At 37.3% G+C, this 144,179-nt stretch overlaps 7 protein-coding genes, 4 long non-coding RNA genes and 2 pseudogenes across 13 annotated transcripts; 6 read left to right on the forward strand and 7 right to left on the reverse strand.

Annotated features, from left to right (window-relative positions):
* The first annotated feature begins 30,627 nt into the window (after nt 1-30,627).
* LOC125189185 (DEAD-box ATP-dependent RNA helicase 51-like) lies at nt 30,628-35,811 on the forward strand. Of its 2 annotated transcripts, none has more exons than XM_089059544.1 (12): nt 30,628-31,154; nt 31,245-31,430; nt 32,029-32,214; nt 32,613-32,696; nt 32,944-32,985; nt 33,265-33,336; nt 33,416-33,733; nt 33,803-33,841; nt 33,940-34,044; nt 34,501-34,569; nt 34,677-34,802; nt 35,367-35,811. In XM_089059544.1, exons 1-12 carry the CDS (start codon nt 30,750-30,752, stop codon nt 35,544-35,546), a joined length of 1,812 nt encoding a protein of 603 aa, XP_088915670.1. In that variant the 5' UTR covers nt 30,628-30,749; the 3' UTR covers nt 35,547-35,811. The 2 variants fall into 2 exon arrangements, with proteins under 2 accessions (XP_088915670.1, XP_088915671.1); XM_089059545.1 differs by having other exon boundaries at nt 30,630-31,154; nt 33,416-33,715.
* Nucleotides 35,812-36,822: 1,011 nt separating this feature from the next.
* On the reverse strand, nt 36,823-38,911 carry LOC125187658 (uncharacterized). Of its 2 annotated transcripts, none has more exons than XR_016130447.1 (2): nt 38,711-38,911; nt 36,823-38,515 (listed from the first exon to the last, which is right to left on the reverse strand). It is a non-coding gene; the product is annotated as an uncharacterized LOC125187658 (long non-coding RNA). The 2 variants fall into 2 exon arrangements; XR_007170649.2 differs by having other exon boundaries at nt 38,660-38,911.
* Nucleotides 38,912-45,289: 6,378 nt separating this feature from the next.
* Nucleotides 45,290-54,858, forward strand: NS1 (Class II aminoacyl-tRNA and biotin synthetases superfamily protein). The gene is made up of 15 exons (XM_048086168.2): nt 45,290-45,780; nt 45,868-45,936; nt 48,936-49,046; nt 49,422-49,526; nt 50,101-50,238; nt 50,978-51,058; nt 51,949-52,026; nt 52,171-52,239; nt 52,378-52,452; nt 52,557-52,640; nt 52,816-52,902; nt 53,002-53,097; nt 53,181-53,255; nt 53,772-53,898; nt 54,496-54,858. Exons 1-15 carry the CDS (start codon nt 45,406-45,408, stop codon nt 54,609-54,611), a joined length of 1,686 nt encoding a protein of 561 aa, XP_047942125.1. The 5' UTR covers nt 45,290-45,405; the 3' UTR covers nt 54,612-54,858.
* A 618-nt stretch (nt 54,859-55,476) lies between these two features.
* On the reverse strand, nt 55,477-62,959 carry LOC125187486 (protein transport protein SEC16B homolog). The gene is made up of 14 exons (XM_048084084.2): nt 62,768-62,959; nt 60,561-62,693; nt 60,161-60,478; nt 59,528-59,653; nt 59,324-59,446; nt 59,053-59,223; nt 58,702-58,827; nt 58,465-58,599; nt 57,870-57,997; nt 57,672-57,780; nt 57,286-57,597; nt 57,022-57,174; nt 56,629-56,915; nt 55,477-56,356 (listed from the first exon to the last, which is right to left on the reverse strand). The coding sequence occupies exons 2-14, from the start codon at nt 62,475-62,477 to the stop codon at nt 55,861-55,863; spliced, it is 4,401 nt and encodes a 1,466-aa protein (XP_047940041.1). The 5' UTR covers nt 62,478-62,693; nt 62,768-62,959; the 3' UTR covers nt 55,477-55,860.
* Nucleotides 62,960-71,066: 8,107 nt separating this feature from the next.
* On the reverse strand, nt 71,067-73,071 carry LOC125188578 (large ribosomal subunit protein eL19y-like). The gene is made up of 5 exons (XM_048085512.2): nt 72,913-73,071; nt 72,111-72,233; nt 71,571-71,884; nt 71,391-71,449; nt 71,067-71,299 (listed from the first exon to the last, which is right to left on the reverse strand). The coding sequence occupies exons 1-5, from the start codon at nt 73,022-73,024 to the stop codon at nt 71,275-71,277; spliced, it is 633 nt and encodes a 210-aa protein (XP_047941469.1). The 5' UTR covers nt 73,025-73,071; the 3' UTR covers nt 71,067-71,274.
* A 1,960-nt stretch (nt 73,072-75,031) lies between these two features.
* Nucleotides 75,032-80,007, reverse strand: LOC125189925 (putative GTP diphosphokinase RSH1, chloroplastic; annotated as a pseudogene).
* A 12,143-nt stretch (nt 80,008-92,150) lies between these two features.
* LOC125190717 (uncharacterized protein At5g01610-like) lies at nt 92,151-92,900 on the forward strand. Its single transcript, XM_048088091.2, has one exon. The coding sequence runs from the start codon at nt 92,237-92,239 to the stop codon at nt 92,717-92,719; it is 483 nt and encodes a 160-aa protein (XP_047944048.1). The 5' UTR covers nt 92,151-92,236; the 3' UTR covers nt 92,720-92,900.
* Nucleotides 92,901-99,443: 6,543 nt separating this feature from the next.
* Nucleotides 99,444-108,657, forward strand: LOC148924295 (protein FAR1-RELATED SEQUENCE 5-like; annotated as a pseudogene).
* A 626-nt stretch (nt 108,658-109,283) lies between these two features.
* Nucleotides 109,284-110,670, reverse strand: LOC125186085 (large ribosomal subunit protein eL22z-like). Its single transcript, XM_048082399.2, has 3 exons — nt 110,514-110,670; nt 110,157-110,413; nt 109,284-109,564 (listed from the first exon to the last, which is right to left on the reverse strand). Exons 2-3 carry the CDS (start codon nt 110,390-110,392, stop codon nt 109,420-109,422), a joined length of 381 nt encoding a protein of 126 aa, XP_047938356.1. The 5' UTR covers nt 110,393-110,413; nt 110,514-110,670; the 3' UTR covers nt 109,284-109,419.
* A 4,059-nt stretch (nt 110,671-114,729) lies between these two features.
* Nucleotides 114,730-121,031, reverse strand: LOC125186291 (uncharacterized). The gene is made up of 2 exons (XR_016130864.1): nt 118,639-121,031; nt 114,730-118,080 (listed from the first exon to the last, which is right to left on the reverse strand). It is a non-coding gene; the product is annotated as an uncharacterized LOC125186291 (long non-coding RNA).
* Nucleotides 121,032-126,542: 5,511 nt separating this feature from the next.
* Nucleotides 126,543-132,039, forward strand: LOC125189924 (uncharacterized). Its single transcript, XM_048087143.2, has 7 exons — nt 126,543-126,750; nt 126,841-127,020; nt 127,308-127,381; nt 127,453-127,735; nt 130,642-130,769; nt 130,867-131,332; nt 131,462-132,039. Exons 1-7 carry the CDS (start codon nt 126,543-126,545, stop codon nt 132,037-132,039), a joined length of 1,917 nt encoding a protein of 638 aa, XP_047943100.2.
* Nucleotides 132,040-138,811: 6,772 nt separating this feature from the next.
* LOC125188490 (uncharacterized) lies at nt 138,812-141,789 on the forward strand. Its single transcript, XR_007170739.2, has 3 exons — nt 138,812-139,609; nt 140,913-140,973; nt 141,588-141,789. It is a non-coding gene; the product is annotated as an uncharacterized LOC125188490 (long non-coding RNA).
* LOC125188489 (uncharacterized) lies at nt 139,848-140,672 on the reverse strand. The gene is made up of 2 exons (XR_007170738.2): nt 140,067-140,672; nt 139,848-139,960 (listed from the first exon to the last, which is right to left on the reverse strand). It is a non-coding gene; the product is annotated as an uncharacterized LOC125188489 (long non-coding RNA).
* Nucleotides 141,790-144,179: the final 2,390 nt, after the last annotated feature.

The raw sequence follows: 144,179 nt of genomic DNA on the forward strand, positions 1-144,179 counted from the left end.
TATCAATACACGGATTATTCTCAAGATTCTAACAACAGTCGCGTGGTATAACAAGGTGCATAGGACAATTGTTTTGGTGCATATGGCCAAGAAAAAGTTCGTCACATAGGTGAATTTCACAAGTAGTGTCAAAGCATCACAAAATCGGTTGCACCATAGGGTATCAAAAGAATCATTGGTCCTTATCAACAAGGTAATTGTAATCAAGAGGCACTTATGCAATTCAAGTGGCAAGTATAGGGCGCAATAAGGTATTCAAAGATAGTGGTGTGATGATATGATGGTATGATAACATAGTGATAGACAATTTTCTCAATGGCAAGAGAATAACAATATGGAAATCCATCACATTATAAGGTAGTGAGTAAAAAAAAATTCTCCCCATAGCATATTAATCAAAACGTTGCCTCAAAGAGGTCTTAGTATCAACGGAATTCAAAAAGAGCAAAAGAAATAGAAAGGTACTACAAAAGTTTAGCAAAAAAAAAAAATATTCAAAAATTATGGGGGAAGCAAAACAATGTTTTCCACGACTATCACTCCTAGTCGATATCGTTCATATCCTCTTCGGGGTCCTCATCCTCATCAACATTTCCCATGTCCAAATCATGTCCTTCCTCGTAAGGTTCCTCGTCCTCGCTTGATCCACCAACATCCGGGGGCGGAGGGGTTATCGCACGCATGTCCTCCACATTCCCATTTATGACCAACGGGTTAGACGCATGAGCCCTAAGCCTTGGTTTAGTAGGGACACGATCAACGTGCGGCCCCTTATCACGACGATATCTCCATCGACAGGCTTGACTCGGCGGATACTTGTGCGCTAAGGGACTAAGCGGCGGTCCGTCCCTTGCAGCTGCCATGGCGGGGAGTAGCACTCCAATCAAGCCGATCATATCTCCTCGAGGCTTGTACTCGGGCGGACTAAACCACGTAAACGGTATCGCAGCCTGAGCAGTCCATTCGCTCCATGGAGAAGGCAGGCTGTGGATCAATCTCGAGATCCCCGCGTGATGGGTAACTCCTCCATACGCGTATGCATCCATCCAACGATCGTAGAATTCAGTGACGTAGGTTAGGAGAAAGGACTTTCCATCCCACTCAAACTCTTGGTAGGTTTCGACAGGGAAAACCTTGTTCTTCGCATAACGGTCGCGCATCGGTGCGTAATACTGATTAGGCATCTACAAAAGAAATCTCAGCATCAGAACAAGGATCGAAGAAAATATCAATAGTGTATAAGGTTTCAACTGATGCTGAGAGTACGATGGATATATATATGTATATGTGTATGGGTCGAACGATGGAGGTGTGAAGATAATATCATATCAAGAACGACCAGAATTTCATTTCCGAGGCAAAAGGCTCGTATATATACATATATGTATTTTTCGCATTTTGATAGTTCGCAATTTCGTTCTTGCAAGTTCTTTCGCCTCGCATTCGGCATTTTTATGCCTCCAAGTTCGATATCGTCATACAAATTTTCCAATCACAACACGATTTTCAACTAAGCATAGCATGCTCAAGTTCAACTCATAACGTTGTTCATCGAACAATCACGTAATCACAAATCATATAGAATTTCATTTATTCGATTTGTAGCGATCTTGGTCGCAAAATCACTTGCATAACAGCATTCATCATTCGATTTGCATAATCACACTTTGCAATTTCGCATGCATGCATAATCATCATTTTATACTCCAACATAAATTTCCAAATATCACAACAACTCCCATTCGCTTCAACTTCCAACATTTCATAATTCAAATCAATATTCAAAGATACGGGTTACCTTATTCTTCGTGGTTGAGCGGAGACGAGTCGTGGTGTTGAGTCTTCGACGATATTATTTAATCACTTTCCCCAAATTTCAGATTTTATTTCAACAAGACTCTTAGGTCCAGAGCGGAAAGAACTGAGGCTCTGATACCAACTGTAACAGCCCGACATTTTTAGGGTATAATAAATACGGCGATTGTTAACTAGGCGAACCTAAGGCGACGAAAAAAGTAGACTAGGGTTTCATTTAAAGAGATTTGACCAAGTATTTAATGAAGTATCAAGGCAATAAGTCAACGGCTAACTCACGAGAATCAAGATTTAATAGATATAATGGACTAAGCTCAAAAGTCAAAGGTTTATTGTAGCTCCAACAAAACGCAATAATTTCCAATATTCCCAATCAAGGAGCAAGTTCAAAACAACCTAAAATAGTAAGTTTCAAAATATTCAGCGGAAGCATTTCCAAGAGAAAGCGGAGCCATGTATGAGGACACGACTACACTCAAAATCCCAACCATCCATATTATTTGATTCAACCATCTCAACACCACCGACCGCCCATCGCCGCTCAACCTGCACATAGGGAAAACACATGCAGGGCTGAGTATTTTAAGCATACTCAGTGGACTCATGCCAAAACATTTTATAGTTATGCCACCCTTACCATAGTGAACTCGAGGTTTTGCATTTATTTAAAGATAAGCATCGAGTATCACAAAATATATCATGGACTGGCCAGTCAAATAATACCTCCCATTTTCTCATCAATTATCATTTCATATGGTGCGACGAAAGTGTGGCCACACTATTCGCCCACGAGATCGGCCGACTAGCAAGGACGGCTCCCGATCTCCAGTGTACACTAGCTTGATAGGGTTTGCGGCCCTACTCAGACCCGAATTCGTTTATATAGCCACTGTAGCCTAATGGAGCGTACTCACAATCTAGGCATCAGGCACACACAATATCCAAAATAATTCATAGGCATGGCATAACAGTTTAATCCACCCTTATTTCTCCAACATCATAAATTTGCACATAGAAGAGAGTTTAGAATAAAGCCCACCTCGATTTCCTTCGAGTTCAAAAACGCACTTCTTCTAGTTATCACACCGGGAACGCGAACTATCACCTTTAGTTCATATATTTCAAATAAGTCTCAATCATGGATCAAAATCATGCATGATCTCACGTTCCTTTTCCCATCAATTATTTTCATTATCACCAATCAAAATCTAAGTACGATTATCATATCGTTTTTATTCACACAACAATTCCAGATTTATCATCACATTGTGTCACGCATGAGTGTTCCCACACAACACACGCACACACGCAACACACATGTGCACGCCTACCGAGGCGTGCACACACACACACACGGTCACACACACACATGCATCCAATTTCACCGATTAATTTTCCCATTCACTCGTTCTAAATGCATGTGGACTCAAGAACACCGATTGATCGGTAGAAGAAGAGAAGATCAAAATAAAATTCCTTTTTGATAGAATTAATCGGTAGAAACAAAGCAGGATCTTGATTCTTCAATGAATTCTTGAATTGCAGCTTCAATTCTTCTCCAAAAGATGAAGAATTAATGGAGAAAGTAGAAGAAAAATTGGAGAGAGTGGGAGAGAGAAGAGAGCGACGTGATTTAGGGGGTGCGGCGGTTTTTCTGTAGTGCTAGGGTTTAGGATTTTCACTCTTATTTATAGAGTGCAAGATATAATCCAATAATTAAATAAATAAAGATTTGGAAAGATTTGTTAGTTGTAGAGACCGAAAATTTGAGGAGTAATAATAGGAAATTCGAATTCTAGGCTATTAATTTAGCCTATGATTTAATTTGAATATTTCACGGAGTAGAATAAAATATCACGGAGCAAGAAAATAATAATAAATCCCCCAATTATAGTCAAAAGTGGCGTGTAGTTTCATTCTCTCCAAAGGGATTTAATATAAATCCTAATTAAATTAGGATATGGTAGGATCTTCTTAGATTTGGCAAGATATGCTAGGATATTTGAATTTATTTATGGAAGAGAATAAACAAGGGATCAAATAATAGAATAAAATAATCCATTCTCCCATAATATACGGGATTTTCGAAAATCCCCCTAGAGACAAATATAGGGGCCGAAAATTTCATCAATAAATAGGAATATTCGGACTTTGGATTTAATTCGGATAATTATCCCAAGCAATAATTTAAATCCAAGAAAAATAGGATTTCTTTCCAATAAATAGGAGGGGTCAAAAATTCCACATACTTAAATAATGCTCCTATTAAATTCTCACTCATCCCTTAGGGTAATAATCCACCACAATATCATTTCACCCCTCCATTCCACATTTTCCAACAACTTTGACCATTCCACGGCCACGTCATATTTTCCACCATGTTGACTATTCAATAGCCACGTCACATATTCACAAGTTTGATTATTTAACTCAAACTCAACTCGATATCGCAATTAGGTCACAAAGAATATTGCAATTTATCACTTATCAATTAATTCCACATATCATAGCATTAAAAGCATTTAATGCAAAAATTTCCACGTCACGAAAATTAGGGTTCAAAAAAGCGGGGCGTTACACAAAATGTGGAAAAAGGCCCTCAAAAATGAAGTCTCGGGTGATTCACCCGGTCGGGTGAATTGCAGGGTGCAAAACACCCGCCTGGGTGTTCTCTCTGGACTCTCTCGCTAGTTCTGCGCGACTTCTGTAAAACCGCCGTAACTCCCTCATTCGGACTTCGATTGAGATGTGCAAGATACCCACGCGAAGCTGTTTCCAAGACGAAGACGATGGTGGTAGTTTCATAGCTTTCGGATATCATCTCGATAGGAAGGTTTCTGGTTGAATCCAGCTGTAGTTGAAATCCTTGACGCACGGCTTCCATGATCGTATCATGGACTTCTCATATGTAAATAGTATGGACTAGAAAGTAGTTTCCAATATTATCGCCACCCATGCTGTGGGGACAATAATCCTAAGAAATTAAAAGTTTCAGAAGTCCAAACAGAATTTACGAGATAGCTTAATGTTGTTATCAGCTCATGAACATTGTTATGGGAGTGTGTTGTAGAAACAAGATTCTGTAATGCTAAATCTGATGGTCGTGCTTAGGCAACATTTGGCGGCCATGCCGTGTTGCGGTCTCTGGACTATTCGTCGGTGTTGTGACCAGTAAAAATGTTAAAATTTTAATGCGTATTCACCTCTGCTTGAGGGTAAAAAATTTTAATTTTACAGTTGTGAGAATTTGAAAAGTTTTATGGTTAATCTCCTCAATTTCATCGCATAAGTTTATGACAAATAGTAAATATTATGTTTTGCAGTGCAAACTAAATCGTCAACATGTCACTCAATCCTCTTTCTGCAATTCTTAAAGAAAACAAACTCGAGGGCCAAAATTACATAGAATGGAAACAAAATTTGGACATCGTTCTCACGGCTGATGAGTACAAGTTTGTGCTCACTACTCCGCGGCCTCCAGTGCCGGCGGCTAATGCCGCTCAGGCTTTGCGAGATGCGCATAAACGGTGGCATAAGGCGAATGAGATGGCTAAGTGTTATATGTTGGCCTCCATGTCAACAGTGCTTAGACATCAGCATGCCGCCATGGCTACTGCCGCCGAGATTATGCAAAATCTCACGAATCTCTTTGGTACTCAGAATCGAACGGCTAAGTCTCAAGCCTTTCGGAGTATCATGTGCAAGACTATGAAGGAAGGTTCATTTGTGCGGGACCATGTCCTTGAGATGATGAGCCACCTCAATCAAATTGAGGTTTTGGGAGGCGTCATTGATGCCGAGTCCCAAGTTAATATCATCCTTCAGAGTCTGCCCCCTAGCTTTCAGCAGTTCAAGCTCAACTTTGAGATGAACAAAAGAAACTACACCTTGGTTGAGTTGTTGACTGAACTTCAGTCGGCAGAGGATCTCATGAACCAAGCTAAGGCTGCGATGGTTAGTTCGACACATCGTTCCTCTGGCCCTAGGCCTGGCGCAGGAAAGAGGAAAGTGACGAACCAGGTCGTACCTAAGGAAGCTAAGGGAAAGAAGAAGAGGAGGTTGGGAAAGAAGCAAACAGGAAAGTGTTTAAAGTGTGGTGAGAAGGGGCATTGGAAGCCAGACTGTCCCAATAAGGGTAAGGCTATAGGTATGCACCAATCTCTAGTTGTCGAGTCATGTTTGGCTTCGACTTCATCTCATACTTGGGTTATAGACACTGGAGTGACTGATCATATTTGTTTTGATCCTTACTTAATGCAGGTGACAAGACGGCTATATGACGGTGAGTTCGAAGTCCAGCTGGGCGACGCTACTAAAGTGGCGGCCGTAGCAGTGGGAGACGTTTTTTGCGTTTTAGTAGTGATAGATTTTTGGTTATGAAGAATGTTTTGTTGATACCTTCTTTTAGAAGAAATTTAATTTCAGTTTCTAAATTGGTTTTTGATGGATATTCGATTTCTTTTAATGACAATTGTGTTATTAAGAAAGATGGTTCTTATATCTGTCGTGGTATCATGGAAAACAATCTGTACACAATCATATCTACACAATTTAATAATCGCATATTAGAATTCAATAATGCATCGAAAATTTCAAAGAAAAGAAAGGAACCTTCAAGTTCAATGAACGAAACGTACTTATGGAACCTTAGACTTGGTTATGCCAACCAAAGAAGGATTCAAACTCTAGTGGACCAAGACTTTGTTAAAGGTCTAGACACTGAGACGTTTCCTACGTGTGAATCCTGCTTGGAAGGCAAGATGACTAAGAGGGTGAAAGGAAATAGGGCCAAGGAAGTACTAGAACTCGTTCATATTGATGTGTGTGGACCAATGTCAACCGAGGCAAGAGGCGGCTTTCACTATTTCATCACCTTTTGTCACGCCCCCATTTTCTAAGGATAGAAAATACGGTTGATCGCGACTAAGGGTGGGTTAAAGAAGCGGAGAAGAAAGGGGAAAACAATAAAACTCGACCAAAGCTTGATATAAATGAGAATAGTTCGAATAAAATCAGAGTATCATCTCAATAATTGACAACCCAAAGGGATACAATATCTCATCAATAAATGATCTCAAAAGAAACAACATTCAGCGGAAGCATTCGAGGGAAGAATAATATTATGTATAAAGACATAATATATTCAGAACATTTAAAAGCACACACAAATCTTCACCAGCTCTGCTCAACACCCACCGCGCTCGTCGCAGCTCAACCTGCACATTTTTAAAAAGAGAAATGCAGGGCTGAGTACTTGATGCACTCAGTGGACTCATGCCGAAAACATTTTATAAAAAGTATTTATCATGCCACCATTGAGTGAACTCGGGGTTTAACTTTGAAAAATGCCCAAGACACTAAAAACCATTTCCATCGTAAAAGTCGGTTGATCAACCATTTTCCCATAGATGTCTACCATATCTGATCCATTGATGACAAGGAATGTTGCCACATTCCAAGTCACTAGACCGGCCGACCCAAAAGACGGCTCACGATCCTAATTGGTGTACACTAGCCTGAGTAGGGACTCACTCCCTAGTCAGACCCGAATTCGATTATATTCCATAGATGGCAAAAGCCACATCAGATAGGTTCCATAGATAAAACAAAACACGGCATGACAAATATCCATTTTCACATAAAATATACTTAGGGCATTGCCCTTATTTAAAAAGAAAGTCCACCTCGTTCGTTTAGCTTCTTAATTCTTCTTTTCGTTTCATTCTCGAAAAGCGTGCATGAAGTCACCCATTGGTTTAGTATACTCCGGCCCAATCTTCATTTAATTAATTTGGCCCATACCGAGTACTCCAATCCATCTCCTTTATTAATGCAAAAAGGCCCAAATATTTAAATTAATTCATTTGCCCAAAACATTAAACAAAACAAGACTAAATCCTCAAATCTTTTCTACCTTACGTGAACTCCCATCTCTCAATTTGTTAGCGCCTGCAATCTCAAATCTTCCTCCCCCTTTCACTTGTTTCTCTCCTCCGTCGTCTACTCTCTCCGTCTAGCTTCTCCCTTCATCTCCTCTTTCTGATTTTACAGCGCCGCAGTCTCTTCGTCGAGCCGATAGCTGCCGCCATGGCCAGTGCTGTCACTATGTGCCGATGCTCGTGATTCCGCCATGAGCCCCTGCTGCTCGGTGCCCGACTGCTGCCATTCGTGACTCTTGAGCAGCACCGCCTCGTCGCTGCCACCATTCGGAAATCACCTCAAAATAGAACTCTCAATCTCTCTCTTGCTCACGCAGTCTCCAAAACAGATTCCCATCTCTTTCAAAACTCGGCACCGCCGCTGCCACCGTTCTTTTCATCGGTGAGCTTGACAAGCTCAGCTCCGCCTCCGCCTATCCCCTTCATCCCTCTCTCATACAGCGTCGTCGATCTCCTGCCCAATCGGGGTAGTTCGCAGTTCAAAACAATCACCATCACTGTTCGTAAGCATGTTTCGCTGATGCTATTGCTGGATCGCGCCGGCGTGCAGCCGTGGTCGCTGCTGCCAGCACAGAGTCGGCGCCGCCTTCCTCCAGCACGTCGTTCAGCAGCCTCGCCGCCGCTGCGTTCGGTTGAACGGGAGCCGTCACGCTCCTAACATCGTCTATTTTCTTTCTCAATCGTCGCTGCCTCACTCTTTTTTTTCCCTCAACTCTCGGTTTCTTCTCTCCAAACTATTTCTTCTCAACTTTGTGAAAGGGTAGAAAACTGCAGTTGATTGGTGGTTCTCTCTCAGATTTTTAGTTGTGGAAGAACGTGGAAACATAGACTATTTATACTATAGTTGGCAAAATATATCTATATATATATATATATATCTCAAAGATTTGATTTAATTTTGGTTGGAGATTTTTCAGATAAAAGGGGAAGATGGGTGAAGAGTCGTGGGAAGGGAGTTGAGATATATTTTACCAACTATTTGACTGCATAATTGGAAAAAAGAATTTGGTATATGGGCCTTCTCAAAAGACTTTAATTTATATGAATAATTGGTCTTGGAAAGAATAATTATTTTGGCGCAAAATGTATAATCCTTTTCTCGACAAAAGAAATAATGGTAGAAATTTTTCAGGTGCACAAACGATGTCTTTCGATGACAAATAAAAAGATAGAAAAAGTCGGGGTGTTACAATCTACCCATCTTAACAAAAATTTCGTCCCGAAATTTGCTTACGTCCTTCGAATAAAATATTTCTCCATCATCTTCTTGTCTTCCAATCTCCAAGCAGCTTCCTCGTCGTGTCACCACTTTTAGGTTACGCAAGATTACTCTACACTAATATAAATCGCGAGTACAATCTCTCGTCGCTGCATGGATACACCCTCTAACTATTCTTCTTGTCTCGATCCCTTGCACATTTGAAACTCCATTCATCTCCTCTACCCTTCTCTTCTTGAGATCTTCATCATATTTTTATGTTCTTAACGTTTGGGGAAAACGATAGGAAATAGTAATTATCCAACTAGAGATAAAATGGTCCGCACATAGCTTGCTCTAAAGTTTCATGTAATTCTAGAAAAAGTTTCATGGTCCACCGGCCTCCATCCTCTGTCTCGATCCTCTCGTCTCATATCTCGATAATTTAGAAATTTCTCCCCACTTTCCATTCTCGTTGGTTTTCATCGCTCGGGAGAGCAATATGTGAGTTTTCAAATTAGAACTACGGTTTGCGTGGTCAACTAGGCCTACATCTTAGGCACTCTAAGTTCACGAATCATTTTATCATCTCATATCTCAACATCCATCGTATTTCACATCATTCATATTCAAGATAACCAAGCATATACTCATAACATATTTGCATTCCAAACAAAACACCCATGCACTTCACATATATGTTGGAAACAGACATTTTCTAAATGACTCACATTTTTTTTCTCAAAAATTTCAACATTCTAAAAACAACTTATCAATTTCAGCTTTCATGAAAAATGCTCCATCATTCCTCTTCAAAACTCGCTCTTTTCTCAAACATCAGAAATACTCTTTTCCATTTGAAATCAATCCCTCACGGAAAGATTTTACTTCCTCGTTCTTATAAAAATTTCTCCTCTTTCTTGCTCATTTTTCCTACTCGAAAATTTTCTCATCTTTCTTTCACATAATAAAATATTACATCTTTCTCGGTTGAGCGTGGCGAAGCGGGATGTTGAGCCTTCAATTCACTACTTTTAAGTCTAGCGAAACAAGTCTAGACAATGACTGAAAAAGACTCTCGGGTCCAGAGCGGAAAGAAAAATTGCTCTGATACCACTTTGTCACGCCCCCATTTTCTAAGGATAGAAAACACGGTTGATCGCGACTAGGGGTGGTTAAAGAAGCGGAGAAGAAAGGGGAAAACAACAAAACTCGACCAAAGCTTGATATAAATGAGAATAGTTCGAATAAAATCAGAGTATCATCTCAATAATTGACAACTCAAAGGGATACAATATCTCATCAATAAATGATCTCAAAAGAAACAACATTCAGCGGAAGCATTCGAGGGAAGAATAATATTATGTATGAAGACATAATATATTCGAAACATTTAAAAGCATACACAAATCTTCACCAGCTCTGCTCAACACCCACCGCGCTCGTCGCAGCTCAACCTGCACATTTTTTAAAAAGAGAAATGCAGGGCTGAGTACTTGATGCACTCACTGTACTCATGCCGAAAACATTTTATAAAAAGTATTTATCATGCCACCATTGAGTGAACTCGGGGTTTAACTTTGAAAAATGCCCAAGACACTAAAAACCATTTCCATCGTAAAAGTCGGTTGATCAACCATTTTCCCATAGATGTCTACCATATCTGATCCATTGATGACAAGGAATGTTGCCATTTCCAAGTCACTAGACCGGCCGACCCAAAAGACGGCTCACGATCCTAATTGGTGTACACTAGCCTGAGTAGGGACTCACTCCCTAGTCAGACCCGAATTCGATTATATTCCATAGATGGCAAAAGCCACATCAGATAGGTTCCATAGATAAAACAAAACACGGCATGACAAATATCCATTTTCACATAAAATATACTTAGGGCATTGCCCTTATTTAAAAAGAAAGCCCACCTCGTTCGTTTAGCTTCTTAATTCTTCTTTACGTTTCATTCTCGAAAAGCGTGCATGAAGTCACCCATTGGTTTAGTATACTCCGGCCCAATCTTCATTTAATTAATTTGGCCCATACCAAGTACTCCAATCCATCTCCTTTATTAATGCAAAAAGGCCCAAATATTTAAATTAATTCATTTGCCCAAAACATTAAACAAAACAAGACTAAATCCTCAAATCTTTTCTACCTTACGTGAACTCCCATCTCTCAACTTGTTAGCGCCTGCAATCTCAAATCTTCCTCCCCCTTTCACTTGTTTCTCTCCTCCGTCGTCTACTCTCTCCGTCTAGCTTCTCCCTTCATCTCCTCTTTCTGATTTTACAGCGCCGCAGTCTCTCCGTCGAGCCGATAGCTGCCGCCATGGCCAGTGCTGTCACTATGTGCCGATGCTCGTGATTCCGCCATGAGCCCCTGCTGCTCGGTGCCCGATTGCTGCCATTCGTGACTCTTGAGCAGCACCGCCTCGTCGCTGCCACCATTCGGAAATCACCTCAAAATAGAACTCTCAATCTCTCTCTTGCTCACGCAGTCTCCAAAACAGATTCCCATCTCTTTCAAAACTCGGCACCACCGCTGCCACCGTTCTTTTCATCGGGCAGTGAGCTTGACAAGCTCAGCTCCGCCTCCGCCTATCCCCTTCATCCCTCTCTCATACAGCGTCGTCGATCTCCTGCCCAATCGGGGTAGTTCGCAGTTCAAAACAATCACCATCACTGTTCGTAAGCAAGTTTCGCTGATGCTATTGCTGGATCGCGCCGGCGTGCAGCCGTGGTCGCTGCTGCCAGCACAGAGTCGGCGCCGCCTTCCTCCAGCACGTCGTTCAGCAGCCTCGCCGCCGCTGCGTTCGGTTGAACGGGAGCCGTCACGCTCCTAACATCGTCTATTTTCTTTCTCAATCTTCGCTGCCTCACTCTTTTTTTTTCCCTCAACTCTCGGTTTCTTCTCTCCAAACTATTTCTTCTCAACTTTGTGAAAGGGTAGAAAGCTGCAGTTGATTGGTGGTTCTCTCTCAGATTTTTAGTTGTGGAAGAACGTGGAAACATGGACTATTTATACTATAGTTGGGAAAATATATCTATATATATATCTCAAAGATTTGATTTAATTTTGGTTGGAGATTTTTCAGATAAAAGGGGAAGATGGGTGAAGAGTCGTGGGAAGGGAGTTGAGATATATTTTATCAACTATTTGACTGCATAATTGGAAAAAAGAATTTGGTATATGGGCCTTCTCAAAAGACTTTAATTTATATGAATAATTGGTCTTGGAAAGAATAATTATTTTGGCGCAAAATGTAGAATCCTTTTCTCGACAAAAGAAATAAAGGTAGAAATTTTTCAGGTGCACAAATGATGTCTTTCGATGACAAATAAAAAGGTAGAAAAAGTCGGGGTGTTACACCTTTATTGATTATTACTCGAAAGTTGGATGTGTTTATTTGATGCGCTTTAAGTCTGAATCCTTTAACAAGTTCAAAGAGTTTAAAGCTTATGCGGAGACGCATCATGGAAAACGTATCAAAAGCATGCGATCTGATCGCGGAGGCGAATACCTTAGTGCCGAGTTTTTGGACTATTTATCGGTAGAGGGAATTGAATCCCAACTGACTGCCACAGGCACACCCCAGCAGAATGGCGTAGCTGAAAGAAGGAACTGGACCTTGTTAAACATGGTTCGATCGATGATGAGTTATGCACGACTGCCTATTTTGTTTTGGGTCATGCCTTGCTTTACGCGAGACATATATTAGACAATTTATCGTCAAAATCTGTTCCTGCTACTCCATATGAGTTGTGGAATGGGCGCAAACCCAACCTAGAGAATCTCAAGATATGGGGGTGTCCAGCTCATGTTTTGGAAAAGGATCCAACTAAGCTGGACTCAAGGACAGAGTTATGTGTTAGAGTTTGTATACTAGAAATCACGTTTCGAGTGATTGAATACTGTAAAACTCTTATTTTATTATCCAAGGAATAAAACAGATTATTTTTGTCATAATGTTGTTACGTTTTACATTTAATGGATGTTTATGCATGTTTAAATGTATAAGTTAACTTAACAAAGTCTAAGTCTTTGTTTTAGTAGACCGGTTGTGGGCGGCGTCCACTTTACGGTAACACGGTCAGCTCTAAACAAAGAAAAAGATGAATTTCACAACCTAGTTTGAATTAGACTATCCATCGAGAAAGGTTGCAATGTCAGTCCGCATATTTCTAAGCCTTACTGAAATAAGATGACATTGGTGTGGTATAGCACTGAACGGATCTAACAGCAAGACTTGTCCTTAGGCTATCTACTGAAAGGCGAGGTCTGTTGGGGAAATCGCAGCGGAAATTGCAAAAACAAATCAATCCACAAAAAGAATCTATTTAGGTGATTATGTGGATCGATTCAATTTCATGTTTGAACATGTAGAGACATATTGCGCAATTAATCACATAATTTAAATTAAATTATGATGTTGAATACTTACAACAATGATTCTCCAAAGAATCGAAGTGGCTTGCTACTTCTCCACGTGTAGATCTTGAAGCTTGATTGTGAATGCAAGACCAAAGAGCTTCTAACCTATGACCCTTAACTCTATAGATCTAAATTCCTTGTGGGAGGAATCTTTTAGAAATTATAAGGAACTTGAAGGAGAAGACAAGAAAACCAAAGAGTGGAGGCTAGGGTTTTTGTGTTGTATATTGTCTCCTCTCCTTACATCCTTATTTATAGAGTTTATGATGGGCTAGGTTAGGGATCTATGGGGCTTGGATTGGGCCTCCCCAATTGGACCTTCTTTACTAATTAAATTATAACCCAGAATTCAATATAAGGCCAATGGAATATTTCTTGTGCCACTATCGAAGAAATACTGACCGCCCATCCAATCCGTGATTACAAGCAATCCGGGTTAACCTCTTTAATATATTATTTCCCATGTCTAAGACTTTCTATATCCATTAATTAATTTGTAGTCTGCTATAGACTTTAAATTAATTAATATCTTTTTATTTCCAAGAGTTTGTCTAGTACGAGATGTATATCAAAATATACTTTTCCCTTTCTATTTATTCTTGGATTAAATCCAAACCGGCCGGGTTTCCGAATAATAGAACTTCTCTCGAACACCTCTTGGGGATATAGTCAAACCACGCAGGCACACGATTCAATATAATAATAAAACTGACACCATACTAGTTATTAATTACTACTACCCAAGATATCAGGAATATTGGGTTACGAAAAACCCGCACCTATTGATAAGTCAAAACAGCTTATGATTAAATAACGTGTGTCCTATATTATTACAAAGATTAGGAAATATTAAATATCCAAGACATCGTCTTACAGTAGATAGCAACAAAGACGTGTCTATACTTTAGATCCATTCAATGCTATACCACACCAATGTCACTAGTCATTCTCAAGGTAAAGACGACTTTCGGATGGACACTGCAACCTTTCACGATAGGTAGCCAAAGCCTATCTAGATTGTGAAAAAGTTTTACTTCTACAAGGTACCGGTTGGGCCACCTACTGTGATGACCTATTCCACGACCCAACCTTCAATGTAGAAGACATAGACTGATTTTACTTTCCGGCGCTTTAATTATATAATTTAATATATAATTAAATACGGTCAATACCCATTAAAGTAAAATACACAGTATGAAGAAACAATTTATTATTCTCATTACATGAAGAGTGTTTACAATATACAAGCAATTTATCAAATTCAAAATAAACTTGAAAATTGCTTTTTAGTATATAAGTTCCAACAAGGTCTTGATAAATATTTGTTTCTTAATAAATGTAGGTTAGCATTGAGCATACGGTATTGATTATGCATTACTTTGACTTATCAAATGGTGCGGGTTTTTTGTAACCCAATAAACCTAATATATTGGGTAGTGGTGATTAATATCTAGCGGTGCTAGGATTGCTATTATATTGAATCGTGCACGAGGAGAGTCTCGTTTGATAATATCCTCAAGAGGAGTGCGAAACAAGGTTTTATTATTCGGAACCTAGCTAGTTGGAGTTTGATTACTCTATGAATAATAAATAAGCGTTACATGCTAAGTCCACTCTTGAAATTAATAAGAAGTTAATTAATTAAGTCCATAGCATACATTAATTAATTAGTGGACATTTTTATCTTAAGCGCGGGAAATGAAAGTTAAACAGAAACCCAGATTACTTATAATTCAGATTTGGATGGGGAGAGTTCAATATTACTTCTGTAGTGGCTGCTCGTAATATTCCAATTAAGCTTATATTAAATTGTGGGTTCAATTTAATTAGTAAAAAGTAAATTGGATGAGCCCATATCCAAAACCTTCCATAGATCCCTGTCTGGGCCCAAAAGGAACTTAATATAAATAGGAGAATAAAGGAGACAGAAATCATAATTTTGAAAACACAAAATTTTCGTCCCCCTCTACTAGAGGAGTTCGAAATTCTCTCCAATTAGGAAAAGGATTTCTTCTGTCTTCTTTATTTAAGTCCTAGTATTCTGGTGAGATCAGCCCACACTGATATCGGAGTACAGTTCGGGAACCAGAGAGAAGATTTGTGGTCTAGTATTCAAAGCGTCACGTGGAGAAGCTGCTAGCCATCTTCAATTCTTTGGAGAATTAATTAGGTATTAATTATGTGATTTATTTGTGTGATTAATAATTGTTAAATTATGTTAATCCGTCGCACTGCTTCCGCTGCCAGTTCCTTCAATTGGTATCAGAGCCAGGTTTTGGCTCTGATTATTTGGATTTAAATTTCGCGAAATTCATGTATGCATGTGTTAATTCTTGTTTTATTGTTTATTTATTTTATGCATGATGAACTCAAGAACATTCGAATCATAGAACTTGAATTATTCAAACGCATGAGATGTGCGATTCGTCGGCGCATGCACCGGGACGAATTGCACTACATGCGATCGGAGAGGGGTGCCGAAGCAGTGGGAGCCGAGGGGCAGCGATCACGCGGCGACGCGCTGACGAGCATGGGCTCGTGCGTGCCTCCGGTCAAGACCCCACGCCCTAGCCGTAGCCTGCTGTGTCGCGGGGAGGAGACGAGGCGCGGTGGCTCGTCCGAGGGTTGCCGAGACGGCGAGACTCCACCAGAATCCCTAATCCTAAAACCCTAACCCTAGTCGATCCAACCCTTGCGAGGCACGACCGAGAGCAGCCACGCCGGCGGCGGCGGCTGCTACAACGCACAAGCTCGCCGGGCTGTGGAAGATCGCCGGAAAGGCGCGGCTTCAGCCGCGCTCTGGTTTGACGTCGACGGAGGGACAAACTCGGCGGTTTTCCACCGGGATGAAGGGAAAAGGAAGCAACGCGCCTCCGGGCGCGGGCTGCCGGCGGCGGTCGGGCGGCGAATTCGCCGTTCCGGCGAGCGTCTCGGCGGCAAATCTTCGTATCTTCGTCGTGTTGATTCGTGCAAACCTCGAACAACAAGATATTGACGAAAGATTATTTTAATGATTATTTAATTCCTAAATTAAAAGATACCTTAAAAATAATATTGTTTAATGAAATAAAATACTATGGGAAGATTTCCCTATATTTTAGGAATATTTTGATTATTTTCTATATCTATGAATATTTTATATCCTAGATAATATAGATAAGAATAATTTAATAGTTTCCTAATTGTAATATATATCTAGAATCTCTAAATAAGATAGATATATAAGATTACATTAAATAATATAATTATTTTTCTTCCTAATCTTGAATATGGAAATTATATGAATTTAATTTTTCATGTCTAATTAAGATTATAAATAATGTACTTTATTTTAGATATATCTTATAGTATGACATGAATAAGAATTAAATTCTAGATTAATAAATTCCTAAACAAAGATACTAAAGATAATAAAAGATTTAATTATCCAGTTAATTAAATACCAACAGAATTTAATTAGTCTTAATCTGCCTTAAGGCTAAAGGATAATTAATGAAAAACCATAACCCAAATATCTAAGCGATAATTATGAACTAAAAGTTTATATATGGTCTCCATCGGTTGTACTGCCAAATTTTGTGAAGCTGATTTTCTAATATTATTGCCACCTGCAAAGTAGGGACAATAATCCTACGAAAACAGTAATTTCATAACGGCGGACTTCTCACATAATAAATAGAATGAACTAGAAAGTGGTTCTCAATATTATTGCCACTGCAAAGTAGGGACAATAATCCTAAGGAACTGCGAGTTTCAGGGTTCAATCAGAATTTATGAGATGGTTTGGTTTTGTTATCAGCACATGAACATTGTTATGGGAGTGTGTTGTAGAAATAAAATTCTGTAATGCTAAATCTGATGGTCATGCTTAGGCAACATTAGGCGTATTAACCTCCAAAGGAGGATACAATTTAATTCATCGGTGTTGTGACCAGTAAAATTGTCAAAATTTTAATGCGTATTAACCTCCAAAGGAGGGTACAATTTAATAATTTTGCTGTTGTAAGATTTTGAAAAGTTTTATGGTTAATCTACTCAATTTCATTACATAAGTTTATGACAAATAGTAAATTCTTCTGTTTGCAGTGCAATAAAATCCGTCAAGATGTCTTTTAATCCTCTTTCTGCAATTCTCAAAGAAAACAAACTCGAGGGCCAAAATTACATAGAATGGAAACAAAATTTGGATATCGTTCTCACAGCAGAAGAGTACAAGTTTGTGCTCACTACTCCACAGCCTCCAGTTCCCGCGGCTAATGCCTCGGTGGGAGTACAGAATGCGCATAAACGGTGGCATAAGGCGAATGAGATGGCTGAGTGCTACATGTTGGCATCTATGTCTTCAGTACTCAAGCATCAGCATTCCGCCATGGCAACTGCCGCCGAGATTATGCAAAATCTTGCAAATCTTTTTGGTACTCAGAATCGAACGGCTAAGTCTCAAGCCTTTCGGAGTATCATGACGAAGTCTATGAAGGAAGGCACATCTGTGAGGCAACATGTCCTCGAGATGATGAGCCACCTCAATCAGATTGAGGTTTTGGGAGGGACAATCGATCCCGAGTCCCAGATTACTATAATCCTTCAGAGTCTTCCCCCTAACTTCCAGCAGTTCAAGCTCAATTTCGAGATGAACAAGCGGGATTACACTTTGGCTGAGCTGCTGATTGAACTTCAGTCGGCGGAGGACCTTATGGTTCAAGCTAAAGTAGCTATGCTGAGTCTGGCGCCTAATTCCTCTGGCTCTAAGCCTCGCGCAGGAAAGAAAAGGGCACCGAACCCAGTGGCAGCTAAGAATGCTAAGGGAAAGAAAAAGAAGAAGAAGAAGAAGAAGAAGAAGAAGAAGAAGAAGGCCGATAAGAAGCCTACTGGAAAATGCTTCAAGTGTGGAGAGAAAGGTCATTGGAAGCCAGATTGTCCTAAGAAGGGCAAGGCTACAGGTATGCACCATGCTCTAGTAGTCGAGTCATGTTTGGCTTCGTCATCTACTCATACGTGGGTTATTGATACTGGAGCAACTAATCATATATGTTTTGATCCTGACTTAATGCAGGTGACAAGACGGTTACATGATCGTGAGATCGAAGTCCAGCTGGGCGACGCTACTAAAGTGGCGGCCGTTGCAGTGGGAGACGTTTATTTGCGTTTTTCTAGTGATAGATTTTTTTTTTTGAAGAATGTTTTATTGATACCTTCTTTTAGAAGAAATTTAGTTTCAGTTTCTAAATTGTCTTTTGATGGATATTCGATTTCTTTTAATGACAATTGCGTTATTAAGAAAGATGGTTCTTATATCTGTCGTGGTATCATGGAAAACAATCTGTACACAATCACTTCTACACAGTTCAATCAACGTAAATCAGAACTCAATACTACATCGATAATTTCTAAGAAAAGAAAAGAACCTTCAAGTTCAATGAATGAAACGTACTTATGGCACCTTAGACTTGGTCATGCCAACGAAAGGAGAATTCATGCGATGGTTGATCAAGATCTTATTAAAGGTCTTGAAAAGAAACCATTTTCGAAGTGTGAATCCTGTCTCGAAGGCAAGATGACTAAGAGACCTTTTAGGTCAAAGGGGAATAGGGCCAAGGAAGTACTTGAGCTCATTCATATTGATGTGTGTGGACCAATGTCAACCGAGGCAAGGGGCGGTTTTCGATATTTTCACCTTTATAGATGACTTCTCGAAAGTTGGATACATCTATTTGATGCACTACAAGTCTGAAACTTTTGACAAGTTCAAGGAGTTTAAGGCAAAAGTAGAGACGCGTCATGGTAAGAGTATCAAATGCCTGCGACCTGATCGTGGAGGTGAATACCTAAGTGCCGAGTTTTTGGAATACTTATCAGTGGCGGGAATTCAATCCCAACTGACTGCGCCGGGCACACCCCAGTAGAATGGCATAGCTGAAAGAAGGAATAAGACCTTATTAAACATGGTCCGCTCGATGATGAGTTATGCACGGTTACCTACTTCGTTTTGGGGGCATGCTTTGCTATCAGCAAGCTATCTCTTAGACAACTTACCTTCTAAATCAGTTCCTACTACCCCATATGAGTTGTGGAATGGGCGAAAGCCCAATCTGGAACATCTCAGAGTGTGGGGGTGTCCGGCCCATGTATTGGAAAAGAATCCAACAAAGCTGGAATCTAGGACGGAGGTATGTGTGTTTATAGGTTACCCCAGAGGAACGAAAGCTTATGAATTCTATAGTCTCCGAGATCAGAAAGTAATTGTGAGAACTCATGCCACATTCTTAGAGGAAGACTTTGTAATGAATCATAAATCCAGCAGTGAGATAGCTCTTGAAGAGCTAACTCCAGTCACAACTTCCATTAACCAAGAACAATTACCTAGTGTAACAACAATTCCAGAAACTTCATCTAATACTCCAGATGTTGTAGTGTCGCTTCGCAGTGGGAGGGTCTCTCATGAGCCCGAAAGTACATTGGTTTGGGAGAGTGTATGGATCACTCATCGGATAGCAATGTACTTGATCCCTGGAATCTTGCAGAGGCGCAGGCAGATGTCGATCATTGCGAATGGGTGAAAGCAATGGATTCGGAACTACAATCAATGGTAGACAAAGACGTCTATGATTTGTCTGTCCTACCCGAAGGCTGTACTGCCATTGGGAGCAAGTGGATATACAAACGTAAACATGGACCCGATGGACGAGTTAAAGTCTTCAAGGCAAGACTAGTGGCTAAGGGGTATACCCAAAAGGAAGGCATCGATTACGATGAGACCTTCTCCCCAGTGTCCATGCTCAAATCGATCCGTATACTTTTGTCTATAGCAGCTTACATGGATTGGGAAGTGTGGCAGATGGACGTTAAGACTGCGTTTTTAAATGGGAGTCTTGAGGAGACCATCTACATGGAACAACCCGAAGGCTATGTAGTAAAGGGCAAGGAACACATGGTTTGGAAGCTTAAGAAGGCCATTTATGGCCTCAAGCAAGCATCTAGATCATGGAACCAGTGTTTCGATCAAACTGTACAAAAGTTTGGATTCGAAAAATGCCCTAATGAAAGCTGCGTGTATAAGAAGGTTGAAAAGGGAAATGTTGTGCTCTTAGTTTTATATGTAGATGACATTCTTCTAATTGGAAACAATTAACAGATGTTGTCATCAGTGCGAACCTGGTTGTCCAGCCAGTTCGAGATGAAAGATATGGGTGAAGCGGGACACATTCTCGGTATCAAGGTTCTTAGGAACCGTGCAAAGAGAACGTTGTGCTTATCCCAATAATCTTACATCGATACAGTACTTATACGCTTTAGCATGCAAGATGCCAAGAAAGGTTTCTTACCTATTAGACATGGCATCCATTTATCTCAAGAGATGTGTCCTAAGATATCATCTGAGATAGCAGAGATGAGAAGGATACCATATGCCTCGGCTGTTGGTAGTCTCATGTATGTTATGCTTTGTACTAGACCCGATATTTGCTTTGTTGTTGGCATGGTAGCAAGATATCAATCAAATCCCGGCCAAGGACATTGGACTGCCGTAAAGAACATACTCAAGTACCTTAATCGGACTAAGGACCATGTTCTAGTTTACAATGCAGCCGAGCTCTGTCCTTTAGGATATACAGATTTAGATTTTCAAGCTGATGTAGATTCGAGAAAATCAACTTCCAGATATGTGTTTACCTCAGGAGGTGGAGCTGTAATTTGGAAGAGTGTAAAGCAGAAATGCATTGCAGACTCTACCATGGAAGCCGAGTATGTGGCCGCTTCGGAGGCTGCAAAAGAGGTTGTATGGCTTAAGAACTTCCTTCTGGACTTAGGTGTGGTTACGAATATGCCCAAGAGCATCACCATTTATTGTGACAATTCTGGTGCTGTGGCAAATTCGAGGGAACCACGGGCTCATAAAGCGAGCAAGCACATAGAGAGAAAGTATCATATCATTCGAGATATAGGGCAGAGAGAAGACATAAAAGTGGTCAAGATTGAGTCAGAAAACAACCTGGTAGATCCTTTCACAAAGGCATTAGTGGTCAAGCCGTATGAAAGCCATGTTGAAGGAATGGGAGTTCGACTAATTCAAGACCTCAATCCGCTTTCAGTATAAGTGGGAGAATTAGACGTTAGCACATTTTGTATACTCGAAAGTGTTTTGAGTATAAGTGGGAGATTGTTAGAGTTTGTATACTAGAAATCACGTTTCGAGTGATTGAATATTGTAAAACTCTTATTTTATTTTTCAAGGAATAAAACAAATTATTTTTGTCATAATGTTGTTACGTTTTACATTTAATGGATGTTTATGCATGTTTAAATGTATAAGTTAACTTAACAAAGTCTAAGTCTTTGTTTTAGTAGAACGGTTGTGGGCGGCGTCCACTTTAAGGTAACACGGTCAGTTCTAAACAAAGAAAAAGATGAATTTCACAACCTAGTTGGAATTAGACTATCCATCGAGAAATGTTACAATGTCAGTCTGCATATTTCTAAGCCTTACTGAAATAAGATGACATTGGTGTGGTATAGCACAGAACGGATCTAACAGCAAGACTTGTCCTTAGGCTATCTACTGAAAGGCGAGGTCTTGATAAATATTTGTTTCTTAATCAATGTAGGTTAGCATTGAGCATACGATATTGATTATGCATTACTTTGACTTATCAAATGGTGCGGGTTTTTCGTAACCCAATAAACCTTATATATTGGGTAGTGGTGATTAATATCTAGCGGTGCTAGGATTGCTATTATATTGAATCATGCGCGAGGAGAGTCTCGTTTGATAATGTCCTCAAGAGGAGCACGAAATAAGGTTTTATTATTCGGAACCTAGCTAGTTGGAGTTTGATTACTCTATGAATAATAAATAAGCGTTTCATGCTAAGTCCACTCTTGGAATTAATAAGAAGTTAATTAATTAAGTCCATAGCAGACATTAATTAATTAATGGACATTTTTATCTTAAGCGCGGGAAATAAAAGTTAAACGGAAACCCAGATTACTTATAATTTCGGATTTGGATGGGGAGAGTTCAATATTACTTCTGTAGTGGCTGCTCGTAATATTCCAATTAAGCTTATATTAAATTGTGGGTTCTCTTTAATTAGTAAAAAGTAAATTGGATGAGCCCATATCCAAAACCTTCCATAGATCCCTGTCTGGGCCCAAAAGGAACTTAATATAAATAGGAGAATAAAGGAGACAGAAATCATAATTTTGAAAACACAAAATTTTCGTCCCCCTCTACTAGAGGAGTTCGAAATTCTCTCCAATTACGAAAAGGATTTTTTCTATCTTCTTTATTTAAGTCCTAGTATTCTGGTGAGATCAGCCCACACTGATATCGGAGTACAGTTCGGGAACCAGAGAGAAGATTTGTGGTCTAGTATTCAAAGCGTCACATGGAGAAGCTGCTAGCCATCTTCAATTCTTTGGAAAATTAATTAGGTATTATTTCTGCTCCGTAGAAAAGCATGTTTTAGGGTTCAATATTCTTAAAGCATGATTAATTCAAGTTATGAGCATGATACATGTGAGAATTACGCGAATATATTTTGTCTAAATAATCCGCTAAATAGATCTGATTATTATGTGATTTATTTGTGCGATTAATAATTGTTAAATTATGTTAATCCTTCGCACCGCTTCCGCTTTCAGTTCCTTCAGTATGTTTATTTATAGGTTACCCCAAAGGTTCGAAAGCTTATGAATTCTATAGTCTCCGAGACGAGAAAGACATTGTGAGCACTCACGCGACATTCTTAGAGGAAGACTTTGTTATGAATCATAAACCCAGCAGTGAGGTGGCTCTAGAAGAGCTCACTTCAGTCACAAGTTCCATTAACCAAGAACAAGTACCTATTGTACAACCAATTCCCGAACCTTTAACTTCTACACCTAATGTTGTAGTGCCGCACCGCAGTGGGAGGATCTCTCATGAGCCCGAAAGGTACATTAGTTTGGGAGAATCTATGGATCACTCCTCGGACAGCAATGTACTAGATCCCTGAAATTTTGCAGAGGCGCAGGCGGATGTCGATCATTGCCAGTGGGTAAATGCAATGGATTCGGAACTACAATCTATGATAGACAAAGACGTCTACGATTTATCTGTCCTACCCGAAGGTTGTACTACCATTGGGAGCAAGTGGATATACAAACGTAAACGTGGACCCAATGGATGAGTAAAAGTCTTTAAGGCAAGACTAGTGGCTAAGGGGTACACCCAAAAGAAAGGTGCCGATTACGACAAGACCTTTTCCCAAGTGGCCATGCTCAAATCGATCTAGATTCTATTGTCTATAGCAGCTTACATGGATTGGGATGTGTGGCAGATGGACGTTAAAACTGCGTTCTTGAACGGTAGTCTTGAGGAGACCATCTACATGGAACAACCCGAGGGTTATGCCGTCAAGGGCAAAGAGCACATGGTTTGGAAGCTTAAGAAGGTCATTTATGGCCTCAAGCAAGCATCTAGATCATGGAATCAGTGCTTCGATCAAACTATTCACAAGTTTGAATTCGAAAAATGCCCTAACGAGAGTTGTGTGTACAAGAAGGTTGAGAAGGGGAATGTGGTGTTCTTAGTTTTATAAGTAGATGACATTCTTCTAATTGGAAACAATAAAAAGATGTTGTCATCAGTACGAACGTGGTTGTCAAACCAGTTCGAGATGAAGGATATGGGAAACGCGGAACACATTCTAGGTATCAAGGTCCTACGGGACCGTGAGAAAAGGATGTTGTGCTTATCTCAAGAACCTTACATCGACACTGTACTTAGTCGCTTTAGCATGCAAGATGCCAAGAAAGGTTTCTTACCTTTTAGACATGGCATCCATTTATCTCAAGAGATGTGTCCTAAGACTGCATCTGAGATAGCAGAGATGAGAAGGATACCATACGCTTCGGCAGTTGGTAGTCTCATGTATGCTATGCTTTGTACAAGGCCTGATATTTGTTTTGTTGTTGGCATGGTAGCAAGATATTAGTCAAATCCGGGCCAAGGACATTGGACTGCAGTAAAGAACATACTCAAGTACCTTAAACGGACTACGGACTATGTTCTAGTTTACAAAGCAGGCGAGTTGTGTTCTTTGGGATATACTGATTCAGACTTTCAAGCTGATCAGGACTCGAGGAAATCTACTTCTGGTTATGTGTTTACCTTAGGAGGTGGAGCCGTAATTTGGAAGAGTGTAAAGCAGAAATGCATTGCAGACTCTACCATGGAAGCCGAATATGTGGCCGCTTCGGAGGCTGCAAATGAGGCTGTATGGCTCAAGAACTTTCTTATAGACTTAGGCGTGGTTACGAATCTGCCCAAGAGCATCACCATTTATTGTGACAATTCTGGTGTTGTGGCGAATTCGAAGGAACCAAGAGCTCACAAAGAGAGCAAACACATAGAGAGGAAGTACCATATCATTAGAGATATAGTGCAGAGAGGAGACATACAAGTGGTCAAGATTGCGTCAAAGAACAACCTGGCAGATCCCTTTACAAAGGCATTGGCGGTGAAACCATTCGAACGCCATGTTGAAGGAATGGGAGTTCGACTCGCTCGAGACCTCAACTCGCTTTCAGTATAAGTGGGAGAATTAGACGTAGTGCACATTTTTTTTGTATACTCGAAAGCTGTTTTCAGTATAAGTGGGAGATTGTTTGAGTTTGTATACTAGAAATCACCTTTCGAGTGATTGAATACTGTTAAAACTATTATTTCATTTTCCAAAAGAATAAACAGATTATTTTTTTCATAATGTTGTTATGTTTTACATTTAATGGATGTTTATTACATGTTTAAATGTATAAGTAACTTAACAAAGTTTAAGTCTTTGTTTTAGTGGACCGGTTGTGGGCGTCGTTCACTTTAAGGTAACACGGTCAGTTCTGAACAAAGAAAAAGAAGAATTTCACAACCTAGATAGGCTTAGACTACCTATCGTGAAAGGTTGCAATGTCAGTCCGATTATCTATAAGCCTTACTGAAATAAGATGACGTTGGTGTGGTATAGCACTGAATGGATCTAACAGCGAGACGGTCTTTATGCTATCTACTGAAAGACGAGGTCTTGTAAATTATTGTTTCTTAATCAATGGACGTTAGCATTGAGCATACAGTATTGATTATGCACTACTTTGACTTACCAAATGGTGCAGGTTTTTCGCAACCCAATAAGCTTGGTATACTGGATAGTGGTGATTAATATCTAGCGGTGCTAGGATTGCTATTATGTTGAATCGTGCACGAGGTGAGTCTCGTTTGATAACATCCCCAAGAGCAGCTTGAAGCAAGGTTTTATTATTCGGAACCTAGCTAGTTGGAGTTTGATTACTCTATGAATAATAAATAAGATTTTCTTGTTGAGTCCACTCTTGGAATAAATAAGATATTAATTAATTAAGTCCATAGCAGACAATAATTAATTAATGGATGTTTCTATCTTAAGCGCGGGAAATAAATACCAAGTAATGGAAACCTAAAATACTTATAATTTCGGATTGGATGAGGAGTGCAATATTACTTCTGTAGTGGCTGCTCATAATATTCCAATTATAAGCTTATATTAAATTGGGTTTAATTTAATTAGTAAAAAGCTAATTGGAGGAGCCCATATCCAAAACCTTCCATAGATCCCTGTCTGGGCCCAATATGTGATTTAATATAAATAGGAGAATAAAGGAGACAGAAAATACACTTATTTTCTAGCAAAATTTTCGTCCCCCTCTCATACACTGTGAGGGACGATTTCTCTCCTTCGAGGATAGGTTTTCCGTCTTCTTTATTTAAGTCCTAGTATACTGGTGAAATCAGCCCACCCTAATATCAGTTTACAGTCTGGGAACCAGACAGAAGATCCGTGTTTTAGTACTAAAGATCTTCACGTGGAGAAGGCGCTAGCTATCTTCGATTCATAGGAGAATCATCAAGGTAAAATAGCTAAACCGTAGAAAAGCATGTTTTAGGTTTTAATTAATTTAAAGCATGATTTATTTGAGTTATGAGCATGATACATGTGATAATTACGCAAATAGAATTTTTCTAAATAATATGCTAAATAGATCAGGATTATTATGTAGTCAATTTATGTGAGCGCTTCCGCTGCCAACCCCTTCACCATTTACACTAAACCCAAACTTAAAAGAATATTTTCTATTTTATGCTTTTTTTACTCACAAAATTTGATAAACTTTTGGGTTTGGGTTTAGTGTAAACCTAAAGATAGGTATTTTTTCCCAAAAACCAAAAATGGGATTGGTTTTGGAGTACTATTGAAGCTAATTACCTATCTCATTTTAGGTTTTAGTGTACTCTTGGAGATAGTCTTAGTCACTGATATCCAAGATAGCATAACATTAGGTTATGGAAAATCTGCACGTAGGGTTGCACTAGTGTGCTAACTAATTTACAGTAATAACTAATAACTTTCAATTCGGTGTATTAAAATTATCAACACAAAGACATAATTATATCAATACAACATGTAAATTTTAAATATAAACCCAAAGACATAAATTTATCAACACAAGAAGATTGATAAATTTATGTCTTTGTGTCGATATTTTTAACATATAAAATCGATATTAGTTATTAGTTATTACTGTAACTTAGTTAGTATTTGATCACACACCTCTGCACGTATTAACAAGTGTGTATGTCAATGTTACTTATATATATTTAGAAACAAATAATTATTGAGATCTCGTACTTGGTACATACCTCAACGTGATACATTTGGTGCTATATTACACTCCAATGGTATTGATGATCCAAAATAGGAAGTGACTTCAGACAGTGTTGTTAAAAACGTGCCTGGGACGCGCTCGGGGCGCGGGTCGCCAAGGTCGAGGCCAGCTTCGCCCCAACATGGGTGAGCCGAGCGAGATACGTGGGGTGCCGTTGGGGCACGATTGGGGCGGTCGGGGCGCGCCCTGGGCGGCTGGGGCGACTGGAGCGGTGGTTAGGGCGACTGTTCCGTTTTGTTGTTAAGAAAGAAGAAAGCTGATTTTTTTTTCCTTTTTACTAGTATTTTAATATGAAATCATCTTTTGATAAAATCTAGGCACACCCATCGCCTCTTTTTTGCTTTTAAATCATTAACTTTCCACTTTTCCACTTTTCTATACTAATTAATTTACTATTTCTACCAACCTTTCATCTTTCCCCAAAATACTCAATTATAAAATTCATTAATTAAATTATAAAATTCATTAATAAATATCAAAATAAATAATTGACTATATCTCCTTCAATAATTCTTTTCTACCCAAATGTCAAGGTTGAACTTTAAATATATTTTCATAACAGAGTATATTATGCAAGTACAAGTATTTATCTATTAGTGAAAATTCTCTTTAATCAATATTATTGCTAATATATAAATAATAAATAATTTTGCGCCCTGATTCGTGGGTCCCTCGCCTCGGTGCCCCATCGCCCCGGCCCGACCCGCGACCCTAACAACACTGACTTCAGGTCAACACTAGCAACCGTTCATGATTGACTATCCACATCTATTTAGGTTGAGAATGACAATAACTTCTTCTACAAAGTACTGACTCGAACTCTTAAACTTTAAAAGAAGTTTCTTTTAAAAGAGAATCGATAATAGTTCCCCATCTACTCCGTGTTAACTCGAACCTCTTAACTATAAAAGAAGTTTTCTCAATTGTCTTTAGTTACGCTTCCTTAAATTGCTAAATTCTATTTAAGTAATGGCTTGGCAATAGTCAATCCAATTGATCAATATTGTTGTTGTTGGAAATACTATAGTAGGCTAAATGTTAAATCATCAATACATTTGTTCTTAATTTAGTTTATTTTGGAATTACACTATATTATTTCATTGTTGGTCAGGCATGGCCGAGTGTCGAGGTTAAAAAATGGTGGTCGTTTATAGTCATTGGACACAAGGTACGTGATTTTGTGCGGCACTCTATAATAACTAATTTATTTTTAAAGAATTTCATATGGACACTCATATGTCGTCAATGCCGATCTTCTCCACATGTAGTAGTAATACGGGGTGTAACAAACCCAACAAAAGAGAAAAGAGGTCTTTTCGTGGAGGATGGAAGTGGGACAATGGTTTCATAACTGGATACCTCATTTGAAGATGTTTTATAATGTGATTTCTCTAAAACTAATATAAGGGCTTACCCTCATATTGTATAAAAAACTACTATATGGGAAAGAGTTATTACTTGATGCAAGGAACTGTCAGTTGTAGCGGGATTAGATTCAATCTCAATAGGGATCACGGGATTGAGTGTGAGAACGAAGAACATATCATCAATGTATTTTATAAAATTTATTTATACTATTACAACTCCGTGGATTTATTTTCAAACTTTAGGCTTTGAAATAATAATGATATTTGATCTTTATGCCTTAGGTTAACTTAAATGTAGAAAAACACATATTTGGTCATGATCGAGTGAATGGCATGAACATTGAAGATATCTCGAATCTATTAATGTACTAGATGGATATGACAAATAGGGAGCATGAAATTCGGTGGTGATTACCATGTCAACTTAGAAGACATTTTTGCGAACAGGAATGTTCAAGATAGTGTTCCCAATATAGCGGAGGAAAATGTGTCCAAGGCAAAAGATATTACCCACCTCCAAAGCAATACTATAAAAATCACAATATTGGTGATGGGGTGGGTGGTTTTTTTGATTTGTTTAGTGGAATGCACGATGACAACAATTCTCGAATGAAAGTCTTATCTTACTGAATCGGTAATAAAATTGATAAAAGCAAGGGACAAAATGAGGTATATGATCATTTGGGTCAAATTCTTGGGCTAACTATTCACGACAAATTTGATGTGTGTGACACCTTCATTAAAGAAACATATTGACTAGATTTCTCTATGGACTTACCTGATGACCCTCGTCCTACTTATGTGTGATGCACATTCTTAACAAAAAATGAAAGTAGTAATTATGTTGGCATTAGTAGAACGGAAAGGCTTATATAGTGCTTGTGTTTTTTTTGGTTAAGAAACATGATGCATACTATTGTTTTGTTTAGATTTGTGTTTTTGGTATGTGGGAATCTCAAATGTAGTTGTGTTTTTTTATTTATTTAATGGATATTGTTTCCCTTTATTAAGCTTCATTGTTCCTTTAATTTTCACTTTAAAATAGTGAGAAATTATCCACTATTCTTCTAGTAATTTTGGAGAGATTATTTATTCCCTCCGCTCCTGAAGAGTATGCACTATTTTTTTTTCGTCCGTCCCCAAAGAGTATGAACATTCCAATTTAAGAAACTCTCTTCCTCTAATGAGGTGAGACCTATTCTCCATTAACAACACTTAAAACTCTCTCTCTCTCTCTCTCTCTCTCTCTCTTACTTTACCAATAATGCATTAAAACTCTTGCCAAACCCAAAGTTCATACTCTTTGGGGCCGAAGGGAGTATCATATTGTAACTCTCCAAGTTTGATATATACTCCCCCTTTTCCATAAAAATATGTGCATTTTTCATTTTCGTCCGTCCCATAAATATATGTGCATTTCCAATTAAGGAAAATTATCCAAATTTATTACTTCTATGCATCAAGTTACTTACAACTTATACCATTATTAAAACACTAATAATAATGGGTCTCATTATCCACTTACACTATTTTGACTATCTTTTTTTATTCTATCTCTTACTTTACCAATTTTATCTTAATTTCTATTCCCTCCGTCCCAATTAAGTTGAGTCATTTCTTTTGGACACGAAGATTAAGAAATTGTGTTCGATGAGTTAAATGACAATAAAATAAAATAGACGAAAAGAAAAAAAGAAAAGAAAGATAAGAGAGTAAAGTAAGTGATGGAATAAAATAAGAGTGATTAGATGTTTTGTTTTTTTGTCAAAAAAAAAATGACTCAATCTTGTTGGGACGTCTCAAAAAGGAATGTGACTCAACTTAGTTAGGATAGAGAGAATATATCATATTATATGCTTATATTTTTATGGGACGGAGAAAGTATATCCTCTTTGTAAGCAAGTGTCTTGGTGAAACCTATCAAATATTCGACAAAAGTACACAATTAATATACTATGTATAAAAATAGAGATCACATTTCATTAATTTTTTCCATCACTATCGTTTACAAAATCAAACAATTTGTTAGACTGCTATTAAAAAAGTGAGACTTCTAGCAAGAGGGAGTAGTATGTTTCTAAACACTTAATTCTAATAATTGAATCCCACCATAAGCTCTGATGGGCCGGCCCAATCAATTTGGGCACCCTTCCTCCCCTTTTTATTCCCCACGCTTCTTCTCCTTCGCCCGCTATTAATTCCCTCCCCTTTTCAACCCCTCTTTCCGCCACCGCCGTCACACGCTTCTTCTCCTTCGCCGCCGTCGAAATGGGCGCTATTGATACCGTAGCTAAAGGAGCTATTGACTCATCGAAGAAGAAGCGCAAGAGAAACAGAGACAAAAGCAAAACTCCAAAACCCCAAAAAACCGAAGAAGAGGTACAAGTAGAAGAAGACTTGGAACAAGACGCCGTAAACGAAATGGCTGAGGAAGAAGAATTGGTCGTGGAGGAGGAGGAGGAGAAGAAAGAGAAGAAAAGGAAGAAGGAAATTAACACAGCTGGAGAAGCCGAACAAGAAGAAGGAGAGGTAGAAAAGGAGGAGAGTGGTTTGAAGAGTGAGATGAAGGTCAATTCGTCGGGGATTATGAGCAGTGAAGCTTTTGAAGCGCTGCCGATATCAAATCCCTCAATGGATGCAATTAAAGATATGAAATTTGAGTACATGACTCAGGTAATTAAAGAGTTCCTTTTAGGAATCATTCGTAATGTAATCTAGAATTGCTGATTAATTGTGCTTTTTTATTTGTGTTGGGTGATACAGATTCAAGCTAGATCAATTCCGCCGCTATTGGAAGGAAAAGATGTTCTTGGAGCTGCAAGGACAGGTTCTGGAAAAACGCTTGCCTTTTTGGTTCCAGCTGTTGAATTACTTTTTAACATACGTTTCACACCTCGAAATGGAACTGGTGTTATTGTCATTTGCCCTACGAGGGAGTTGGCCATACAGGTAGGTACCTTTTTCATTTTCATTATTATTGGTAATGCCCCACATAAACCTTAATATTTGCCCCTCTTTGGCTATGCTGAAGATTGAATTGAATGTTTTAGCTATAGTTTATTTCACCTGTTGTTTGTTACTTGGGCCATCTGTTGTTATGGATTTACAATCATGTATTTGTAGTCGTCTAAGCTTGGGTAGAGTCTTATTACTAACTTTTCTAGGGTACTAGTGGTTGGATTTTCCTTCTACTAAGTTTTTGTTTCTGGTTTGCTTTACTTATCTAGGTAACTTGGGCATTCAGATTTTGTGAATCATTTTGTCGTATTGTGAACTCACGGTCTGATGGCCTCCCTTGAAAACCTCTTTGTGCACTTCAGTTCACCTAAACCAAATCTTGTCAAGCTCATTGTGCCATTTTTATTAGCTGATTGATGAACTACCGTGGTGGGGGTGCATGATTCGTTTGGATTGGGTGTGCTATACACTCCTCTATATACCCCCTCACTCCAATTTGTAACCTAAGAATTGGCATCATTTGGTTGCAGAGAGATCCTTTAATTTGAATGTTCTTGTTTCAAGACTTAACTTTAGCTAAATGATGCAGACACATGCTGTAGCCAAAGACCTTCTGAAGCATCATTCGCAGACACTGGGATTGGTAATTGGGGGTGCAGCGCGAAGAGGAGAAGCAGAGCGTATTGTCAAAGGAGTTAATCTTTTGGTAGCAACCCCTGGTCGACTTCTTGACCATCTCCAAAATACAAAGGGCTTTATATATAAAAATCTGAAGGTATGACTGCATCCACTCAATGTCTCCCCTGAATCACCCCATGTCCTTGATTCTTAATGTGTTTTTATTTAGATGGAGTACTTTCTGTAATAAGCATTTCCATTCCAGTGTTATTCTGTATAGAAGAAACTTCTTTTTACATACCTAGAAGGATGCTCCTGATGAGCCTTTTCTATGCTGCATCTTATTTGTTGCTGATGACAAAGTTATGAACGTTGCTAATTTTCTACTTGCTGCATAACGTGTTGTAATTACTACCACATATCACTTTATCTTTGTTGTAAAGTTTTAGCTACAGAACTTTCCCAACACAATATACCCTTCTGTGTTAGTCCATTTTCTTGTCAGACGACTCTTGCCTTATTTCTATACTATGCTCATTTTTTTGGAATATGCAGTGCCTTGTGATTGATGAAGCTGATAGGATTCTGGAAGCTAATTTTGAAGAAGAAATGAAGCAAATTATTAAAATTTTGCCCAAGGTACATATCACCAGAGCTAGTTAAATATTTCTCTCCACATAAGCATTCATTATTGGATATATACTTCTCATGTGTTTCTCGCGGATAAGAATTTGGAAGTCCTTGGTTGACTTATTTTGGATCATACTCTGTTTTAATGCCATTGGAAGTATAAATTTTAGGTTTTCAGTAAAATTTCCTGGTGAATAATTGGTTTATTTACTCTGTGGTAACTCATGTCTGACCTCTAATATGCTACCCTGTGTAGGAGAGGCAAACAGCTCTTTTCTCAGCTACACAAACAAAGAAGGTACATCTATTCTTTTTACAGGAGAAAGTCTCTATCGGTGTTGCTTTTGGGAAAAAAACTAGTAAACTGATAGTAATCGCACATCTAAAATTGAAATGGTAATAATGAATTATCTACTTGTCTGATCTGCCAATGCTTAGGCCTCAAAATTAAATTATCATATATGTTTGAATTTTGCTGACAGTAAAAACGAAAGGTAGTTTCCAGCTTATGGGACTGTAATGTTTTTATTTGCTCTTTGATGACAAACTAAAAAGGGAAATCTTATACTCATTTCAGGTTGAGGATCTTGTAAGGTTGTCATTTCAGACAAAGCCAGTTTATATTGATGTGGATGATGGAAGGAAGAGGGTGCGGAAGTTGTTCACTTTCTCTTTTTGTTTATAAGGTTAAACAAACTTCTAAACTAACTTAATATTAAATGGTGTAGGTCACCAATGAAGGGCTGCAGCAAGGTTATTGTGTTGTCCCTTGCGCCAAGAGATTTAATCTTCTCTATTCCTTCTTGAAGAAAAATCTGACAAAGAAAGTCATGGTTTTCTTCTCATCTTGCAATTCTGTCAAGTTCCATTCGGAACTTCTTAGATACATTCAGATTGATTGTGATGATATACATGGCAAGCAAAAGCAGCAGAAAAGAACTTCTACCTTCTTTGATTTCTGCAAAGCTGAGAAGGGTATCTTATTGTGTACAGACGTTGCTGCACGTGGGCTTGATATTCCTGCGGTGGTATGTTTTTTACTTGTGGTAAGCTGATCTTTATTTCTGAGAGATACGCTGCTTGCGGTAATAATCTGTTTGCCCTTCTTTCTGTAGGACTGGATTGTGCAGTATGACCCTCCTGATGAGCCCAAGGTAATGAAAACCAGCTCGTGTCAAATTGACTGCTGTATATCCATAATGTTTTTAGTGTCCTGCCCACCCTTCCTAACATGAGGTGTCAATGCTTTCAGGAATATGTCCATAGAGTTGGTCGAACAGCTCGTGGGGCAGGTGCGAAAGGGAATGCTTTGCTTTTCTTGATTCCAGAAGAGCTTGGCTTTCTAAAATACCTCAAGGTAGGAGTCCTATGTGATTCCATGGAATATTATATGACAATTGATTTGGCCATAATAGAAATAAGCTTACACTAACCGGTGCAATATTAATCTAGTTCTGTTGCTGGAGTCCTGGGCTTTACCATTCCATAATGAGTAGCTTCAACCAAATTTTAAATAGGGAGTTGTTACCTTAGTTAGTTAAAGTCCTTTCAGTCGATTACCATATGGAACTGAAGTTTTCTGTTCCTCAATCAATCATGGATGTTCTCCGGCACACTGTGAAGGCTGAAGATCTCTTGTAGTTCTTTAGTCGAAGAAAAAATGTCTTCGTTTCATTATATCCATTATTCCAGCTGTTATTTCTTTAATTCTGTTATTAGTATTAGAAATGTGGCATGCCATATGATGCAATTTTGTATGCTTATTGTCTTGTTTTTTTATTACTCTCTGAAAATGTGATTACTGGAATTTCAGGCTGCAAAAGTGCCAGTCAAAGAGTATGATTATGATGAGAAGAAAATAGTGAATGCCCAATCTAAGTTGGTATGTTCTTGTTTACAAAGGCTTTCAATTAGTTGTTTTTTAGTAAGTGCACTTCCCTCTTTATCCGGTTATGTTAGAACTCAACTGTCATTATGCTTGTGATACAGGTGAACATAATCTCTGAAAACTATCATTTGAACAAGTCAGCTAAAGATGCCTACAGATCTTACATTCTCGCGTACAATTCACACTCTATGAAGGACATCTTTAATGTTCACAGGCTTGATCTAGAGGTATTTCATATCCTTCTAACTGAAACATTTGTCATGTGCATACCGAAATATATGTATTATGGAATGTGGCTGTAGAAGTAGTTAATTTTCCTTGTGTAATTCACATTTAAGTTATTTTGACCTAGGGGTGTCAGTTCAGCCCAAAATTGCGGGGTGACCTGATTAGCCTGCTAAATAATAAATACTAGTACTATAAAGGATTAGGGCTGAAAAATCATTACACGTTTAAGTATTGGATTAATCGGGCATGCCTAACCGGTCTGGCGAGTTGAGTGGGCCAGCCTGTCAGATACACTAAAATAAAATAAAAAATTAGGGACACAGGTTGTACAAGGCGATGCCGGAATGTTTAGGGTTAGGGATGATAATGTGTAACCCAATTAGCATGCAAACTGAGTAGGGCTGGCCCATTGACATCTGTATATGGAGTCCCTTTTTTTATCTGTATATATGTATGTCACTTTGAGTGCAGTACTGTTGTGCAGAAATACCATAAAAACACCTCTTATCATATTGGAATTTATGATTTTATTTTTGCATCTTGCTGATTCTGGTTCTTGGCAGGCTGTGGCTGCTTCATTTTGTTTCAGTTCACCTCCTAAAGTGAACTTAAACATTGATAGCAATGCCTCTAAGTTCAGGAAGAAATCACATAAAACTGATGGAACCCGACATGGGTTCAGCAAGAGCAACCCATATGGAAGGAAAGGTGAAGATGACACGCGACAGTTTGTCAGATATTAGTCAAAGGTTCTGTATCCGTACCAACATATACATGTCTCATCAGCGAAAGAAATCGCCGGATGAGCTCCGGATATCATTCAGTTTTGCGACGAGTTTGGACTGTAAGCAGTTTGCTCATAGTTTGTATGTTGAATCTGTTCTTCCCCACAAAGTACTTCTGTAGCACAATTTTGGAGCTCTAGTTAATGTCTCTTCATATAGTAGTTGCTACAACTGATTGGGATGAGAAACAATTTCTTGATTTGTCGTTGATTTGTTCTCGTCTTGATCTTCGCATTTATTCGTGGGGTTAACCCTGTGTCCTTCCAAATATTGTAACCTATAATTAGAATTTTAAAGTTTGGAAGATGAATGTTTAGTTTTATCACTTGAAAAAATTTGACTAAAGTTATCGATGTATTAGTATGAGATGTTCGGTTTTTATTATTTAGGGCTCGTTTGATAAGAAAGATGGGATATAGCAAGATTTGTTAAATAAGATAAGAAATTTGGGTTCCGTGTCAAGATAAGCTTGGATAAAGGTTTTTCCGTTGTTTGGTAGACAAGAAATTATCTAGATTTTGTATTAATAAATCACAATAAATGAGGTAGAAATGCTATCCAACCAAATTTGTGAGATACATATCCTTGTATTTTAACGAAAAATTTGCGGGCTCGAATGGGCCATAGAGAAAACCACGGGCTGGCATAATAGATTAACTATGATATCAAACGCTTAGAAATAATCATATAAGTATTTATATCTAGGCATTACTAACATATCAAATTGGGCCTTATTGTCATATGATTATCTATGTAAGAGTAAAGTTGTGAGGTTATTTATAGAAAACAAGATCTCTCAAATGTTGATATAGGAAATAGTAGTCTTCTTTGGTGTCTATTTTCTTGAACTAATGAAAGAGAGTTAATTCAATTTTAGAATACGATGAAAATGTATATGATTGATTAATATTTATTCAACATTCTAAATCTTAATTACATAATCCGAACTCATTTTAATTATATTTTTGTTTAAGATATTTTATGTCCATTAATTAATTAAGTTTGCTGAGCTCAATTTAATTAATCTCTTTTTCTAGAGGTGCTAAGAGGTATAATGACGTTTACTAACTATAATGGAAGTGAATTCCATCTAGGTAGGTTTCCATAAAATAAATCATTGATCAGAATAATCTTTAGGATAATATCAATTCTGACGAATTGACGCATAATTCTATAAAGTAAAAATATTACCCATTCTCGAATGTTGATCAACACGACCCAAGATAACTTGGTATTAGGTGACGAAAACTTGCATATATTGACAAATCAAAGTAGTGTATGACCAATGCAATATGCTCTATATTCTTATACAGATCTAAAAATGAATAACTTCAGCGATCTTTGTACCACCCAACAACGTGATCCATTAAGTGATATACCACATTCTAGTGTCATCAATCATCCAAGATAGGAAGTGACTTCTAATCGACACATACACGATAGAATATGTAAGCTTGAGTCTACCAATCAATCTACAACGTAGAAAAAAGTTTATTTGATCCATTATCGAGTTTTTTTTACAAATAATGACAATTGACTAACCATGCGATAAATAATTTCGTTATTAAAATTACAACAAATTTAGTTTTACAATACAAGCAGCATAAACATGATTATTAGTATATTGTCATGCCCACTGCCACCACCACCACAATTCCATAATCCAAAAAAGCAAAATATCAAGCAACAAACGCACACATTTCGGACCAAAAGATGCACGTATCAGGTAAAAGAGATATGACTAAAAGAGAAGACAAAGTGATGGCACGAGGGCAAGGGCAAAGGTAAAGATGACGGCGAGGTAGTAAGGCGAAGGTGGCGTAATGACCGTTGCATTATAGAGCACATGGAGAGAGACAGAGAGAGGAAGACAAATAGGGGGTGATGATTGATAAAGAAGATGACAATAAGGCGATGACGGCGATAGCGAAGAGATGGGGAGAAAGAGAGTGAAAAAAGGAGAATAATTAATTAGTGGTGATAATGTGAATCTTCTAGATTGAAAACTAATGAATTTGTCCTTGACTTATTCTTGTAAATAAACCCAACAAATAAACAAGATAAACCAAGAAATGGAACAAGAAAAATGGATAAAAGGATAGAGGATGGATTAGTGTTATGATTTAGGTAAAGAACAAGAAAGAAATCTCAAAGGCACTTTCCCATACAAACACCTAATGGCTCCACAAACTAGCAACACAAGAACTAGCAAGCATACCTTTAAAATCAACCTTAGCCCGGCAAAAGATCGAATGCAACCCGAAGGAATTTGATAAGTCTTCAAAAGATGAAGAAGGTGAGCTCTCAAATATGGAGAAGTTGTCTCTAACAAATATTCAAAAGCTACTTAAAATGAACCCTAGCAAGAGTATTTATACTAGGAGTTAAAAAAAAAGCAAAACAAAACAAGTCTTGGTCAAAAAGTCACATTTCGGACAAAACACTTGACCGGGTGATTCCCACGGCTCATTTCACCCGCCCGGGTGAAGTTTCTGGACAAAAACTGATTTCTCGGCAAAAAAACCCGACCGGGTGTTTTTGGGTTGGCAAAACACCCGCCCACGTGTTTCTTTCTGCATTGCGCGGTTTTCTTAAAACGATCATAACTTCCTCATCCGGGCTCCGATTGAGGCGTGTAAGATACTCACGCGAAGCTCTTTTGACGATGAAGATAATGGTGGTCTTAGAAGAGAATTTGGACACCATCTTGATAGGTATATTTATGTTTGAAACAGACCCCAGCTCCGGTGTGGTTCATTGGATGCCTTTGTTCCTTCTATTGGTTTTGCGCTTTCCGGATTCACATCATCCTCTCATTCTTTTTGAAAGGATTTGTCCTCAAATCCGGTTCTTAGATTCGTCTTTCGGACACCCGGATTCACATCATTCTCTCCTTCTTTTGAAGGATTTATCCCGATCAAGCATACCTACAAAACCAAGTAAGTACAAATCAAGTATCATAATTCTAGAAAATGGACTAGGCTTAACAAAGGTATAGAGAGCTATATAGGCAAGATTAAAAATTTCCATGTGAAGTATATCTAATGCATATATGGTCTCATCAATCATACCCCACTTGAGTTACAGAAATCCAAAATCAACCAATCCTATTTTACACGTACGTTCAACTTTTCTGGAGTGGTCTGCATCTTCAAAGCCACAGAATAGAGAGAGCAGATATCTATTCAGCAGAAAATGAAATCTCCCTTTTATATATTTTTCCAAATTAATAAAAAGAGAGATAACTGAAAACACGGAAAATGGGGTCTGTCAAGATTTAATTTTTATTTAAAATTGAATGAAAATGAATGAGTGAGAGCGACTATGAGACATAATCTGGAATAAAAACTGGTCGCTCCAACTCTTTGAATGTGTAAATTACGTGTTTGCGTATGTCAATTTTGATTATATGGTGATGAATCATTGAATATTAATTCTTGAGTTGACGTCCAAATCAATGACATTGCGGTTGGTGGGGTCACAATTAAATAAATGAAACGTGGATCTCAATTTTAGTGAGTAAATTTCTACTTTCATGGATGAACGTAGTATTCAAAATAGAGAATGTGGATTGAACTTTGAGGACTAATTAGCAATTAGCAATTAGCAATTAGCAATACCAATAATAGAAGGGCATAGAAAAGTCAACCCACCAATCATAACCAGTTGGAGACTTGGCCACAGCAGCAGTTGCCGATTTTCTCCTCGTCAACTTCTTAAAATTCCCCGCAGCCCCAAGTGTATTTGCTAAAATTACCACAAAACAAACAAATATTAGAAAACAGCCCCAAAAGAAAACCAGAAAATTTTTCACATCAACCCCCAATTCCAAACCAATCCATTTTCATGCAGGTAATCCTATTTAATTTCTCTCTCTGGGTTTAAAATTGAAGATCTCTTACGCGTAAAGGGCGAGGTCGGAGTGCTGGAGCACGACGGCGAATCCACGGAAACTGTAAGATTATAAAGTAATAACGATATTGGAAAAATTCGGCCACTAGAAATTAAGAGGCTGTGATCAAACAATGAAGCTTGCACCAAGTAAGGAGCATAAGATCTACACTCTAACCATAATGTACATGTAAACTCAATATCACAGGTAATGGTACCATCAACAAGTTTTCTCCTAACACATTTGTGCATCTCATCAAGATATTTTCCATACTCTAACAAGTCCAAAATATAAGCACATAATATGGAGACACACAACTCTAACAATCCTTTTATAAGGTAATCCAAAACAAACTCATTTGTTGTAAGACCTTTGGTAAAGGATCCATAAAACATGCCAACTCCATGGAAAAGTTTGATTTTTATTCAATAAAAGAACTTATCATGCCAAGACACACTTGCATCAAACACTTTGAATCTCTTGGTCTCAAATCCACCCACTCTACCAATCCACATACCTAACATTGCCTTCATAAAAGAATTGACATTTTTAGAAGGACTAGGGATACACAAGAAAGGATCCTCATAGCTTGTAAGACTAAACTTAGCAAGTAATGATTCTAGATTATCATGCCACATATCAAACAAACCACAAGTGATAAGAGTATCATTACAAATGGGCATTTGAAAACCAATCACATTCACTTGTTTCATTAAATCATTATCACAAGTTAAGGTGAGAATATTTGAACCTTGGGAAAGAGGTGATTCAACTTGACCTTGCGTCCATGAGTTCATCACCGGTAAGAAGTTACTCGGTGCATCCACGACTCGAGGTTCACATTCCAATCCTTCCAATTCATGTCTCAAAAAGTCATCCAAGAGAAAAGACAAGTAGTAAGAGTTAGTGAAATAAAGGTCATTCTCCTCACCAAGGGCAAAAATGATAGGGTGATTTAGAGCCCTCCCAGGGTGATCTTAGAATCTAACAAGCAACCTTTTTTTCTCACATGCTTGTGGTTTTTCTCTCTTGAAAGCGTTGATTCACACTCACCCCCATCGCTCTCTCTTGGCTTTTGCATCTCATATTTTCGCCTTTTCTCACGCTCTATTTGCTTTTGAAGCATGCTCTCATTTTCTAGCTTTTGGTCTTTCTCTCGATTCTCTCTCAAGTGTTTATTTCCATTAGCAACCTCATGTAGCTTTGGTTTGGTATTCAAGATGTGAAGGGCATTCAATGGCCCACATTCGTCCTCGGCTTCAACTATGCTAGACACGCCACCATTGAAAGTTGGGCGTGCGTCTTCTTCATGTATGGTCGTAGACTCGTTTTCGTGCTCACATTGCTCTTCATCATCATTGGCAACAAAATCCACCCTATGCTTGACACGTTCTTTAATAATGTGGTTAACATTGTCACACTCACTTTGAATCAAGCCCTTTGAAGGAGGGAAATTGGATGACAACCACGACGAAACCTTCGTGTGATAGCTAGGATGAGATAGGTTCACCTTCTTTGGTGGGATGCTTCTTCGGCTTGTGTCTCCACCACCATGTCGAGGGCTTGAGCTCATCCTTGCGTTACTTGAGACTTCCTCCCCCATTAACCACTCATGCACCTTATGACGATCATGATCCTGTTAGAGTTTGTATACTAGAAATCACGTTTCGAGTGATTGAATACTGTAAAACTCTTATTTTATTTTCCAAGGAATAAAACAGATTATTTTTGTCATAATGTTGTTATGTTTTACATTTAATGGATGTTAATGCATGTTTAAATGTATAAGTTAACCTAACAAAGTCTAAGTCTTTGTTTTAGTAGACCGGTTGTGGGCGTCGTCCACTTTAAGGTAACACGGTCAGTTCTAAACAAAGAAAAAGATGAATTTCACAACCTAGATGGAATTTGACTATCCATCGAGAAAGGTTGCAATGTCAGTCCGCATATTTCTAAGCCTTACTGAAATAAGATGACATTGGTGTGGTATAGCACTGAACGGATCTAACAGCAAGACTTGCCTTGGGCTATCTACTGAAAGGCGAGGTCTTGATAATATTTGTTTCTTAATCAATGTAGGTTAGCATTGAGCATACGGTATTGATTATGCACTACTTTGACTTATCAAATGGTGCGGGTTTTTCGTAACCCAATTATCCTGATATATTGGGTAGTGGTGATCAATATCTAGCGGTGCTAGGATTGCTATTATATTGAATCGTGCACGAGGAGAGTCTCGTTTGATAATGTCCTCAAGAGGAGCGCGAAACAAGGTTTTATTATTCGAAACCTAGCTAGTTGGAGTTTGATTACTCTATGAATAATAAATAAGTGTTTCATGTTAAGTCCGCTCTTGGAATTAATAAGAAGTTAATTAATTACGTCAGTAGCAGACATTAATTAATTAATGGACATTTTAATCTTAAGCACGGGAAATGAAAGTTAAACGGAAACCCGGATTACTTGTAATTTCGGATTTGGATGGGGAGAGTTCAATATTACTTCTGTAGTGGCTGCTCGTAATATTCCAATTATAACTTATATTAAATTGTGGGTTCAATTTAATTAGTAAAAAGTAAATTGGATGAGCCCATATCCAAAATCTTCCATAGATCCCTGTCTGGACCCAAAAATAACTTAATATAAATAGGAGAATAAAGGAGACAAAAATAACACAATTTTAATTATTGTAATTTTCGAAATTTTCAGCCCTAAGCTGAAGAGAATTTCGAATTCCTCTCCTATTCCAAAAGGGATTTCTTCTGTCTTCTTTATTTAAGTCCTAGTATTCTAGTAAGATCAGCCCACACTGATATTGGGATACAGTTCGGGAACCAGAGAGAAAATTTATGGTCTAGTACTCAAAGCATCACGTGGAGAAGAAGCTAGCCATCTTCAATTCTTTGGAGAATTAATTAGGTATTTATCTACTCCGTAGAAAAACATGTTTTAGGTTTCAATATTCTTAAAGCATGATTAATTCAAGTTATGAGCATGATACATGTGATAATTACGCGAATAGGTTTTGTCTAAATAATCTGCTAAATAGATCTGATTATTATGTGATTGTTATTTATTCGACCGCTTCCGCTGCCAGCACCATCAGATCCCTCATCCACCTAGAGTGAGTCTCTCCATGGAACTTTGGAGCTTGTTCTCTTCTACTCCCTTTATCAAGTCCATCATCATGGTACCTTGACTTGTAGCCACTCCTACCATATCTCTCTCGGTCACTAGATGTCATGGAATGGTTATGTCTAACTCTATCTCTAAGGTGGCTTATATCCTCATGATACACCGTAAATCCTCCTTGCATAGCATTCACAATATCCCACACCTCGTGCATCTCCTTCATGATTGAGGAGAATATCTCTTTGATAGTACCATCGGATAATGAGGCGACTTTCTTTATAGGCGAGTTATGCCTAGATTTCACCATTTCAAGTACCTACAAAACAAATTGGACAAGACTAGGGACAAGTCCCTTTTTGTTAGTAACACAAACAACACACACCCCCAAGAATGAAGAATTTAGTGAGGAGCTCACTTCCCATATTGTAAAATCCCTTTTCTCCAAACTCACACCCAATGTCACTCGGAGGGCTTAGAAATTTTGGTGGCTAGGATACTCTCCCTCACTTGCTCTCAAAGATGTTAACCCACAAGGGTAGCACAAATCACAAACAAGCTATGCAACTAGGCAAGTAATTACTAGTTCTAGAAACCACGAGATATAGTGAAAGCAAGGTACTAGGCCAATGGGACAATTCAACAAACACTTTGTGTGCACAATTTCAACCAACAACAATAGACCAAACAATTGATGAAATTTTGGCCTACAACTTTTAGACAATCAAATTGACCTACCCAAGAATATATCAATTTATAGCTAAAGCCCATGGATAGAACTTGAGATCTCTCTTCTTTTTTTGACAATTTTTCTAACAATTTTCACCCTTTGGGGTTTTTTTTTTTCTTACAAGAACAAGAACCAATGGCTCTTGATACCAAATAATGTGAATCTTCTAGATTGAAAAATCATGAATTTGCCCTGACTCATTCTTGTAAATAAACCCAACAAATAAACAAGATAAACCAAGAAATGGAACAAGAAAAATGGATAAAAGGATAGAGGATGGATTAGTGTTATGATTTAGGTGAAGAACAAGAAAGAAATCTCAAAGGCATTTTCACATACAAACACCTAATGGCTCCACAAACTAGCAACACAAGAACTAGCAAGCATACCTTTACAGTCAACCTTAGCCCGGCAAAAGATCGAATGCAACCCGAAGGAATTTGATAAGTCTTCAAAAGATGAAGAAGGTGAGCTCTCAAATATGGAGAAGTTGTCTCTTACAAATATTCAAAAGCTACTTAAAATGAACCCTAGCAAGAGTATTTATACTAGGAGTTAAAAAAAAGCAAAACAAAACAAGTCTTGGTCAAAAAGTCACATTTCGGACAAAACACCTGACCGGGTGATTCCCACGGCTCATTTCACCCGCCCGGGTGAAGTTTCTGGACAAAAACTGATTTCTCGGCAAAAAAACCCGACCGGGTGTTTTTGGGTTGGCAAAACACCTGCCCGCGTGTTTCTTTCTGCATTGCGCGGTTTTCTTAAAACGATCATAACTTCCTCATCCGGACTCCGATTGAGGCATGTAAGGTACTCACGTGAAGCTCTTTTGACGATGAAGACAATGGTGGTCTTAGAAGAGAATTTGGACACCATCTTGATAGGTATATTTATGTTTGAAACAGACCCCAACTCCGGTATGGTTCATTGGATGCCTTCGTTCCTTCTATTGGTTTTGCGCTTCCCGGATTCACATCAGGTGACGAGAAAAAAATTAATCGCACCAATATGGGACAAAAATATATAAAAAGATATTTTTAAAAATTTATAAAGGGGCATATACAAGGACATTTAAAAAAAAATTAAAAATTAATAATTAAAATAGCATATGAGTCATGACTATGATTTTTTTAGATGGGGCATTTATCCCTTGTAAGGCTAACATAGCTCCGTCCCTGGTCATTGACTCATTGTTTGCAGGCCAAGTTTTTCTGAACATGATTACCAAAGAGTCATACTCCCTCCGTTCCAAGATAAGTGACCTGTATTTCTTTTTGGGGTGTTCCACTATAAGTGACCTATTTCCATTTTCAGCAAAAAATCATCTCTCTTACTTTATTCTCCACCTACTTTATTCTCTCTTCTCTCCTCTACTTTTTCCTCTCTTATACTTTATTCTCTCCACTTTAACTTATTTAAATACCATTCCTTAAATCCCGTACCCAAAAGAAGTAGGTCACTTAACTTGGGACGGCGGGAGTATTAAATTAGTCTTTTTTGGCCTTGCACCCTATTCTTTATATATTTTAGGCCATCTTGTAAGAGTTTTTTTTTTCAATTTTACTATAAATAAAAGTAATTTTTATATTTCTCTGTTATAAAATTAATAATACATAAAAATAAAATTTATATTTCACTATTTTTTTTATTATTTTTAAAATTCATGGGGTACTACTAATTATGCATAAGAGGAGGTAAGAAGAGTAGAAGACCCAGAATTCGGTTGGCTACTTTAACTTAATAATGTTAATATTTAAATAATAAATAAAAAAAGATGAAGCTCTGAAATATCGGAGCGGATCTCCTAATCCACATTTTTCTTAATCCAACTCTAATACACATTCTCACAGCTTAATAAAATAATGTTATAATATGTAAGTGATGGTCAAGTATGGTAGTATTATTGGTAGTATTATGTTTTTAAGTTGTGAATGTGTATTAGGGTTGGAGCATGGAATGTGGATTAGGAGATCAGCTCCTCTGAAATACAAGCGTTGAGCAGAGTATATCAGTAATATCCAAAACCTCAGCTCTCAAACTCACTTCACACACATTCAACCCACAAAATGGCGGCTGCGGCCACCACTCTCCGCCTCCTCAAACCCTTATCTTCCGCCGCCGCCCCTCTATTGGCTCCTCTAAACAATCACGCAATCAACCGTTCGGTTGCTCCATTGCTTCTATTCTCCTCCGCCGCGCTCTCCCGCCGCCACCGCAGCTTCTGCACCGCGGTCTCCGCCAGCGTCTCCTCTGGCGAGGCTACCAAGGCCGAGCCAATCGAGTCGGAAAAAGGCGCGAAAATCCGCGAATTCCGCAGGAAGCTCAAAATTGTGGACATTAAAGGAGGAGTTGATGAGGGGCTGGATCGATTGGGGGAGACTCTTGTAGTCAGGGGATGGGTTAGAACGCTTAGGGCTCAGAGCAGCGTCACATTTATCGAGGTGCGTTTCCAATTTCTCTTCTACTACTTTGTGATTGATTGACATTTTCTGTTTTGATTGTTGAATAATTTATTCTGCGGTGATTAGGTTAATGACGGTTCTTGTCTTTCAAACATGCAATGCGTGATGAGTTCTGATGCCGATGGTTATGATCAGGTAAAGTTAATAATGCTAATCGGATTTCTTTTTTATATTCTTAATTGTTATGCATTTCTGTTGTTGTGTGATTGATCCACAGTCAATTTCTATTCTTATGATCGACCTGCACCAGTGAATTATTCTCTCTTTTTGAGAAACTTACTGCAATTGGTTTATTGATTTTTTCCGAACCACTTAGATGGCACACAAAATCTTGTATTTTCTGTACAGAGAGATTTGTTCCAGTACTTACTTTTTGCTCACTTTATTTGGCATCTTATGTTCTTCATCTGATAAACTGCCTCAAACTTGTTCTTCTGCATAGTGTGAGTTCTTTGCCTGCATTTATAATGGGATATTATAGAATACCCCCTCCTCTCGAGCTCTAGGTTCTTATTGTTTCCACTTTGGTATTACTCTATTTTTTTAAAATTACATAATAGTTTAGCTCAATCCTTGTGTTGGTAAAATCCAGAAGTTTATTATACAGTGATAAAAACTGAGAATGTCTACCCCTTACTAAGTATAGCAAGAACGGTTGGGCGTACTCGTCCTCATCCTCGTCCGAGGTCCCTCCTTCTATGACATATCCTCCTCCACTACTTCCTCCCCTTCAAGGTCTTGAGCGTACTCGTCCTCATCCTCGTCCACCGTATCCCAAGCTTAGTCCTTCTCGGCCTCGCTGGCGGCATCCTCGGTATGATGCTCCTCGGACTTATCCTCCACATGATACTCCTCATCATCCTCTTGTGCCTCAAGGTGAGAGTCTCTTTCTCCTCTTCGGAGTCATACCCATCTCTATGTTCTGCATGGGCCCTCCCGGCCCTCGATGGTCGGGATGAATCAACGGCCAAACGGTTCCTCCGCCGCATGGCTCCATCATGTGTTGTGGACGGTGATATGCGTGGATTCAGTAAAGCCATGTTTGAGGGGTTGGTTGATAATCCTGACGGACCACCACCTCCTTTGGTGGAGCCACCCACTATCCCCTTGGAGCTGCCCCCTTCGACCTTTCTGGGAATGGACGAGGGAGAGTCATCCCGACCATCGAGGGCCAAGAGGGCCCGCACAGATGATAAGGACAGGTATGACTCTGAAGAGGAGGAAGAGACAGATGATCATCACCTTGAGGCTAGAGAGGAGGATGAGTCCGAGGAGTATCGTACTGAGGATGCCGCTGGCGGGACCAAGAAGGACTACGCTTGGGATACGGAGGACGATTACGCCGAGGACCTTGGACCGAGGAGGATCCATTAGAGTAACGAAGGACCTCAACTGTGACATGGGAGAGGGTGAGTTCTTTCCTCTATTCCCACTTGAGCCACTACCAAAAATACCACATCCCCGAGCCAGCGTACGAGCACTTTCCTCCAAGTGGTTCATACTTCTACACCAACTTTACTTTGTGATGCTGCCTAACATGACTCACTTTTCGGTTCTTCCCGAGCCTGTTTTTGTCCCCGTTATTCTCAATTAGCAACTCTCCCGTATTGTGGAGGAGAAATTTCCCAACATACCTTGGGAGGTGTATTGGGACCCTATCTGGATTTTTAGTGACTCTGATATTGAGAGTTGGGATTCAGCTTAGAAACACTAGCTCTTTTGATGTTTTCTTTAGTTGTGTTAAACTTGTAGTGGTTTTCCGCGTGATGTTTTCAATTCTGTTTTGGGGATAAAAAACCTCGTTGAGACAAAGTTGTACTGTTTTATGAAGAATTATTTTTGTTTCGAATTTCAATCATGTTTACTTGTGTTACTTTTATATATGACATATGCATGAAATTTTTACTATCTTGCTTCAGTTTCTCTTTCTTCACCGCTTCTTAAATCCCCACTAGTCGCCATCAACCATAATGGTGATCATGAATCTACTTTGAATTTTGACTCAACATTATCTATTTTTTAATTATTAGTACTCCTTCGGTTCCTCCGTCCCAAGGAAGATGACCCCTTCCTTAGGCAGCATGAGAATTTATGCAACTTTTTGTGTGTTAAGTGGAGAGAATAAAGTAAGAGAGATAGAAATAAAATAGAGATAAATGCATTTTCATTTAGTAATGAGTCATCTTGGTTGGGACAAACGGAAAGTGAGTCATCTTCGGTGGGACAGATGGAGTATTATATACTCCCTCCGTCCCGGAGTATTAGACTCACTTCTTTTGGGCACATGATTTAAGGAAGTGATATTTAAATAGTTAAAGTGGAGAGAGTAAAGTATGAGAGAGGGAAAAAGTAGGGGGGAGAAGAGAGAAAAAAGTAGGTGGAGAATAAAATAAGATAGATGTTTTTTGCTAAAAAAGGAAATGAGTCTAATATGTTGGGACATCCCAAAAAGAAAAGTTGGTCTAATACCTTGGGACGGAGGGAGTATGTAGAAAGTTTTTATTTGGCATTGGCCTTTAGAATTTGTTACTCCTGATGGTTGTATGGGTGTGTGTTCATTTGATTGACTTGTTACATTTTATTTATTCACGTGACAAAGCATCAAGATTTATTGAATTGTTTATACATATGTTAATGAGACTTCATCAAGGAATTTTAGAGATTATTCCAATTGAAAATTTTGGATAAACCATTTTCATATGCTGTAAATTCGACATTTTTAAGAATTTAGATACTTTCTGCTCATAACTTGGAGCACTTGAAATAAAACTTAGAGCACTTGGACAAGTGAATTTATGATTTACCTTTAGCTTCTTCTTTTGATGTAAATAGTTTTTAGCAACTTCTACTTTTATGTAATGTACCTACCTCATGGACTTCTGTCTCAAGAAAAAATCCTCACCAGATGATGGTCCTACTTGGGCATATCTGGATCAAATTTATATGTGCTAGTGACGAATGATAAAAGAATCTTTTTTCTAAATCTTATTTTTGTTGAATTGGGCTTTTGTTTTATTTCTGGACCTCGTCTACATTACAGTTGTTTGTAAATGCTGTTTCTTTCCCCACTTTCCTGCAATAATATGAACTGGGTGGATATGTTTCATCATTTTTGTCATCAATCCTATTAATAGGTGGAGAGTGGTGTGATTTCTACTGGTGCTTCAGTGTGGATACAAGGAACCGTAGTAGCCAGTCAAGGGTCGAAGCAGAAAGTAGAATTGAAGGTGGACAAACTTGTTACGGTAAATACTTCTCATTTACTTTTATCTTTCTATTTTTATAATTTTTCTTTTCCATACTGTAGTTTCTTTGGACTTGTTTTGCATTAATTTGGAATGATAATGGTTATTTCATCAAGAAATCTCTTCACGTTGGTCCAGCGAGTAAGTGTATTAATCACTGCTTATTTAAGTACTTAACATAATTAATTAATTGTTTGATTTTTTTTCAAATTTCGAAATCAATTTTACTCCCTCCACCCCCCATTATTTGTCCCACTTAGACCTGGCACAGGTTTTAAGAAATGTAATAGAAAGTTGTGCACTATACTCTCTGGTATATTTTCTTCAGATATGCTGATATTATGATTTATATTCAACCGTCAACCTTTTCTGTAGGTTGGTATGAGTGATCCTTCTTTCCCAATACAGAAGAAAAGGGTCAGCAAAGAGTTCTTAAGAACTAAAGCTCATCTGCGTCCACGTACCAATACTTTTGGGGCGGTAAGAGTCATCTTTACTTTCCAAATGGAGCAACTGAATAATGAGTTATAGGTTCTGGTTTTCACCATCCTTCCCTCCACCCCAATGTTTTTTAATATTCTATAGACAAAACAGTAATATCAATTCGACCAGAGTAAATGAACCAGATCCCAGGCCTTCTGTAAGGTGATCCCTGCGAGCATCCTTTAGTAGTTGGTAAAAAGTCAGTGAATCATTCCATGCCAGATTATTTACTCTCTTTTCGCTCTACCAACGCTTCTCCTAGTGAGTAGATTAGCATATTATAGCTTTAACAACTTCAGAAGTTTCTTTTATCTCCCCGACCCCCGTCTAAACTGTAGGCGATTGCCTTGCTATGGCCATTTGTGCTTTTGTAAAAAATTATTCATTCAGGAACAGTTTATTGTCTACATGAAAGTTAAAGATAACATTTCTTCCAGATCTTGTGATCAGATTCAGAGATATATTACTCTTCTTGCCACCATACATATTTGTTTATTTCATTCTCTTGCTAACGTCATCTGTCAGTGTGTATAGCTATTTTAGTGGCTAAACAAATCTGTTCTTGGCTTAGGTTGCAAGGGTGCGCAATGCTTTGGCCTATGCCACACACAAGTTTTTTAAAGAAAATGGCTTTCTTTGGCTTTCCAGCCCAATCATAACTGCTTCAGATTGTGAAGGAGCTGGTGAACAGTTTTGTGTAACAACCTTGGTATGTGTTTCTACCAAATAGAACAATCCATGAACATGTGCTCAAGTTTCACATGTCATGTTTATCCTGTAATCTTGATATAACTTTGTTCGACATAGTTTGCTTTCGCCCTTCAATTGAGTTGGATCACGTTTAGTCATTCATCACAAAAACTGCTTGATAGCTCGATTGCACCTTTGCAAATTACTCTCCAGTTTTTCTGTTAGGCACATTCAAGATTGTTATCTCTCTTTGTTTGTTTTTCATTTCTTTCTCATTTTCAATTCTTATTTTTGTATCCATAAAGCAAGCTATACCTCTGGACCCATCCCAGTTATGTGCCTCATATAGGGGCAAAATTTTGACCCTGCATGCATCCCCTTCGATTTTTCTCTTATAACATCTCATCTGACCCCAGTAATGGTGCCAGCTTAATCTGTTTTTGAAATATTAATTTGCACGATTTGTAGGTCTAGTTTCCTGTTGGAAACAGTATTTCAAAAGTCACACCATATATAGTTAATCAAGGGAGATAAATTACGATGCAGCATGTCCTAGTAAACAATCACAAATCCATGTTATTCACTGGTTTTACCCTGATTTCTTGTTTTATTTGTTAGAGGAATTATGGTGGAGCTTCACTAGTTCTTCTGCCATTGTCACATGTTTGCTTCTACTTATATTATGAGTTACATCACGAGGAAGTATAAGTATGTTCTATTTATGCTGGTTCACGTGACAACATTTGTTCCTTGAACAGTTTTCAAACCCCAGTGAAGCTGTGCATTCTCCAGTTAATGCCATCCCCACAAAACAGGATGGTTCAGTCGATTGGTCCAAGGTAAGGTTCTGTTGCTTTTCCTTTGTCAAAATCAACTATATTGAAAGACATTTCGCATTAAATTTTATGATATCTGTTATGAGAAACTGTTCCACAATAATTTTTGTTTTTTATTACCTCTAAGGACTATATGTCTGAGCTCACTTTTTCCTAGAACTTTAGGGGTGTTCATTTGGTAAAACTGTACAGAATTGAGCTTGTGATATCTCTTCTCTGTTGATTTACTATAGAACAGTTAAGCTGATATTAATTATTAACTAAGGGTAAATTCAATTATGATTTCGTTATAATTTTGAATCAAACAAAATCAGGCAAACAATAAATAATTTTCTGGCAGTTGTAGAGTCAGAGTAGCTTTGGATTAATGTGGAAAAACAAAACCCCATTTTAGCCAACAAATTCATTTTATTTACCATGCTTTGGTCCTTAATACATTCATTTCCACCCGTCTAATCATAAGCAGTATACTGCTCACAAGATTCACGCAACTGATGAAAGTAGATTGCATTAATAATTGGGAACAACAAAAATTTGGAAACATCAGATGCTAAACGTTTGGATCCTGAATGGAAAGCTGGGAACATTGTGCCTGAAAAACCACTACCAAATGATATTTTGCTGGGCTGGCTGAGGGGCATGAGCTACCAGTGTGCTAATTTTGCTCTGTTCTCCTTGTGAGCTTTCTGTGTCTCAATTGGAGTGAGTATGCTTGCTTGGGGTGGTCCTCAGGTTACAGTCATTTAAGCAATATCTTCAAATGATGCTCTGCTGATAGCTATCTTTTTCTAGCAGATATCATGTGATAGAGTACTACTTTCTTATGCATTCTTATGTAAAAGCAATGAAAACAAAATAATGTTTGATGTGTTCTTTGTTTATTCTCTGGGCAGGACTTCTTTGGAAAACCAGCTTTTCTAACAGTATCTGGGCAACTGAATGCTGAAACATATGCTACTGCTCTTACGGATGTAAAACTCTTGCTTGTCAATTAATATGTACTTGCCATTTCTAGTGTATAATTAGCAATTTAGAGCTATCCCTGGAACTTATACAGTTGCTTATTTACTTGCTCTCTGTATATTGTCTGTTAATATTTATTTGCTCTCTGCCAGGTATATACTTTTGGTCCTACATTTAGAGCAGAAAATTCAAATACATCTCGGCACTTGGCTGAATTTTGGGTATACATAGGATTTACTAAGTTACTGACATGTATACTTCCGATTTGTTTTCTGTTCCATTATTTCCTTCCAGGAATTAGTGTTTATGTGCATTTTAGATTGTGGCAAAAATCTTGACTACTACTTTTTTTTCCCAAGATGATAGAACCAGAACTTGCATTTGCTGATCTAGAAGATGACATGGCTTGTGCAACTGCATATCTCCAGTATGTAGTAGGTTACCGTACAAACCTATTGTCCTTCTATGATTTAATCGACATCCTTTAGTTTATGCTGTGTTTCTAACACTGGCTTGTTGTTCTTATTTTGTTTGACAGGTAAAATACGTTCTTGAAAACTGCAAAGAAGATATGGATTTCTTCAATACTTGGATTGAGAAAGGAATCATCGACCGGCTAAGTGTATGTGTTCTAACTCAGTCGTTTGGGCCTTCTATTTTCCTTGATTTTTATGAGCATTTCTTAGTCTCCGTCATGCTGACTTTAGCTTTCTACTACTCCGTACTATTTATGCCAATTGTTATATGTTCGTATTATATGTTCTGATTATTGTCTCATTTTGAAACACACTTGTCAGGATGTAGTTGAGAAAAAGGTTGTCCAGCTGACATACACTGATGCAGTTGAACTTCTCCTGAAAGCAAAGAAGAAATTTGAATTTCCGGTACTTGTCTTATGGCCCAGCACTTCAATTTTTTCATTTCTTTTTTCAACTAGGACGGCCTATTTAACTATTTGACCTTTTTTTATATGTTGTTTATAGGTAACGTGGGGATGTGATCTGCAAAGTGAGCATGAACGATATATAACTGAGCAAACTTTTGGTGGATGTCCTGTAATTGTAAGAGATTATCCGAAGGTAAGAATATCTTCTTCCTAGGCTTATTTGCATTATATTCCTCTACAGATTGGGGATTGGACTTTTGTTCTCTTAACTCTCAGGATATCAAGGCATTTTACATGCGCCAAAATGATGATGGGCGGACTGTTGCAGCCATGGATATGTTGGTTCCTCGGGTAAATCTATCAGAATCGTAATTCTATCTATCAGATAATCTAATGTGATGACAAATATAGTCTGCAGTTCTGCACACATATTGCTTTGCATTAAGTTCCTTTTACTCCATGGATTGCACAATATTTGCTTGCCATGTTACATTTGGATTGATACGTGCACAATATTCCATCTCAATTTGCTTAGGGGGTGTTCGGTTTGCAAGATTGTATCCGGGATTAAATTTGTAGTGTGTTTGGTTCATGAGATTCCACCCCACAACTCAATCCTAGATGGATAATCATGGGATAATTAGTCATAGCTTACCCCTATGACTAAAATAATCTCACAACTCAATCCTAGATTGTATCTTGGTATTATTTTATCTTGGAAACCGAACACCACCTTAGCTTTATCTTCAGACTCCATGCAATCTACATATGCCACACCTTCCAACCCACCACTTTCTTCTAAGGTGTTAATTAGGCATGCAGAAAAGTTATGGTCTCTGCATTTGAAGTATCTTTTATATTCCTCAGATTGGCGAACTAATTGGTGGAAGCCAAAGAGAAGAACGCCTTTCTTATCTGGAACAAAGGTTGGATGATTTAAAGCTCAACAAGGAGAGCTACTGGTGGTACCTTGACCTGCGGCGCTATGGTTCAGGTGAGGCTTATACTTCATCCAATTTTGCATTCCAATCTTGTCGAGTTCAAGCACTATAGCTGATGCTGAAGATGTAACAAGTATCTTATATTGAGGGTGAAATACTATATTACTCTTGTTACACTTGGGAGAGGGGCATCTTTAATCCTATAACGAAGGAGTGGCAAAATAGTCCCAAAAACATTCAGAAGTGTACATTGTCCCTTAACCTCAGGATTTTGGAACTGCCATCCTTTGTGCATTATTCCGAAATATATTCATTATGGGGTCTTGAGTGAAACCGCATCAAGGGTCAAGATCCATGAGCCAGTACCCATATCTTGATTGAAACACCAACGAAATTGCATGTGGATCCCCATATAGGCACCCCCAAGTTTTGCGTTTCATTATTGATTAATCAATCTTGTAGTTTGATGTGAAGATTTGGTATAGGAATTTAAGCTTTAGTATCAAAAGGCCCCAAATTTAAAGTCTGGCAAAATGTACAGAAATTGCGTACTTTCGAAGTATATAGGACTTAAGTTTTCCCTCTTAATTATTGGATTACAACTGCTACCAACAGGACTAAAAATGCACTGTGTTATTCTTGTGTGACAGTTCCCCATGCCGGATTCGGGTTGGGTTTCGAGAGGCTTGTGCAGTTTGCTACTGGGGTCGACAATATAAGAGATGCAATACCCTTCCCTCGAGCACCTGGATCAGCTGATTTTTGACATTTCAGAGTATACTGCCTTCGATTGGAACACCAAATTTCACAGTTAGATTTTATTTTTTTTTTCTGTAAAATCTCGCAATCGTGTGCTTGGTTTACTTGTGAATGTATCTAAAATAATTCATTCATTATCTTTATGTCATAAAAAGACTGGAAAAAAGTGCCACTTGTGCCATATGCCCATATACATATGCTTGAACTTTGGTGTATCACTGTTGAGAATATTTCAAGAACATTATTTTTTATTAGTGCTTTTGCGAATGAAATAAAATACTCCATCCGTCCCGTTTTAGCAGTCTCATTGACTTTTCCGCCCTCTTTTTGTAAAAATGATAAAAAATAGTTAAAGAGGAGAAATGGTAAATTAAGAGAGAGAATAGTCTTATCTACATTATTGTCTTTCTTTTCTCCACTTTAACTATTTTTTATCATTTTTACAAAAAGAAGCAGAAAAGTCAATGAGACTGTTAAAGCGGGACAGAGGGAGTAGTACTCCCTCCGTTCCATAATAAGTTTTAAGAAATGTAAAGAAAAACCGTTCCATAATTATTATCACTCTTATTGTGGGCACATGTTTTAAGAAATGTAAAGAAAAACCGTTCCATGATTATTATCACTCTTATTGTGGGCACATGTTTTAAGAAATGTAAAGAAAAATTGGTTGGAAAAGTTAGTGGAATGTAAGACTTACTTTTGTGTATTGCTTTTATAATAAAATGTAACTGAACTGAGATAGTGGAATGTGGATTTATGGTAAAAATGAAGCATGAAAATTATTGTGAGACATACCGATATGAAAAAGAGTGATAATTATTATGGGACGGAGGGAGTATACTGCTACCATTCAAAATCATGCGTTTAGCAAATGAAACAAAATGTTACATAGTATTATTCAACTGTTTATAACTTATCAAAATCCTCTGCGTAACATTCCTTTTCTTTGCTCCAAGTTTACAGTTCGCGCGCTATTACTTTCCAGCGACCAGAACAGTGTTCATTTTGAATGATGAGCAAACCTCTATAAAGTATATCACTGGCTACTAAATAACAAACTAAAAAATACAATAGTAAAAACACAACATATAATTGGAGAATTGCGTGCCACAAAAATAAAAAAAGGGGCTATGGAAAAGGAGAAAGAAAATAAAAGGACAGAAAATTTGTCGATCTCCATCACTTGCTGCAGACAATCTGTGATTTGAACAGGCTCTGGCTGTATGGATAAATTTGCTATGTACATCTTGAGGATATCAGAGTTCGACTTCTTGTAGTTCTTCTCCGAAACTGCCACCACTCACTGAGGAATCTGCTAGCGAAGTGTCACTTTGCCTGAAAGATGGAGGACGCATGCCCAGTGGCTCTCCCGGAGGTTGTGTCCTATTTGGAGGGCTCATTGAGTCATTTAAGCTCCCACCCCATGAAGCAGTTCGCCGTGAATGTAACGCAAAGGAGCTATCATTTGCCCCCTTGTTGTATATGTTACTCATGCTTCCAAATCTTTGCATGGCTGCATTGGAAGATGAGGGAGTTGGCGAATGGAATGAGTCATTAGGAGGAGAGGAAGGATTTTCATAAGTGGTGGAGGCATTCTGCTTTTCTTCGACGACAAGCTGCTCAGCATGGGATACTGGTGCTGGAACGAAAAATTTAGGGTTGATGCCACCTGCTGGTTTCGCAGAAGGTACAGAAGGCGACTGGAACCCACTCACGGTGTTCCTGCCACCTCGGTTGAAAGTGTCAACATACCTGGCCATTAAAAGAGGGAACTAATCAGATAAGAGCTAAGTATTAGTATTTGATTGATAACTTCTCTTTCAAATAGTTGCAACATCAGTTCTCATGGGAGATAAAAGCTGAAAAGCTTGAGAAATTAATATAAGTTCAATCCCCGATGCCTGACCCGAGAGCACCAAACAAGTCCTTACCTAAGCAATATTACACAATCGTTTTGTTTCCGCACATAATGGAAGAAGACCCAAGTAACAACACGAATTATAAAAGTAGTTTAAAGAATTTACCTAGAGCGAACACCCATCCTTCCACGTGCCGAGTACTGATTGGCTGTCGGCGGAAGTGGTGGCATTCCTGGACTACTATCCATAGGGCTTGGGCTTTTAAATTCAAGGTTCCCATTGTTATGAGGTTCACTTTGAAATGAATTCATTTCTGATGCTCCATTCTGAAACACTGAAGCCTTTGGTGGCGGCGGAAGAGCTGCTTCTGGTGCTGGGGGATCGACACCTTCCTCCACCCATCTCTTAAGTTTTTCATCATAATAAAACTTATTTGTCTCACCCAATTTTGCCTAGGAAAAAGTACAAACAGGATCAACCAAACAATAAATGCATACTTGAAATTATAAAGTAAATTTAAGGCATGTTTTTGGAAAACAAGGAGCTCAGTAAATATACCTGGCGACCTTGACGATTGAGTACTAAACCAACAGTCTTCTGGAAGAGCTGAGATCCAAAACTAAAACGACCTAAGCGAGATGTACCACCTCCTGCTGATGCTTTGTCCTGCGTGCTAGCAGAAGTTGCTTCTTTCGATGGACCAGCCTGACTCTACTCGTCAAAAGAAGATATCATGTCATTATCTATAGAAACATATGATATCATTAAACATATTGAATAAGCCTATTCAGGCAAAATAGCATATAAAGGGCTGAAAGAAACCTGCATCGGACTCCTTCCAAAGTCAGGTTCTGAAACACTTCTTGTGTGCATAATCTTTTTGTTATCAGCTGCCCATTCATTTATAGGTTCCATAGATTGAGGAACTAATGAAGACATAGCCATTGTTGATTGACTACTCGACACTCTGGGTCCACTGGACTGGTAATGATTCTCATTACCATAAACAGCACCGCCTGTGTTCGGTGCAGGTGGTGGCAGACCGCCCCCAACAACACGATGTGCAGTACTGTCAAAAAGGTTTAGCAATTTTCCGATAAATTCCTTGGGAGCTAAGTTTACAGAGAATCCTCCCTGCATCAAAAGAGGTTCCAGATTTAAGAATATACCAAAAATCAATGATGTAAATTAGAGGAAGCAAAGTTGACCTGTTGATGAGCTTTAATCCTATCCTCAAGGGATGAAACTAAATTCCTTAGATTCTCCAGCTCATGAGTTCGTCCAGTTTTAAGCGATTTTAGTACCGCTTGACAGTACCTACATCGAAATAATTTAGAAAACAAAGATGAAATCCGTAAAACAAAGACAAGAATCCACAAAAGATGTTTTAGGTATAAGATGAATACTTTAATGCCTCCGACATCCTCCCAACTTCAGCCAACATGAGTGCATATACATACTTGTAAGGTTGAAATGAAAGTAGAACGAACTGAGAGTTCCCAAGTGTCTTTGAATACTCATATATCTCTGTCCTCTGTTAAAATATACAAAGGTCAAACACACAAAGGTCATATATGCAGTTGGGGCTAATATCAATGTACTAAATACAAGCTAACAATAAAACTATTTAATTTATTATGCTTCTGCAAGACACAACCACAGTTTATATGGCCTTGGAAGAAAAATACTCTTCAAATTTGTTAACACCAAGTAGAGATGTAAGTTGTATGCTACAAATAGTTGACCCAACTGTAACATAAACTAGTTGGAACAGTAAAAACAAGTAAACAACCCTGCCTACAAGGAGAGTGCTAAAGGATAATACTACGTACTCGAGCAAGAAAAACATCAGAAAAGTGGAATTAAAACTATGATATTAGTGTTTTTCATATAGAATTCCTTCCAGGCTGATTGAAACTCAGACTCAGTACCCTAGGTAGTGGATTACATGTTCTCAAAAGGTAAAGACTGCTCTGCCCAGTAATGGTAACTCAGGCAAACCTGAATTGCTTCTGGACTTGCATACGTCCGTGGCATTTTTAAATGATCGGCACCGATGAGACATAATCTTGCACTGTCTGAATACGGCTCAAAGCTAGCTTCCGCAACCAAATAGCATATATGAGCAGCAATTATCTAAGCAAAAGTAATTCATTAACTCACGAGTTAGGAAGGACTGAAGGAACTACCAAAAGTTAAAAAAAAAAAAAGGAATAGTTTGAGCGAAACTAGACATACATCACTTCTTTCCTTCCACAAACAATCACCGAGATGGATAAGCACAAGCTCATCATCCTTTGTTCTATTTGCAGTTATCACAGCCAAATTTTCTTCCCAGTCGTCCAGCATGCAATTGGCTCCAAACTGGGTAGTTGGCAATACAAAACAGAGGAGATAAACTTAACATGCTGCCCAAATCTAACAACATACAAACTAAGAAACAGAGGGAAATAGATAGAATATCCAACTAGATCCTCTAGTGATGCATACAGCACAATCTCAACCCTTATAAACAACTATTATAGCTAAATTTTTGAAAACTACATCTGGTAAAATCGCAGAAAGTTTTTCAAAGCATTTACTTCACACCTGTGCAGGTTGTTGAGGCACATTTATAGAACCAGTCATGTTGTTAACAGCTGCAGTATCTGCAGAGAAGACGTCAGCTGGTTGGCCAGCAATGAGCAGGCATAGTGTTCGCAAGGGTGATCCAGCTACTAACTGGCGAAGTGCCATTTGCTTGACAGTGTCAACATAGAACTGCATATGTTTTTCCGTCAACAAAGTTATAATAAAGATACATAGGCCAAGAGAGGATTCAAATATTTATTAACAGGAATCAGGTTTGAGATGAACTAACTTGATCACCAAGTTGAGCAGCAAGAACAAGGGCAGGACCCCATAACTGTCCCTCCTGTGCACATTCTAAAGCTTCCTTCTTTCTTCCGGAAACCAGAAGATTTTGAACCTCAGCAGCAGTGGCCTAAAACAGAATTTTATCTGTCATATATAGAATTATTGATTAAAGAATTAACATGCTATTGCACGGTAAATGATTGAGTACCTGCAATTGTCCTTCAGATGGAAGTTGCTGCAAGCATCGGGTAACATCACCATACTGATTAAACTGTGACCCATTTCTTTTAGCAAAAGCAAACAGTTTGGCAACCGCCGATTCTGCATCACTTTCCTGTTTGAAAAAATAAATGATCAAAATACGGACATAGAAATCAAAGTAATGACAAGCACCAAGGCCGTAGATATATAAGCAACTAATTTCTGTAGACTGTAATAGAACAATAGTTATAAGAACAAAAAATTGATATCCACCACTCAACTTGATCAAGTTACTAGAATATTTGATTCAGTGGCTATGTACTTGTACAAATTCAAGGTTAATATTTGATTTTATTTGTGTACATGTTTAACAGTGGTTAAGTATAAAACTATTCTGTTACGTGAATATCAGACGAGTGACATACACGGATAGAAAAGAAATAGCATAAGATACACCACACATACAGAAAACAATTATTATAGTCAGGCAGCTGTTGTTAGGTAGTAGTATATTTCATGGAATTAGTTGTAATTTTCAAAAAGAGACTACCACATTTTTGAAGCAGATATTGATGACAAAAAAAGAAAAATGGCTCTTAAAACAAAAGTAAATCAATCCTTCTTTGACTTAATAATTTACCTTCATCGAAGCATCTGTGCCATAAGGAGATCGAAGTTTTCCATAATACTGACAGGCTATTTTTAACAGCGACAGGAGCAGCTTCAACACTTCAGCCTTTCTGTAGTCCATATGAGCAGGCTCAGAATTTAACCTTTCCTCAATCCATTTATTCAACTCCTTATTGGCCACACTTCCACCTGTAAGAGGACCTGGAAGAGAATGCTGGCAGAGAGCCTGGAAATAAGTGCTTACACCCCTTCCATGATTTACAGCATCAATGTTGCCAGTCACAACTTCTGATAAGTTGAGAACAGTTATTGAGCCACCCACAGGATTCTTCATGAAAAATAAAATTTTATAAGCATGCAATACAAGGCCAGTTATTAACAGAACCTATAAGAATGGCACAAACACATACCTGGCTTCCAAAGTTCAAATTTTCATTAGAGTTGTTATGGTTCATCACAACGAGCTTGCCACCAAAACCAAAGGCAACTAAAGCATGAGCAGGACGACCAGCAGATGACCTCCCTGACGCAGGATTGTATGTCATTTGAGTATTTTGAATCTGTTGCTGGGAGAAGTTCACAGCGTTTTGATTGCCATAAAAGTCATTTGAAAAGTATTTCTGGTCATTTTGATTGACTTTGGAGTCATTGAAATGTTGACTGAAGTTTCCGCCAACAAACTGGGAAGGCATAGAATAGTTGTTGTTCTGATGCTGGTTTAGATTTTCATAATACGGACCATTTACTGCATAATGAGCATTACTTTGTTGACTTCCATGCAGACTTGCAGAAACATTCTGTGCATAGTTATTTTCCGTTACTTGGTTTTCTGTGTATTGTAAAGCAGCTTCCCCAGTGGTACCAGTTTTATCAGGTAACCACATTCTTGAGTGTTGTTGGTTGTAGTTGTTAGCGGATCCCAACCAATTCTGATCTGGGCTTTGGCTGCCAAAGATTTGAGGATTGTAATTATTACCTTGATCATGCGAACTGCTTGCCGTCAGTGTGTTGTTCTGAGAAAATGTATCAGTAAATGAATAATCATCCTTACTCATCTGATCGTGGACTTGAGCAGTTGACTGCTCAGACTGGGCATATGACTCTAAAGCACGCCATTCTAGGGCAATAGTATCATAGTACCACCCAGGGTACTGAGGATCAAATACCATATGAGCAGGGTAACCATTATTGTCATTAGATGCCTGATTCCAGTCTGATGAAACCACACTGCTATTACCACTCACTTCTGACACCTGATTCCAGTTTGTTGTTTCCGTAGCATCACTCGCCAGAGAGGTCTGGTTCCAATTAGAAACTGTCTCTGTTTTACCTGCCTCAGCTACAGCTCCAGATACAGAATGACCAGTTTGCTGCATGTAAGAGAGATCAACCTGCCCACCAGCCCCTCCCCAAGTAGAAGTTACATTAGAGTCAGCATTTCCTTCCACAGTAGAACCCCCATTATAGCCATCAACCTGATACCATTGTCCAGTACCGTAGTCATACTTCCAACCTGGGTATTGGTTTTCCCAGTACTGGGTGCTACTCATATCCTGCACAGATGAACTCTGATCTGCTGCAATACTATCATTCTGTGTATGATTGTACTGCCCGTAATTGTCTGCGGTATCCATATAAGTGGATCCATGTACATCATTTCCAACAGCATCTTGCGACCCATTCTTTGAAGTAACCCCCACTGTGTTGCTAAATGCTTCAGATGGATTTTCCCCTCCGAATTCGGTGAAAAAGTCTGAGTATGATCCAAAGCCATTGCTATCATTCTGAACCGACTCCTCATTAAAGGCACTCCAGGCAACTTCTTTAACTCCAGGAGCCCCTATTTCGCTACCACTAGTTGTCTTGCTCAGCACTGGCACGTCAGGGGCACCCACATTTTCAGCCTCACCACTGTCAGCATTGACCGAAACATTAGCACCGCCATTTTCATTTTCCAGTTTTTGTATCACAGTACCAAACTCAAATGAATCAGCTGACACTAATGGAATTCCATGCTCCTCCCCTGTTTCCACTTTGCTAATCTGTTCAGCTGTCTCCACATTTGCACTTAAATAATCAACTACGCTACGATCACTGCTTGAGACTTGTTCAACATTAACCTCACCATGATCTTCAAGCTCATTGATACTCAAATTGGTAAAAGCCTTAGCCTCGTCAGATTCGTTCCCGTCCGTCACGACATGACGGCCTCCAGATTCCGGCGATGTGGAGACTTTAAAGTCCACATCGTCGTCATCATCCACTAATTTATCAAAAAAATCCTCGTCTGTATTATCCTCCACCGAGAATGGAGGATTCGAAGCCATTCAATCAAACCTAACTTTAGATTCCACAAAACTCACCCCTAAATTTCAAAACCCTAATTGATCCGAGCTAGTTAATAAACACACAGATCCAGGAACAAAACCCGCCTAATTCCACAAAATACAACCCGATACAATCCAAATCGAACAAGATCCGGGGTTTTACAAGTCCACCAATATCCGAAACGCGGTACACGAAGATGCAAAAACACGAAAATTCTGCAAAATTGTGAATCAATTCAACACACAGAACCTAAATAATTGCAGAATCGATGCAGAAAATCTTGACTTACAGATCAAAATTGATAATTGAGGAAACGGAAGGAATCGCTTATTCATACGTGTCGGTTGTGCGTATATATGTGTGTAGAGAGAGAGAGACTGTCTGTAAACTCAGAAGAGAAGACAAAGCCTCGATTTCGCTCCTAAGGTCTCAACAACCCACCGAAAACCTCCTCCATTTTACCCCTAATCATATAAATATACTCACAAACACATCTGCAAATTACTCTTAACTTCTTATCTAATTTTAGTTTGACTTTTTTTGTTCTTTCATAATTTTTTGTCTAAATTAATCAGCTTCGGCTTAATTAGCTGTTATAAATGATAAGGGGTGGATCTACTACGAAATGTGAATAAATAGAAAATTAATTGCAATTAAGAAAATGGTTTTTTACGTTAATTATTTGTTATGAATAAAAGAAATGTAAAATAAGTGAAACTCACCGCTGATTCCTTCACTAGTATTGATGCTGGCATTTAAATATGATTTGCATTTTTTTAATTCGAAAACAGGGTTATTTTGTGGCAGTCATGGAATTTATATAATTTTCTACAATTCCTTTCCACAAATATAGCATTACTTTAAACATGCTTTGAAGCTTGATTTATAGAAATGGGGACAAATCATATTTCTAAGAGGGGAAATAGACAATAAAATCATAAAATTTTGGTCTGAGCTATCTTGGTAATTTTTAAACTTTGGTCAATTATATCATAACTTTGATATTTTTCAATTGTAGTTTATAATTTGGAGTAAATTATGTACATTATGATTTTAGTAAACGAAAATTACCATACGAGCAAAACGTTCTACTATTCAAACGACGTCATTTTATACACTTAGTCAATCACGTCTTTAATTTTTGCATATATACGTATTACGTTGATAAATTCAAAAATATAGTATTGTAGAGTATGATTTAATTTTTTGCTACGAGACAATTAAGAAAAATATTAAAATTATAATTAATTATTTTTTAAAGTTATTAGATGACTAGAATGTGACCAAACTTCATGATTTTCTTATCTATTTACCATTTCTAAAATTATGTACTATATTACCTACATTCATAATCAGCATTCGTGTTTATTCTATTTTAAATTATTTATAAAAAGTAGTCTTCCTTTTTCTAATTAGGTAAATTTTTATTAATAATTATCTGTAATCACTTTTTTCTATATATTTTTATGCTAAGGAATATGGGTGTTCACCTCCCATTTTTTAATTCTTGGAAGCCTAAGCTAAAATGGTTGGCTCGCGCTGTTCATGCAAATTGGGCAAGAATTCAAATCTTTGAAAGTTACTAAGAGCATCCGCAGCGGTGAAGAGGCGCCTGCTCGTCCGTCCGTGCCGCTGAGCACCGGCTCGTCCGTCCGCTGATGGAGCTCATCTGTCCGTACCAGCGGCACGGCTGCTCTTAACTAAGAGCACGTCCGTGCCGCTGAGCAGCACGCGTGGCGTCGCCTTATTCACCAACGGCATAGCCGTTGGCTTATTTAAATTTTTTATTTTTTTAAAAAAAATGCAAAATTAATTAAAAAAATGTTTTTAAATAAAAAAAAATATTTTCCCACTTCCCAAAAAAATATATCCATTTTCTCCCCACTTTTAATTTATTTTTCAATTTTTTCCCCCAAAATTCACATTTTCATCTATAAATACCTCCACTTCAACACAAAAAAATCACATTCTCATCTATTCTATCATCATCTATATTCTCTCATATTTTTTCCTCATACTCTCTCATCTAAATTCCCACCACACTACACAATGTTCGGCTCTGGCGATCACCCCTCCGGCAATCGCGGTTGGAACCATGATTGGTTCGACTTCGAGGCCGGATTTAGTCCATGATAAGGCTAATTTCATGCATCGGTTATATGGTGAAAAACGTTACAATTTGCTGGGTCTAACATGTTTCCTAAGTCAGGTGTGTGATAAAATCGCTAGATCGAGGGAATGCTGAAGGGAGCAGTCTAACGAAAGAATGAAGTAAAGTGAACAGAATTCAAAGGAAAAGAAGGCGTGATGGAGGGAGTCAGTAGCTGAGGGCAACAAAGTCTATCTATACCTCGCTGGGCCCCACTCCAACGCCTATAAATAGAAGAGCATGCAACGCACAAATCATCACTTTTTCACTCTCTTTTAGCTCACACACATAACACACACTTGGGAATGGGAGATCTGGGGTAGTTCGGGTTACGAAGGGGTTCATTTCTTTAGAAAGTTTTAGTGCAACACCGTCCGCGTGTGGGCGAAGATACAATCTCTTTAAATTTCAGTTGTTTTTGCACTTTTGCGGTCGAACTTCACTTTTGGGAGTCGACTTGGCTGTTGATGTTACTTGTTATCCTTTCGCTTCTGTTGGTTTGCGTTTATTTGTGATATTTCAAGTTGATTTACGTAGATCTTGCTGCTGAGAGTTTATTTTAACAAGTTTTATGTCGATCTCTGTTTTATTTTGATGCTGTAGTACACGATCTGGGAATTTGGTGATAGATCTGTGGTTTGTTGATTTATTGGAGGTTGTTGTTTAAAATCTGGAGTTATGAAATGTTTCTGTTGGTTGGAGTTTGTGTCGGACGCTTGGATCCGGAGTGGATTTAGCATCTGAGGTTGGATCCAAAGTGAGAAAGGGGAGTTGTTGGAGGGATTTGAGTTTTTCGCTTGTTTCCTGTTTTACTTCGTCTAGCATCTGTAGATCTGTTTAGTTCTTCGTTGTTATGCATCAAATTGGTTTAGATTTAGTTTGCTCTGCTCTGATTTCGTTCATGTTGTTTTTCTTATGAGTTCTTACGCAATTTGGTTGAAGAAGATGATGTCGCTGTTAGTTAGTACCAGAGTTAGTTATTCTGCCAGCTTTTCGGCCGTACTCTGCTTTTTCAGTCATGGTCCCCACAGTCAGTTTGTTTCCCAGGCCTAGGTAATTAGAGTATAGATCTAGTGATTGTGCGGTTAATTTTCCTTGCATAGTTTTCTTTGTTGCTTCGCCTAGGTCTAGTTGTTAGCGTAGCCGTTTTAAAATTCCCAAGTCAAGTTTATTTTGTTTTCCTCAACCCAAGAAAAATGCGTGGCAGCAGCCAACACCAAAAACAAGTCCAAATCCTTGAACATGATTATTACGCATCCTTCTCTGTGGGATCGATCCCTACTTCCCTATACTAGGTTTAGTAAAGTGGTTGAGGGTTTTTGAAAGAGTGCTCTGTGTGTTCGACGACCAGGATTTCCTACGACCAACGAGTCCCTAGACCGCGTGATCTAGTGGATTTGCTGGACCAAGGGAACCTGTTTATTTCCTTCTATGCGCACCAAGAGCAAAAAAACGTACTTTCAGTCCGGAAACGCAATTTACGGCCCCTCCTCAAACCCAAGGTTCGCAATTTTCGGGTGGTTACCGTCCTTACCCGGTGCACGACCAAAACGCCTCCGGGTTCGGGTGGGCACCCGAACCCGGATCGGGAGGGAGCAGCAGCTCTACTTCTACTCCTACTTCTATTCCTACTCCTACTCCTCCTGTTCGTAGCACCCGCACCCCGTACACTCCGGGTGAGATGATGGCGATGTTCAAAGCCTACTTGGCAGTCTCCGAAGATTCGGATGTTGGCACGAACCAAACCGGGGATACGTATTGGTGGCGTATCACTCGCCTTTACAATGAAACCCGGGTGGGACCCTTGAACGTGTCCTTAGCGTACGGATGTGGGTGTTGTGCTCTTAGCTAAGGACAAGGAGTAAAAGTGGGTCCGGCCCCACTTTCGTGCTCTTAGCTAAGAGCACGGACGGGGATGCTCTAAGATTTATGCATTGATCTCTCCACCAAGAATTGGTGTTGATTTTCCACATTTGTTTTTCCTTTCCACATTTTTCCTTTTTCAAATCTTCTCGCTCGTACAGAATTGGTGTTAATTTTATTATTCAACTTTTTTTATTAGGTTAAAGGTCAAAAATTGGAGCTACTGTTTGGCTCATATTTGAGTTCAAAACATGTAAACTGAATAAAGTGACCGAGAATTATATATGTGAGTCATAGTGCAATTATTTCTTGAAAAAATTTAATTCTTGGAGTTTGTAAAATTGGAATTATTATAGGATAAACATGTGAGGTTAACATACGAACCATTGTATGACTATAATAATAATATAAGAAATTTAACCAATCATAAATATAGTAGTAGAAAATAAACTTGCACATAAATGTGATTGAACTGAAATCGTTGGCTAAATGGAAACGGATCATAATTGGTCTTTACTTATCTAGTTTGAATGGACTTATAGTGTTAAATGATAGTTGCCATATTTGAATTTAAGTTAAAATCATATTCTTTATTTTGAATTTTATATTTCTTTCTTTTATCCTATTCGAATATAGCACAAAGAATATAAAAAATCTTTGATAATGAAAGTAGTAAAAGACTTCTGGAATATAGTAATTTCTAAAAGAGGAAATATTTTTTCTACTTGTCTAAAACTTTTACTGATCTCATAAATGGTTGAGGTAAGAATAATACTTAAGAAAGGATAAATTTATTGTTAAATCGAAAATAAATTGAATTTTGATATTCTCAAGTTATCTTTTTTGGTAGTTCAAGTCAAATGTTCCAACATTTTGAGATTTACTCCGTCCTCCAAAATTCGTCACCATTTGACCCGACACGAGTTTTAAGAATAGAAAGTGGGTTGGAAAAGTTAGTGGCAAGTTGGTCCTACTTTTATATTAGTTTTAAAATAAAATGTGAGGGGAAATGAGTTAGTGAAATGTAAAGTCCACTATCAAAAATAGTAAAAATGAAAGATGACAAATTTTTGGGACGAACAAAAAGGAAAATAAGTAACAAATTCTTGATGGAGTAACTTAGAAATGCTCTAGCCTGCATTTCATTGTATGTTCTCTTTAATACTATACTTCTTTGTATAAAGCATAAATATGTCGAATTAGCCGATTTGGTTAGCTATAATTAAAAGTAGGCCACGAACTTAAAGTGAAAAGACAATTTTACTCAATAATTTGAATATTACTCCCTTCTTCCTCTGAAAATAGATCAATTTTAAAATAATACAAATTTTAAGATGTAATCTATATCTATAATATGTAAAGAGAATTTTAATACTCCTTATTTACAAGATTGCAATTTTTAGGGAAATGTGATCCTTGGTTAGAATAAAAAAACCAAAGTTATTAGAGTGTCCATAGTGGTAGACACCAACCACGTAACGGCCCTGCCACAGCTACAAAAATATTTCCATAGCCACAAAAACATTTCTACGGACACAAAAACTTGTCCAGCCCAATGGACAGCCACACCACAGCCACAACCACAAATCACATTATTTAATCAATTATTGAAATATTTTAATTGGATCATAATAAAAATTATCAGACGAATTAGAAAAAAAAACATCACTAAATTATAAGAAAAGAAAAAAAACTAAATAATCGTTGTATTACAGATAGGGTGAAAACTATACAACGACGGTTAAATAAAAACACTTAAACATACACCGTTGCCGCCGCTCACTCGGTGGCATCATCGGTCCCTATCTCCATCTTCATCCCCCATTGCCGCCGCCGGGGCTGTGTTCTCCGTCAACCCCAGCTCACTCCTCAGCCTCTGCATGATGTCCCAATGCACCGCCTTGGTGACCGGGTCGGTCGCCAAGGCGTAGGCGTTAGCGATATCGCCCAAATGCTTCAGCATCTGGAAGTTCAAGTTCTTGTCAAACACCGTTGCCCCATATGACAATCCCAGGTGGGATGCAGATGCGGCCGCACCGGATCAGGAGGCTCTGGCATCTCGGATAGTGGATTGCTGGCCTTGGGGACGTCGGTGGTGGGTGAATGTGGCGGAGGGCTCCTCCAGGCTCTCTTGACTGAGGTCCACGAAATGTGAGCCGTCGCCGCTGCTGCTGTAGTTTTCGGCTAGGCCGAGTCTCGTCCGCTTCGGCCCAGACCCACCCTCTTCCTCGAGAGGGCCTTGAATTTCGGAGAATCCTGGAGAAGGACATATTCGTCCCAGCAGGTGAATCTGGGGTGCCCACCGAATCAATGCATCTCTAGCGACAAAGTCTTTATGTCGGCTTCGCTACGGCTGCTCTCAGCCGTGCGGAGGTTGTTCTCCTAGATGTCCGAGAACCTCTTGACGGCGGCAACAATCCTCCCCCATTTTTTGCGGATCTGGTCCTCATTTGCTCTGGGGTGTCATCCGGCTTGAACTCGTTGTATGCCTCGAGGACACGTCCCCAAAATCCAGACTCCGTCTGATTAGTCCCAACTCGCGCATCCGACGTGATGGCTTCTCGGGCCTTAGCCACAGCAATGACTCCTCTCGCGAGTAGTACGACGCCGCCCCACTGCCAGACATCCCGCCACTGCTGGAACTGCCGCCGCCGCCTCACCCATCACCGCGACCGCGACCGAGGCCCTGACCCGTCCGACCCCTTACTGGGCTCTCGACGCGTTCTTGTACCGACGCCGATGACTGGGGTAGTACAGTCGGCTCCCACCGCAAAGGACTCGAGCCCATCTGCTCAAGTGTGAAAGTATTAAACTTCCCCAAAGATTTGGTGGGTTGGACATAGGAAGGAGTAGAGTCCGGTCGCGGATTGTTGACCGCTTTCATGTTGGGCCGGTAATCCCCAAACGACGAACTCGGATTTCTCGCAAGCCTCTGATACGAGGACTGACCCGAAAATGGGGTGTCTGCTGCCATGCCTGGGTAGGCGTCTGGCCCCCGGGCTGGTATGGGGGTTGCGTATAGCCACCCCACCCCTGAGATGGATGGGGAGGGGGGCTGGATCTCCACGTCTGGGGTGGAGGTTGATGATAATAGTTGCCAAACCCGACGTCGACGACGTGGTGGTACCCGCTGCTCGGGTATCCGGACTCTCCAATGCCGGGGGAATCACTATCTGCCCTGTACATATTGCCTACAAATAAAAATCTAGATTTATGAAAATATAGATGTGGAATTATAGTGTGGATGTGGAGAGAATGAAAAAACAAATAAAGAATTGTAGTGTGGATGTAGAAAAATTCAGAACAAAAAAAAAAAAATTCTGGCGCCGGCCGCCGGAGACGCACCCCCACCGCCCCTTCCACGCCGCAAACACGGCGATGCCCCCACCCGCTGACCCCGCCACGGCTGCACGCTTCCAGCAGTGGTGCGGCGCGGCGGCCGCCGGGGCACACCCACTGCTAGACACTCTTAGCCAACTCCATTGTCCAATACTACAATACATTGTCATTGGCTTCACAAATAAGTTTTGAAAATAATGAATAAATTTATTGTTTAAATTAATTTTTGTCGGTTACTACAATTTAAAAGTCTCAAATACTCCTACTTAAAAGTAATTGATGCATTGCTCATATTTGGAAATGTAAGATTTTTTTCTTCAATGTCTCTATTTATATGTATTAGTAATTTTTTTTTGATAGATGTAAGATGATGTTTCGGTATAGAAATGTCTGTTGTTAAATTATGATTGCTCTATTTGTAGTAGAGTTCTATTTAATCAACATATGTGTCTGTATTGGTATGGTGATTTGGTTTCAAACTTATCCAATTTTACCTATAGTTTTCTAATAAATTAAAACTTATATACTATCCTCTGTAATGACACTTAATTCTTATTTTTAACTAATTAAATAACAATATGAAAATAGTGACGGAAATAAATTGGGTCATACATCACATAGAGGGTTAACACTATTTATAGAAGTAACAGAGACACGGAAAGGAAATGTAATTGTAGTATTGGTTAGTGAAAAATGATGTTGAAAGCAACGAATAATTTCGCCTATTGACATAGCTCGGAATAAAAATCAGTGGTCCGAATATATTGTACTAATTAGTTGGATGCATCACGTAAAAATATATTCATAACTAAATTTTTACTCGCCAACACGTTAAGGAAAAAAAGTTACCTTATGAAGCAACGCTGATTTTGCTCGTAGTCATAGCTCGAAAAAAAAAATTAATGTCCGATTATATGGTAATTAGTTGGATACATAACATGGAAATATCCACACCGCTGAATTTTTACTCACCAACACGTTCAGAATAAGCATGTGAAGCAGATCAGAAGACAAGTGGTTGCCATCGAATCCTTTTTTTTTTGCAAGAAAAACAATCTCTAGCAGTATTCATGTGAGGAATATAATTTCACATCTAAAAAATTCCAATTAATATAAAATCAGCATTCATAACAGGAGACCAAGAAGTCGGATTATAACAAACAACTCCGATTTATGCAAAACTAGCCTTGTGCTATATGCTTGTGGTGGATGATTGCTATTAATAAAGAACAGGACGTCAAAGAAAATAAAGCAATCTTTCCAGAGAATAAACTGTAAAAGGAAAACATAAGAGCACACTTGGTCAACCAAAACATAAGTTGTGTATCAATAATCACAGTTATGTGATGACGATAAAACGATTTAAGATACTAGTTGTGATACTAACAAAACCATTGAGAGAGCGTAGAACGCTACCACGAGCACATAAGCGGTCATCTGACATCTCACTTCTTAGCCTTCTTAGTACCTCTGCATCACCGATAATTTGAAGACTGTTAAGTCAAACTAGATTGTGTGGTAATAAACCAATTGAAATGGCATATACATGTCAGTCACTTACTGAGACGTAGGGACAGGAGTGGCCGCAGCTGGTGGTGGTGCTACTTTCTCCCCCGGTCCCTGAATACATACAAGAAACAGTAAGAAAATCCGGTGTAGAATGTTTCTTTATAATATACGTGCATGTTCTAATACATGAGAGTTATTAGTAAGTCAGGGAAAAGAATTCAATCAATGTTACCTGTGCTAGTCGTTCTTCTCTTCTTGCAAACTTCCTTTCCCTGCTAGCTTTGTTCTTAGCTCTCTTAGCCTCAAACTGGTCAGACAGTGTCTTCTCCCTAGCCTTCTCAGCCTTAGACTTGTGGATGCTCTCCATGAGAACACGCTTGTTCTTGAAAACATTACCCTTCACTCTCATGTACATGTCATGGTACATATGCTTGTCAATCTTCTTAGATTCCCTATATTTCCTCAGCAATCGTCTTAGCACTCTCATTCTCCGCATCCAAAGAATTTTTGTGGGCAGCCTTGCCTCCCTGGTACCCTTTCTTTTACCTGTATTCATTCAGAAATTCACAAAAAATTATAAACCCACAGTAATGTGAAGTGGGTTTAACCAAATGAATCCATTCTATGAAATCCATCTTAGATAGAGTCTCAAAAAGAAAATGGAATGGGAATCTTTAGACTTTTGATTTGACTAACAAACAACCAGACACTTAATTCATTTCAGAGTGATCCAAACATGCATTAAAGCTAGACAAGAAGTGAATGACTGTACCATATCCAGAGTGTCGACCCTTCCTCTTGGCCTCTTTCATCCGACGAGCCCTTGATCGTGAATGAATCTTTGTGGGCTTCCTGATAATGAAACCATCCTTGACCAGTTTCCTAATGTTTTGTCCTACATCAAAAAGGAAGAACATTACGAAACAGAGCAATGAAAAAATGACTGGTAGAAATGCATTACAAATGCTAGGAATTTAAAAGATCAATACTGAGTAGAACTATGTACAAAAAACAGATGACTGGATAATGTTAGAGTAATTAATTAAACGGTATTTTTTCATTCAAAGAGATTCTGTTGATTTTTAGGAAAAATATAGACAACAAAAATTAGGTCAGACTCAAAAAAAATTCTTGGCACGGCAGTAGAGCTTTCACTACTTTGTGTTCCAGATTTGAACAAGCTGAAGCGTTTCCCAATTTCATCCAGAAACACACTGACAGATAACAATCGACTCTAGGTAAAATACGAAGCATAACTGACCGACACATCAAAAAGCTAAAACTACTAAGAAATTTAAACCAAGTATCTGCAATCCGAAATTATCCACTGCTCTGAACAATGAAAAATCAATTAAACAAGCTCAATGAGATTGATCAATTAAACGATGAACCAACAACATAAAGCGCATTTCCATCTAAAACAATCCAAAACATATGAAATCCCTCACAGCCATCAATATTAACATCCTAATTTTCAAATTAAGCATTTTGCAGCTAGACATAGCGCCAATAGAAACAAATTGCACAGATCTCAGAGAACCAGAACCACCAGCAGAAAAGGTTCGAGAGCGTACGAGAATTAGCCATGGAGATTTCGTTAACTTCATTAGGGTCAAGCCAGACCTTGCCCTTGCCGCACTTGAGGACGCTGGCGGATAGCCGCTTCTGCAGCTTTAGCGACACCATTTCTGTATCTCGCAAAAGGAGGAAAAATGGTGAGCGGAGAAGATGCAATTTTATAACGCGATGGATTAGGGTTATATAATATAATTGGGCTTTCGTTTGTGAAATTAGTTGGAGTTTATGAATAAAGTTTGGGCCTATATTAATTGGGCCGATCTACATTTCTAATCATCAGTCCATGGGAATTGGAGATTTGTGAAATTAGTTGGAGTTTATACCTAAGCAATCTTATTTTAGTGCTAATGAAAATATTACAGCATTTGCAATAACTTGTCAACGAAATTCTTATGATTTTCCTCAAAAAGAAATTGGAGATTTGCAATAACTTACTACCTCCGTCCCTGAAAGTTTGACACAGTTTACCATTTCGGTCCGTCCCTGAAAGTTTGACACACTTCACTTTTTACCATTTTTAGTAGTGGACCTCATATTCCACTAACTCATTCCTACTCACATTTTATTATAAAAGTAAAAACTAATACTCCCTCCGTCCCGACTAAGATGACACATTGCTTAGCCGACACGAAATTTTAGGAGTTATTGGTTAAAATGTTTAATTGAAGAGAGAAAATGTGGGGGTAAGTATTAAAGTAGAGAGATAAAGAAAGATCAATATTTTAATAGGAGTGAGAAAAAAGGGTTGAGTGTATTAATTGGAGAGAGAAAGTTTCCAAAAAAAAATGTGTCATCTTAGTTGGGACCAACTAAAAAGGAAAATGTGTCATCTTAAGCCTGACGGAGGGAGTACTTTCAAAGTAGGACCCACATCCCACCAACTTTTTCAACTCACTTTCCATTACATTTCTTAAAATCCGTGCGGGGTCAAAGTGTGTCAATATTTGGGGGACGGAGGTAGTATGACTTAATGGTTTAAGAAATGATACTGACTTGGATATAGAATTGACAAGAGTGATACGACCCAAGGAACTGTGCTCAATGAGTGCACCTCATTGAAGATCCAAGGGGGACCCGTGACGAGAGCCAAGGCGTGACGTCTCCAAGGAGGAGTCTCCGACCTCGTCCAAAGGGTGTTGCAAGAGGAATCGTAAAAGCCCGGGATCGAACTCGCCATGAAGACCACACTCTTAGCCACTCAAGGGAGCACACCTTGAGGGTTCAATATTTGTCTGATCGAGCATTGGGGAGTTTGCCGTGGGAGTTCTAGTGAGTTTTGGCTCGGCCGGGCGAAATAACGCTACCTATCGCCTGACCAGTCGATTGGGAGTATGTCTTGCGGATTCCAAAGAAGTTCGCCCGGGTCGGGCAATTTAGCGTTGTCCGAACGCCCGATCGGGCGCGTCCGTTGCTTTGATTTTTAGATTTTGTGGACCATTTTTCTTGGGAATGAAGCTCTAGCTATAAATACTCTTTTGTATCATTTTGATAGGGGACTTTGATGAATTAATATTGTATCTCCTCTGTGAGTTTTCCCTTTGAAAGGGTTTATGGGACGGAGGGAGTACAACATTTATAAACACTCCTTCCTCCTCGTAATCCAATAATAAGAAAAAACTGCAAATAAGTTTGATGCAATTAGCATAGCATATATTCTTACAAACTTTGTCAATGAAAAAGCTCATGATTTTCCTCATAAAGGCTTGTTTGTTTTTAGACACGACAAATATTACAGAAAGCTCGTTTGAACTCTACTGCCTCAACTGTCTTGTTGAGGTTGGTGCAAGCATTGTGATTAAATAAAATATGAGACTGAAACATTATAAATGGATCGAGAAATCCTGCGCGTACATACAAGCACCAAAAACATTCATTTGAATGGAAACTGTGCTCATCTCATCGACCAATCCATACTGTATTTTCACTACTATACCAACCCTCTTCTTTCTATGTACAGATTTCGCTACCATTATACCGTTTGTATTTGATTATAGGGTTTCAAAAGAATTTGAGAACTAGAAGCTGGATAATCCCAAATCCACAAGGCAAAACTCATTTCTATCAGTGACAAAACTTAATCCCCAGCTATTAGCAGCTGAGCTGAGTGAACTATATTTAATACTCTAGGAGCTGGCGACTCTCCGATGAGTTCAGCCAGCTGCAACCGGTTGACCACCCCAAAACGCCAAGGATTAGATCCACCTTCGAGCAAGCATTGGCCTGGGACGAGGAAAAATACACAAATGTTAGTTTAGGATCAAGTGAGGGGGATATATAGATTTTGGGATGTGTACCAAATCATCCATGCTGGCTTCGACCTGAAACAACATGATACCCATTCCCTTCCTTGGATCAATTTCAACCTGCCAATTTTGTACAACATCATATATAACATGTCAGAAGAGACGGATTTTGTAAACGTTAGGAAATAGTTAAAGGAATTGGACGAGTTATTGTTAAATCCAAACTCACAGCACAAGAACATAGAGTAATTCCTGCAGCTACAAGTGCTGATGTGACATCTGCCATCATCCCTGAGTATTAATATACATCAGAATTCGAGCAAAACAAATAAGAACAATTGCTTAGTTTGTTTAATGGTGAGTTCATGAGAGCAATTCAGAAAATCATTATTTTAGATACAAGTGGTGCACAAGAAAAGACTAGTGGCATAACCAACCATTGAACTTACCTTTACGGTCTATGCAGACTATGGACAGCCACTGGATAGAGTTACCCTCGAGGTTGTGCCAAGACATAATCTTGCTAGCTTGTCATACCTCTAGTCCTGGTAACACTTCTATGTGCAAAGGAATATTGGCAAGAATCATCTTAGCAATACCATTTCCTTGAGATAGCACCTCTCCTTTGGCCTTCAAACTCACATGGTGCATATTCTTGTTGTGCTTCCCATTAACAGTTGGAACCTGGATCTTCCTCTTGTCAAATTGGAATATATCTTCACTTCCAGCTTTTGAAGATGCTATTTGCATGACATTCCTCAATAATTTCTGCCACGTATGTTTAGCCCCCTCAGAGTAATTTACTACTGGTTCTTCTTTGCTTTCCTCTTGAGATTCAGCAACAAATTTCTCCACAGAATCAGCAATTATTTCAGTTGCTGATAGTGCAGCTTGTTCACTCAGAAACTGCTACAGGGGACATGTAGTCAGGCAGAATAATTATAAGTAAGTAATTAAAAATAAGAGTAACTCCAAAAGTAACCTACTTTCATTATCTTATGTCGAGCACTTCGTGTTTTTGCATATTCAAGCCACTGCTTGTGTCTCTGAAAGGCAGATTTATTCGAGAGACCCTGAAATGAAACTCACATGAATATGCAAGATAGAGCTCGTACTATATCCTATATTCCAATTGTGGATAATGCATGATAGCCAAATCTCAACTTTAATGATTTCGATATTGAAATCTAATTCTAGATTTAAATTAATTCAACCACAACATATAGACTATAAAGTGGAGATAGATTACTAACCTCCATCCATGCTTTTCTTGTGTTGAAGAAGATGTTGAATCCACCTTTTGATGATTCTCCTCTCCTTGACCTCAACCCTTCTATTTGATTCCTTTAATGGATAAAGAATCAAGGGCACTTTTCTATATATATATGTATAACTATATATGTGTGTATAAATGCCGACTGAATACTGCAAGCATTTGTTGGTGTGTTTAAATTATGAATAGGCCATCTCTTTATATAGGCGTATACATGCCTCTTCGTGGACAGACCAATGGATGTGTCTTTCCATTTGGAAACCATAATGCTCTAATTAGTCAATCGACACACCCATTCGGTAAAATCAGTTTAGAAACTAATTAGAAACTGATTCCTCACATTACACACATGCACGTCCACATACTTTTATAAACATGCAATACTTATAAATATTACAGTTAATTATAATTAACTGCCATAATTATAGTTAACTTAATTAATGCATGTACGACAACACACATATATAATCAATTCATTTATACATACATATATGTATTCTTTTCGTATAATATAATATAATATATATTATATTATATTATAATATTATAATTAGAGGTAGGAGAGGAGGGTTATCAATACACCCGATTCTAATTCTTTAAATCGAAATCGATCCATCACGGTGTCGTCTTTAATATTAGAATCTCTTTTAACTTTTAATATTATGAACTTGAAATTTAATTTAAACCAATAAATACATAGGTCACATAAGAATATAAATATTCTTACATTCTCCCACTTGACCTTTGTATCATCTTAATGGTTTAATAACCATAATGCGCACTTTTATATCAAGTTCAAAATATCCTTTAAATACCATGACAAAATTAGAATTGATCGAATCATGGCGGTCACACATCATTAAGCGACATGATTCCTTCCATGTATCACATATCAATTCCAACTTTACATTGTCCTTTCATTGAGATGAACTTTTATTCTTAATTTATCATATGTTATCCAATAACCATAATTGTATACAAACTATAATGATAACATATTCAATAAACAGAAACATAACTTTTATTGAATTCAAAGCGTCTTACACTTTACAAGCATAATACAACTAAAATAGCAAGGCTTTATCTATAATACCCATACGCTCTACATGGCCAATAAACATTTTGGGTGTTAGTCCTTTAGTTAACGGATCCGCTACCATCATATCCGTCCTAATATGCTCAAAGAACACTCTTTGTTTCTGCATTTCTTCTTTGACAGATAAGTATTTTAACTCCACGTGCTTAGCCCCTTTCGAGTACTTATCATTCTTTGAAAAGAAGACAGCTGCGGAATTATCACAATAAATTTTCGGCGGCCTAGCTATAGAGTCGACAATTCTAAGCCCTGAAATAAAGTTCCCAACCACAATCCATGAACAGTGGCCTCAAAGCATGCCACAAATTCGGCTTCCATAGTGGAAGTAGCAATGACAGACTGCTTTCCACTTTTCCATGACACTGTTCCCTCGGCTAAAAGGAACAAATAGCCAAACGTTGATTTTCTACTATCAAAGCACCCGGCATAGTATGAATCTGAATATCCAATGACCTCTAGATTATCGGATCTTCTATACGTAAGCATGTGCTCTTTGGTGCCTTGCAAGTACCTGAGGACTTTCTTTGCAGCCTTCCAGTGATCCATTCCGGGATTACTTTGATATCGACCCAACATACCAACCGCAAAGGTGATATCTGGTTGCGTACATGTTTGAACACAGTTCAAACTCCCAACCACTGATGCATATGGAATTCTTTCCATTTCCTTACGCTCCAATTCATTTTTAGGACATTGCATTTTGCTAAACTTGTCTCCCTTTTGAATTGGAGCAATCCCTATAGAGCACTTTTCCATTCTATATCTCTCTAAAATCTTATTGATATATCCTTTCTGAGATAAACTTAATAATCCTTGTGACCTATCTCGAAATATTTCTATTCCGATCACATAAGATGCATCTCCCATATCTTTCATTTCAAAGTTCTTAGAGAGATATTTCTTCACATCATGTAACATACTCATGTCATTTGCAGCAAGCAAAATATCATCAACATATAAGACTAAAATTATAAACTTACTCCCACTGATTTTTACATAGATACATCGATCAACAATGATCTTTACAAAACCATATGATACAATGATATCATTAAACTTTATATACCATTGTCTAGAAGCTTGTTTTAGTCCATATATTGACTTTCTCAGCTTACATACTAAGTGTTCTTGTCCTGTTGCCAAGAATCCTTCGGGTTGGTTCATATAAACTTCCTCTTCAAGTTCTCCATTTAGAAAGACGGTTTCACATCCATTTGGTGTAGCTCGAGATCATAATGAGCCACCAAAGCCAAAACAATTCTTAAAGAATCCTTCTTTGAAACTGGAGAGAAGGTTTCATCAATTTTAGAATAATTTCTGATATGGCTCTCTCAATACAGAAAATACCTTTGCAGCAACCATTTTGTTTCCAATTTCAGTGTGGATCATATACGCATAATCAATCAATGTTGCCCCTTTAGGAAGATTCTTAATCTGTTGACAGAAAACTTTATAAGTACTAATAATAGAGTCTATTACAGCAGACGCAAATTATAATATTCTTGCCTCTTCCCTGGGTGTAAATACAAAGACACGACTGCCGAGAAGATCCCTAGTGACCGTGTCAACAAACTCCCTCGAGCTCATATTTCCAACAAATTCCTCCAGCCACTCCCTGATTGCATTTAGCCAGCTTATCTATGAGGAAAATAAAAATCATTTGTTCATATAATTAGTGACTTAATCAAAGACGCTAACCGGGAAATTCCTATATGGATTGACATGTGAGAAACTAAAAGTAATGTACTATACCCTCATAGCAATATTAGCATTGTTAAGGCAGACTGCTTTCATCGTTGAATAGATCGTTGAATACTAGTTCTAGGTAGTCTTTTTTAGTTCAAATTATAACACTCTTTCATCGAATTTTTGTAATCTTGATTATCATAAATACCAAAAGGAAGATAATGCATGGCAGCAAATTTAGCTATAACTTCAGTAGTATGCTTATGATCATATCTTAAAAGAGCGGAGGACGGCGTACCTGTTTGAGACGAACCGGAGGCGGAGCCATGGGCACTCGCACTTTGGAAGTTGAGTTGGGTTTGGCTAGCGCTATGCCCATATAGTTCGGGATGAATCGTCTGCATGTGACGGATGAGAGAGCCATATCCCCCGGACTTCTTGAATTTGTATTTTTTGGTGCAGTAGTTACAATATGCCATAAAAAATATCGGCACTTCATTAGCGGAAGAAACTATTGGGACCTTTTTGAAATGTTTCACAAATATATCAGATTTATATTTAGATTTTTCTCCGCGGCCGTCTTGTGAAAGGGGGGGGGGGGGGGGGGCATTTCCTTATTTTCGTGGTCACCGTCACTGTCCTCATTATCATCGTTCAGATTAACATTAACGTCATCAATATCGTAATCATCGACCGAGATGTAATTATTAGCATCGGATTCGGCGCCATCCGCACCATGACCACCCAATTGGGCTAGTGCAATGGCTGCAGCTGCACGACGATCTTCTTCCATAGTAGTATATGTACGAATTAGAATTTAGAAGATGAGCATAGAAAAATCATGAACTCAAACTTATTAAGTTATGTATAAAAAAAATAATATGCAAAATATTTTATAACTTACTTGTAAGCGAACAGCCTCAGCATGGGAAACCTCTTCCAAAATTTCTCGACGAGTAGGTCGTCGTGATTTTTTCGGACGGGTAGATTGATCTTCGGCAATTCCTTTGCCCCGTCGATCACGGTCACCACCACCACGAGAAGAAGACATATTTTTTTTTATAGTAATGTAGTTGAACAAGTTGTAACTAATATAAAGAGCAAATTATGAAAATTGATGAACAACTTAGGTAAACAAGTAGAGAGCAAATTGAGAGAGCCATATCAGATTATTTCTCGATTATACTGTTATACATTATGTTGTCATGATCCAACAACAACATTGTGGCTAAGTGGCATTCTCCACCTTTATAAGGTTGAGAGACTAAAGATCAATCCCAGTAAGCCACCCATTACCAACTCCCAAAAGAAGAAGAAAAGTTCTGCCAGATAAGCGTTTAAATAGATGTAATCCATCCTTTACTCATTAATTCTCTTATTTTCTAGAAGTTGTACTTGCAGATAATATAAACTGCAAGTTAGAGGTGGCCACGGTTCGAAAACCGTCGGTTCCGGTTCGTTGAAAGCTTGAACCGTAACCGGCCCGGATACCGGTTATCCAGTTCCGGTTTAACCACCGGTTACCGCCGGTTCCGGTTAATAACCGCCGGTTTTTCACCGGTTCCGGCGGTTCCGGGCCGGTTCCGGGCCGGTTCCGGTTCGGTTCCGGTTCAGTTTTTTATTTATTTAAATCTTAGAGTTATTTAAATCTTAGAGTTATAACTTTTATTGCAATTCTATAGTAAAATCCAAAGAGAATTGATAACGATAACGATAAAGAATTGCAATTTTATTGATTTGAAACTTTGAATGTAAATTTCTACAATACAATTACAAGTTACAAAATACAACAATACAAGTACAACTATACACTTGAATTTAAAATTTAAATACAAAATTACAATTTACAAAAAACATATTAAAAGTAAAGTTGAAACAATTAGAAAAAAAAAGAAATAAAAGGAAAAGGACTTGAGCTCAACTTAAATTTAAAATTTAAGTTGAGGTGCCTACGTATCCTTAATGCTCAATTGCATTGAGGAATCAAAGTCCACGTAGTTCTCTTACCTTGCTTACCTTGTTGGTTGGCGGTTGACGACGGTTGGCCTTCATTCTTCCCCTTCATCCTCGGTGTCGTTGAAGGTTTCCTCACTCTCTTCACGAGCATCCCAATCTGGTTCTTGCGCTCTCTTTGCAGCTTTTCCCCAATCATCAAGTAACATCACAGCTTCCATATTTCTCGCGGAGAGTTTGCTTCTTCTCACGTCCAAGACATATGCTCCAATACTGAAAGCGGACTCGACGGCTACGGTGGAAGCCGGGACTGCAAAGATCTCCTTAGCCATTGACGCAAGTATGGGATGATCTTTCTCGTGTGTTCTCCACCACTCTAGGACGTCGATTTGGGCAGGTGTAGGACCTGCATCACTAAAAGTATGGTGGCGTGCTTCCAAATAAAAATCTAACTCGCTTACCGATTCCATTGAGGTGGACCTTGAGCTTGAGCCTGTGCCGTAGCCGTATAAGTCGGCTAATTGTGATTGAGCATCGGGGTCATCATAAGCAAAACCAAAACCACCATATTGCTGCGGTTGAGGATCAAGTTGTGTACGTGGACGAATTTGGTGGGTACGGTTATACTTTTCTTCATATTCGGCAAAGAGAGTACGCAAACTACTTTCAAATTGAGCTTGAACAAGTGATCTATCAGGAATGGTTAGTTCAAAAACTCTCGAGGTTTCATCATCATCATAAGGCAAATTTTGAAGTGGACTAAGATCAATAGAATGCAAATTTTGATAATAGAAATCTAAGATCTTAGTTGTGCCAGCTAATTTCCATTTTGGATCCAAGCACTTAGCAATTAAAAACACAGTTGGAATTTCACTAAAATACTTCAACCATTTTTCAATCATATAAAATAAAACACACATTAACTCACGAGATCTAGCATTTTTCATGCATGTTTTAAAACCAAGTGCTATATACATGCAATGCTCTAACACACGAACAGATGTGCAATAGTAAACACTCGATAATTCAACGGTCGCACATTTGAAAGCTTGAACAATTGACATAAACTCATGCTTTGGTCCCAACAATTAGGCGTAAGAACTATATCACCATAGGGATTAGTTCTAAAAAAATCGCACAAAGTTCATAATATTGATTTTTGGTAGATCGTTGAATACTAGTTCTAGGTAGTCTTTTTGAGTTCAAATTATAACACTCTTTCATCGAATCTTCGTAATCTTGATTATCATAAATACCAAAAGGAAGATGATGCATGGCAACAAATTTAGCCATAACTTCAGTAGTATGCTTATGATCATATCTTAAAAGAGCGGAGGACGGCGTACCTGTTTGAGACAAACCGGAGGCGGAGCCCTGGGCACTCGCACTTTGGAAGTTGAGTTGGGTTTGGCTAGCGCTATGCCCATATAGTTTGGGATGAATCGTCTGCATGTGACGGATGAGAGAGCCATATCCCCCGGACTTCTTGAATTTGTATGTTTTGGTGCAGTAGTTACAATATGCCATAAAAAATATCGGCACTTTATTAGCGGAAGAAACTATTGGGACCTTTTTGAAATGTTTCACAAATATATCAGATTTATATTTAGATTTTTCTCCGCGGCCGTCTTGTGAAGGGGGGGGGGGGGGGGGCATTTCCTCATTTTCGTGGTCACCGTCACTGTCCTCATTATCATCGTTCAGATTAACATTAACGTCATCAATATCGTAATCATCGACCGAGATATAATTATTAGCATCGGATTCGGCGCCAACCGCGCCATGACCACCCAATTGGGCTAGTGCAATGGCTGCAGCTGCACGACGATCTTCTTCCATCTACAAATAGTAGTATATGTACGAATTAGAATTTAGAAGATTAACATAGAAAAATCATGAACTCTAACTTATTAAGTTATGTATAAAAAAAATAATATGCAAAATATTTTATAACTTACTTGTAAGCGAACAGCCTCAGCATGGGAAACCTCTTCCAAAATTTCTCGACGAGTAGGTCGTCGTGATTTTTTCGGACGGGTAGATTGATCTTCGGCAATTCCTTTGCCCCGTCGATCACGGTCACCACCACCATGAGAAGAAGACATATTTTTTTTATAGTAATGTAATTGAACAAGTTGTAACTAATATAAAGAGCAAATTATGAAAATTGATGAACAACTTAGGTAAACAAGTAAAGAGCAAATTGAGAGAATGAGGTAGAGAAAAGAGAATTGGAGATTGAGAGAGAAATCCTTGTTAACACAAGAATGGGGTGAGTAGAAGTGATGAAGAAGGGGGTATTTATAGATAAAAATGGGGGAAAAATCTGATATTAAAAAAAAAAAAAAAAAAAAATTGAAATTCAAAATTTGAAAACGGTCGAAAACCGCCAGTTTTCTGACCGAACCACTGGCTTTCTGACCGAACCGCCGGTTTGTGTCAGAAAACCGCCGGTTTCTGACCCTACGCTGCAACCCTAAACCCTACGCCTGAACCCTAGCCCTGAATCGTCGGGAACCGGCAGTTTTGTGTCAGAAACCGTCGGTTTCTTGACACAAACCGCTGGTTTTTCCGACACAAACCGGCGGTTAACCGACCTTTTCAGACCTACGCCTGCAACCCTACGAACCTATCGGCGAACGGCTACATATTCTCGGTTAACCGGTTAACCGGCGGTTCCGAACCGGCGGTTAACCGTCGGTTCCGGTTACTTATTTTTTGAACCTTAACCGGCCCGTAATAACCGTGTAACCGGATTTCGAACCGTCCGGTTCCGGTTCCGGTTCCGAACAGCCGGTTGGAAACCGGCGGTCCGGTTTGGTTTGGCCACCTCTACTGCAAGTCATATTTCCATGTATAGTATCTCTGCGTCGCATATTTATGATCAATAAAGTTGAATATCACATGCTGTACTAATAAATGAACTCTTCAAATTACAATAATTAGCTTAAAGACAAAAACTATTTTATTCCAGTTACCTCCCATAAGCTGTCCGGAGAAACCTTGCAATGTTCTGAAGAAGAATAAGAAGATGGAGAACAATATAACTTCCATTTGTTGCAAATAGAATGTCCGGTACTTGCTTTCGCAAGACCAGAGGTCTCATAAAAGCAACTTTCTCCACAATTATGAACTTCACATCTCTGGCAAAAGAATAACGAGTAGATGTCCATTAGCAACCGATGATAGTTCATTCCTCTCTATGGGAGTAAAGTATAAAATAAAGTATCTATGGCAGAATAGGACATTATATTTCAATTGTTATAATTCTTTTATGGAACACGTAATTGTTAATCCCTAGTTCCGATAATTATATTCTACCCCAAAATTGAAATGTGATAAAAACCGTTAGGTACTTAATCCCCCAGTACACTTTTGTGATGTTCGCCTAATTTAATGCATCCCAGCATTGCATATATGTAATCATGAATATCACAGAAAATAACATTATAGGAACAATTCTACCAGACGCCTGAGGAGGGTGTGCAGTGCTTGCAAGAAATCCAGTCAGCACCCTCGGAGCTTTAGAAGCACACGATAACATGCTGCAATCAAATCGGCCGGCCACGTCCCCATTCTGCAACTTGCATACCTTCACACATTCGATAGAAACTGCCCAAAAAAATCATCAAAAGCAGAATAATCACATAAGACCATTCAAAGAAACCAAATTCCAAACATATAATCCATAGTTCCAACAAACTCAACTACACCAATCAACTTAAAACTGAAAAATTAAGTGAAGAACTATATTTCTGCACATCGCCCTTTCCACTCAAATGAAACTATACCAAAACCTCCAATTAAAGCGGCAAACACATAGTATCTCATTCAAAAAACGACAGAACAAACCATACCCTACTCGCCTAAGAAAAGTGCAGTAAAATAACACCACCTTTAACGAAACCAGTAGAAAAATAACTGAATGATTGAGAAAATACCTGACATTGAAGAAGGCGACGTCATTTTTAATCCGAAGCATCGGCGAGGAAACTAGACACTGAAATAGAATCTCAACCTGTAACAGACCGCCCTCCTAGGGTACAATAAATGCGGCGGCTGTTACCCAAAACTGACTTAAAAGCAATCGGAACATAGGCTAGGGTTTCATTCAAGGAGGTTAGACCAAAGTAATTAAAGGAATTGTCAAAGCAATAAAGACATCAACTTAACCTAGAAACTTAAATAGGTAAACGAAAAGGGAGTTTCATAAATGACGATCAAAACTTAAGAGTATGACATAGGTTTCAAGATAAAGTCACAAGAAAAGTATAAGGCCTCAAAAACGAAGAAGAGTGCCAAATAACCGAATCAATATCAGAGTGTATCAAAACTTAGCGGAAAACGATCAAGAGAAAAAGGGCAGCTATGTATGAAGACACAACTACGCTTGCAGTTCAAAAACATCCACCTTAATTAATTAACATGCTCAACACCCGCCACCGCTCGTCGCCGTTCAACCTGCACATAAGGAAAACACATGCAGGGCTGAGTATTTTGAAATACTCAGTGGACTCGTTGCCAAAACACTTTATTCAATAAGTTATGCCACCCTTACCAAGTGAACTCGAGTTTTAAGCAATTAAGAAAAATATCACGAGTATCACAAAATATTTTCCATAGACTGGCCAATCAAAATAACTCCCCATTTTCCTCAACCAAATCCACAATCACAATCATTCCATGGTGCGACGAAAGTGTGGCCACACTTTTCGCCCACGAGACCGGCCGACTAGCAAGGACGGCTCCCGATCCCCTCGTGTACACAGCCTGGTAGGGCTTGCGGCCCATACTCAGACCCGAATTCGTATAAACATATCCATAGCCCTAGCCCAATGGAGCGAACTCACAAACTAGGCATCAGGCGCACAATATCACAATAAAACAGACATAGGCATGGCATAACAGTTAAACCACCCTTATAACACCAATCAACATTTTTAACCAAAATAAAAGAGAGTTTTAAGAGTAAAGCCCACCTCGACTGCTTAAGTTTCAAGTAGTTTTGCTTTTTCCGTTATCTGGCTTCGCAACCGAGGTTTCACCTTTTTATTCACATAGGCACATATTCACAAATCAGATTCAATCACGACTCTTAACTCATGCATGTCTCAATACTTCCCTCTTTCCCATCGACTTGTCTTAATCATCATAAATCATTAAATTCAAGTCATGCTTATCATATATATATTTTCCTTAGTGTTTCAACTCTAGATCTATCATCAGCATGTGTTACACAAGAGTATTCAGCCATCAAGCACACCACACATACCACACACACACACGACACATACTCACACACACACACACATCACTCACACACCACACACACTCACATGTTCCATATTCCCTTTCCCTTTTATCCCAAATTTCACTCAAAGAAGATGCATGAGGGTTCAAGAATACCGATTCATCGGTTAGAAAGAAGAAGAAGATGAAGAAAACTTATATATAAACAAAGTACCTTTTTAGAGAAAAACAATCGGTAGAAACAAAGTAGAGACTTGGTTCTTCAAGAATTCTTGGATTAAACTTCAATTCTTCTCTAAAAGATAGCAAAATTATTGGAGAGTAGAAGAAGAAAAATTTGAGAGAGCGGGGAATGACGGGAAACGAAAATTAGGGGGCTAGGTTTAGGGGTTCTCTTATTTATAGTGCTCAACAAGATCTTTAGGTAAATAAATAGAATATTTGGTAAGATTTTATTCTCCACAATAAATAAATAAATATTATGGAGTAGGGAAGAAGAAATACCAAAATAGATTCTAAGGCATAAACACCAAATTTTCAAAAATTTGGCCCTTCTAATTAGCCATGGTTTTGTTTTGTTATATTTTACGGAGTAGAATAAAATATCACGGAACAAAATAAAATAACATAAAGAATACTCCCATGGAAAAAGAAATAGGCGTGTATTTGGCTATTCAAACTAAAATAGGATATGGCAAGATCTCTTGAAGTATGGAAAGATTTGGTAGAATATTTAAATTCTAGGTATGGAAAGAAATCAAACAAGGGATTAACTAAAATAAAATAATTCTTTTCTCCCCAATATGTGTGATTTTCGAAAATCACTCCTATTATTCTCACTCACCCTTTAACAAATAATTTATCTAATAATTTAATTAATCACATATGCCACATCATACTAGTCAACAAATTTGACTTTTCAAACTTCTCAATCAAACAAACTAATGCCATCAATTCATTTATCGAATAATTCACTCCTTCCACGTCATCAATAATTAATTCTAGGGCTCAAACTTTAGGGTTCTAAATTCCGGGATGTTACACAACCACAAATCCTCAGCAGAAACCACGAAAGATGATTCCACAGCTAAATTAATGGAACACAACTGAGCTATAATCTGTACACACAAAAAAACTTTTTCCCTTCCAAAAACCTAGAAAATTCTCCAATTTAAAACAGAGTTAGAGAAGATTTAGATGGAAATAAGGTAGTGAAGAAAATAGTGAGATAAGCAACAAGTAAGAGAGGGATAAAATGGAGTTTTAGTCGAGGCCACACAAATGGAAATTGCGTATGAAAGATACTCCACAATTCTATTTTCCCGGTTGGATTTATGTCGTGATTTATTTATTATTTTTATGTTTCTAATCAGTATCTAAAATTTTAACGGCGCAAAACAAATTCAACTTCCTCTGTCAAATTTTTCAGGGACGGGGACGGTGACTACTGAACCGGCGGTTAAAATTGAAACCGTAACCACCGGTTACGATTCTGAATTGAAACCGTGAAAATATATCCGAACCAAAATCGTCGATTTTTGAACCGTGGTTCGATTCAAGTTCAAAAATTTTCAAACCATAATCGTGCCGGAACCACCGGTTCCGTGCGGTTCCAAATCGGAATTACTTTACAAACACATGAATTTAAAATTTAAGAAATCAGATTACTTTCCCATATAGAATCCTAGCAACCAAACATGGCCTCAGTCCAAGCCAATACTTTAAAAAAAATAGATATAATTCGCGCAATTTGAAGTTAAATTCACTTGACTTATCAAAATATGAGGTCATGACATACATATTCTTCAAAATTAAAGATTTTTATCTATTTCTCTTTTTCTCATTTTTTTTCTTACTAATATCACACCATGCAATACACGTCATTTATTATACACTAAAAATAGAAAATAAATTAAATTATTTATTAAAATTAGCCCATAAATATAGATTAAAATCTTTTTGGATATCCAATAAAAAAATGCAAATAATCATTAACAACATACAAAAATTAGAGTTGAGAGTGTATTTGTACCAGTAAAATAATATAGTATTAATAGAATAAAGAAAAAAAAAATCATCAACCACAAAATCGAGTTTATGTTATTTCAAATTTGAACAAATAGAGTTTATGTTATTTCAGTTTTGATGAAGGGACAGAACAAAACTTCGAATTTTGACGTAAATAAAGTGAACAATGTAATGAGAAATTACGTGCGAGTGAGTAGATTTATCATTTATGGCACCCAAATACCTATATATTTATAATGCAAAGCAACAAAATTACTCTGTAGCTATTCCAAAACTTTTTCACTTTCCTCTTCCAAAGCACTTTCAATAGGCGTCGATCGATCGGGCGCCGATCCTGCATCGGCAACGCCCGGTAGGCGTCCGCCGATCACCGCCGCTTGGCTCCCCTCTTCCAATAGGTGCCGATTGGAGCTCCTATTGTGAATGACTTAATATTGAATCTCACAACTTAATCCTAGATTAATAATTATATGATAATTAGTTATAGTCAGCTCCCCCGGCTAAAATAATTTCACAACTTAATCTTATAGATGGATTATCCCATGTAGTCATGGCGATTGTACGACAAAACTTGACTCGACTTATTTTAACACAAGTAATACCCGCAAGTGTATGGGGCTAGTGTAGCAATTAGCAAGCAAGAGTATCGTATCCCACAGAGACAAGATTGTATCAACTTAAGTACCACGAACAAACTTCGACTACTATCTAGACAATCGAAAGAGAATTGGTTTTGTTCTAACACTACTTTAAGCATATAACAAGAACAAGGAATTAAAAGTAACAAGAGGAAAATGAACACAAGTGAAAAGATACCACAAAGAGGAGAGTAGAGTTTTGGATCCAACTACAATGGAATTGTCGTGCGATTGATTCAACAACTTCGATTACCCATTTTATATCTCTAGGGTTACTAGGAAAGTTGCTAGTCTAGGTTGAGCCCCCTCGCGAGTGTACTCACCCCGTTGATTAATCCTTAATATTGAAGTCTCCTTCTAATATGTTTAGATTAACTCCATGGAACAAAAGACACAAGCCCTCACTAAGGTTCCCCTCTCTCGAGTGCAGATTATCAAAGTGATGCTCACTCTTTTATCAAACCTAGATAGGTATCTCTCGATTACAACTATAAAGGTAAACAAACCCAATTGGTAGCTAAACAATTGAAATGAAAAAACACAAGAATGAACAAATAAACCACAAGAGCTAAGCAATCTAAAGAAATCACTGAATTAATCACAAACATCCATTGTAGTCTACACCAAAACTCCACAATAAATTTAGCTACTCATTTCCTTCATGAAAATCAAAACAAAGGATTCAATCAAATACATAATAAAGCAAATAGATACTCTTGTGGAACGATTCTATGGATTGAAAACTTCAATCTCTCGATTTGTAGTCTTCAATCGTCAAATCTCTCTTCAAAGTGTTCTTGGGAGGTGTAGAGTGTGTGGTAGGCGGTAGAGTGTAGAATATGTGAACTCTAGGCGTTCTTCCTTTTAATCTCCCATAAAAATCGTATTTTTGGCATAAAAATACGCCAAAATAGCGTACCCTGTCGGGTGGAATTATAAAGAGTAAAATTCACCCGTCCGGGTGGTCATTTTTGACCAATTTCTGACTCTTTTAGCGCAGAAACACCGTACCCGGCCAGGTGGTTAATTTACCCGGCCGCGTGAAAGTTTCTGGAACGCGAAGTGTTCTTATAACGGCCATAACTTCTTCTACTCAACTCCGATTGAGGCGTGCGAGATACCCACGCGAAGCTCTTTCGAAGATGGAGAGATTGATATGCATTAGGGGCTGATTAGACTTCAAAATCTCCAGTTATTATTGTCTCAAACCAAGGCTTCTGCACATCCACATATTTTGTACCTTTTTCTCCACATTCTTAACAAAATGGTCAACATATCAACATAATAGAGAAGTTGATATAAACATGCCCAAGAATAGACAAAATATGATCAAATTCATACAAAACCACCCTCTAAAACCAAGTAAAATCCAAGTATGTCAACGACACCTTAGACCAAGTTTATCAGTTGATGGAGGCCGACCTCCATGTCATTACACACTTAAAAAAAAATAGAATTGATGGTCTCCCTCTTTCTTTAACCACGGTCGCATGGAGGCCAACCTCCAACCACTTGGTTGCCCATGTCATTTCATTCATTCAGCCAATGAGATTGTGTCAAATAGTATAATCTCATTGTATATTTTTAAAATTATATATAACTTTCATATACTTATTATATAAAAAAATTATACCAAAATTCTTAATTTTTCATCCTCTATAAATATAGACCATATTTACTATAGTTTTGTATAAAAAAATATCATCTTTTCACCTCATATAATCATTCTTCTTTAGTACAATTTCATGTATTTTTATTTGTTTGTTTTTACAATTTTTAGTTTGTCATTTATTGTGCTTTTTATAAATTTTATTGTGCAATAGTAATATTTCATGTAATAATAATATTATTAAAAATAATAAAAATAAATATATAATGGTGTGATTGGGTGTCATTGATAAAGCTTTTAAATTGTATGCTTGGGTTGAATATTGATGATGTGAAGGATAATAGAAATTAATTAAATGTTAAAAAATTGGATAGTTGGAATGGATTGAGTGGTTGCTGATAAACATGTCTCATTCGAACAAAATGCTCATTCTTTCAACCAAACTGTCGACACTGACTCATTTCAAGCCCGAGGCTTTAATTCATTTATTTCTAATTCAATGTCTCACTTTCCTTAGGATAGTAAACTTCTCATCTTGAAGTGATTGAAAATACTTTTGTTCCACTTAAGCCAACACTTAATAATCCAGCATTATGACCGTCCATTCAGTAAATATGATAAACAACTACATTCAGTTAATATAAATGGTGGTGGGTATTGTCTCTTGAATAAGAGACGAGTAAAAAATGGTGTAGGGCTCATAAATTGTTGAAGAGATTGAGACAATTAAGATCAGTTACGGTTGTGTATGTCCTAAAATATTTTTTTTCATTAGAATATAAAATAAATAAATAAAATAAGAAATGAATAAAAATTAAAATGTAGCCATAAATATTGTAAGAGAATATATGATTAATTGTAGATGTTGGTTCATAAATAAGTGAATGTGGTAAAGAGTGATATTAAGAACGAGAAATAAACACTGCATTATGGATTGCCTGAAAATCCGTGTTTTAACATCGAGCAACTTGAAAAATTAACTAAATAACATAGTAGAAAGAATGAGTTGAAATATTTTGTAAAATGCATACTAATAAACGACTGAGTGACCCGGTTGATTTAATTTAAATTGTTATTTAAAAATTTCCATCTGATTAAACGAGAAACGATTAATTTAAATATTAGCGCATTCATAATGCGTGCCAGGTCAGCCACGGTATCGCTCGTTGAAGGAAGGGGGTGCGGCGGGGACAGTGATTGTGGGCAGAGAGGGCGCTGCTCTCCGCTAGTTAAAAGTGCATGCCACGACGCTAGGGGGGTGAGTTCAAGGGTGGAGGTCGAGTTTTAATTTTTTTTTTTATTCCAATTCAGTAGCTTCACCGGTTTGCTTATCGGTCCAATTTTTAAAATATGGATGTGAAATGGCATGGCTTGATGTTGAAAGAGGAAAAAAAACACGTTTCTTTGGAAGTCGAGCTGCAACTACCACCCCAATTATAAATATAGTCCCAACAACCAAATCAGTCTGCCTCCTTCACTTCATTCCAAAATTCATCATCAAAATTTCCCCAATTTTTACTCTCTCCCAACACTCGCCGGAATCCATGTCTACGACCGCCGCACGCCTCTTCCTAATCCTCTCCCTCCTCTCGGCCGCTGCCGCTGCAGCCAATCCCCCCTCAGTCTACGAAGTTCTCCAATCCTACGGCTTCCCCGCCGGCCTCCTGCCCCAAGGAGTCACAAGCTACGAGCTCGACACCACCACTGGCAAATTCTCGGTGTCCCTGGGCGGCAGCTGCAGCTTCTCCATCAGCGGCTACGTTCTCAAGTACAAGAGCACCATCACCGGCACCATCGCAAAAAATAAGATAACAGATCTGAACGGGATCCAGGTGAAAATTCTGTTTTTCTGGATCAACATCATCGAGGTCACAAGCGACGGTAACGAATTGCAGTTTTCTGTCGGAATCGCGTCGGCTAATTTTCCGGTGGATAATTTCTTCGAGTGTCCGCAATGTGGTTGTGGATTTGACTGTGTGACGCGGAAGGCTCAGGCTCAGGCACTGCCGCTGGTTCAGTATGATTAGATTTAGCGTCGCCGATTTCAGAACTCCGGCGTCAGGGGTTTTGCAGCAAGCCAGCAACTCGTTTTTTTTTGCTGAGTAGTTGATGCATTTATGTAAGTTTCTACTAGTAATTTTGAATATTCAGTGCTCATAACTTCCACTCTTTAAATTCCTATGAATAAAACTGACGCTTTAGGATTTACTATATGTTTTAATTGTTATTCATGTTTTTAAAAGTTTATTCTTCAATAAATAAATGTGTTGTATTTGACATATTCTTATGCATACAGCTCGATCTATATATTATTGCCCGTCCCATTACAAAAATATAAAGAAAAATAAATGAAAAAAGTAGCACTAGTAATATATGAATCCTAATTTTTTACTCCCTTCATCTTTCAATATGGGTCCTATTTTGATTCGGTATAAGTTTTTAGCGAAATGTAATAGAAAGTAGGTTCAAAAAGTGAATAGACTATGTGTTGAACGAAATCCCTTGATGAGTTACATAGCTACTAAATATGCGTAGTTTTATACTCCTTCTATCTCACTTTAGGAGTCTCATATCATTTGAGTTCAGAATGAGTTTTAAGAAATGTAAAAGAAAGTTGGTGAAAAAAGATAGTGGAATGTGAGTATTAGTTTTATAATAAAATATAAGTGGAAAAGATTAATGGAATGTGAGAGGCCTATTACCATTTATGGAATATTCCAACCAGAATATCTAAAATGAGACATCCAGAAATGGTAACCGGGACTGCTAAAGTGGGACATAGAGAGTAATAAAATGTGAGTGAAAATGAGTTAGTTTAATGTGAGGTCTAATACTTAAAGTGTTAAAAATGAAGTGAGACAATTAATATGGATTGGATCAAAAATAGAAAACTATGACACATAATGAGAGACCGAGAGTGCATTACTTTTATGATCAAATAATGGAATGAGAAACGAAATTTAAGTTTAGTATATAAATTAAAATATAAAAATGAAACTATTTGAATATATGAATGTTGTAAAGATCACATGTAGAAAATATTGAATAATACATGAATGATGAAAAGATCACACGCACAAATTTTTTGTTGCATAATTAAAAAAATGTGTCAATAGCGCCAGTTTCAAAGCAGAAATTGCGACTGAGTTTATATCTTCAAATTCTAGCACATGTTTTCACGTTACGACCACGAAACTTTGGGTCGAGAACGTAACCATGCATACAAAGGGTATTTCATTGATATTATAAATTATTTAGCATTCAATGCACAGGTTGATAAATATTTATCCAAAATAAAATATCCCCTTCAAATTGGATATTATAAATTATCTAGCATTTTATTATCCTTGTTTTGAGTTTGACCTTGCTTTTGTAATCATCGTAACCCAGATAATAAAATGACCATTTATAGCTGCACCGAGGAATAAACACAAATACAGAGGAATAACTATCCCATTATCAAGATAATAAAATGACCATTTATAGCTGCACCGAGGAATAAAAACAAATACAGAGGAATAACTATCCCATTATCAAGATAATAAAATGACCATTTATAGCTGCACCGAGGAATAAAAACAAATACAGAGGAATAACTATCCCATTATCATATACTCCCTCTGTTTCGCCATAGTTGAGGCAAAACTTTTCGGGATGGAGTTTTAGAAAGGAATATTGGATGTGTTAAATAAATAGATAAAAAAGTAAGAGAGAGGAAAATGTAGAGAGGATAAAATATAAAGTGAATAAAGTAGAGAGATATAAAGTAAGAGAGAATAAAGTAAGAAAGAGAAAAATGTTATACCATATATAGAAATGACTCAACCATGAAGAAGCTTCCCGAAATGAAAAATTAATGACTCAAATATGAAGAAACGGAGGGAGTACTAGTACTAGTCTTCTTGTTTTTCGACATAGAAGAATAAAAACAAACATGATCAATGGGTTTAGTACACATTACCCATGAGTGGGGTGGTGAAATGGATCCGCGGATACTCGTACCCGATTTCAGCCAAATTCGTTGTCTTAATACCCGCCTCACAACATATCCAAATTACCCGATACTCGTGTCGGATATCTCGTACCCGACCCGAAAATAAATTTATAAGAGAATAAATTTACTGTACATAAAATATTTGTTACTAATCAACTAAAGTAGAAAATTTGAAAACCTTAATAGCCGACAATGTTTTCTAATTAATTTACTTTACTCCCTCCGTCCCATAAGAATATGCACCGTTTCCTTTTTAGTCTGTCTCACAAGAATATGTACTTTCCAATTTTGGAAACTTTTTTCTCTCTAATGAGGTGGGATTCATTCCCCACTAACAATACTTTAATTACTTTTTCTCCACCTCTCTCTTGCTTACCAATTTTGCATTAAAATTCGTGTCGATCCCAAAGTGCATATTCTTTGGGGACGGAGGGAGTATTATTTTTTATGGTAAGCTTAAAATAGATTAGGAATAAAAGTGAGGGGAAACACTATAACTAGTTTCATTGAGTTTTCAACTAAATATTTGTAGGAATATAAAAATGTTTCAAAAGATCTCTTAGAACACTTAGATTTTATAAAGTACTAAAAGATTATATATAGATAATACTAATAATATCGGGTATTATCGGGACTAACGGGTATACCTGCAAAACTCTAAAACATACTACTCGATCCCGCCCCGTTTCCCGTTATCGCCGGGTTACCCGGCGGGTATCGGGTCGAAATGGGAATTACAAGTTACCCGTTACCCATTTTGTCACCCCTACCCATGAGGCCATGAGTATGCTGTGTTGATTTTGGATTAAAAAGAAGGAATGCAGAAAGAAGACTAAAACGAAATTACAATAACAAAATCGAAACAGTAAACCGTAAATATAGTAATAATCCGAGTCGAGGCTTTCTGTAAGACGAGATACACCATGGTATTGCTTTCGGATTAGTATGTCGTCCCCAATGATAAAACGGTTTTCATCTCTGACGAAGCAGCACCGCTACCAGCAGAGCTCCGACGAACTAGGTGGAGGTGAATGCAGAGCTTCGACGGAAGAACAATGCAAAAGAGAGAGAACTTATGATGCAGAATGCTTTGTACTCCCTCCGTCCACTAAAATTTGTCCCATTTTTTCATTTCCGTCCGTCCCCTAAAATTTGTCCCATTTTACTTTTACCATTTTTGGTAGTGGACCTCATATTCCACTAACTCATTCCTACTAACATTTTATTATAAAACTAATATATAAAAGTAGGACCCACAATCCACTAATTTTTTCAACTCACTTTCCATTACATTTCTTAAAAACCGTGCCCGGTCAAATCGGGACGAATTTTCGTGGACGGAGGGAGTATTATGTGGTACTCCCTCCGTCCCACTTTAGGAGTCCCGGTTGAAATATTCCATAATTGGTAATAGGCCCCACATTCCACTCACATTTTTCCACTCACATTTTATTATAAAACTAATATATAAAAATATGACCCACATTCCACTATCTTTTTTCACCAACTTTCCTTTGTATTTCTTAAAACCCGTGCCGAACTCAACCGGGAATCCTAAAGTAGGACGGAGGGAGTATTATGCATGAAATAACTAGCCTATTTATAGGCTTAGTGATAAGAATCCATGTAGATTATGATCCAATTACTCAAGATTAATACCCATTGATGATGTTTGATCTAACAACATTTTTGTGAAATGGTTTTCAATATCCAAGCAATCAAAAGCAAAACATAGATCCGACAAGAAAAATTGAATCTAAGCTAGAAAAGGAAGATCAATAATAGATAATGTGGAAAAGGGAATACAAAGTCATTGATGGACTAAGCTAAGACACTTACACCATACTAACAAGAATCCATGGCTAAACCTTCAAGGAATCCACAAGCCTCAAAGTATACCTCTACTTGATCCTTGAACTAACAATTGATGGAAATTCCATGCTTGAACTAGCAATTGATGGATTCAAGCAACCTAGATCTAGGAATTTGGAAGAAAATCCTCAAGGGGAAACAAGTCTCTCAAGCTTCTTTGTTTATCCAAGTCTCCCCACAAAAACCCTAGGCATGGGTATTTATACGAGATGATAAAAGTGCTAAAAAAAGAGACAATAAGAGTTTAAAAAATGCAAGTCGCAAAAAATGCCCGGTCGGGCGTTTTTCTCCTTAAAAATGCCCGACCTGGGAGTTTTTCTCTGGAACCGGGCGTTTTTCTATTGAACCCGGGAGTTTTTCATGCCCGGGCCGCGCGTTTCACTTTGGACTGCGCGACTTATGTAAAACGGTCATAACTTTCTCATCCAGGCTCCGATTGAGGCGTTCAAGGTGCCCACGCGAAGATCTTTCGAAGATGAAGAGATTGGTGGCGTTTTCAGTGCATTTGGACTCCATCTTGATAGGCAGAATACTGATTGAATCCATCTACATGTGCAAATTTTGATGTACGGCTTCATCTTGCTTTCGGGTTGGCCTTCATTTTTCAACACGATCCTCACCGTCGTCTCCTCCGTCTTCATTGGCTCCTCCCGCGTGGCCTTTTGAATGAACGTGGCAAGTCCTTCTCGAAGCCACCTCGCCATGACCCTCGTTGTGGGTCCACCACGTGGGGTCGTATCACTTAGTCCATTGCAGGGGTCAACACGGGCCTTGATTGACTATCATCATTGCGAGACTATAACCGTCAGACGTTACAAGCCGTTATGGGAGCTGGAGAGGCTGATCCTGGACGGACATATCAGGACACGCTGCACGTTTATATTCGCACACGATTCCAACATGCTGCTAAACATGATTTAACTATAAAGGCTTGATGGAGGAAGGGACCAGAGTACTTTTTCGATATTTATATCACCACAAATAGTTGTGGCATGAGTTGTAGGAAGTTGCAAGGTGTATGTATTATAATGAGTGACAAATAATAAAACAGTGGTGACAATGACTAGAGATATATATGATCATTCGTTAAAAGTGACATCGACAATGAAAGAGCCTACATGATCATGAATACTTATAATATCAACTACTATGTACTATGCATATATGACATATTTGTTTTTCAAAATAATCAAAATTTTGAAAATGATTTATTATGAATAATAATAATAATAATAATAATAATAATAATAATAATAATAATAATAATAATAATAATAATAATAATCAATTGCCCATAAAGTCATGAACTTTCTGGAAAGTTTGGTTTTTCACCATCAACTTTAAAAGTTGCATAAAAAGTCATGAACTTTACCTACAAGTGCCGATTTCCCGAGTCGGGTATTCCGGCCATCCATGTGCTGGCGTGTAAATTTTCTGCTGGCGTGGCAGATGATTAGGATGTTGACCGTGTATTAAATGGCTTTTTTTTTTAAAAAAAATTTCCTTTCCCTTCCACTAATTAACTGAAGGATTTTAACACCTAACGGAAAATTTCCAACTCTCACTCCCAATTTGCTTGGGCAAACTCACTGCTAAAAAAACTCAAATTCACTTCTTCTAAAAAATATCTGGCTAGCGCATCCGGCAAGCTTGAATTGCGGCTAGCGTGACGGCGCGGCGACGGCGAAGGTGCGGCGACGACGACCTCTGCATCCGATGGCGCCGCTGAATCGCGGCAGGAATTGCAGATGGAGGAATTGCGACCCCTACCCTACAGATGGAGGAATCACGACGGGGATGAGAGATTGACAGATCGTGACCAGTTACATGTCGCTATGGAGAAGAAAGAGTTGAAATCGCGACGAGATGAGATTTTAGTCGCTGCCCTAAATTGATATACTCTTAATTTAATTGAAATTACAAAACGACGGCGTTTTTATTGTTCTGCCGGATGTTTGCCATGTCACGCCTCCGGCAAGCCACGTAGGATTAGTTTTTGCCGGAATTGTACCGGGGTTTGATCGGATGGAAAATTTGCAACGCCCGCTAAAGTTCATGACTTTTTATGCAATTTTTAAAGTTATGGGAAAACCAAACATTTTAGAAAGTTCATGACTTTAGGAGCAATTTACCCTAATAATTATAACAATAATAATAGGAGATTTTTTTTATTGCAAAGTGTGTGAAACAAAAAAAATAAAGTGCGTATAATTTAAAATCAATAGCTTGTGTATTTGCAAAAATTGGAAGAATTGACAAAATTACAAGGTGTGTGTATGGAAACATAAAATTAACATGAATTACAGCTTTTGAGAGATTCGAACCCGCATTTATAAAAGGAAGGCGAGAATAACAGCCGCTTGAACTAAAAGGCATGTTTATACATTCTGCGAAATTAATATATAGGACCGCCAAGACCCCATGTAGGTACGCCAATGCAGGCACGAAGCGTTGGAACTGCCATGGTGGGTACTGGGTCCGGTTGGCCCATGCCTACTTGACGCATACTTTGACTCTTGTCCTTTTTATAAGATAATCAGAGATATAATGTCTTCTTTGTTGACAATAGTAACAGTTAAGATTTCTCTGTCTCCTATTAACATTTTTATCCTTCTTTTAAATTGGCACAACAAGAGTCTCTCCTCAATATCTAATTCTGACTTGGTATACGTTTGTTTCATTAAGTCTTGGATACCACATATTATACAAATCGTGATAATAGACCCACTTTTCGTGTTCTCGAGTTTCAATCATCATAGAAGAGCTGTTATTTTTAGTGCATCACTTTTGTATGATGAAACAACAAAATAGTTTAGATGGTTGTTTTAAACTTTTTTGTAGGCACACAAACATAAAAGATTGTCTTTACCGACCAGGATCAAGCTATGGAAAAAGGCTTGCACGAGGTAATGCCAAAAACATTTCGCGGGTTATGCACATAGTATTTAATGCAAAATGGAATCAAACATCTGGAAATCTTATGAAGGACGGATCGTGTTACTTGACAGATTTTAAGAGGTGTATGTATGGCTTTGAGGAATAAACTAAGTTTGAGGAGGCTTGGAGCAACTTGGATAATAGACCACTTGTCGTGTTCTCAAGTTTCAATCATCATAGAAGAGCTGTTATTTTTAGTGCATCACTTTTGTATGATGAAACAACAAAATAGTTTAGATGGTTGTTTTAAACTTTTTTGTAGGCACACAAACAAAAGATTGTCTTTACCGACCAGGATCAAGCTATGGCAAAAGGCTTGCACGAGGTAATGCCAAAAACATTTCGCAGGTTATGCACATAGTATTTAATGCAAAATGGAATCAAACATCTGGAAATCTTATGAAGGACGGATCGTGTTACTTGACAGATTTTAAGAGGTGTATGTATGGCTTTGAGGAATAAACTAAGTTTGAGGAGGCTTGGAGCAACTTATTGACACAATTTAATCTTCAAACTTAGTTTATTCCTCAAACTTAGTTTATTCCAAGCCTCCTCAAACTTAGTTTATTCCTTAAAGCCATACATACACCTCTTAAAATCTGTCAAGGAACACAGTTGGAGCACATACATAGCATGGAGGCAAAATGGGCACTTCACGCTTGGTATGAGAAGCACACTTCTTAGTGATAGTGTCAATTATACCATCAAGAATTGTACGATGCCCAACTTAAATGTTGCTCATGTTTTTAAGAATTTGGAGCGGGCTGTGAAGGATAAACGGTATAGTGAACTAAAGTATGACATTGAGATACGCCAAAAGTTACCCAGGTTGAGGTTAGAGAGTTATCCTTGACAGGAAATAGGCTAGAATTAGATTAATATGGATTAAGTAATTATAGTTGGGCTATAATTATAATAGTCCATAAGCCCAACAATCGTGGAACCCTAGTGACTCTTCATCTATATAATGGTTATTTATTCTCCATTATGGGGATGAGAAATAGCGTAACAGTAGAGAGAAAATACGTAAAGCTTTGTAGAGAGAATTCCTAGCATTCTTCTACGAAGCAATTGTACGGGATAATTCCTGCATCAGATTGGATTACACGTGGACCTCGATAGTAGTGGATTCAACTTGCAGGATTCAATCGCAGAAGAAAACAACATAACAAGTAAGATTTAGTTCCGTTGTGTTTTACATGCTCAACTTGCAATATAATTATGAATCTAGATCTGTTATTCTTGTATGCAATTTCCGCTACGCTCATTAGATGAATACAAGAATTCCCTACAGTGGTATCAGAGCCCGAGGCTTGATTCATAATTGATTTTGTCCTCTAATTAGTTCGTGGAATAATTTTGGAAATTAAAAACTTGTAATTGGGCTGCGGAAGTTGAAATTTGGTTTTATAATATTGCTTCTCTGAAAATTAATGCAAGTTTGAAAATAGTTTTCAAAGTTCTTCTGCCGCTGGTATGGGAAATTGGATTTCACAGTTTCTAAAGTTGATCTACTATTTCAAAATAAAATCAACAATTATTGAAAACTTTTTCGATACATTTGTTTAAAGTGATAAATATCTCGTTGAAAATATTTTCAAAATATGTTAAAAAAAAAGGTTTTATGTTCTTTTCAATTTTAACAAAATTATGGATTTTTGAAATCTGCCTATCTCCATCGATTGCAACGGAAGTGAATCTCCGGCGAAGGCATGTGCAGTGAGTGGCAGAGAAAGATTGGCGCTTGGCGTTAGAGGGAGCACGAAGCTCGACCATCTTTTGGACAAGTCTGGTCGTGTTTCAAATTCCTGAAGCTACTCCGATCGCAAATTTCTTATGATTCTCAATCACCGGCGTCGCCTTGGAGGCAACGGCTAGTATCTGTTTTGAAACATCAGGGTGTTGATTCAATTTTTCGTCTTCTTGGAGAAGGACAAAAGTCGACCATTGAAAGAGAATTGATGAGGACCGAAGCGGTGGTACCTAAGAGTGTCCACATTGAGAGGGCCGCGGCCCTTGGCCCGGAGTTGGCCAAGGCGCGCCCCCCCCCCCCACCTACCGAGCCGCAGGGGGTGGACGAGAGAGGGCCGAGCTCTCGGCCAGGCCGAGGCTCTTGGGCGCGCGACTCAGCCCGCCACTGCAGGGGCCGAGAGCCGCGGCCCTTGGCCTCCGATTTTAATTTTTTTTTTTTTTTTGCATTTTCCAAATTTTTTTATATATTCATCATTTCTCCTCCATATTTTTTACCCAAACCAAAATCCACTCTTTCCAATTGATTTGAATTTAGTTTCAAAACATGGATTCCAACAATGAAAATTTTCAACGAGCAATCGATGAGGAGTTCGAAGAACTCGTTGCAGTGGTGCAAGCTGAAGCGGACGAGGAGGAGGCCGCTTTGGCTGCGGCGGCAGCCGTCCCTCGGCCGATCTACCGTCGCCGGTATATCAACCGTGACCATGCCGGAGCCGACCAGCGGTTGATGGAAGAATACTTCGGCGATAACCCCCGTTATCACCCAGAGATTTTTCGTCGGCGATTCAGAATGTCGCAACGACTCTTCATCCACATTGCGTATTGTTTGTCTCAGCGGTACAAATGCTTCACCTTGCGTCATGATGCCACCGGTCGAACCAGATTGTCGACATATCAAAAGTGCACGGTGGCAATTAGGCAGCTTGCCTATGCCGGGCCTGCTGACATCTTCGACGAATATCTACAGATGGGCGAAACGACTGCCCTTAAGACGCTGAGACAGTTTTGCAAGGGTATCAAAGAAATCTTCAAAGGGGAGTACCTATGGAAACCAACGGCCGAGGAATGCCAGAGACTGATAAATATGCACGGGATTGTGCATCATTTTCCGGGCATGATGGGCAGCATCGAGTGGAGGAACTGCCCGGTGGCTTGGAAGGGGCAGTTCAGTTCTGGTTTCAAAGGGCGACATCCCATGATGATCCTTGAAGTCGTTGCTGACTACCGCTTGCGAATCTGGCATGCGTATTTTGGTGTCGCTGGGTCGAACAACGACATCAACGTTCTACAATCATCGCATCTCTTCAATGATGAGTCCCGGGGTGAGGGGCCGCTGGTCAGCTTCGTGGCCAATGGCACGTAGTACAACAGGCATACTATTTGGCCGATGGAATATATCCTCGCTGGCCCGTATTTGTCAAGACGATCCGACAACCAGTTGGGCCGAAGCAGACCTATTTTGCAAAAAACAAGAGGGTGCTAGGAAGGATGTTGAGCGGGCTTTTGGAGTCCTCCAAGCGCGATGGGCCATTATACGGTGTCTGGTTCGACTATGCACGAAAATGTTGTCGCAGACATCATGACTGCGTGTATCATATTGCACGATATGATAATAGATGATGAAGGCTTTGCTGCAGAGCGCTAGGCACCGGAATATGGTGCTAGCACAAGTCACGGTATTGCAACCCCTTCCCTGCAGATGGGTGTACCACGCAGTAATGAATACTTGATTCAGCGCTTCACCGATATGTGGAGTGAAATATCACATTCAACACTGCAGGCTGATTTGGTTGAAGAGGTCTGGAACCGTAGAGGAGGGAGCGTAGCGTGATATGGGTTCTCTTTGTTGTTCGTGTTGTATCAAAAATTTTCGTTGTATAATTTTTCCTTTTATAATATTACAGCGAAAATTTTGTTAAAATTTTGTTATAATATTTACTATGTGTTTTAATTATTATATGCATAATATTTATTATAGCTAAAATTAAAATGTAACAAAAAAATGTTAAGAAAATAATTTTAATTGGTGGCCAAGTTTTATGGGCAAGACCAAGTTTATTGGGCATGCCCAACAAATGGTAGCTTGGGCATGCGCAAGAGGGCCACCATTGTGGTCACTAATTAATGGTTCAGAGTAATGGCTGGGTTACGTTAATTTTGGAAATTGAGCTTTACAAATAAATTCCCAATTACATCACATTTATTGATTTGATCAATAAATTATTATTCACATAAATTGTTTTAATAATTGGGACGTGTGTTAGCAATTGTTGTGTTATTGGATGTATTGGTCCATACTGATCACTATGTCATTATTTTGGAAGTAAAAATAGTGATAAATCCCAATATGATGATTAGATTCATTATTTATTGAAATAGTAATAGCATATTTTTTCTATTAATTCGAGAACAAATCTGTTATTATATTGAAAGGTGTGATATATTATTATTTGGAAATAATGTATATTTAATATTGATTTGGAATTAATATTGAATATTTTATATATTAATTTAGAATTAATATGAATTGCTAGTCCACGTTTAGTTTTAATGAAATATTAATTGGATTAATAATTTTATTTGTTGAGCATTGTTTGATATCCTATATGATAAGCATGCTATTTGAATTTTTATGCTTATTTATTTAACTATAGTAGTTAGAGACGATTTTATTGTCTGGGTAGGCGGCGTCCAGTATGTGTAGTCCGTGTTATACTATGTTTGTGTAGGCGGCGCCCAGTATTTGTAGTCCGTGTTATACTATGTCTAGGTAGGCGGCGCCCAGTAATTGTTTGAGTTTTAATATTGGATATTATATTCACGTAAGTAGTATCACACTTTTTCCCCATAAAATATAAGTCTTATTTTTGAAATAAATGTGTCGTCCATCACAATTGTTTGATGTTTCTAGCCTTTTCGACCATGAGTTTTACGCCCTCGCGTTTACTCTAAATCTACAAGGTTTAGGCTCATTCATAGATGCATGGTTGGCATCGTGTGATGGGGTTGACTTGCTTAAATTATTTTGTGTAGCCCTCGCAACCAAAATAATTTATTGACGTATATTAATTAGATTAATAAGGCAAGAATTGTAAAATTGTTGTTACAATTGGCTTAGAGGCCTACCTAGTGATATTATTGTAGTCATCAGCCCTCGCAGAGGCTACAACTATATAAAATTGGATCTTGGACCACTAAAATTTATATTTGATATAAATTCGTATTTTTTGTTTGGGGGGCATAATATATGTTAAAATTAGTGGGAGCTAATCAATACAATCTTGTTTGATTAGTGATGCGAATGTGATCTTTGTATGCTTTTCTAATTTTCTTTTGGTTTTATTTTCTGTTCAGATAATATGTCAAACTTATCTTATGAGTGTATGATGGAAACAAACAAATTGACTAGGTCAAATTTCACGGAGTGGCAGAGAGAGACTGCCCAAAACTCAAGGCACAAGGTGCAATGAGTGGGAGCTCAGCTATGTTTGTCATTGAGATAAATATGTCTATGAATAACTCACAATCCTAGGTATTGGATACCGCTTGTGGTTCACACATTTGTAATAATGTGGAAGGTCTAATAGACAGCAGGAAAGTGAGGCCTGGGGAAGTAGACCTACGTGTTGGAAATGGAGCATGCGTTGTTGGCGAACGCGTGGGAACTTATAGATTATATCTTCCCTCAGGACATAGACTAGATTTACATAATTTTTATTTTGTTCCAGTTATTTCAAAGAATATTATTTCCATTCTGATGTTGGACATCGATGGTTTCTCCTTCCATTTTGCAAACAGCAGATGCTCGTTTTCTAATAATGAAGTATTTTATGGAAATGCCTCTTTAGAGAATGGATTATATATGCTTGAATGCAAACAAAATATTCTCAATGTGCAAAATAAAAGACTAAAGCTATGTAATACGGATAATGCTACTTATCTTTGGCATTGTAGACTTGGTCATATCAATGAGAAAAGGATAGCGAGATTGAGAAAGTTAGACTATCTAAATTCTTTTGAATATAAGGAAAGATGACTAATAAGCCACTTCTGGGAAAGGGGTGCGTGCTAATGATGTGCTAGAGTTGATCCACACAGATGTGTGCGGACCGTTTCCTACTTCAACTTGGTCTGGGAACTAGTTGACTTGCCAGAAGGGGTTTACCCTATAGGCTGCAAATGGATCTTCAAAAAGAAGAGAGATGCAGATGGCAAAGTACAAACCTACAAGGCTAGGTTAGTGGCAAAGGGTTATAGTCAACGTGAAGGCATTGACTATGATGAAACCTTTTCGCCAGTGGCTAAGATGAAGTCCATTAGGATATTACTTGCAATAGCTGCATACTACAACTTTGATATTTGGCAAACGAATGTCAAAACCGCATTTCTCAATGAAGAATTAGAAGGCGATGTCTATATGACACAGCCTGAAGGTTTTGTATTGAACGAAAGGCCGGATGTAGTGTGCAAGCTAAAGAAGTCCATTTATGGACTTAAGCAAGCTTCTAGGAGTTGGAATATTTGTTTTGACAGAACAATCAAATCGTTTGGTTTTGTCAGAAGCAAAGAGGATCCATGTGTTTATAGTAAACGTGAGAATGGAAACGTCGTATACCTTATCATATATGTTGATGACATCTTGATTTTGGGAAGCGATCGTTCCATGATGCAATCCGTGAAAGAATGGTTGTCTAGTTCCTTTATGATGAAGGATCTGAGTGATGCTTCCTACATCCTTGGAATTAAGATCTATCGACATAGACCAAATAGGATGTTAGGATTATCACAATCCACTTACATAGATAAGTTGCTAAGGCGCTTCTCAATGGAGAACTCCAAGAAAGGTTTTCTTCCTATGGGACATGACATTGTATTGTCTAAGAAGGATTGTCCTTCTAATGACAAAGAAAGAGACAACATGAAAAGGATCCCATATGCTTCGGCTATAGGATCTATTATGTATGCCATGATCTCTACTAGGCCAGATGTGGCCTATGCGCTTAGCATGACAAGTAGATTTCAGCAAAACCCCGGTGAGGAACATTGGAAAATTGTTAAGTTTATACTTAAGTACCTTAGAAGGACTAAAGAATATTTCTTAGTCTATGGTGGACGACCAGAGTTATCAGTTATTGGGTATACTGATGGTAGTTTCCAAACAGACCATGATGACTATAAGTCTCAGTCTGGATATGTTTTTATCCTCAATGGTGGAGCAGTGAGTTGGAATAGTTCCAAACAAGGTACAACTGCCGATTCCACCACCGAAGCCGAGTAAATTGCTGCATCTGAAGCTGCCAAAGAAGTTGTTGCTTTGTTAGAGTTCGTTAAGGAACCGGGTGTCGTTCCGAGTGCCAGTAGTGCAATACCTTTGTACTGTGACAACATTGGTGCTGTTGCGCAAGCAAAAGAACCCAGAGCTACGAACAGGAACAAGCATGTTCCTAGAAAATATCATCTGATCAGAGAAATAATTGAAAGATGCGACATAAAATTAGAAAGAGTACCCACAGATGATAATTTGGTTGATCATTTCACCAAACCATTATGTATAGCAAAACACAATAAGCACTTTGAGAGCTTAGGTGTTAAGCATGTTGGTAGATGGCTTTGAATCAGTGGGAGTTAAAGTTTTATATGTCTTAGATATATTTTGTGTTGAGACAATATTACTTGATCACATTCTATGAAAATTTTATTTTCTATCAGTTTTGTGCATTTATTGGAATAATTGGTTAAAATGTCTGTATTTATTCTAAATTTGTTCCCTTGAATTATGACTGCCGTTAATGGAGTGGGGCATTAATGATATAATATAATTCTAAAATAGCCCTAACGAATGATCATCAAGAATGAGATATTGATTATATGTTATAAGTTAGCATGTGGTTTGCATCACATTCTTCGAGAATGTAGTTGTTCTCACAACTATGAGATATTTGATACTCGTGATGGACACATGGTGTACTTTGGAGACTATTGGTATACCCTACTATTAAACTGTTTTGTTAAGTGTCTACAGTTTATTAGTGCATGAAGTATGTAATAGTCCTTGGATCTGAGGTCATTACACATTTTGTTTGTTGAGTGGTGTGCTTTGACCTTGTACAACGCTTTGCCTCCCCTCGGAGGATTAAGACACGGACTTGTCTTGGGTACATCATAAGATAAATGAAAATGGTAGTTGAGCCAAAAATGAGATTTATTCCTCGATTAGAATTTCGAGAGAACACTCAAATTCTCTATATTACTTTACCACTAAGTCATTGGCCAATGCAAAGATATATTCAATTAAAGTAATTGAATCTGATCAAATGGGTCATTTAATAAAGATGAGATAAAGTGATTGAGCTATTTGGATGACACATGACGAATCTTAGGCTTAATCGGGTGGTTCGTGAATGAAAGGATATTACTATAAACTTTATGTAAAGGCTTGTTTACCTAATTCATGTAAACGTCCTTCATATATCGAGCAACGCGGTCTAGGAGTTTTGTGCAGACTTCGGTTTGATCGTCGTCGATAATGGGGGCCTAAAGGGTCACACTTTCAGTGTATTATTGATTCGCTCAAGGGTACAAAGTTAGAGCTGCGTATTATATCTAATGCTAGTCCAAGTGGGAGATTGAAAGAAAATGGGCTAGATTAGATTAATAGGAAATAATTCTATTGGGCTTGGCCCAATGTTACAATTATTCTATTATATATATGCTCTATTGTAGAGAACATAAGATATAGAAAACCTAATTCTCTACGAGAAAGCGGCGCAAGAATCTATAACATTCATCAAGAGATTTCCTAGCTTTCTCTATAGAACGATTGTACCGAGGAATTGTTCCTGCATCGGATCAGAATACACGTGGACCTCGATAGTGGTGGATTCATCTTGCAAGATTCGTACAATCAATGGAAGATAACGACACAACAAGTAAGATTTAATTCCGTTATGTTTTACATGTTCAACTTCCAATACGATTATGAATCTAGATCTGTTATTCTTGTATGCAAATTTCCGCTGCGCTCATTAGATGAATACAAGAATTCCTTACAATCATATGCTACGTCAACTTCCTAAGGTCTATACTCCATTAGGTTTTTTTATCTCTTCCAGAATGAGTTTGTCTTATTTGTAGTTGCACACATAAAGCATAAAGATGAATCAGTACCATTAATTGAAAATGTTATAGGACTAATTGATCATAAATTCATAATATGAATGGAAGGTGACCTATGATCCCAATACAAAGATGATTCATTGCAGTTGTCAAAAGTTTGAGATGGTTAAATTAATATGTTCTCATTTTGTGAAAGTGTTTGTGTTAAATATGAAATTACTTCTAGAGAATTCTATTCTTAATAGGTGGACAAGAGAAGCTAAAACTGGTGTAGTACATAACATGACTATTTAGGTAATAAAGTTGAAGAAAATTATAAATCTAAGTACGATGACTATGTAAAATACTTATAAGATTGTCTAATGAAATTTTTGTCCATCAATTCACATTTTCCTTGCTTGGTGCATGAAACAATGTATGATTTATATAAAAAGGTAACAGGAAATAATAATCTGAGTTGTGACAGGAGTAGTACTTATCAACATTTCTGCATAAAAAGAAAAATTCAATATATTTGTTGAGGATAAAACAATCCACCCCAAAAAACAACACAACATACTTTTCGAAAAGTAGAAAACTAGTAGAGCAATGCCGTATTGAGCATCATGCATCAAGATACACGCCTCACAGAAGGAAGCCGATGACATTCAGCAGCACAAAGCATTCTCACATCAACAACAAAGTGAACACTTTGACATAGCCCATTAAACAGTGCACACATCAGATGGCAAATAGAATAAATACCAAAACAAAGATTAGGAAAACCATTGATTTACAAGAAAGCCAAACCTTGTATGCACCACCAATCTGAAAAACAACCTAAACCAACAAATCAGCGCAATGTGACTGGACCTGCATTACTATCCTAGATCAATGTTTTATAGCACAAATTGTGTAACTATGTAGAGAAGGAAAGCAGATGATCACATCAAAATTCAATCTAATAATCAGCAGTCTCAGAAATATTAGAATAAAGACAGAACAAACAACACGAATTGATCCAAAAAAGTGGTTTCGTCCAAGCATAAACGGAACATGGAACTAATCTCTCTATATTTAATCTTCCTCCTCGCCCTCTTGCTCAGCAATGTTGAAGTAGCGAAGTTCGTACACGTTTCTTTCTTTGTTGGATGAAATCACGCGAAGCCAATCCCTCACATTGTGCTTCTTCAAGTATTTCTTAGTCAAATACTTCAAATACCTGCACATCCACAAGAGTCAGTCTTTTTATCGAAAAAGAACTTACCAACAAATGAAAATGCAAATGCACATTTCAGTACAAACCGATGCAACATAGCCCTATGGTTCCACGCTACATAACTGACATTTCATTCAACAAAACTGCAAAACTGTGGTAATTAAATCCCCTCTATTCCAATTAAGGCAATGCAGTTGTCAAAACTAGCTTAATAGACAGTTTCCCATTTCTAAACACAGTTCACATAGATAAAGATTTAGCAATTGAAAATAAGCAATTTTTGTTGATTCTGCATTTCATTATCAGCTTATTCAAATAGGCCAATCTACACAATTGAAAAAAAAAAGTAGTATTTTAGTTGATTCAGCAATTCATTATCAGCTAATTCAAATAAGCCAATCCACAACATTACACAATTGAAACAAAATTCATTTTAGTTGATTGAGTAATTCATTACCAGCTAATTCAAAAAGGCCAATCCACAACATTACACAACTGAAAAAAATTTATTTTAGTTGATTCAGCATTTCAGTATCAGCTCATTCAAATAGCCAAATCGACAACATTACACATGAGCAAAACTTAATTAACACACCTTTTGGAGAAATTGGAATCGGCGGTGACGGTGATCTTGCTCTTGTCGCGGCTGACAGTAACGGAGTCGCCGAGAGCACCAGCTTTGCCACCGACCTTAATTCTCTCCTGCAAAAACTTCTCCAGCGAAGCGATCTCCATGATCTTATCCTCCACCGGCTTCGAGCAATCGATAACGAAGGTAACGCCCTTCTTCTTCCCGCCCTTCACCGCCGCAGCCGCCGTGCCTTTGCTCATCTTCGCACAATTTTTATTCGCCTACAAAAAATTAAGAGGAAACTTCGGAATTAAAACACAACGACGGATTAATATAGTGAAAATGGAAGAAATTTTCTGAAAACAGGGCGCATTTGCTTACTGGTGTTGAATCGAAGGGCTGAATGTGTGAACTATGCGTTGAGAAAGGGAGGAATAGAGATAAACAGGTATATTAGGGTTTCTGGAGTTGGTAGAAATGGGCTTTAGGTTTAAATTTTGGATCTGACTGATATTATAAAATCCAGCAGCCTTCGGTTTATGGGCCACGGACCCAATGTTTTGGACTTTTTATAGTCTTTTTTTAACAAAAATGAATTAAAAAATTTCTAGGTTCACTGTTCCATTCTAGAGTATCAAGACGATATCCATTAATACACTAAAACCTAAAATGATATATATATTTAGCTATACTCCAAAATCAATCATATTTTAGTTTTTGAGTAAAAAATAAGGATCAAATGCATTTTGGTCAAATTAATAAGTTAAATTATATTCTAATTCAAAGTTAATGAAAATATTAAAAAAGGATGTAATTCTTCTTCTCCATTTCACACAAAACCATTCATTTTTTACGCTGTTGATGTTTAATTTCTAACCAATTCATTTTCAGAGTTTATAAGATGGGAATAAAATTGAATATTAAAAAGGAAATAAGAAAGGGAAATAAAAAATAAACTGAAAATGGATTTAAAATTATTGAAGTTTAAGGAATCTCAATAAAAAGCAAACAACTATGCATATATATGAGTCAAATATTTCACTACCACACTCCAATTAGTACTATACACTTAAAATAATTTTAAAAAAAAGTTGTTTCATGTTCAACTGGGATATTAATCACAAACAGATGAACAGATGCAGTATATAGTTACGTCTGCATTGTACAAACTTTAAATGGATAGGCATCATCATCATTTTGGTGAATTTTCTCAAGACATCATTATCATTCATGCAAAAAGCAGTTGGAAACTTGAGTTGAGACATATTGTAATTGGTTGAAATCAAGCCTAATCCTTTTGATATATGAATAGATTTCAATTTAGGTATTTTTTTATACTGGTGTTGCGACATTATAAAGATGTGAAAGGAGATGAGTAATGACTAACGAGATAGAAATAATTAAATGATTTGGAAACTAAAAATATGTGTGTATTTAATTAATGAAGTACTCCATAAAACATGAAATTTATGCATAATAATTGTTAAACAAACAAAAATATCACAAAAATAGCACAAGGAAAAATTATCAATTACTAAATTTTGAAATATTTAATAAATGAAGTACCGTAAACATGAACTTTATTGGTGTATAATAGCTGTAAGAATAATAAAAAACTATCAAAAAAATAGCAAAAAGACAACTTAGAAATAATAAAAAGTCGAAGTTCATCTAACTCCAAGTTACTCCCTCCGTCCCCAATTAGGAGTAACACCTTGACCGGACATGGGTTTTAAGAAATGTAAAAAAAAAGTTGGTTGAAAAAGTAAGTGGAATGTGGGACCCGCTTTTTTATATTGGTTTTATAATAAAATGTGAGTGAAGTGAGTTAGTGGAATGTGAGACCTAATTACCAATTTTGGTAAAAAATGAAGTGCTACTCTTAATCGGGAATGGACTGAAATGGAAAAGTGCTACTCTTATTCGGGGACGGAGGGAGTAATAGACATGTCACGACCGCATTTTGCTAAGGATAGCGAAAGCGGGTAAACCGCGACTATAAGAGGGATTTAAGAAGCGGGGAAAGAAAAGAGATAGAACTTGAGAATTTACACGAAGACCAAGTCAATTTGTATCATAGAAGCCGAGTATTTCATTACATGGTCTTGAAAACAGAATGAACGTCTCCTCAAATAAATCAGAGTTGATGGTGAGATTCTACAATTCTCACATCACAAAAACACAGCGGAATAAGTCCTTACTAAACGACTTCGTGTATGAAGACACGAACCGTTTGGAGATCAACTTGGTTGTTTAACAACATCGACTCCGATCAGCACTCCATCCTCTTGACGTTCAACCTGCACATTTATAAATACATGCAGGGCTGAGTACTTGGTGTACTTAGTGGACACGTGCCGAAAACAGAACATACATTATATAGTTGTCAAGCCATCACAGTAACACACGTGGGTTTTGTTAAAAGGCCCGGGCTTACTAAGTTCTTTTGTGAGCTAAAAGTTCAACTGCAGACTAGGTTCTGTCATAAATCCTCACTCATCATTCATCATTCATCGTTCATCATCCATCATTCATCGTTCATTATTCATCATTCATCATTCATTCCAGTCAAGTGCCGCTCCAACGGTCACCCATCATTCCATAAAAATCCATGACAATCCATGAAAATTCATTCCGTGACAATCCATGAAAATCCTCAAAACAAAACATTTAAGGCATGACAACAATTTGAAAAGAATCATAGCTCCATTTTGATAAAAGATGATTTTTTTTCATAATTTCGCAAGTATTTGATTTATATCCACACTAGTGTGCTGGATAAAGAAAGACCACCTGATATGTTTATTCTTCAATTCAATTATTCGCTTTGACCTCACTTGCCCTCGAGCAATTTATCCTTTGAAAATAAATAGCGTGATACGCTAATTAGTACTTAAACTATTCCTCCTTAGAAAGAATGCATGCACCCTATGGCATAGCACCTATATCCTTAGTCTTGTCTCATAGGATCTCTAGTCCTTTCTCGGCTTCACTAGGTTGTAGGATTTATTTATCCACTTCAATTAAATCTAGAGAATTTCTATTTTCTCGAAAACAAATACTTGAGCATTTAATAAAGTATGGATTCTTGGAAAATCCCTTCTTAAATCTTTTCTTTGAATTTTTTCTTAAGGCCGCCCATGGCGTCGCGGGGCAATGCCGGTCGCCTTTTGCGTCTCTAACTTCATCATTTTCCATCTTTGGTATCTTATATTATTCGGGCATTAATTAATCAAGCTCCAACTCAAATCCTTAAATAAATTCCAACTTCTCATAAATAATTCCCGGCTCAACTATTTAGACATGTAATTAGTGTATTTCTCTCCACAAATAATCGGCCCTCTTAATTAATAAATCTCTGAGCCCAACTAATTAAATTAGGCAGCCCATTACTTGTTATTTAAGTGGCCCAGAACCATAGCCCACTCCTTAAATAAAATAATACTTGGGCCCAACTCTTAATTAAAAACAGCCACTCCTTTCATTAATTACTAGGGCCCAATATTAAAACCTCTATGCCCAAATCTAATTAATTTAATTGAAGGCCTAAATTATACTCCTTCTCCATACGTGACTTTTCCTCCCCAATTCATTCTTTCACTTTTCTCAATTAGGGATTTAAGGATTGAGAAGCAGCAGCTCTTTCTCCTTCTCCCTCGAGTCACCGCCGGTCACCACTAGACTGATTAAACTCGTCACTCTCCTATGCCTCCATCGAGTTTTCTCCTTCAAGCTCTCTCTTCGTCGATTTCTCTATTCGGTGAAGTCCCGGTTAGGGAGAAGGCGTCGCCTTTCCCCTCCTCCGTCTCCGGCGAATCAACGCCCGCCGTGACCCTTTCTCCTCCGCGAATTCAATGGTGGAGAGGAGGCGTCGCCTCTCTCCCACAGCGTTGCCCTTGGTGAGCGGTCGTCCCCGGCGGCCGCCTCGCGCTGTTGCTCTAGCGGCGAAGTCACCAATCAAGGGAAAAGGCGTCACCTTTCTCCCACGTCTCCTTCTCCGTCGAGCGCGGAAGCTCCGAGGTCCGCCGTCACCGGTTCTCCGTCGCTCCCTCTCGGCCTAAAGCTAAGTTCTTTATCCTATTACTTGTTTTGTCCGTGGTTCTTTAATCGGCAGTAGCTATGTGATTTGGGAATCTTGATGCTGGGATTTCATAGTAAGAGCTACTGCAGTGTCTACATTTCTTGTGAAAAGTTTGAGTTCTTAGTATAGGCGGCCATGATTTCTATGTGAAACTTGATTGTCGAGCATTATTTGGATCTTGGTGCTATTTCTATGTTTCTCCTATGATTCTAAGTTCTTGACTACTCATTGAGGCTGCTCTAAATGATGCGAAATGGTTGTTGGGTGTTGAGGTAATTACCTCACTCGGTGGATCCTCTCGGTTCGCGGCTGTCCTCCCCCCGCCCTGCTTCGCCGCTGTCTCTCCTCGCCTTCTTGCTCCTCCCGTTTCCTTGCTGCACTCCTTGATTTTGAGTGAATTTGTGGTGTCTAAAGAAGTGGGGAGGGGAAGGGAGATGGGGGCTGCTTATATAGTTCTCTATTTTGGCTGTTTGTGCTGAAACTTGGGGACAAAGACTCTCATTTTTGGCTGCCAGCTTGCTCCCTTTCGAACATGATGTTTATGCTTGCTATGCTATTTTGGTGTAAGTTGGGGCTGCCTCTCTCGGCTGCTATCTCAGCCTCGGTTGATGAGGAAAGAGAATCTGATGTTGCCTCTAAAAGGCCTTAGGGATGAGCTCACTCCTTGCTCATTCTTGTCTTTTTCCTTTCTTGGAAGATTGATGATGCATTGTATAGATTGTCATACTTACTAATTGAAGAAGTCTCCAATCTTGAGTCTTTGTGAAGCATATTTCTAATATCCTTTTCGGTGCTAATTTGTAGGTATATGGGTTGTCATCCTTGGAGCTTGTGGAGGCCGAAAATCGAGAAGGATGGGAATGAGGGAAACACTTAGATTTAGTTGCTCTATTTGGCTAGTATCCGAATATTGTAGTTTGGCATCTTTGAAATGCTAAGTTGTAGCTTCCACTTTTGTATTTTCCACATGTAACTATTATTTAGCAAAATCTCACACCTCTCAATAAGATTGTGTAGTCCTTTTCCATTGTGTAGCCCTTTACCATAAATCTCTCAACATATGTAAATCATCTTCATAAAGTAATTTATTCTCTTTTCTTCTTCCAATAATTGTAGTTTATAAACTTAAATTTCCTCGTTCTTTAATTCCAATCGTCTTTTCGTCCAAATTTTTTTTATACTCTAAAACTAGTGCACGAAAACTCGGGGTGTTACATTCTATCCACCTTAAAGAAAAATTTGTCCCGAAATTTGTGCGGCTATAATCGAAAAGCTCGGGGTAACGCTCCCTCATCTTATCCTCCAAATCCCAGGTGGCTTCTTCTTGCCTGTGGTGCTTCCTCAGTACCCTCATCGAAGTGATAAAATTATTCCTTAACTGTTGCACTTTTATATCCATGATTGCTTTTGGCCTTTCCTCGTAGCTCACTTATTTCTATTCGTTATACGCGTATCCATCGATCAACCGTTCTTATCTAATTCGTGAGGCATGACAGGGTCGCTGGGTGGATCATCTTTACTCATGTCTGTCCATCCGGACTTACTTCTCATAGATATGTGAAAAGGATCAAGGCTTCGCCTTCGTTGAGAGTTTCGCATTAGGAATTTAGTCAAACAGTCTTAACTTGGATGATACTGATTTTAGATCGATGAAATACTGAAAAGAAATCATTGTCTTGGAAGAGTATTCAAATTACTCAGGGTGGCAAGAATAACATCTCTGGTGTGACTCCGTGAATTAAAATTGTCATCGCAATGATTGGTTTACAAGTAAACTGGGACTAAGTTCAATTAAACTTATCACGTCCCTTCGGATGATTTCATGGGTTAAGAGGTAAACCACAGAGCTTGAAAATTTCTTGAAAGAAATGAAACATGTCTCGAAACGGAACTGGACGAATTAAATCTGAATTCTCATAATAGGCATCAAATAAAATGGTCAAATTGGCCGTTCAGATTCGAGAAGATCTTGATAACAATGGATTATGGCTCAGCCACGTTAAAGTATGGAAGGGTCAAGCATAGAAATGTAGGCAACTGCCATGAAGTCGCGCTGACCTCTCTCCAATAATGTCAAAGCTAGTGAAAAGGGAACCATCTTGAAGAATTTTCAAGTTTGCCAAAGAAATTTCCAATGAGATAAACCTCGTGGGTAATTGTCAAGTAACTCGTTAAGAATGAAGTGTGTATGCTAGTCTTAACGAATATTGAAGACATTGAAAAATAAATTCTCCAGAAGGAACAATCATGTAGTGGAATTGATCATGAAGAAATTTCATTCTTGCAAGAAAGAACTTGTCATATACATGTTCACAAAATAACCAGAGTTGACGAAAGTTCCTAGAAGAATCGTCACTCGTTAAGGACAAGGTCTGGGAAAATGAACTTAGTCTGAAGGTTCTGAAGACATACAACTTTAGAATAACAATGCGATTGGACTTGTGAAGTCAAAATATCACTCGTACAAATGATGAGTAACAAAAGTTGTCGCCAATCGGCATGTCTGAAAATATAAGGGCAAAGCCCGTGCTCATTCAAACTGAAAGTGAAGAGCGATCTGATGTACCCAAGATAAGAAGTGACACATTGATTTGCGATATAAGTAGCTCAGGGTATCTGAAAGTAAATGTCTAACCATGATCTTTGAACTAAAAAAATGAGTCACAATTTTTATAGAAAGAGGGAAGTTTTGGCACCCTGCTTTGAAAAACGCAGGTCGATCATGAGTGTTAAACAGACAGGATAACACTTCCATTAAGGACGTTCAAAGGAAGAGATTTTCTGGGAATCCAAGTAAGTACTGCTGATTAAAATCATTTATTTCATTCACGTGGTGGGAACATCTAGAGTTCGTCGAAGGTACTCGAAAGGAAACGAATCGATGCATAAAAGGGAAGTCATCAACTATAGCCACTATACTGTGTGATCTAACGTCCTCAAGCTACGTTTACATCTCAAATCTATCATTCTATAGGGTCTCGTGAAACGTGATGTGATCAACAGTCTCTTTTGGATTTATTCGAGTGGCTTAGCCACAATGAAGATCTATCTTGTTCTCTTCTCTTAGAGCATCATTCCTCGTCTTTCTTTTCTACTTTTGTCCCTCTTGAGCCCTTATACACTGGGCGTCGGCTCTTCTTATGTGAAAAGTCGTATAGCTGCGAATCACGTTTTCGTGCTTAACTTTGTTTATCATCGTCTCAAAATTTGTTGCTCAGGAAAGCAATTACAGGATTTATGGTTCATCCTTCATAGTCCCATCTTAAACTACATTCTTTAGGGAAGTTCTTATTTCCTCTAGATTCTTTCATTTTCCTTGACTATAAAATTTTGTCACACTTTGTATCAGCTATCTTAACATTTCATTTCTTCAACTTTCAACTTGGTTGGTTGAACGTCTTGGAGTGTTGATCGAGTCGATGACTTGGAATGATCTAGTGAACAAGTCTAGATCTTGACTGAAGGAAAGTTTGGATCTCAGAGCAGGAAAGAAACTGTGGCTCTGATACCACTCTGTCACGACCGCATTTTGCTAAGGATAGCGAAAGCGGGTAAACCGCGACTAATAAGAGGGATTTAAGAAGCGGGGAAAGAAAATGGATAGAACTTGAGAATTTACACAAAGACCAAGTCAATTGATATCATAGAAGCCGAGTATTTCATTACATGGTCTTGAAAACAGAATGAACGTCTCCTCAAATAAATCAGAGTTGATGGTGAGATTCTACAATTCTCACATCACAAAAACACAGCGGAATAAGTCCTTACTAAACGACTTCGTGTATGAAGACACGAACCGTTGGGAGATCAACTTGATTGTTTAACAACACCGACTCCGATCATCACTCCATCCTCTTGACGTTCAACCTGCACATTTATAAATACATGCAGGGCTGAGTACTTGGTGTACTCAGTGGACACATGCCGAAAACAAAACATTTATTATATAGTTGTCAAGCCATCATAGTAACACACGGGGGTTTTCTTAAAAGGCCCGGGCTTACTAAGTTCTTTTGTGAGCTAAAAGTTCGACTGCAGACTAGGTTCTGTCATAAATCCTCACTCATCATTCATCATTCATCATTCATCATTCATCATTCATCATTCATCGTTCATCATTCATCATTCATCATTCATCGTTCATTATTCATCATTCATCATTCATCATTCATCATTCATTCCAATCAAGTGCCGCTCCAACGGTCACCCATCATTCCATAAAAATCCATGACAATCCATTCCACGACAATCCATGAAAATCCATTCCGTGACAATCCATGAAAATCCTCAAAACAAAACATTTATGGCATGATAGCAATTTGAAAAGAATCATAGCTCCATTTTGATAAAAGATGATTTTTTTTCCATAATTTCGCAAGTATTTGATTTATATCCACACTAGTGTGCTAGATAAAGAAAGCCCACCTGAAATGTTTATTCTTCAATTCAATTATTCGCTTTGACCTCACTTTCCCTCGAGCAATTTATCCTTTGAAAATAAATAGCGTGATACGCTAATTAGTACTTAAACTATTCCTCCTTAGAAAGAATGCATGCACCCTATGGCATAGCACCTATATCCTTAGTCTTGTCTCATAGGATCTCTAGTCCTTTCTCAACTTCACTAGGTTGTAGGATTTATTTATCCACTTCAATTAAATCTAGAGAATTTCTATTTTCTCGAAAACAAATACTTGAGCATTTAATAAAGTATGGATTCTTGGAAAATCCCTTCTTAAATCTTTTCTTTGAATTTTTTCTTAAGGCCGCCCATAGCGTCGCGGGGCGATGCTGGTCGCCTTTTGCGTCTCTAACTTCATCATTTTCCATCTTTGGAATCTTAAATTATTCGGGCATTAATTAATCAAGCTCCAACTCAAATCCTTAAATAAATTCCAACTTCTCATAAATAATTCTCGGCTCAACTATTTTGACATATAATTGGTTTATTTCTCTCCACAAATAATCGGCCCTCTTAATTAATAAATCTCTGAGCCCAACTAATTAAATTAGGCAGCCCATTACTTGTTATTTAAGTGGCCCAAAACCATAGCCCACTCCTTAAATAAAATAATACTTGGGCCCAACTCTTAATTAAAAACAACCACTCCTTTCATTAATTACTAGGGCCCAACATTAAAACCTCTAGGCCCAAATCTAATTAATTTAATTGAAGGCCTAAATTATACTCCTTCTCCATACGTGACTTTTCCTCCCCAATTCATTCTTCCACTTTTCTCAATTAGGGATTTAAGGATTGAGAAGCAGCAGCTCTTTCTCCTTCTCCCTCGAGTCACCGCCGGTCACCACTAGACTGATTAAACTCGTCACTCTCCTATGCCTCCATCGAGTTTTCTCCTTCAAGCTCTCTCTTCGTCGATTTCTCTATTCGGTGAAGTCCCGGTTAGGGAGAAGGCGTCGCCTTTCCCCTCCGCCGTCTCCGGCGAATCAACGCCCGCCGTGACCCTTTCTCCTCCGCGAATTCAATGGTGGAGAGGAGGCGTCGCCTCTCTCCCACAGCGTTGCCCTTGGTGAGCGGTCGTCCCCGGCGGCCGCCTCGCGCTGTTGCTCTAGCGGCGAAGTCACCAATCAAGGGAAAAGGCGTCACCTTTCTCCCACGTCTCCTTCTCCGTCGAGCGTGGAAGCTCCGAGGTCCGCCGTCACCGGTTCTCCGTCGCTCCCTCTCGGCCTAAAGCTAAGTTCTTTATCCTATTACTTGTTTTGTCCGTGGTTCTTTAATCGGCAGTAGCTATGTGATTTGGGAATCTTGATGTTGGGATTTCATAGTAAGAGCTACTGCAGTGTCTACATTTCTTGTGAAAAGTTTGAGTTCTTAGTACAGGCGGCCATGATTTCTATGTGAAACTTGATTGTCGAGCATTATTTGGATCTTGGTGCTATTTCTATGTTTCTCCTATGATTCTAAGTTCTTGACTACTCATTGAGGCTGCTCTAAATGATGCGAAATGGTTGTTGGGTGTTGAGGTAATTACCTCACTCGGTGGATCCTCTCGGTTCAGGGCTGTCCTCCCCCCGCCCTGCTTCGCCGCTGTCTCTCCTCGCCTTCTTGCTCCTCCCGTTTCCTTGCTGCACTCCTTGATTTTGAGTGAATTTGTGGTGTCTAAAGAAGTGGGGAGGGGAAGGGAGATGGGGGCTGCTTATATAGTTCTCTATTTTGGCTGTTTGTGCTGAAACTTGGGGACAAAGACTCTCATTTTGGCTGCCAGCTTGCTCCCTTTCGAACATGATGTTTATGCTTGCTATGCTATTTTGGTGTAAGTTGGGGCTGCCTCTCTCGGCTGCTATCTCAGCCTCGGTTGATGAGGAAAGAGAATCTGATGTTGCCTCTAAAAGGCCTTAGGGATGAGCTCACTCCTTACTCATTCTTGTCTTTTTCCTTTCTTGGAAGATTGATGATGCATTGTATAGATTGTCATACTTACTAATTGAAGAAGTCTCCAATCTTGAGTCTTTGTGAAGCATATTTCTAATATCCTTTTCGGTGCTAATTTGTAGGTATATGGGTTGTCATCCTTGGAGCTTGTGGAGGCCGAAAATCGAGAAGGATGGGAATGAGGGAAACACTTAGATTTAGTTGCTCTATTTGGCTAGTATCCGAATATTGTAGTTTGGCATCTTTGAAATGCTAAGTTGTAGCTTCCACTTTTGTATTTTCCACATGTAACTATTATGTAGCAAAATCTCACACCTCTCAATAAGATTGTGTAGTCCTTTTCCATAGTGTAGCCCTTTACCATTAATCTCTTCAACATATGTAAATCCTCTTCATAAAGTATTGTGCTAATTTATTCTCTTTTTCTTCTTCCAATAATTGTAGTTTACAAACTTAAATTTCCTCGTTCTTTAATTCCAATCGTCTTTTCGTCCAAATTTTTTTTTATACTCTAAAACTAGTGCATGAAAACTCGGTGTGTTACAAGACATGTAGTAATACCATCTATAAACTTTAGAAATCGCAAATATATAAGTGACACAATGAAGACTAAAAATGTAAATCTCCATGCAATATATACCTCATCCGTCTCATAGAAATAGACCATATTTCCTTTTTCGTCCGTCTCATACAAACATTCAATATCCATTTATGGTAATCTTTTTTCTTCTTCTATTTTAGTTTATCATTTATGGTCTCATCACTCACTACAATCTCAACTACTCCCTCCGTTCCATAGTAATGGTACGTTTCTTTTCGGCACGGAGTTTAAGAAAAATTGTGTTAGGTGAGTTTAGTAAAGGGAGAATAAAATGGAAAATGAAAAAGGTAGAAAAATGAAGAGAGGAAAAAGTAAGAGAGTAAAGTAGGTGTGGAAAAATGTGTTGACTTTTACTAAAAAGGGAAACGACTCTATTACTATGGAACGTACCAAAATGACAAAATGACTCTATTACTATGGAATGAAATGAGTACTTTTTTCCCTTCTCTCTTACTTTACCAATTACACAACAACTCATGTCAACCCTACATGGCCTATTTCTATTAGACTCATGGAGTATAAAATAGAAATAAAATAGAAATGAGGCACTGTATTTGAAAGCCTAATGTTTCAATTCTATTAAATAATTAGTACTAGCAATTACTACTATGAGCGAAATTTAATTAATTAGGATATATGCAGCCTAACGTTTCAATTCTATTAAATACTCTTTCCATCCCTAATTAAGAGTCACATTTTGATCGGATACGAGTTTTTAAGAAATAAAAAGAAAAATTGGTTGAAAAAATTAGTGGAATGTGGAACCCATTTTTTTATATTAAGTTTATAATAAAATGTGAGTGAATTGAGTTAGTGGAATGTGAGACCTACTTATTATTTTTGGTAAAAATAAAGTGTGACTCTTAATTGGGGACGAACCGAAATACAAAAGTGTGACTCTTAATCGGGGACGGTGGGAGTAACTAGTACTGGTAAATTACTACTATAAGCGAAATCTATACTATACTTAAAAGCTCGGTAATTTTGGGGGGAAATCAAAGGGATTTCCCCCCTGTTTTCAAATTTGCGATTTGGGGGGAAGTTGTAAAAGTCATCCACCAATTTGCAATTACATCTAATAACCAATGGATTAAGCTCTGCAACATTTTTCAAGCATTGAAATCGGGTTTTCCCCCTCCCTCCCCCCAAAAAAAAGAGAGGGTTTCCCCCCTTCCCCCCAAAGAAAAGAGCGGTTTTCTCACCTTCAAAATAGAAACTTCTCTATAAATACCAGTTGCCATTGCAAACAATGCTTTTGCTGCAGGTTCTTATTTCTCTCTCTACTCTCGTATTGTTGCTTTTATATCTCTCTTATTCTTCTTATTTTCTTTTAATCCGAATAACGTTGTTTATATTAACCATTTCTTATTTTGCAGATAATAAAAGTAATATATGTGTATTTTAACGTTTCTGTTTTAATATTTTCTTATTTTCTTTTAATCCTTCATTAAACGCTGATGATTTTTTATTTTGCAGATTATAAAGGTGAAATCTTTGTTGTTTCATTGTTTGTGTTTTAGTATTGTTTCGTTTCATTTTTTTCACTAGTTTTCATTAAACGTTGATGATTTTTTATTTTGCAGATTATAAAGGTGAAATCTTTGTTGTTTTATTGTTTGTGTTTTAGTATTGTTTCGTTTTCGTTTTTTTTATTAGTTCATTTTACGCTAATGATATTTAATTTTGCAGATTATAATGGTGAAATATTTGTTGTTTCATTCTTTGTATTTTAGTATTGTTTCCTCTTCGTTTTATTTAAAATTTTATTTTATTATTTTAACAATATCTTCAATTCTTTTGCAGTAATCGTCTTCAAGTTTTAGGCAGGTGTTCGCCATTGATCAGTATGGTTTTTGCAGGAAAAGTTGAGAACGATTTAATGGAGAGATAGTTTGAAGAGTGAAGTTGGAGATGGTTGAACAGACGAAGACGAAAACGTAGTTTGAGTTTGGAAGATGGCTGAAACAATTGAGTAACTGTGTAAAGTTGTTACCCTGTGTATAGAGGGCAAATAGATAATGGAATAGTGAGTATCGGTCTCTTTGTAGAACTAATCAATTGTACAATTTGTGGAATGTTGAATAATGAGTTGAAGTTCAAATAATAATGGAATAACATTGAATTTGTCATGCATATTATTTTGTTTTAGTATTGAATAATGAGTATCGATCTCTTTGTGTAGTTAAGCAGTTGTATAATTTGTGGAATGTTGAATAATGAGTGGAAGTTCAAATAATAATAATTGAATAACATTGAATTTGTTATGCATATTTGTTTTTGTTAATACAAACAAAACTCTAGGGTTTAGTAGTCCATGAGGGTAGGGGGTAACACCTACTTATTGGTAGAAGTTATAACCATAGGATAGTGTTCACTAATTGATCGAAGTTAAATTCATCCCCTAAGGGTTTAGTAATCCATAGGGCTAGGGTGTAGCACCTAATTAGCAAATGTTGTTTACAGTTTTATACATTATTTTTTTTAGGGTTTTTGGCTTTTTAAACCAAAACCTTTCCCCGAATTCCGGTTTTTCCCATGAACTATGAGATTTGTTTTTAAAACCATAAACTTTCATTTTGTTGGGATTTTCCCCCGGCGGGTCAACGACGAAACCCGGGTTGTCTACGTGTCAATTTTAATCCTATTTGTCATTAAATTGATTACTTGGATCATATTTGGCACAATAATACATACAGTCACAATTATTACATAACAAATGACAACTTTTGAATAAACAAAACACAACTTTAACATTTTGAATTATGCTATTCGGGTCGGAAATGTGCTATTTGGGTCGGGTTGGGAAAATCCTAACGAAATGAAAGTTCGTGGTTTTAAAAACAAATCTCATAGTTCATGGGAAAAACCGAAATTCGGGGAAAGATTTTGGTTTAAAAAGCCAAAAACCCTTTTTTTATGTAATTTTATGCATAAAATACTACATTAACTAATACTTATAATTAAAATGTTATGAAAATTTATTTTATGCATAAAATACTACATTAACTAATACTTATAATTAAAATGTTATGAAAATTTATTTTGATTGTAGTTATTATTTTTATGAATTTTTTTGGTTTTTATAAGTTCATTTATGTAATTTAAATAATTGACAAATTAGTTTTGAATGTGTTCTACGTATTTGTATGTATTGAAGGTTGCATAGATAATCCAAATCACTGTTTTTGAGGTGGTTCATTTATTGTTGATTGACATGTTTTTCAAGTTTTTGCTTAATTTAAAATTTATGATAGAATGTTTAGAAGTGTTTATGTAGCATTAGTTTATATTGAAATGGAATAACATTGACATGTGAGAGTTATATTTGTGTTTGTTAATACACACAAAACTCTAGGGTTTAGTATTGTATGAGGTTAGGGTGTAGTACCTAGTTTTCATAGTTGTAATCATATCATAGTGTTGATTAAGTAATCGTGATATATCCATACCCAAAGGGTTTAGTAATGCATAGGGTTAGCAGATACTCCCTCCGTCCCAGATTTGTAGTAACATTTTGCCATAAAAGTCCATCCCACATTTGGAGTAACATTTAGAATTTACCATATTTGCACATAAAATTTTACCCCATTATTCACTAAAATTACACCCAAATGCCATTATCTATATTAAAATAAATCAAAACAAAAATAAAAAACCAAAAAGTCAAAGAGGGACCCACCTTCAACCAACTCACTTCATTTATTACACACTCCATCATCTCACTCCGCCATCTCATTTCATTTATTACACACTCCACCATCTCACTTCATTAATTACACACTCCACCAATTCCTTAAAACCCGTGTCATAACTAAATGTTACTACAAATGTGGGACGGAGGGAGTAGTATTTTTTATAATTTAATACGGTACTTTTTGATGATGATTATATTGCTGCATCAAGTACTACATTAACTAAGATATGCAAAATTTATCAATAGTTATTTTGAGTGTAGTTATTAGTTTTTTGCATTGATATTTTCATAGTTTTAATGTGAATGTGTTAGAGTTATTTGTATGTATTAAAAGTTTAATACACACAAATCTCTAGGGTTTAGTAGTACATGAGGGTAGGGTGTAGCACCTACTTATTGGTTGAAGTTATAAGCATGGCATAGTGTTGTCTAATTTATCCAAGTTAAATCCATACCCTAAGGGTTTAGTAATCCACATGGCTAGGGTGTAGTACCTAAACACCAAATGTTGTTTACAATTTTATATTTGCTATGTAATTTTATGCATAAATTACTACATTAACTAATGCTTATAATTAAAATGTTATGAAAATTTATTTTGATTGTAGTTATTAGGTTTCTGCATCGATATTTTCATAGTTTTTTATTGTGAATGTGTTAAAGTTATTTGTATGTATTAAAAGTTTAATACACGCTAAACTCTAGGGTTATTTAAGTTTATTTATGTTAAATAATTAAATCAATCAAGAAGTTAGTTGTGATCGCTACATTATTTCAAACTTCAGTAATTTGTTTTGCTGTAGAATTATTATTTTGGATTTTATTTTTGCATTGAATATTGATTATGTTTACAGATATATCCTTGGATTGTCTAACTTCATTTATTTAATTTAAATAATTGACAAATTAGTTGTGAATGTGTTCTACGTATTTGTATGTATTTCGCATAGATAATCTAAATCATTGTTTTTGAGGTGGTTTCATATATTGTTGATTGACATGTTTTTCAAGATTTTGCTTAATTAAAAATTTATGATAGAATGTTTGGATGTGTGTGTGAAGTTGAGGTTGATTGGAAAGAGGGGGAAAGATGGTAGGACATATAATTTGCCGGTTGTATCAGAAGTAGCTGCATTGATTGTTGGTGATATTGATGAAAATATATGTGATAGGGATATCATAGTTGAACGTCACACAGGAAAGTTGAAAAGGATTCATGAAATGCATCCAACGTATCTTCCTTTATAGTATCCATTGTTGTATGTATATGGTGAAGATGGTTATATGGATGATATTTGTTTCTCAGGATCTGTGACAGGTTTGGGTTATTGTCGCAAAAAAATAAGTGCTAAGGAATATTTTGCATATTATTTGCATGATAGACTGAATTGTGTGTCTATAATTTTGTCATTCCGACGATGTTCTAACAATTTATTGTGGATGCTTACACTAAGGTTGAAGCTGGTAGATTAAAGTACATTCGTTCTCATCAAAAGAGTTTGCGATGTGATTTGTATAAAGGTTTGTCAGATGCTTTATTAAGTGGTGAAACAAATGGCTCTAAGTGTGGTATGTGTGTTATTGTGCCTTCAAGTTATACAGGTGATGCCCGTTATATGATTCAAAGTTATCATGATGCAATGGCTATTTGCAAGTGGGCTGGATATCCAAATTTGTTTATTACATTCACTTGCAATCCTAAATGGCCTGAAATTTTAAGATTTGTTGAGAGTAGGGGGCTAAAATATGAAGACCGTCCTAATGTGGTTACTAGAATATTTAAGATGAAATTAAACAGTATGATCAAAGATTTTCGTCGTAACAAAGTGTTTGGTGATTTTGTTGCAGGTTAGACTTAATGTATTTTATTATGTTTGATTTTAATTTGTTTCTAATTTTTAAGTATATTGTTTATAATTATATTTTTTTTATTTGCAGTTATTTATAATGTGGAATTCCAAAAACGTGGTCTACCTCATGCTCATATACTTTTGTTCTTAGCTAAGAACAAAAAACATCCTGTACCTGCAGATGTTGATCAAATTATTTCTGCTGAAATTCCAGATTCTGATCTTGATCCAAATTATTATAAACTTGTGTGTGAATTTATGGTTCATGGTCATGTGGTGTAGCTAGACGTGATTCCCCTTGCATGTCTGAAGGTAAATGTAGTAAGTATTTTCCAAAAAAATATGTAGATGCTACAGCGGTTGATGATGAGGGTTATCCAATTTATAGAAGGAGGAATACTGGTCGAACTATTTTGAAGAGTGGAACACCCTTAGATAATCGTTATATTGTTCCTCATAACCGTTATTTATTGGTGAAATATGGAGCTCATGTGAATGTTGAATGGTGTAATCAATCTCGGTGTATTAAGTATTTGTTTAAGTATGTAAATAAAGGTAATGATGGTGTGACTGCTTCATTTTATAATAGTGCAAAAGATGGTGATTCAGTTAAAGAAGTAGATGAATCAGTATGTATTATGATTGTAGATATGTTTCGCCTTGTGAAGCTACATGGAGATTGTATGGATTTGAAATATAGTACAGAGATCCGACAGTGGAAATATTAAGTTTTCATTTGACAAATGAGCAATTTGTTGTATATGATGAGTCAACTGGTTTGGATGATGTTATGGCTCGAAGAAGTGTTAATGAAAGTATGTTTTTAGGTTGGTTTGAGGCGAATAAGAAATATCCTTATGCAGGAGAATTGCTTTACTCAGATTTTCCAAATAAATTTGCTTGGAGGGCTGCCAACAGAGAGTGGACACCGCGAAAACAGGGTTTTGTGACTGGAAGGTTGAGGTTTATACCACTGGGTTCTGGTGAGTTATACTATCTGAGATTACTTTTGAATATTATTCCTGGAGCTACTTGTAACAGCCCGACATTCTAGGGTATAATAAATACGGCGGTCGCTACCTAGGCGGACTTAAAAGCAACAAGAACATAGGCTAGGGTTTCATTTAAAGGGTTTTGACCAAGGTATTTAATGAACTATTAAAGCAATAAGTCAACGGTTTAATCAAGAAAAATCAATGATGAATAGATATCATAAATTATGCTCAAAAGACTAGGGTTTAGTATAATCCAAAAACGCATTTTGTCTCAATATTCTAAACCAAAAGGAATAAGTTCAAACTCAAACAAACGATACTAAGTTTCATGTTTCAGCGGAAGCATCCAAGAGAAAGATGAAGCCATGTATGAAGAAACAACTACACACGAAGTTTCAAATGATCATGTTATTCAATTAACTTGCTCAACACCGCCAACCGCTCGTCGCCGCTCAACCTGCACATAAAGAAAACACATGCAGGGCTGAGTATTTTAAACATACTCAGTGGACTCTTGCCAAAACATTTTAATAGATATGTCATCTTTACCATAGTGAACTCGAGTTTACAGTTATAAAAGAATATCATCGAGTATCACAAAATAAATTCATAGACTGGCTAGTCAAACATTTCCTCCCATTTTCTCAACAATCAATAATTTCATAGTGCGACGAAAGTGTGGCCACACTATTCGCCCACGAGACCAGCCGACTAGCAAGGACGGCTCCCGATCCCAACTGTGTACACTAGCCTGATAGGTTTTGCGGCCCTACTCAACCCGAATTCTTTTTTATAGCCCTATAGCCTAATGGAGCTGACTCACAAACTAGGCATCAAGCACCCAACATAATCAAAACAATCACAGGCATGGCATAACATTTTAATCCACCCTTATAACACCATAATCAATATTTTGGTAATAAAAGAGTTTAGTAAATAAAGCCCACCGCGACTCCTTAGATCACAAGTACGCTCTTCCTCTTGCTATCACCCCAAGAGCGCGAATTATCACCTTTAATTTATGCGTATTACAAGTAAGTCTCAATCATTGATTTAAAAATCATGCATGTTCCCAACGTTTCCCTTTTCCCATCAATTCGTTTTAATATCACCATTCAAAATCAAGGTAGGATTATCATATCACTTTTTATTCGCACTACAACTCCAGATCTATCATCAAAACATGTCACACATGAGTGTTTTACCACACACATCACACGCACACACACGAACACACACACACACATACACACGCATACCGATGCACACACACACGCACATCACTTCATATTCATCAATTGTTTCTCCTTTTCACTCAATCTATATGCATGAGGGTTCAAGAACACCGATTTATCGGTTAGATGAAAAAAGATTAACATAAAAATACCATTTCTCGATAGAACAAACGATAAAAACAAAGTAGAATTTTGATTCTTCAATACTTCTTGAGGCTTCAACTTGAATTCTTCTCAAAAGATGAAGAAACCTTGGAGAAAAGTAGAAGAAAATTTGGGAGAGTGGGAGAGAGGGGAGGCGTGTGATTAGAGAGAGAGACGTGTGATTAGTGGCTAGGGTTAGGTTTTTCTCCCATGTATTTATAGAGTGCAAAATAAAATCTTTAATTAAATAAATCAAAGATTTGAGAAGATATGGTGGTGGAAAGTGGCGTGAATTATGGGGAGAAATAAGGGGAAATTCGAAATCTAGGCTATTTAATTAGCCTATGATTTTATTTGGTATTTCACCGAGTAGAATAAAATATCACGGAGCAGAATAAAATAATAATTCTCCCAATAAAAAAATGGAGTAGGCGTGAATTTGGCTCCTTCCATAAGGAATTTAATTAAATTCCTAATTTAAATAGGATATGACAAGATATGCTAAGATATTTGAATTTATTCATGGAAGAGAATAAATAAGGGATCAAATAATATAATAAAATAATCCCTTCTCCCATAAATAGGAGATTTTCTAAAATCACCATGTAATAAGGTGGGTTTCGAAAATCCATAGAGGAATTAGAGAATAATTGGACTTTGGATTTAATTTGGATAATTATCCCAAGCAAATAATTAAATCCAATAAAATAGGATTTCTTCTCCAATAATAATAAGGGTCAAAAATTCCAATAATGTGTGTAGGATATTTATGAAAGTCTTATTTAGTCTCACTCATCCCTTGGGAAAATAATTCGTCACAATATATTTCACCCCGCATCAAAATATTCACACAATCATTTCACAAAATCCACCATTTTTAATTCCACCTCATATTCACAACACATTGACCTTTCAACGGCCACATCATATTTTCCACATCTTTGACTATTCAACCGCCACGTCATATACTCAACATATTTGACTATTCAATCAATCTCAACTCCAAATCGAAATTAGGTCACAAAGAATCATGCACTTAAATCACTAATCAATTAATTCACATACTCCATAGCATTAAAAGTATTTAATGCAAAAATTTTATGTCTCGAAAATTAGGGTTCGAAAAAGTGGGGTGTTACACTACTTGCTATGAAGATTTAAGGAACGTCAATGGTGTTTTGTATAGTACATATAGGGATGCATGTTATGCATTAGGATTGTTGGAGGATGATAAAGAATATATTAATGGGATTATTGAGGCAAGTTACTGGGTGTCTGCTTTTGCACGAAGGCGTTTGTTTGTAACACTATTATCTTCTAACTTCATTTGTCGTCCTGGAGTTGTTTGGAATAGTTGCTGGAGTTTGTTGTCCGATGATATTCTTTATACACAGCGAAGAGTATTAAGACATCCAGGTAATGCAAATTGTAATATATTAAACTTCGGAGTATTGCTTTTCTGATTGTACTTCATGTAATATTATATTAATTTTTCTGATTTGTTACTTACTGAAGTGGATATACGAAATTATGCATTAGCAGATATTGAAAAGGCATTGTTGAAGGTGGGAAGAAGTTTACATAAATTTCAATCTATGTCATTTCCATCAGAAGAATATTTTGAGGCTTGTCAAAACAAGTTGGTAATGGAGGAGCCGAGAAAATTTAGCTAGAAATCATGATGTGTATGTCTCAAAATTTAATGATAAACAACGTCATGTATATGATTCTATAATTTAGTCAGTTGATTCTGAAAGTGGAGAAGTATTTTTTGTATATGGATCTGGTGGTACTGGGAAGACTTTCATGTGGTCATCTTTGTCTGCTGCTATTCGGTGTAGAGGTGAAATTGTGTTGAATGTTGCCTCAAGTGGAATTGCATCTTTATTGTTACCAGGTGGGAGGACAGCTCATTCTCGGTTTAAGATTCCAATAAATGTAACTAAGGATTCATTTTGTTGGATTAAACAAGGTAGTTCACTTGCTGAACTTATTGTTAGGACAAGATTGATTATTTGGGATGAAGCTCCCATGATGCATAAACATTGTTTTGAAGCTTTGGATAGAACTCTTCCTGATTTAATGCACTGTTCAAATCAAAGGAATTCAGATTCACTATTTGGTGGTATAGCAGTTGTTTTTTGTGGTGATTTTCGGCAGATTTTGCCTGTTATTCCCAAAGGTAGTAGACAAGATGTGGTTAATGGTACTATTAATTCTTCTTATATTTGAGATTATTGTAAAGTTTTGAGGTTGACAAAAAATATGAGATTGTTGAATGTTGATAGTGGTGTTGACAGATTGGAATTAAGTGAATTTTCTAATTGGTTGTTAGATATTGGCGATGGTGTTGCTGGAGATTGTACAGATGGATTTGGTAAAGTAGTTATTCCAAGAGATTTGTTGCTTGAATGTACTACTGGTCCTTTGCAATGTATTGTTTCTTTAACGTATCCAACATTTGGGCAGAATGTTGAAGATTCGAGTTACTTAGAAAATCGGGCTATTTTAGCTCCAACGTTGGAAGTAGTTGAAATGGTTAATCAGTATATGATGTCTCATAATTGTTCGCAAGAGCATACTTATTTAAGTGCTGATAGTGTTGTTGGATCTGATTCCCGTCCTGGTCTTTTTGAGGAGGTTCACAAGCCTGAGTTATTGAATGGTGTACGTTGTTCTGGTTTACCAAATCATGAATTACATCTTAAGATTGGTATTCTTGTGATGTTGTTGAGAAATATTGACCACGATTCTGGATTGTGTAATGGTACTAGGTTGATTATTACTAGACTTGGAAGTCATGTTTTGGAAGCAAAGGTGCTTGCTGGGCGTTGTGCATGGGATTTAGTGTTGTTACCTCGGTTGTCTCTAAGTTCTTCTGATTTGAGGTTGCCTTTTAAGTTTCAACGTTGATGCACTATTTTTTAGCACTATAAATACCTTCAAGTATACAGAGTATGAATAGTATAGCTAAAGGTCAGTACCGGGATATCGAACAAGGGGAAGGCAAACACGGACTGTCTATCTACTACTAAGACTCAATTACTATCTAGAAGAACGGAAGGTTTTGAAAACTTTTTAAAAACAGAAAACAATGGATGGCAAATAACAACCAGGTGCAAATAAATCACGAGATAAAATATAGAGATAAGGGAATTTCAGGGATGTGCGTTCACAGTTATGGTTATACAAATTCCAAACTACAATACCCTAGCACAGTTATTACTTTGATAGGACGAGTCACCTAGCTCATACTCATGCGATGCAAACGTTGATTACAAGATTAGGGTTGTCAATCCTAAAACGTAACTCCATAAAGCTCCTAAGACCCTTGAAAAGTCCTCACTCTCAATTAACAATGCCATTTTAAGGGAAGCTAACTGTAGCGTCTACTAAGTGGATCTAATTCGCTAGAACTCTCTCACAGTTATGAAGCAAGCTATATTAAATCATACACGATTGTGTCACTCAATCATGAAGCATCAAGATTAACTTAGGGAAGAAACAAAGTAAAAATAAAACGGATATTAAATAGAAAAAGGAATTGTATAACCAAAGTCGTTACTAACACATCTCTAGAATCCTATGAGTTTAGTTACACATAATGGAATAAGCTAAACACATAGATTGAAGGGAAGACAATTTGAACATAAAACTAAAGCTAATAAAACCCGTAGGTTGAATCCTTGTCGTTCTTGATGTTCTTGAATTCCTTCTCCAACTCCTTACGCGATTGAAGTACTCTAGCTTTTGATCTCTGTGAATTATTTTGCAAAAAGAAGCTCTATGGTTGATGAAGCTTGAGGTCCTATTTATAGGGGAAAGCCAATCCTCATTGTAGAAGGAAAAGATCTTCAAAATATGGTAAATCTTGGAGCAGATCTAGGGTTAATCGGATTCGCCGCCTTTCTTCGGCGGGCCGCCGCACCTTGGCCGGCGGTCGCCGCATTAGAGTCCAATCGATAGAGATAAGGGAATCCTGGGGATGTGCGTTCACAGTTATGGTTATACAAATTCCCAACTACAATAACCTAGCACAATTATTACTTTGATAGGACGAGTCACCTAGCTTATGCTCATGCGATGCAAACGTTGATTACAAGATTAGGGTTGTCAATCCTAACACGTAACTCCGAATAGCTCATAAGACCCTTGAAAAGTCCCCACTCTCAATTAACAGTGCCATTTTAAGGAAAGCTAACTGTAGCATCTACTCAGTGAATCTAACTCGCTAGAACTCTCTCACAGTTATGAAGCAAGCTATATTAAATCATACACAATTGAGTCACTCAATCATGCAGCATCAGAACTACATAGGGAAGAAACAAAGTAAAAACAAAACGGATATTAAATAGAAAACTGGAATTGTATAACCAAAGTCGTTACTAACACATCTCTAGAATCCTATGGGTTTAGTTACACATAATGGAATAACCTAAACACATAGATTGAAGGGAAGACAATTTGAACATAAAACTAAAGCAAATAAAACCCGTAGGTTGAATCCTTGTCGTTCTTGATGTTCTTGAAATCCTTCTTCAACTCCTTGCATAATTGAAGTACTCTGGCTTTTAATGTGAATTATTTTGCAAAAAGAAGCTCTCTGGTTGATGAAGCTTGAGGTCCTATTAATAGGGAAAAGCCAATCCTTATTGTAGAAGGAAAAGATCTTCAAAATATGGTAAATCTTGGAGCAGATCTAGGGCAATTCGGATTCATCACCTTTCTCCAACGGTCGCCGCGTTGGAGTCCAGAGTCTCTGTTCCTTCGGCGGCGGACCGCCGCACGACTTCCGGCGGTCGCCGAGCAAGACTCTATTCCAAGTGTAATTTTTCCGAGGCGGGCCGCTGTATTGCTCTGGCCGCCAGGCGCCGGCGGTCGCCATACAGCTTCGCGGCGGTCGCCGTCTAACTCCATATTTCCAGACTTTGTGTTTTGACTCCCTTTTTCGGCTCAATTATACACATTTCTCACAAAACACGTCAAAATACCAAAATAGATAAAATATTCAAATAATGGACGTGTGGAGTGACTTTGATATAAAAAACGGACCAAATAATGGCCTTAAAATAGTGCAAAATCCGAGCGTATCAAACGTCGACAATTTCCAGTGATTGTGTCTTATGCAAGGACTATTAATAAGAGTCAAGGGCAGTCTTTATCTCATGTTGGTTTGTTTTTGAAAAATCCCGTTTTTGCTCATGGGCAATTTTATGTTGCTGTGTCAAGAGTTACAAGTCGCAGTGGGTTAAAAATATTAATATTTGGTAGTGAAGAGGAGCCTTCTGATGTAACTGACAATGTTGTTTACGAAGAAGTATTTCGTAATGTCTAATATATAGTTTTTTTTGTTTATAATTATAATTAAGTTTTTGTTAAACTGATATATAATTATGGTTGTTATCTATTTTGATTTTGCATATATAGTTCAAATGTTGATTTCTGCTTTTGATTTTATTCTTAGAGTGATTATACTGTAGTGTTTCTTTTTTTTCGATACTAAGGATGATTGTGAATCATTTGTTTTATTATGTGAGGGATAATAAATAGCATAAAACCATTTTAAATATCTGTTACTACTATTGTTTTTTATTTGATTTTAGTGTAACTTGAATATTGTGATTGTGTATTAATTGTGTGTATCATAATTGAATTTTTATTTATTGAAAGATATATACTACTAATTAAATTTATATAATTCAAATTGAAATCTGGATTTATTGTTATCTTCATTCTAAATAGTTAAAAGATTGTAATCTAAATGTAAATCATTTGATTTTCAAAGTGTAATGTCAATAATTCATTTTGAATGCCAAAGGCATATGTAAAAAATGTTGAAGATATTGGAATTATAGTATAATATGTATAAATGAGAAAATTGGGGGCTAAGATTTTATTGGATATTGAATATTATTTGGATGTTGAAAATGAATATATCCGTTAACTATTAAGCACAGTTTGTTTAGAAAATTCATTTCATAATTAAAGTTGAAACTAAAGTTGATTATAGTACATTTCAATCATCATAGATACATATGATAAAAAGTAGCAAGTCAAAATAACTGAAAGCATTGATATTTCATGGAAGTTTTAATCATCGTACATACATATGATGCAGTAGCAAGCAAAATAATTTATTGTATATTATTGATTTCTGGTGCAAGTACCTGAATGCAAAGTAATAATACTATGTTAATTATTTAATAAAGAATGATGATAAGTTCAGTTTCACGGTGGAATTTCATATGTATATTTGCTGACCTTAGGACTGAACATCAACTCTTAAAACAAGGTTTGGGTCTTCTAATAGCCAAAAAGTAACGAACTCAACCCATTCTCAACTTATTTTCTTTATAAAAGATCCTCCAATCCATTAGTGAAAAACATGTGGTATCTATCATTTTTCAGCCTCATCAGATAATGACGTCCATTAATCGTGAGATATACCATTCTCTTTTCTTCATGGATGAGATGTTTGATCCAGATTGAGCACAATAGTTCCTTCAACGAATAAATTAAATAGCGTTATATAACATTTTATTTTTTTTATAAATATTCAAAGAATGTCAAATTCGCTGAAAGATGTTTTTTTAAGTAAATTGTTTTGAGTATTATAAGAAATACCTAATTTTACAGATTGAGTTCAGTTATTAAATAATAAAACTATAAGTTTAGGAATTAATTACCAATTGATATTTGTCGTTTTCCTTGATGATCACACCGAAGGTAGGTCTTCCTGGGTAGTTCAAATAACAGTCTTCAAACAACAATGTACCTGAAATTTCTCAGTAAACAACAATTATGTGTCAAATTGTTAGAAATAATATTTGATAAATAAAAATACTATTTAGTTTTATTTTTTCAATAAATTACTGCATGATTGGTGGGCTCTTGATATTTTCATTTCCGTCAAAGATGTCAATTTTGAACGGTGCATCGCCATTGTAGAGTATAACTATGGTATCTTCTATGTCTACATTGTTATCATCAAGAAATTGACTCCAACCAGTTTTTAGAACATATTCATTGTTTATAAAATTGGCTTCGATTTCACATTGAAACGGTGATGAATCCATGGTTATTTTGTTATGTTTTCGAATGGTGTAGTTTGTAGCAACTGCAAAGTGCCTAGGTAGTGTCTGTAAATAATTTAACAAATACTATGATTTAGTTAATTAATAAAGTAGTAATAATAGGTTTTTACAGTTTAATAAAACAATAGAAATAGATTTGGAGAATTACCACGCCAGTTTGGTTGATTGTCGAATACTTTGGTATGCAGAATTTAAGTTTTACTCCCTGGTTTGTCTCTGAGGTTGAGTTCTCGCTAGAAGTTGACATTCTTTGGCTTGAAAAAAGTACTCCCTCCGTCCCATAAAAATTGAGTCGTATTCCTTTTTAGTCCGTTCCAATAAAGTTGAGTCATTTCCTTTTTTAACTAAAGACAAAACATCTAATCACTGTTACTTTATTCCATCAATTACTTTACTCTCTCTTATCTTTTCTACTTTTTTTATTTCTCCTATTTATTTAATATAAATTCTTAATCTCCGTGCCCAAAAGTTTTGTCTCAACTTTTATGGGACGGAGGGAGTAATATTTTGTTAGTTTAAGGAATAAAAATTAGTATATCTGTTGCTGTCAATTGTGAATAGATTCTAAGTGTAAAGAAGATTACCTTTAGTTTTCGTTTGTTTGGTTTTGTTTGCTTCGATTTTCTGGAAGAGAAGTTAAATACTAGCAAATATCAATGGTTGCTTGATTCTTGAAACAATTGATTTGAGATATAAAAAAAGCTGATTTTCTGAAACGATGTGATTGGATGGGATGAGAATGTCAATAGTCTTATTTATTAAAATGATGGTACGGTTATCGTCTTTATTTTGTATTAGGGTTTTTGTTGCCCAATTATAATTAATGTTGTATTGCAAAATGATGTAGATATATTGTAATTTATTTATGTTATTAGTGGTAAAATATCTTAAATATTTGTGAAGATTTTTTGTCTGTAAGATAAGTATATGGTTTATTGGTTAATAGGATATACGATGATTTTTTAAGAGATTTGTAAAGTTTTCTTGTAGGATATGTATATAGTTTTGTTTGTATGTAAAGTAAAACAGATGAAGAGGGAATAAAGTAGTAAGAGAATTGGTTTAGTTTTGCTAAAAATAGAAATGATTCACTCCATCTGTCCCTAATAATTCGTCACCATTTGATCGATATGAGTTTTAAGAAATGTAATAGAAAGTGAATTGAAAACGTTGGTAGCATGTGTGTCCTACTTTTATATATTACTCCCTCCGTCCCGCTTAAGATGACACGTTTTCCTTTTTAGTTTGTCCCAACCAAGATGACACATTTCCTTATTTGGAAACTCTCTCTCTAATTAGTACACTCAACCACTTTTTTTCACCCCTATTAAAATATTCACCTTTCTTTCTCTCTCTATTTTAATACTTCCACTCACCTTTTCTCTCTCCTAAAACTCCGTGCCGGCTAAGGAATGTGTCATCTTAGCCGGGACGGAGGGAGTAGTTTTATAATAAAATGTGAGTGTAAAAAAGTTAGTGGAATGTAGAGTCCACTACCAGAAATGGTAAAAGTGAAAGGTGAAAGTTTTTTAGAGACAGACAAAAAAGTAAATAGGGACGGAGCGAGTAATTAATTTGGAATTTCTCAAAATAGCAAAATGAGTATATTATCATATGACAGAAGGAGCACAAAACATGAGACACTTCTGAAAGGATAATTCGATTGTCCCAACTAGGTTGAGTTGTATTCGTGTTGTTCTGTTTAAATAGTGTTGAGTCATTTTCATTTTTGGTAAGTTAATGATATATCCAATCATTTTTACTTTTTTCATTACCTATTGGATTTTCTGTACATATTTCCTAGGAGGGAGTATGTAAGTTAAGGTAAAGTTAAAATAATCTATTTTTTTTCTTTTTTATATTATTTAGAAAATATTATTTATTAGAGCCTTTTGTTGTTTGTTAAGCTTGTATCTATTAATTAATATTATGATTCATTGTTATCATGATGTAGAGATTTGTTTGTAATAAAAAAATATAGTATTACAATAATAATTTAATTGATAATAAGGCTGTTGAGCATTTCAAGATAGTATTATTTAAGTTTTACTGATAAAAATGTAAAATATTAGTTTTGTTTTGTTTTTGTCTACTTTTGATTATTTTTGGTAATTAGACATGTATTTTGGGAAGATTAGCTTTTTGTTGAGATTTTAGATATTGCACCGAAGAAGCATAAAAATATATTTTTGATTTTGTGAGTTTCGATATATACTGTATGTGAGATTGTCAATCAGCTTGGAGTCATCATTACTTTGAACGGTAGTTGTTATTATTATTTGTTGATTCATTTTAGATTTAGGTGGTTACATATTGATATTTAAATTTTATATTATTATATAGGAGCATAAGATTTGTGATGGTAGTTTATATTTATAACAGCCTGAACTTTCGTACATTATTACTGTTACTGTAATTATTATTATTATTATTAGTCAAAAAAAAATTAAATTAAAATTTAAAATTAGTGATCGTTGGAGAATTCGAAACTTGCCCTCTACGTTTATAATAATCGATCTTGGAATTATAAATGAACATTTCAAGTGCAACTACAAAAAAAAAACAAGTAAAAGTTTATAATGTCTGGCGTATTTTCGAAGTCCGCTAAAGTACTATTATACAAATTTATGAAATCCGTATCTATTACAATTAGGGAAAAGTTCACGCAGCCCATTCAACGATCGTGCTCGTACTTCAAGAAAGTCCGGTGCATCATCAGGGATAACTGTGGATGTTATTTGTTTTCCTACACCAAAGCCAAGAGCCTGAACCGGGTTTTTTTTTTCTACACCAAATTAAACAAATATTAGATGAATAAATGCCCAAATAACTAAACTAATAGAATAGTACTCCCTCCGTCCCAAGATAAGTGACTTGTATTCCTTTTTGGGGTGTCCCACTTTAAGTGACCTATTTCCATTTTTAGCAAAAAGTCATCTCTCTTACTTTATTCTCCACCTACTTTATTCTCTCTTCTCTCCTCTACTTTTCCCTCTCTCATACTTTACTCTCTTCACTTTAACTTATTTAAATATCATTCCTTAAATTCTGTGCCCAAAAGAAGTAGGTCGCTTATCTTGGGACGGAAGGAGTAAAAAAAAAGGGATTAGGCGTATCCTAGAAGGATCAGGTGAGAAGATCATCATCTTCTGACAAAGATGATATTTTCTGACAGAGAGAATATTTGGAGGGGAGATTTGTCAGCCAAGTTGCCGTCTTCTCGCACATATATGTATACACCACCAATCATTTTCATACCCCCGCCTCACATAAACAATAACACCCACAATATTTTCTCAACGAAGCAAGAGGAGGAAGCAATCCATCAGGACCTTTTGCATATCATGAAAGAGACGAATTCAGCAAGTCCTTTTCACAATCACACAAAGGTGAGTATCATCAACACCTCACTTTTTTTCACATATTGCATATAGCCTCTGCCCAAAATACTTCCACATATTGCAACATATTGTATATAGGCAAAACTTAGCCTCTGCCCAAAATAACAACTTAGCATCCGATGGATATTGCTTATAGGCAAATTTAGTATCTCAAGAACATAGTTGCTAGCATCTCAAAAACATGAAAAATAAAATGGCAGATTTTAAGTGACACTAAGAACTTAACTTGAAATAACATAGGAGTTGCCGGAGGGACTTCCGGCAGCGAGCTCGGCACCCCGTCGCCAACGATGAAAGCCCACACTCCAAAATCCGTCACTAAGTTTTATTCGTTACAGCCTGCAAGTTTGAAATAACAAAACTTTGACATCAAAAATGAAATCTTGATAAATAAATAAAAAGAAGAGAGAGGAAATAGATGAACAAAATAGGTTGACTATCCTACCTGTCGAAGATCGGCGTCGGCGGCAGATCCGAGTGAAAGAGGGAGCCGAGGGAGAGGAAAAAGGTGATGGAGGGGAAGCTGGGCGGCGGTAGCGGTATGGTGAAGAGAGAGAAAGAGAGGGAGGGAGAGACGAGAAAGAGAGGAAAGAGAGAGAGAGACGAGGAGAAGGAAACATCATCGGAGTCGGCGGCGGCGCCGGTGGGCGGCTGGTCGACGGCAGCAAGGTGTGAAGGGGGGAGGCGATTGAAATTCTGATTTGGGGGAAGTGTTTTCCTATTTTGTGCATTTGGGGAAAAAGAAGTCAATAGTGAATTAGAGAGAGAGAGAAACCGATACGTAAGGGAGTATATGGGCTGATTTCATTTTAGAATTGGGGCTGCTCCTTTTCCTAATTAATTTAATTAGAGTTGGATTAATTTCTAATTTAGTGCGAAGATTGTGGGCTACTTCTATGAAAAATACAGTAGGATAGAATAATTATTTATTGGGCCAAAATTCATCCGAGCAAGAAGAGTTGTTGGATCGGATAGAATTAATTCTCACAGGAATTTTGGACTGAAGAATAAATTGGTTAAGCAAACTAAAATAATTAGTTGTGATCTAAGTTGTTATAGTTTTGCGTAAATTTGTAGTAGTATATGGAATATCACTTCAGTCGAAACCCGAGAATAGTGGAAGAAGAAGCATCAAATAATATATGAGTTCTAGAAATCTTCTAAAGGATAAACAATAAATAAATAAACAAAATGAAAGAGATTAATTAGGAGGCATGCAATCCTATTAAAGTTTAAGCATTTCTTGAAGTTTGATTAGTATATCACATTATATTGTTTTGTTATCAAAAAGGTTATCTTTGCAAATTAAAGTCGGAGCGAGAATCTCAAGTTAAGGAAATTAAACGAGCGAGGTGAGTTTTCTTATACTAAAAATATAAATTATATTTTGTGAAAACTCGAACACGTGTTCGTGATTTTAATGTTGTCTTGCCATAAATGTTTTGTGTATGATGCTTATCTGTTGGCTAAGACCAAGTGAATTATGACTGATGATATATAAGTCGAATTCGGGTCCCAGTGAGGGTGGTGTCCCCGCTCGGACTAGTGTACACGGGATACCTCTGACCGAACGGACGACAGAGAAGGTGACCGTGGAAGGTGGCCACCTTCCCGGCACAAGGATACCTCTGACCTGTTGGGCAGAGAAGGTGACCGTATGAGAACACCATCTCAGCGGCACAAGGATATCTCTGACCTGTTGGGCAGGGAAGGTGACCGTATGAGAATACCATCTCAGCGGCACAAGATGATCAGATATGTCTATGTACAGGAAAAAAAAAAAAAGGGGGCTGTAGCCCAATGTGAATATTTTTAGTAAGCTCAGGTCTTTTCAATAAAACCCCTGAGTGTTACTGTGATGATGGCTTGACAATATTTTTTTTTTCAAATGTATATGTGTATTTTTTGGCAATGTGTTCACTGAGTACCTTTGTACTCAGCCCTGCATATATTTCTAAATATGCAGGTTAAGCGGTGACGATGAGGGGCGATGTTGAGCAAGGATGGCGAATGTGTTTCAGTGTGATAAATGCTTGGATGCATCGTGTCTCCATACACAGTGTCATTCTCTCTTGATTCTTCCGCTGCAATGTAAATAATGAGCTTATGTTCCTTTGTATCATGCACTCTGATATATTTTGCCAGTTATTCAAATTTAATTTCACTCATATCAGTTTTGCCGAGATCCCCCTTTCTTCTCCGCTTCTTTAATCCTCCATTAGTCGTGATAAACCGTGTTTGCTATCCTTAGCAAAGTGCGGTGGTGACAATATTACTACATAATTTTACATAGATAAAATATATAACTTAAACTAATGGTATTATATTAATAAATTATTTTTATTACTATGGATATATTTATGGTACAAGTTTATGTTTATGCCAAGTTGAATTTGAATGAAGATAATTAATTAATTATAAAAATAAAGTCATTTGAATATCAACATTTATTTTTAGAACTAATAGAATATGTAATATGGTAATGATAAAATGCAAACTTATATATTGTACAAACTCAAATGTCCTCAATATAGCTTCAATATAGTTTTAGTACGATCAAGATTTTAAATATTGTTCCTATGATAAAAACACATGTGTTTAAAAGTAGATATTATTGTTTATTATATGTCTTGTAAATATACTGTTAAAATTTTTAGTATATTAACATGGAAAAAATTGTACAACTATAAACTAATTATTTAATAAAACACTGGTTTATTTATGCATTAATTTTAATATATGGGTGTTTCATATTATGTGGGACGTGCATAATATTGAGGGTTATATGTTAATGATGTCTGTATAAATTGTTTAATTTTGAATTTATATAAAGAATTGAAAATTATATAGAATTGTAATAGTAATAACTTTTAAATTGCCTACTAACTATATTTATTATTTTAATTTATGATTAATACATCAAATTACTAATTATAGTATCACTTTTTTTTTACTACAAAATATTATTGTTTGTGATCAATCTTTTTTATATTTATTTATACTCCGTAGGTCATATTTAGTTTTATATTTAAAGTGTGTTTTGATTTCAGGTTTTTAATTAAAAATTGTTGGTAATCGTGTCTATTTTAAAGAATGACGTTGTGCTCTGGCTAATTAATTTTCTTCAGTTTCTCTCTCTGTAAATAGTGATTTGGGTTCTCAGAACCTTTTCAGTTTCAGCTCAAAGAAAAGCAAAACAGCGGTAAAATTTCGGATTGTTTTGCTTTGTGGAGTAAGATTTTTTATTATTTACAAAAATTGGTAGTATTTCAAATTGATTACTTATAATGAATTTTGTACGAAAAAAACCTTAAATATTTGGATTATTTAAATTCGGAATGGATATTGTAGGAATACTATTTTCAGTATGTTATTGTTTGTCTAATATAGTCTTCTTTATTTGTAGGATGAAATGGAGAGTTCTGATGGGGAATCTTTTTTAAGTCCTAGCTTTGATGTGCAGCCGAAGATCTGTATTCATGTGGGCAGGAATTTTGATTTAAGAAAATTAGTAAGATGTTAAAATTAGTATTTCATTTTTTTGATTATAATACTAATTATTAAAATATTATTTATTGACTGGTTATTCGATTTATTTATTTTATTTTATTTTTATAGGTACTTCCTCCTAACTTTCTAGGAAGTGATATGTGTTTAATTCCTGCAGAGTGTAAAATAATGATGTTTTCCACTCTATTTCAATGGGAAGTTGAAGGTTTTTTTTGACATAGATGTTATTTTTTAGTAGAAGGATGGGATAATTTTATCACCGAGAATAAAGTTGTAGTGGGTGACACTATAATTTTGGAGTACAAAGGTGATGGGTTGTTTACCGCTGATATCTACGCGAGTTATGGCTTAATTAAGCATGCACCAAGATTACCAAGTAATTGTTTTAATTATATATAAGTTGATTTGAATTTAAATACATACAATCTTATTTATATTTAACAATTGAATCTTATTGTTATAATTTTAGGTATTTTACGGAATTCGGCAGTTCGTCAGAATTATCAAGGAGGACCTTCATTTAGTATAGTTATACAAGAAGAAAAACGATATCAATTGGTAATTTTTCTCTGTGTATAATACATTTTATTACTCTAATTTATTACTCTTTATTAATAATAATCTAAAATATGATTTTATTAAAGTAAACTTTTTAGATTAACATGTTTTTTATTGTTTCAATTAATTTTGTACGATTAAAATTTTTAATATAATTATGATCATGGTATTTTGTTTTTCAAATGAACTACTATTTTCATTTTGGAGGCAACATCTACCTGAAAGGGAAGGTCATCAAATTGTTCTTACGAGTCGTCGTCGAAATTATTCTATGAAAGTAACACAATTTGATGATGATTTGCTAATTTTGCATAGTGGTAGGAGAATTTTCTATGATGAAAATAGTTTGGAAATTGGGAGCATAGTTACTTTTATGCTCTTACCAGATTCATACATCACTTTCAAGGTTGCGATTGAAACATGATATTTCAAGAAATCTCCTTTTTTTCAAGTGGTTATCGTTGTGGAATTTTTTCCATCCGTCTTCCAA

The sequence above is a fragment of the Salvia hispanica genome, chromosome 5, assembly GCF_029641045.1.
Source record: "Salvia hispanica isolate PSC_SH4W2 chromosome 5, Shi_PSC_v1, whole genome shotgun sequence".
In the NCBI taxonomy this organism is placed as follows: domain Eukaryota; kingdom Viridiplantae; phylum Streptophyta; class Magnoliopsida; order Lamiales; family Lamiaceae; genus Salvia; species Salvia hispanica.

Bases quoted from the DNA above. Each gene is read 5' to 3' on its own strand.
- NS1 (XM_048086168.2), top strand. From the start codon at position 45,406: ATGGCGGCTGCGGCCACCACTCTCCGCCTCCTCAAACCCTTATCTTCC. The intron at 45,937-48,935 runs GTAAAGTTAATA...TCCTATTAATAG, and splicing joins ATGCCGATGGTTATGATCAG to GTGGAGAGTGGTGTGATTTC. The intron at 53,098-53,180 runs GTAAGAATATCT...CTTAACTCTCAG, and splicing joins TTGTAAGAGATTATCCGAAG to GATATCAAGGCATTTTACAT.
- LOC125188578 (XM_048085512.2), bottom strand. From the start codon at position 73,024: ATGGTGTCGCTAAAGCTGCAGAAGCGGCTATCCGCCAGCGTCCTCAAG. The intron at 72,234-72,912 runs GTACGCTCTCGA...TTTTTGATGTAG, and splicing joins AATCTCCATGGCTAATTCTC to GACAAAACATTAGGAAACTG. The intron at 71,450-71,570 runs GTAACATTGATT...GTATGTATTCAG, and splicing joins GAGAAGAACGACTAGCACAG to GGACCGGGGGAGAAAGTAGC.
- LOC125189924 (XM_048087143.2), top strand. From the start codon at position 126,543: ATGGCTATTTGCAAGTGGGCTGGATATCCAAATTTGTTTATTACATTC. The intron at 127,382-127,452 runs GTATGTATTATG...TTTGAAATATAG, and splicing joins TTAAAGAAGTAGATGAATCA to TACAGAGATCCGACAGTGGA. The intron at 127,736-130,641 runs GTGAGTTATACT...TACTTACTGAAG, and splicing joins GTTTATACCACTGGGTTCTG to TGGATATACGAAATTATGCA.
- LOC125189185 (XM_089059544.1), top strand. From the start codon at position 30,750: ATGGGCGCTATTGATACCGTAGCTAAAGGAGCTATTGACTCATCGAAG. The intron at 32,215-32,612 runs GTATGACTGCAT...TGGAATATGCAG, and splicing joins TTATATATAAAAATCTGAAG to TGCCTTGTGATTGATGAAGC. The intron at 33,842-33,939 runs GTAATGAAAACC...CAATGCTTTCAG, and splicing joins ACCCTCCTGATGAGCCCAAG to GAATATGTCCATAGAGTTGG.
- LOC125186085 (XM_048082399.2), bottom strand. From the start codon at position 110,392: ATGAGCAAAGGCACGGCGGCTGCGGCGGTGAAGGGCGGGAAGAAGAAG. The intron at 109,565-110,156 runs GTGTGTTAATTA...GTGGATGTGCAG, and splicing joins GATTCCAATTTCTCCAAAAG to GTATTTGAAGTATTTGACTA.
- LOC125187486 (XM_048084084.2), bottom strand. From the start codon at position 62,477: ATGGCTTCGAATCCTCCATTCTCGGTGGAGGATAATACAGACGAGGAT. The intron at 60,479-60,560 runs GTATGTGTTTGT...TTTTTCATGAAG, and splicing joins ATTTGAACTTTGGAAGCCAG to AATCCTGTGGGTGGCTCAAT. The intron at 58,828-59,052 runs GTGTGAAGTAAA...CCAACTACCCAG, and splicing joins TGCCTCAACAACCTGCACAG to TTTGGAGCCAATTGCATGCT.
- LOC125190717 (XM_048088091.2), top strand. From the start codon at position 92,237: ATGTCTACGACCGCCGCACGCCTCTTCCTAATCCTCTCCCTCCTCTCG.